The 144179-nt window shown below is 37.0% G+C and overlaps 5 protein-coding genes, 3 long non-coding RNA genes and 1 pseudogene across 13 annotated transcripts; 3 read left to right on the top strand and 6 right to left on the bottom strand.

The window, feature by feature from the left end:
• The first annotated feature begins 15725 nt into the window (after positions 1–15725).
• LOC121259152 lies at positions 15726–20130 on the top strand. The gene is made up of 2 exons (XR_005939522.1): positions 15726–16253; positions 20000–20130. It is a non-coding gene; the product is annotated as an uncharacterized LOC121259152 (long non-coding RNA).
• Positions 20131–39387: 19257 nt separating this feature from the next.
• LOC121260652 lies at positions 39388–41334 on the bottom strand. Its single transcript, XR_005939763.1, has 2 exons — positions 41259–41334; positions 39388–39647 (listed from the first exon to the last, which is right to left on the bottom strand). It is a non-coding gene; the product is annotated as an uncharacterized LOC121260652 (long non-coding RNA).
• A 15168-nt stretch (positions 41335–56502) lies between these two features.
• Positions 56503–60355, top strand: LOC121259572 (serine/arginine repetitive matrix protein 2-like). 3 transcript variants are annotated; one of them, XM_041161205.1, is made up of 3 exons: positions 56503–57091; positions 57946–59894; positions 60058–60355. In XM_041161205.1, exons 1-2 carry the CDS (start codon positions 56739–56741, stop codon positions 59852–59854), a joined length of 2262 nt encoding a protein of 753 aa, XP_041017139.1. In that variant the 5' UTR covers positions 56503–56738; the 3' UTR covers positions 59855–59894; positions 60058–60355. The 3 variants fall into 3 exon arrangements, with proteins under 3 accessions (XP_041017139.1, XP_041017138.1, XP_041017137.1); XM_041161204.1 differs by having other exon boundaries at positions 60055–60355; XM_041161203.1 differs by having other exon boundaries at positions 57946–60355.
• A 15678-nt stretch (positions 60356–76033) lies between these two features.
• LOC121260088 (probable isoaspartyl peptidase/L-asparaginase 3) lies at positions 76034–77953 on the top strand. Its single transcript, XM_041161941.1, has 3 exons — positions 76034–76429; positions 76505–76563; positions 77881–77953. The coding sequence occupies exons 1-3, from the start codon at positions 76043–76045 to the stop codon at positions 77951–77953; spliced, it is 519 nt and encodes a 172-aa protein (XP_041017875.1). The 5' UTR covers positions 76034–76042.
• A 6710-nt stretch (positions 77954–84663) lies between these two features.
• LOC121260861 (thioredoxin domain-containing protein PLP3B-like) lies at positions 84664–89970 on the bottom strand. 3 transcript variants are annotated; one of them, XM_041162913.1, is made up of 9 exons: positions 89690–89970; positions 86965–87070; positions 86381–86455; positions 86244–86291; positions 85992–86134; positions 85787–85859; positions 85550–85611; positions 85110–85207; positions 84664–85038 (listed from the first exon to the last, which is right to left on the bottom strand). In XM_041162913.1, the coding sequence occupies exons 2-9, from the start codon at positions 87046–87048 to the stop codon at positions 84929–84931; spliced, it is 693 nt and encodes a 230-aa protein (XP_041018847.1). In that variant the 5' UTR covers positions 87049–87070; positions 89690–89970; the 3' UTR covers positions 84664–84928. The 3 variants fall into 3 exon arrangements, with proteins under 3 accessions (XP_041018847.1, XP_041018849.1, XP_041018848.1); XM_041162915.1 differs by having other exon boundaries at positions 85110–85233; positions 89690–89957; XM_041162914.1 differs by having other exon boundaries at positions 86965–87084; positions 89690–89952.
• Positions 89971–93166: 3196 nt separating this feature from the next.
• On the bottom strand, positions 93167–94328 carry LOC121259166. The gene is made up of 2 exons (XR_005939525.1): positions 94187–94328; positions 93167–93292 (listed from the first exon to the last, which is right to left on the bottom strand). It is a non-coding gene; the product is annotated as an uncharacterized LOC121259166 (long non-coding RNA).
• A 4751-nt stretch (positions 94329–99079) lies between these two features.
• Positions 99080–101126, bottom strand: LOC121260838 (AAA-ATPase At2g18193-like). Its single transcript, XM_041162880.1, has 2 exons — positions 99800–101126; positions 99080–99692 (listed from the first exon to the last, which is right to left on the bottom strand). Exons 1-2 carry the CDS (start codon positions 100772–100774, stop codon positions 99156–99158), a joined length of 1512 nt encoding a protein of 503 aa, XP_041018814.1. The 5' UTR covers positions 100775–101126; the 3' UTR covers positions 99080–99155.
• Positions 101127–105947: 4821 nt separating this feature from the next.
• On the bottom strand, positions 105948–109511 carry LOC121260353 (AAA-ATPase At5g17760-like). Of its 2 annotated transcripts, none has more exons than XM_041162190.1 (2): positions 108357–109511; positions 105948–106663 (listed from the first exon to the last, which is right to left on the bottom strand). In XM_041162190.1, the coding sequence occupies exons 1-2, from the start codon at positions 109329–109331 to the stop codon at positions 106154–106156; spliced, it is 1485 nt and encodes a 494-aa protein (XP_041018124.1). In that variant the 5' UTR covers positions 109332–109511; the 3' UTR covers positions 105948–106153. The 2 variants fall into 2 exon arrangements, with proteins under 2 accessions (XP_041018124.1, XP_041018125.1); XM_041162191.1 differs by having other exon boundaries at positions 105948–106654.
• A 16577-nt stretch (positions 109512–126088) lies between these two features.
• LOC121260087 lies at positions 126089–133145 on the bottom strand (annotated as a pseudogene).
• Between the last annotated feature and the right edge of the window lie 11034 nt (positions 133146–144179).

The following is a 144179-nucleotide window of genomic DNA, read 5'->3' as shown; positions in this document are numbered from 1 at the left end:
CAGGCACCCATCTGGTATGATCTCAATCTTTCTTCCTTGTCATACGTTTCTTTTCTTGCTTTCTTTGGTAGTGAAGAAAAAGGGGGAATGGTTGTTTTAGTTGTATTCAATGGTAAATCTTTTTCTTTTGCACACCAATACAATGTAGCAGTGCCATTTCTAATCTTCCTTTCTTCTTTGTCATTGGCTTTCAGAAAAGTTATTTAGTGTGACATATAGTTCTTGATTCACATTGCTGCATCTATCCGAAGTATGCTAGATCTCGTCTCTGAAAAGGTCAAATTCTATCTCTGCCATGTTTTATTCGTATTAGCATGATTTGAGTAAAAATTTGTCAAATTTCATGGTTACTTTTGGTACATCCGGGTTTTCTTTCTTATGATAATTAAAAGTTCAAAGTACTAATCAAAGGAAAAAAAATTGCGTAGACATATGTGATGGCATTCTGGGTGTCACTCCAAGCTGTTCGCCATTAAGGGTCTTTTGCAATTTTCACGTGAAGAGCACGTTATATGAACAGTCAATTGTGGCATTTACAAAATTATCCTATAATATCATTCTTTCAGATTAGAGCATAGTTCAACCATCAAAGAGATCCACACCTTTCTTACTGATTGAAAAATTCCATGTTTGTCAGTACAACACTTGAATGAAAAGGCAGGTTCTTTTGATTTAGAAACCTTGAACGAAGCAATATTCGTGTTGGTATAGGAATCTTATTTTGTTGTCACAATGTTGCATTTTTGAAATCTCCTGCCAATAGGGTTTCTAAGTAGAAAACGGCAGATTCTGGGTTTCCATCTTCTTCTAGTTATAACTAACCCCCTTTGATTCAAATAATGAATCTGATGCTAAGCCTGCAAGACGAATTGCTCTGGAACATGTGGAGATAACCCCAAATTCTAATACCAACCATTTTGACAAGGAGGACAATGATGATGGAAGAGAAGGGCCTTCTCCATCATCATCTTCGTATTCTAGTTCTGTAGTGTCAAGAGATATATAGAAATAATTTCCCCGATTCGGGAGGATTGCAGAAACAGAGTGTCAAGAATTGGAGAATTATGCTATGTACAAGGTTGGGGAGAACACAGAGACCATTAACAACTGCCTGAAGATTGTAGAGGACAAGAAGGCAGATGCTGGAAGGACCACCCTTGAGAAGTTGCATCATTAGGGTGAGCAAATCACTAGGACCCACATGATGAATGTTGATATTGAAAAGGATTTGAGTCAGGTAAGCTTATTTATATTCTTGCTCACGAGAACTTTATTCTTAAGTGTGAAACCTAGGAATGGTTTGTGATGTGGTGGTTAATGTAATCGAATCTTTTTGATATCCTGCCCATCTTTGACTTTGAATATCTAGGGTTGCTTCTGCTTTCTTGAAGATGGTAGAAATTTATAATTTGAAGTACAACAATTGAGAACCTTTTGCAATTCATTTCAAGGGGAAAAATAATGTATGAAGATGGTTTGCATAGCAAATTTCCTGAACTAAATTTAGGGTTGCATATGATTTCAAAGAACGTGGGTGTGTGAGGTTGTGCATGCGTGGTTGGGTGTGTGATTGTGTGCGTTTGCGGGGGAGGGGTGTGTGTGCATTTGGTTGTGGGTGTGCCTGGGTGTGGGTGTGCATGCATGTGCATGGGGTTATGTTCGTGTGTGCATGCCTTTGGTTATGTATGTGGGCGAGCGTGAGTGTGTTTGTGTCAAAATCCCATGTTTAGTGGCCCACGAACAAGCTGCCAACTATGCCATGACAAGCCTTGATAGGCCCATTACTGATGCCTTAACACTGTCATTGACAAGGCTAGACAGCCCCACGGCGCATGCCTCAACACTGTTGCTGACATACCCCAACAGCCCCACGGGCCAGGCCATGACATTGTCACTGACATGCCTTGACAACACCACAACATTCCCACAGGTATGCCATGGCCCTTGCCATGACATGCCCAGGATAGGTCCATAGGCATGCCATGACCCCTGCCATGGCAAGCCCATGATAGCCCCGCAGGCATGCCATGGCACTCCCAGGACGCCCAGCGAGGCTAGTGACCAGGCCAGCATCGCGCACGCCTATGATATTGCTTTAAATAAGACCCTTAGACATTTCTTTTACATCTTCTGGCAAATTCCTTTGTGAATGGTTTATTTGTTCTTGAGATCACTTGGTGCCTTTGCACTTGGGCTACTTAGGTGTAATTCGTGAATCCTAAGGAAAGGATCAACACCTTGCAATTCGTGAATAAGTGTTGTCATTTATCTATCTTTGTTTCATCACCTTGCAATTCGTGAATATGTATTGATTCATTTATCCATCTCTTGATTATTTTCCATTCAATCTTCATATCATCCATTGTTATTCTTATATTTTCTAATTTGTTCATATATTTTCTCACATTTTTTCGCATATCAAACATATCCTAAGACTCCATCTTTCTAATCCCATATTTCCCATAATTTACACTTTCCAAAGTTAGCCTCCCCTCATCCAACTAAGCCCTAGCCGAAACTCCCACAAGGTAATTCCTACATTTTAGGAATCCTCATCCTATCTTCTAAATCCAATATCTAAAATCACTCAATCCCTAAAGTCACTCAATCCCTAAAATCACTCATTCCCTAGAATTACTCAAGTCAACCAAAGATCTTCATCTCTTACCATATCCAAATCCTATCTTCCATCTCCAATTCCTTAATTCTAAGAACATTCCTAGAATCACTTAATTCCACCAAAGACTTTCCTCATCTTACCTTAGCCAATCCCTAAATATAAGGAACAACTCTAGACTCATTCAAACACCACCAAATCCTCATTTCCAAGCCTTAGCTGAATTCCCATCATCCCTAAATTGCCTCCTACAATTGAGGAGTCTTAGCCTCACTCATCCACATCCTTCCAAACCTTAGCAACTCGTCCTACATGCCAACCCTAGTTCATCACTTCCCAATTTCGTAATCCCCCTTAGCCACCACCTAAAACCCTAGCTTCACTTCACCATAACAACTCTAAGCATCATCCAAGTGGAACCAACATTAAGGGCAACCTTTAAATCGTTCCACATTGCATCAAATACACCAAATCATCACTTAGATCACCCTAACTCATCATCATCATCATCATCATTTACACCATTAAACCCTATACCTCCATCAACCTACGGACCCTCTATTGCCACAATTTGTTCAAGGCCAAGCAAGTTAGCAAGTGTCATTCGGTCATTACAAGGCAAGGCAAGACTAGCAGACCCTAATGTTTAGGGACTAGACCAAGGTCCCTAACAGTTTGGTCATGGTACGTGTGGGTATTGGTGCATGTGTGTATGTGTATGGGTATGGGTTTGCATGCAAGTGCGGGAGTGCGTGTTTGTGTTCATGGGTGGGTAAGTGTTCGTATTTATTTGTGTGCGCGCGTAATTGTGTGCATGTTTGTAGTATTTGATTGAAACTGTATGTAGGAGGAACTCAACTTGGACATCTACAAGTCCTACAAGCATGCAAAGGTATGTCTTACATTTCAGCAGTGCTTTGTAATTTTCTCTCTCTACTTACCTTCATGAGTATTATTTATTTGCTTAAAACTGTATCTTGGAAGAACTCCAATTAGTTCTCACCAGGCTTTATAGGTGTTTTTTTAATATATGCACTACTTTGTAAGGAAATTACTTTTTTTGTTAGTTTTTTGCATTACATGCAATATCTATGACAAGGAACATATTTTTTGGCATTTGTTCCATCATACAAGAAAGTGCATGAATTTTACTGTAATAGTTGCATCCAACATTATAATGGCTTCAATAAGGTATAATTTATTTATTAATATTTACTTTCAAAATTATGTTTCTTTTAGTATAACATACTCTTTGCTTCAATAACTTTCCATTTACTAGGGAATATTTATATTTATATTAATAACCTAAAAATTATAATTTTTTCTTTCATTTTTCTCATCTTCTCCTTTTCTCTGCCGCAATCATCATCATCACCTTCTTCTTCTTCTTCTTTTTCTTCTTCTTCTTCTTCTTCTTCTACTCCTTCCTCTTCTTCTACTCCTTCCTCTACTTCTTCTGCTTCTGCTCCTCCTCCTCCTTCTTCCTCCTATTCCTACTCCAACTTCGACTCCTACACCTGCTCCAACTCTTCCTCACTCTTTTATGCATTCTCTTCATATTCTTCTCATCCTTCCACCACCTCCTCTCCTCCTCCTCCTCCTTCTCATCATTTTGCCTTGGTTTTGGGTGCATGTGGGTGTGAGTGCATGTGTAGGAGTGTGTGTTCGTATGTGTGTGGGTGGGTGGGTGAGTGTGCATGCTTGTTCACACGTGCTCTTGTGTGTGCTATTCGATTGAAATTGTCTTTAACACTGCTTTCTCGTGTTCTATCTCTATATTTATCTTTATGTGTTATTTATTTAGTTGAAACTTTATCTTGGAGAAACTCCAATTAGTTGTAAGCAGGCTCTATATGTGCTTTTTGTTTTAATACATGAAATACTCTAGAACGCAATTGCTTGTTGTTTTTTTGTTTTTCTCCATTAAAGACAATAATGACAACAAACATATTTTTTGGCCATTGTTCCATCATATAACAAGGTCCATGAATTTTGCTAGAGTAGTGGCGTCCAACATTCTGATGGCTTCAATAAGGTATAATTTATTTATCAATGTTATTTTGAAATTATGTTCTTTTCTGGTATAACGTGGTCTACTCCAATAATTTTTCAGTTACTAGGGAATATTTAAATTTATGTTATTAATCTAAAAATTTTAATTTTTTCTTCATTTTTCTCATCTTCTCCCATTCTCCACAATCATCATCATCTTCTTCTTCTTCTCCACCTCCTTCCTATACTTCTTCACCTTCAACTTCTCCTCCTCCTTCTTTGACAACGATGCCTAATCTTACTCCTACACCACTCCGACTCCCTTCTCCCTCTTCTTCACTTTCTTCTACTCTTCATCTTCTTATCATCCTTCCTCTACTTCTTCTCCAACTGCTTCTAGCTCCTCCTCTTCCTCCTTCTCCTCCGGCTCTTACTCTTACTTCCATGATCTCGTTACATCATCTTCATAACCATCACGATTTATCTCATTACATCATCATATGCATCCTCATCTCACCATTTATCATCTCATCATCATTTCATACCATCATGATCTCATCACATCCTCATCTTCAGGACTGTCACAATCCATCTCGTTACATTCTCATCTTCATATCATCATGCTCTCATCACATCATCATTGCATCATCTTTCATATCATCATCGTCATTAGTTTTGAGATCATCCTCGTTAGTTTCATTATTGTTATCATTATTGATACTTGTTGTATACTATGATTTTCCTTAATTTATTTTTAATATTTACAAGAGATTTTGTGATGACAGATTGTTAGGAGATGAAGTTATCTCGAAGTTATAAAATTACAGGTTTGATATATACCATTTATTGCTTTTACCCAATAGATGTCTATTTTTATAAAATTAAGATAAGTATTGTAAAAATACTTGTATTTTTTTTCGCATTCTCTATTACTATCATTGTTGGTGGTTTACCTTTCAAACATCCTATATACATAAACTATGTTGCCTCTCATTTGTGATTTGAGAGATAAACTAAATAATTAGAGAGAAATAGGCACATTGCTTTTACTATCATTTTGCAAAGTATCCACTCTTCACTAGAGGTGTTACATGCACCTGACCTAGCATGGACGGGGAGAGAGGGGGTGGGGGTGGGGAGGGGGGGGGGGGGGGCTTAACTCCATGGGTGGGTGCCCTAGTCTGGATACTGAGGAGATGGATTGGTGCCACCATTGTCAGAACACCCCGTTCAACACCACATATTTTTACAAAAAAAAAAAAAATCCAATAAAAATCCAAACAAAAACCAACAAACATACAGATAAAAACAAACTAACTTACAAATTAGAAAATATCACAAATCTAACAGAAAACCAAAACACACAAAATTACAGATAAAATGAAATAAATAAACAAAACCAAGTAATAATCATTTACAGACCCACATATCGTGGTCTCTGGTCACAGATCTTTATAGCCCATGGTCGTCATAGTGGATTGTGAAACTGTCAGACTCATCACTCATAGTCACAATGGTCTCTAACATACAAACCCACGATGAAAATTGTGGTATTGAGTCATAGAGACCCACAACCAAACTGTGGTCTTACAGTTGTAGACTACAGCTTGGCCATGAGTACCCACAATAATGGAGAGAACTGAGAAGCTGGTTTAAAAGAGGTGGAGAAGAAGGGAAATATGGATGAGAAGAAAAAAGAAAGAGAATAGGGGATGGTGGCCATTGAGGCATGAATGTCTGGAAAGAAAAGAGAAAAGGGAGGGGGATGGCAGCTAGAAATGAGAGAAATGACAGTAGAGAGATTGATAGAGTGAGAAAGTGGTATTTATAGTTAGGGTTTTGTGTTTTTTAATATAAACGATATTATGATTTATATTTATATTTGTATATATTTATATATATTAAAGGCCAGGTGGGCCCAAGGCCCAACTCGGCACCCATCCCCTAGACTTTCAAATGGGCAAATTAAAGCTCGTCCACCTATGGAATGCAGGCGGGATAGCAACCCTACTCTCCATCGCATAATAGGCCAAGGTGTTGAATTTTACCCTTACCAATTTGCTCAGCTTAGCTCACTATCGTTTTATATTATTTATCATCTCATCATCTTTTCATACTATTTATCATCTCATCATCTTTTAATGTCATTAATGAGTGACGATTCTGCAAGTTTAACAATCCACTATGACTACTATGGGCTATAAAGATGTGTGACCAAAGACCACGGCATGTGGATCTGTGCAATATTATTTCTTGGTTTCGTTTATTTATTTCATTTTTATATGTAATTTTGTGACTTTGTTTTGGTTTTTTGTTGGATTTGTGATATTTTTTTGGTTTGTAAGTTTGTTTTTTTTTACTATAAGTTTGTTGGTTTTTTTTTTTTTTTTTTTGTTTTATATTGGACTTTTTTTTTTTTTTTGTAAAAAATATGGTGTTGAACGGGATGGTCTGACGATGTTGGCATCAATCCGCCCCCTAGTATCCAGACTAGGGCACCCACCCACGGAGTTAAGCCCACCCACCCCCTCTCTCCCCATCCATGTTGACAGGTTCATGTTAAGATCCATTAACAAATGCCTACATTTCTTCAAAGTCTTGCGGAAGGAAAAAGCATGGGATGGCGAGTGCGACCAGACATTCAAAGCACTCAAGGAGTACCTCACAAGCCCACTGCTTCTCAGCCAACCCTGGTGTGGGGAAACGTTGACCTTGTACTTGGCGGTCTTGCCTCAGGCCGCCTCCTCAGTGTTAGTATGCGAAGATGAGGGGGTCTAGAGGTCGGTCTACTACACCAGTTGGGCGTATCGGGGGACCGAAGACAGGTACCCTTGCATAGAGTAGCTAGCCTTCACGCTTGTAGTAACTATGCATAAGCTACATCCATACTTTCAAGCTCACCCAGTGCGGATCCTTACGGAAACCCCTTTACAAAAGGTGCTACAACGACCGGACGCCTCAGGCCGGCTTATGAATTAGGCGGTGGAATTGAGCGAGTTTGATATCAACTACGCCCCACGAAACACCATAAAGGGGCAAGTGTAGCGGATTTTGTCGTTGAGTTTATCGATTTCCCGTCAAAGAACATTGATGCACCTCCTGTAAAGCCTTGGCAAGTATTCGTTGACAGCTTATCTTAACGGGCTAGAGGGGGAGTGGGGGTGCATATCGTTGCCTCGGAAGGAGAAGAATGCAATTACGCCATCAAATTGGCATTCAAAACAATGAACAATGAGACGGAGTACGAAGCGCTACTTTCAGGACTATTGGTGGCCAGGTCATTAGGCACCACCGAGATTGAAGTATGGGCCGATTCTCAAGTAGTGGTAAATCAAGTGCGAGGAGAGTTTGCTATAAAAAGTGAAAAGATGAAGAAAAATCTAGCATCGGTAGAGGCCGAACGCCCCTATTTTAAGTATTTCCAGATTCAGTAAGTGCCGAGGACAAAAAATCAGAAAGAGGAAAAGTTGGCGCATGTTGTGTCCGAACAGGAGGACTCCACCTACCAAAAAATACAGTGATCCCAACTGTGGAAAAACCTGCTGTGGGAATTGAGGTAATGGAAATAAGACCCGGAGCCCCAGTTTGGGCGTGTGACATAATCAGATATTTGGAAACTAATGAGGTACCCAAGGACAAATAGGAGGCAAGGAAGATCAGAAATAGAGCGGCATGCTACACCATGATCGAGGAGGTCCTATGTTGGAGGGGTCACTTGGTGCCTCTTTTAAGGTGCATCTCTCCGGATGAAGTGTAATACGTGTTAGCAGAAATACACGAAGAGATTTACGGGAATCATTCAGGAGGACAAGTGTTAGCTAGAAAGGTAATGAGAGCAGGCTATTATTGGCCTCAGCCACTGCGGGACGCCAAGGACTACGTGCCAAGAGTACGCCAGGATGCCCCATTGCTTGCGGGAGGAATTGACGTCGATCACGTCACCTTGGCCATTGGCCCAATGAGGAATTGACTTGATCAACCCTCTTCCCCCGACCAAAGGAGGAGTCAAGTTCATAGTGGTGGCTCTAGACTACTTCACCAACTAGGTTGAAGCTGAGGCCTTAGCAACCATCACTGAGAGCAACATCACACAATTTTTGTGGAGGTGGGTGGTTTGCAGGTTTGGCATCCCACGTACCATCATATCGGATAATGGGAAGCAATTTGATTCCAATCACTACTGCAATTTATGTCAGGAATTGGGGATCGAGTTTAGGTACTCGTCCTCTGGACACCCCCAATCTAATGGACAAGTTGAGGCGATTAATAAAATGCTGATAGGAATGCTTAAGAAGTAACTCGATGACAGCAAAGAGGCATGGGTCCCCGCCATCCTATGGGCCTACCAGGTCACAATGAAAATACCGACTGGGGAGACCCCATTTACCCTCACATACGGTCATGAGGCGATGTCACCCATAGAAATCAGAATCCCCACCTACAGAGTTCAACACTTTGAATAGGAGTCTAACGACAGGCGGCTGGAAAAACAGCTATACCTATTAGAAGAAGTCCGACTGGAAGCTGAGATAAGAACCGCAGCTAACAAAAGAAGGGCCGTGAGATGCTTTAACAAGCTCGTGTGTCCGATAACATTCAATGTCGGAGATCTCGTATTCAAAGAGACAGGAACAATAACACGGGATGAGGGAAAGCTAGGCCCAATGGGAGGGCCCTTACGTGGTCGTCGCCACAAATGACCCGAGCTCTTACCGCCTTAGAGAATTTCAAGGAAATGAGTTGCTGCACCTGTGGAATGCCGAGCATCTACGAAAATATTATTGCTAAGCCAGTTTATTGTCATAAATTTATATGTTCTCATGCACCCGTTGCGAGCCCTATTAAAAGAAGTTTTTATATTTCAATGGCTAATTTCAGGAACATAACATAACTTGCCAAGCGAACAATTTACCTCCATCAACAATCTCCATCAGCAAAGTCAACTCTACCAGAAAGGAAAGTAGGCCTAAAAGGTTGTCTAATCCCTCTCGCAGAGGAGTACGAATCTATCCTTGACCACCAGAACACAAAGGCTTACCTTCCTCGTTAAGCGTCAATAGGCAGGAGCGGGTCCAATAAATGACAACCCGAATGACTTTCCTCCCTGCAAGACCATAGGGAAAGGTAAGCCTAAAACTTACCCCAGCCTCACAGCTTCTCGAATAACTTACCTCGGCCTCCACTACGACGAAGTGTGGGATCAGCATCAACCTAACCCAAATTTACCCTTCCCTGTGATGTCAATGGGTTAGAGTGGGTCCAAAACAAACTATCCAAACAACTTACCTCCCCACGAAGGATGAAGTGAGCAGGTGGCTCAACCTCCTCCTCCGGGAGAGCTGGACCAGCCCCCAAGGTGGCCCGAATAACTTACCCCGACTCCCATCATGGCGCAGGAGCAGATCAACCTCATCATTGTCCAAATTACCTCTCCGCGGGGCAACAGAGGAAAAGGTAGGCCTAAAAGTTGCCTTATCCTTCCAACAGCGGAGTACGGGTCAGTCTTCAGCTGCCCAAAGGAAAAAGCTTTTACTTTCTTGTAACAGACTACCCGAACGACTTACCTCCGTAGGGATACCATAGGGAAATGTAGGCCTAAAGGTTGCCTTATTCCTCCCATAGTAGAGAGCGGGATTAGCCTGACGGCTACCCAAATAACTTACCCCGGCCCCCACTATGATGAAATGTGGGATCAGCGCCAACCTCTTATCCTTTCCTGCAGTGTCAATGGGAGGGAGCAGAGCAGGTCCAGAATAGACTGCTTGAACGACATACCTCTTATGGGGAACAAAGGAATTAGTTGAGCCAAAGGCCATCATGTTCCCCTGCGAAGGAGAGCGGGTTCAGGTCCGAGGTTGCCCGAATACTTACCCTAACCCCCACTGCGGCGAAGGAGTGGACCAGCCACATTGTTGTCCGAACTACCTCCCAAGGGAGAAAGAGGCAATTTGGCATGAGGCATTTCGACCTTTCCCTGGCGGAGAGCGGGCCAAATCCATAGGCTGCCCAAACAATGAAGCGAAAGACGTGGACATCGTCAATATGGATGTCGGCGATACAAGACATCAACACGGACATCACTAACAAGCGCTACACGACATTGACCGGAGGACCCAGGTTTGCAACATTAACTTCTGTGGCCAAAAGCAAAATAATGATACATTCTTGTTTCCAAATAGAATGAACACAGTTATGTTGATAGAGAAAGACAAGCGCAATTCCAAACTGGCCGGACATTCTACCTTCCCATAGGCTAAGGAGGCAAGTCGAGCCTAAGGCCGTGCCATCTTGCCTCCCCACAGTGGAGATCGGGATCTCCCTCATGGCTACCCGAAGGAGAAATCTATCCTAATGGAGGAAGACGGGTAAAGTCTCAAACTGCACAGGCTCCTTACCTCCCCGCGGGCCAAGGATGCAGGTCTAGTCCAAGGCCGACTTGACTCCCCGCGACGAAGAGCAGGATCAGTCCCACGGCTACTTGAAGGACGAATCTATGCTAAAGGAAAATGTGAAGAATGCCTACCCCATTAAACAAAGCTCTTAAGATTGATGAAAAGTGCGCAAGCTGGAAGACCGTTAGTTGGCAGGGTCGTCAGATATGGGCCAAGCACTGGTGGGGTAGACAGCAAAAGCATCTCAGAGTTGATTTCTATGTTGTAAACTGCTTATCGGACGAAGGCCGGGGACCATCGTAACCAAGCTCAATCAAATCATGTTCCATGCAAGCAGCAGACCGAGATCTCCATCACTATGACGTATCGATAATGCACGAAGTTACCTCTAAAAGCCAACAGGGATGTAATGAGGTAACTAATTGAGTCATACGGTGATGGCCATCACCCCAGAGCAGCTCGAAACCATCCACCAGCTGTGGAAAGGGAGAAGAAACTATTGGAGGAAGTGAAACAACGGGTGGGAATGGCTTCAAAGTTGAGCCCCGTAAGCAAAAGGGCGAGAACGAGTAAGGTAGGAACGAGAAGACGGGGCCCAACCCCCAACAGCAGAGAAATGGCAAGGAGATCTGCCAGGAAAAGGTCATGAAGGCTTGGGGTAACAACAACATGGAAGAGTAAGAAGATCTGCCTAGAAAATCCACCCTCAATAGGCGGGGTCGTTCCCTACAGGGTTGTCACCAAGGCCTCTCGGAACTAGACCCTTCCAGAGGAGAGAACACCGCTTTAGAGACTCCTCATGCGGAGGAGAATCCCCCACCTCCATGACCTTGAGGTCGTATTGGGGGTTCTGAAGAATGTGAGTCTTCATCTGCTCTAAGCCGTCATTATAGCCGAAGTGCCACCCATCATCACGGATACCACGAACATAAGACAACTCCTCTTGCAAGCTTTAGATAGAGGCATCACGAGCTTTTAGGACTCGCTTGGCTTCTCCAAGGAGGCCTCAGCTTCTCTCTTCAGTTTCCTTTCCTCCTCAAAGGCCTTCCTTTTCTTCGTCAGGGATTGTTGACCTGCTTCATTAGCCACTCGTTTGATAGACCGTCAGAATCTCATTGTTGGCACAGCTCCCGATTGGCAGCCTACAGTAGCTCATGCTTTGCCTGTCATTCATCAAGGGACTGCTGCATTGTCTCCCTCACCTCGGAAGTAGGTGAGGCCTCAATGCGAAGCTCACCAACTTCACCCTGGGACCTTGTCAAGTGGGCAAGGGCCTCCTCAGCTTCTTCTTTCTGCTTCTGCTCTTTAGCCGCATAGTCCAAAGCCAACTATGCAAGTGAATGGAGAGCCAAGTTCTCATTCCTCACCTTTTCTTGGTCGTCCACAGTGAAGCCTACCAGATGCTGCAACCCCTATCATAGAAATCAGTCAAGACCAAGAAAAGAAACAAACGAAGAGACCGAGGAGTTGGCAAGTTAAAATTTTACCCCTGTGAATAGCCTCCGAAGTCTACCCTCCATCTAGCAGATTCGATCAGCATCACCAGGCGAAGCGGTCGTCCGAAGGCCCGCTGAAACTTCTTCGATGACCTCATCGCCTTTCCCTTTCGCTGGGAACTCCAGGTTCCACTGCCTCCTAGTCCAGAATAGCAGTCCCCGCCACTTCGACATCTACGGAGGGAATGGCCTCAACCACGAGAGCGGCTCCGACAGCAACATCTTGAATCAGTAATGCGACGCGAGGAGGATTCGCTATCTTCGCCATCTTCTTGGGCACCCTTGGTTTGAGCCAAATCAAAACTACTAGAACAAACGAGCCCATGGAGGGATGGGGACATTGTCAGAATCAGACTGGGCAGGTGACTTCTTCCCTTTTGCCTCCATCGGTAGGCTAGGGGAGTGACTACGAGTAGGCGACGTAACCGGATTTATGGGGAATCCCATGTCAGAATGCAAGTATCCGGGGGGGGGGGGGGGAATATCGGCACAGGCTGTCCTCAATCTGCAAAGCTTCTAAAGAAACGTCGTCTAGATGTGCCTTCACCTAGGCTCGAACAACCTTGAGCCTAAGTGCCTCTTGTATGTTCAGTTTTGGGCGGCGGTTTGTGTCCCCACAAACAATACCCGAAATGGTGAATACGAGAAACTGGCGCTTGATGGCCTGCCCGATTAGGTATTCTTATCCATCGCCCACCAAGAAGAAGAATCGGCGGGTGTATCCCTCCACCATAGCATGTTGTGCCTCCAACGGAACCAGTTCTTGGACCGGCTGGAAGTTGTAAAGGTGCTAGCCCTTCTGCACAATGTTGTGAGCGATGAAGACCTCATGAGTTATGAGGTCTGGGAAGCTTGACCCAACTTCCTCCAACGCACGGTGCCAAATAACGCAGCACGAAACAAGAATCATCCACACAATGGAAGGAATCTGAGCAAGTGCCAACTCGAAGAAGCCTGAAACTTCTCGCACCAGCTAGCAAAACGGCAACCTAAGGCCGCAAGAGAACATGGTGAGGTACACCACGACCTTAGTGCCATAGCCCTCAGAATCCACCGCTCCTTAGGTTGGTGAGGGCACCACAAATTCTACTTTAGAAAGGACCCTGTAGGTCACCTTCAGCTCCTCCAGTTCGGCAGGAGTCACCATCGATCACCATGAGAATTCAGGGAATTCATCTAGAGTGGAATTGCCTTGGCCAACAATAGTCTGAGCACCAATAGAGGGCCCAACCTATCTAGAAGGGCGTGAAGATTTCTTTAGAGCCACTAGAGATCGAAAGAAAAGTAAAGAATTTTTGGGAGAAAACTGAAGGAAAATTGGAGGAAGACAAAGGAGCAAGGAACGTATGAAACAAAGCAAGAGGTAGGGTCTAATGAATTTCCACAAGGGAGGAAGGTCCTTATATAGGCAAGGTTGACGTTTGAACTCTCGAGGCAACATAACTCCACATGTCCCCAAAGTGTATCTGTTGATACGATGTGCAGAATAAATGGCTGCATAACACGAAGTCACGACGCAGGAATAGAAAGGATGCCATTCAATGCGAAAACGTAACCGACACCATACTACCACGTGAGTGCAAGGCGAACAATTGCTTGGCTCACTGCAAAGAAGACCGTGTGGTCTTGTAAAGCAAAGGATTAAGGAATAAAAAAGAATTCCCCTTGGACTTGTCCATGAGAGAATTAGCGGGATAATTGTAAGGGGATTTTTCCTACTTCACAAAACCCACGGGTCCTCGGCCCAATACCCGGCTCAAAGGTCAACAAGTCCGCGTAGGGGGCAAAACATCTACCAGGAAAAGGAGTCGAGTAGTCAACAAGACAGGTCAGCTTGACAGCCTGCGGCTGTATTTAGAGCACAGAAACCTATATAGAGCAAGTCGAGAAATGCGGATGGCCCTTGATCCATTGATATCAGACCATCTACGACTCACAAGGAATAGACAGAAAGTCAGGAAATCACGCCGCATCAATGGCACCACTACCGAGTTACACGCCACATTTATGGTGTCGTCGCAAAGCCACGCCTCAATAGAAGACTCTGATAGTAGAAACAGCAGGAGTGGCACGAATTTTGTGGAAACAAAGACGATTTGCACCTCCCCCAACCCACATTATAAATAGCAAGCTCCAAGTATGAAAAAGCTCTCTGATCCCAAGACCCTCTCACTTATTTACAAACTTCCAAGAATACTTACTAACTTTGGCATCCGAGGTTCCCCGGCCCTAAGGCTGCCCTCTCCTAGTTGCATTCTCCACCATCTTTTGCAGGCCAATTTTGGAAGACCTAAGTTTTCAGAATTTGGCCCAAAGGTGTGCGAAACACGAGGTTAACAAGGATGATCTCAAAACTAATGATGATGATGATATGAAACGATGATGCAATGATGATGTGATGATGATATGAAGATGGGAATCTAATGAGATGGATCGTGACAATCATGAAGATGAGGATGTGATGAGATCATACTGGTATGAAAATATGATGAGATGATAAATGGTGAGATGATAATGAGTATGGTGATATAATGAGATAAATCGTTGTAGTTATGAAGATGATGTAACAAGATCATGAATATATGAAAAGATGATGAGATGATAAATGATATGAAAATATGATGAGATGATAAATGATATGAAAAGATAGTGAGCTAAGCCAAGCAAATCGGCAAGGGTAAAACTCAACACCTTAGCCTACTATGCGATGGAAAGTAGGGCTACTACCCCACCTACATTCCAAAGGTGGACAAACTTTAATTCGCCAGTTTGAAAGTCCAAGGGATAGGTACTGGGTTGGGCCTCGAGCCCACCCGACCATTAATATATATAAATATATACAAATAAAAATAAAAATCATAATATAATATATATTAAAAACACAAAACCCCAACTATAAATACCACCTTTTCACTCTCTCTATCTCTATACTGCCATTTCTCTCCTTTTCAATGGTCATCCATCCCTCTCCCCCTTTCTCTTCTCCCGCACCCCCTTCTCTATTCTTTTAAGACTTTCACGCCTCAATGACCACCATCCCTCTTCTTCTTCTTTTTTTCTCATCCAAATTTTCCTTCTTCTGCACCTCTTTTAAACCAGCTTCTCAGTTCTCTCCACTATTGTGGGTACTCATGGCCATGCCGTAGTTTACGACGGTAAGACCACAGTTTGGTGGTGGGTCTTTACGACTCAATACCACAATTTTCATCTTGGATCTGTATGTTAGAGACTCATTGTGACTATGAGTGACGAGTCTACAAGTTTAACAATCCACAATGATGACCATGGGCTATAAAGATCTGTGGCCAGAGACCACGGCCTGTGGGTTTGTGCACGATTATTACTTGGTTTCATTTATTTGTTTCATTTTATCTGTAATTTCGTAAGTTTAATTTGATTTTCTATTGGATTTATGATATTTTTATAGATTTGTAAGTTAGTTACTTTTGATCCGTAAGTTTGTTGGTTTTTGTTTGGATTTTTATTTGATTTTCTTTTGTAAAGAATGTGGTGTTGAACGGGGTGGTCTAACAATGGTGGCAACAATCTGCCCCCTGGTATGACAAGGGTACACACCCAAGGAGTTAACACCCCCCCCCCTTCTCGTCCATGCGAGGTCAGGTGCATGTAACACCTTTAGTGAAGAGTGGATGCTTTGCAAAATGATAGTAAAAGCAGTGTGCCTATTTCTCTCTAATTATTTAGCCTATCTCTCAAATCACAAATAAGAGACAACATAGTTTATGTATATATGATGTTTGCAAGGTAAACAACCAACAACGGTAGAATAGAGAATGCAAAAAATAATACAAATATTTTTACAACATTTATCTTAATTTTATAAAAATAGACATCTATTGGATAAAAGCAATAAATGGTATATATCAAACCTGTAATTTTATAATTTTGAGATAATTTCATCTCTTAAAAACCTGTCATAACAAAATCTCTTGCAAATATTAAAAAGAAATTAAGGAAAATAAAAGTATACAATAACAAATATCAATAATTATAACAATAATGAAGCTAATGTGGATGATCTCAAAACTAATGATGATGATAGTATTTAAAGATAATGCAATGATGATGTGATGAGATCATAATGATATGAATATGAGGATGTAACGAGATGGATCGTGAAAGTCATGAAGATGAGGATGTGATGAGATAGTGATGGTATGAAAAGATGATGAGAAGATAAATGGTAAGATGATGATGAGTATGGTGATATAATGAAATGAATCGTGATGGTTATGTAGATAATGTAATGAAATCATGAAGATATGAAAAGATGATGTAATGATAAATGATATGAAAAGATGATGAGATTATAAATGATAAATGATATGAAAATATGAAAAGATGATAAATGACATGAAAAGATAATGAGCTAAGCCGAGCAAATCGTAAGGGTAAAACTCAACACCTTAGCCAACTATGTGATGGAGAGTATGGCATCTGCCCCACCTGCATTCCACTGGTGGACAAGCTTTAATTCTCCTGTTTGAAAGTTCAGGGCATAGGTGCCGGGTTGGGCCTTGGGTCCACCTGACTTTTAATATATATATATAAATATATTCAAATATAAATATAAATCATAATATCATATATATTAAAAACACAAGACCCTAACGATATATACCACTTTTTCACTCTCCCAATCTACTGTCATTTCTCACCATTGCAGCTGCCATCCCCCACCCCATTTCTACTCTCCCCCTCTTCTCTTTTCCTTTCAGACTTTCATGCCTCATTGGCCACTTCTCTCTCTCTTTTTGCTTGTCATCCATATTTCCCTTCTTCTCCACCTTTTCTTAAACCATCTTCTCAGTTCTCTCCATTATCATGGGTACTCATGGCCAAGCCGCAGTCCACGATGATGGTCGAGCTTTAATATATATAAATATATGCAAATAAAAATATAAATCATAGTATCATATATATTAAAAACACAACACCTTAACTATAAATACCACTTTTTCACTCTCTCAATCTCCCTACTGTCATTTCTCTCCTTTCCAATGGCCATCCTCCTCCCCTTTCTCTTCTCCCATCCTCCTTCTCTGTTCTTTTAAGACTTTCACGCCTCAATGGCCACCATCCCCTCTCCTCTCTCTTTCTTCTTCTCATCCATATTTCTTTTCTTCACCACCTCTTCAAACTAGCTTCTCTGTTCTCTCCATTATTGAGGGTACTCATGGCCAAGCCACAGTTTAAGACGATAAGACAACAATTTGGTTGTGGGTCTCTACGACTCATTACCAGTATTTTCATCATGGGTCTGTATGTTAGAGACACAGTGTGACAATGAGTGACGAGTCTGCAAGTTTAACAATCCACTATGACGACCATGGACTATAAAGTTCTGTGACCAGTTACCACGGCATGTGGGTCTGTGCACGATTATAACTTGTTTTCATTTATTTGTTTCATTTTACCCGTAATTTTGCGAGTTTGTTTGGATTTTTGTTGGCTTTGTGATATTTTTCTAAATTGTAAGTTTGTTTGTTTTAATCTGTAACTTTGTTGGTTCTTGTTTGGATTTTTCTTGGACTTTATTTTTGTAAAAATGTGGTGTTGAAAGGGGTGGTCTGACGATAATGGCCCCAATCTGCCCCTCCCCCTCCGAGTATCCAGACAGGGGCACCCACCCACGAAGTTAAGCCCCCCACCCCCCTCTCCTTGTGCATGCGAGGTCAAGGGCATGTAACACCACTAGTGAAGAATGGATGCTTTGCAAAATGATAGTAAAAGCACTGTGCCTATTTCTCTCTAACTATTTAGCTTATCTCTCAAATCACAAATAAGAGACAACATAGTTTATTTATATATGATGTTTGCAAGGTAAACCACCAACAATAATAGTAATGGAGAATGCGAAAAACAATACAAATATTTTTACAACACTTATCTTAATTTTATTAAAATAGAAATCTATTTGATAAAAGCAATAAATGGAATATATCAAACTTGTAATTTTATAATTTCAAGATAACTTCTTCTCTTAACAACCTATCATCACAAAATCTCTTGCAAATATTTAAAATAAATTAAGGAAAATAATAGTATACAACAACAAATATCATTAATTATAACAATAATGAAGCTAATGAGGATGATCTCAAAACTAATGATGATGATAGTATGAAAAGATGATGCAATGAGGATGTGATGAGATCATGATGATATGAAGATGAGGATGTAATGAGATGGACTGTGATAGTCATGGAGATGAGGATGTGATGAGATCATGATGGTATGAAAAGATGATGAGATGATAAATGGTGAGATGGTGATGAGTATGGTGATGTAATGAGATGAATCGTGATGGTTATAAAGATGATGTAATGAGATCATGAAGATATGAAAAGATGATGTAATGATAAATGATATGAAAAGATGATGAGATGATAAAGGATATAACAATATGATAAGCTAAGTTGAGCAAATCGGTAAGGGTAAAACTCAATACCTTAGCCTACTAAGCGATGGAGAGTAGGTCTGCTACCACACTTGCATTCTCCTAGTGGATGAGCTTTAATTCGCTTGCATTCCAAGGCCCACCCGGCCTTTAATGTATATAAATATATACAAATAAAAATAAAAATATCATAATATCATATATATTGAAAACACAAAACCCTAACTATAAATACTACTTTTTCACTCTTTGTTGTCATTTTTCTCCTTTCCAGCAGCCATTTCTCTTCTCCCCCTCCCTTGTCTCTTTTCCTTTCAAACTGTCATGCCTCAATGGCCACCATCCCCCCTTCTCTCTCTCTTTTTTTCTCCTCCATATTTTCCTTCTTCTCCACCTCTTTTAAACCAGCTTCTTAATTCTGTCCATTATCATGGGTACTCATGGCCAAGCCGCAGTCTACGACGACCATGGGCTATAAAGATCTATGACCTGAGACCATGATTTGCGTCGTGGGTCTGTATGTTAGAGACTCGATGTGACTACGAGTCACGAGTCTGCAAGTTTAACAATCCACTATGACGACCATGGGCTATAAAGATCTATGACCCAAGACCACGACATGTGGGTCTATACACGATTATTACTTGGTTTTGTTTATTTGTTTTGTTTTATCTGTAATTTTGTGAGTTTGTTTTGGTTTTTTGTTGGATTTGTGATATTTTCTGATTTGTAAGTTTGTTTGTTTACCTGTAAGTATTTTGGTTTTTGTTTGGATTTTTATTAGACTTTTTTTTTTTTTTTTGTAGATAATGTGGTGTTGAACGGGGTGGTCTGACGATGGTAGCACCAATCTGCCCCCACCCCCCTCCCGATATCCAAACGGGGGCACCCACCCATGGAGTTAAGCCCCCCCCCCCCCCCCCCTCCCTTGCTGTCTAAGCGAGGTCAAGTGCATGTAACACCTTTGGTGAAGAGTGGATGCATTGCAAAATGATAGCAAAAGCATTGTGCCTATTTCTCTCTAATTATTTAGCCTATCTCTCAAATCACAAATGAAAGACAACATAGTTCATGAATATAGGATGTTTGCAAGGTAAACCACCAATAATGGTAGTAATAGAGAATGCGAAAAACAATACAAATATTTTTACAACACTTATCTTAATTTTATAAAAATAGACATCTATTGGATAAAAGCAATAAATGGTATATATCAAACCTGTAATTTTATAACTTCGAGATAACTTCATCTTTTAACAATCTATCATCACAAAATCTCTTGTAAATATTAAAAATAAATTAAGGAAAATCATAGTATACTACAAGTATCAATAATGATAACAATAATGAAACTAATGACGATGATGATTTGAAAGATGATGCAATGATGATGTGATGAAATCATGATGATATGAAGATGAGAATGTAACGAGATGGATCGTGACAGTCCTAAAGATGAGGATGTGATGAGATCATGATGGTATGAAATGATGATGAGATAATAAATGGTGAGATGATGATAAGTATGGTGATGTAATGAGATGAATCGTGATGGTTATGATGATGATGTAATGAGATCATCAAGACATGAAAAGATGATGTAATAAAAAATGATATGAAAAGATAATAAGATGATAAATGTTATGAAAATATGTTGAGATGATAAATGATATGAAAAAAATAAAGAGCTAAGCTGAGCAAATCGGTACGGATAAAACCCAACACCTTGGCCTACTATGCGATGGAATGTAGGGTTGCTACCGTGCCTACATTCCATAGGCGGACGAGATGTAATTCACCAGTTTGAAAGTCTAGAGGACGGATGCCGGGTTGGGCCATATATATTAAAAACACAAAACCCTAACTATAAATACCACTTTTTCACTTTCTTAATTTCTCTACTGTCATTTCTCTCCTTTCCAATGGCCATGCCTCTCCCCATTTCTCTTCTCCCCCTCCCCCTTCTCTTTTCCTTATTGCTTTCAGACTTTCGCGCTTCAATGGCCATGCACCATCCCTATTCTCTCTCTTTTCTTCTCATCCATATTTCCCTTCTTCTCCACCTATTGTAAACCAGCTTCTCAGTTCTCTCCATTATCATGGGTACTCATGGTCAAGCCTCAGTCTACGACTTTAAAACCACAGTTTGGTCATGGGTCTCTACAACTCAATACCACGGTTTTCGTCGTGGGTCTGTATGTTAGAGACCCACTGTGACTATGAGTGATGGGTCTGCGAGTTTAACAATCCACTATGACGACGATGGGCTCTAAAGATTTGTGACACGAGACCACGGCATGTGACTCTATGCATGATTATTACTTGGTTTGTTTCGTTTATTTTTTATTTTTATTTTTGTTTTATCTGTAATTTTGTGACTTTCTTTAGATTTTTCGTTGGATTTGTATTTTTTCGAATTTGTATGTTTTTTTTGTTTTGATCTATAAGCTTGTTGGTTTTTTTTTTATTTTTTTATTATTGGACTATGGTGGCACCAATCCGCCCCCATGATATCCAGAAGGGAGCACCCACCCACGGAGTTAAGCCCCCCACCCCCTTCTTCCCGTCCATGCGAGATTAGGTGCATGTAACACCTCTAGTGAAGAGTGGATGCTTTGCAAAATGAAAGTAAAAGCCATTGTGCCTATTTCTCTCTAATTATTTAGTCTATCCCTCAAATCACATATAAGAGACAACATAGTTTGTATATATATGATGTTTGCAAGGTAAACCACCAATAATGGTAGGAATAGAGAATGCAAATAACCATACAAATATTTTTACAACACTTATCTTAATTTTATAAAAATAGACATCTATTGGATAAAAGCAATAAATGGTATATATCAAACCTGTAATTTTATAACTTCGAGATAACTCCATCTCTTAACAACCTGCCATCACAAAATCTCTTGTAAATATTAAAAATAAATTAAGGAAAATAATAGTATACAACAACAAATATAAAAAATTATAAGAATAATGAAGCTAATGAGGATGATCTCAAAACTAAAGATGATGATAGTATGAAAAGATGATGCAATGAGGATGTGATTAGATCATGATGATATGAAGATGAGGATGTAACGAGATGGATCGTGACAGTCATGAAGATGAGGATGTGATGAGATCATGATGGTATGAAAAGATGATGAGATGATAAATTGTAAGATGATGATGAGTATGGTGATGTAATGAGATGAATCTTGATGGTTATGAAGATGATGTAATGAGATCATAAAGATATGAAAAGATGATGTAATGATAAATGATATGAAAAGATGATGAGATGATAAAATGATATGAAAAGATAATGAGCTAAGCCAAGCAAATCAGTAAGGGTAAAACTCAACACCTTAGCCTACTAAGCGATGGAGAGTAGGGCTGCTACCCCGCCTGCATTCCATTGGTGGACGGGCTTTAATTCGCCTGTTTCAATGTTCAGGGGACAGGTGCTGGGTTGGGCCCACCTGGCCTTCAATATATATAAATATAAATATAAATCATAATATTATAAATTAAAAACACAAAACCATAACTATAAATACCACTTTTTCTCTCTCTCAATCTCTCTACTGTCATTTCTCACCTTTCCAGCGGCAATCCCCCTGCCCCTTTCTCTTCTCCCTCTCCCCCTCCCCTTCTCTTTTCCTCATTCCTTTGAGACTTTCACGCCTCGCCTCAATGGCCACCATCATCTTCTCTCTCTTTTTTGCTCTCCATATTTCCCTCATTCTCCTTCTCTTTTAAACTAGCTTCTCAGTTCTCTCCATTATCATGGGTACTCATGGCCAAGCCGTAGTCTACGATGGTAAGACCACAATATGGTCGTGGGTCTCTACAACTCAATGCCACGATTTTTGTTGTGGGTTTGTTTGTTAGAGACCCACTGTGACTATGAGTGACGAGTCTGCGAGTTTAACAATCCACTATGACGACGATGGCTGTAAAGATCTGTGACACGAGACCACAGCATGTGGGACTATGCACGATTATTACTTGGCTTCATTTATTTGTTTCTCTTTATTTGTAATTTTATGACTTTGTTTTGATTTTTTGTTGGATTTGTACTTTTTCTAATTTGTAATGTTTTCTTTTATCTGTAAGTTTTTTGGTTTTTATTTTTTATTTTTATTGGACTATGGTGGCACCAATCTGCCCTCTGGGTATCCAGACAGGGCCACCCACCAACAGAGTTAATGTTTACATGACGAATGAGATTTGATGGTGAAACGGAGGAGTTGTGCGTGTCCTATTTTCTCCTGCAAACCGATCCAATCTAGTCTGGCCTTCCGTATATTTCTCCTATTTTCTCATACAAGCCGCTTTAACTAACTTGGGCATGGTCTAGATTTCTTCTGCAGTAATCTCTGGTTTGGTCGTGTATGTCTCCTCTCCTCTGCCTTTTGTGTTTTGTTTTTTTTTTAATATAATAAGACCCACATCAGCCATCGGTACACAATTGGTACACAAAAATGCTTGTACCTAGAAGAACTGATTTTTTAATCCTTTCCTTGACTTTAGCTTGTATACTTTCCTTTTTACCCTTCAATTAGTTGTGCAATCCTATCAATTATGGGCCATTCAATTACTCTTGTAATCCCATCAATTATGGGTGCACTTGTATATATACAAAGTGTTGTGATGTAATCAAGCATTAGAGTGAATACAATATTTTTCTTCCTCCACTTTATACTTCTTGCATATTGGATCGTGATATTGATGTAGAAAATGAGCAAAACAAGTATTTCTTACGTCTGAATCATATTGAAGGATATCATGAATTGTCCTAAAAAACTCAAATATACTTTTCAACAGTTGTCTCTAAGTGGGATGCTGACTTCTATATCAAAGTTGATGATGATGTGCACATAAATCTTGGTATGGTTGGTTCGACCTTGGCCCTACATAGATCAAAGCCATGCGTTTATATTGGTTGCATGAAGTGTGGACCTGTCCTGCCACAGAAAGGAATAAAATACCATCAACTAGAATACTGGAAATTTGGTGAGGATGGAAAATAAGTACTTTAGGCATGCGACAACGCAAATATATCATCCGGATGGGGCCGGGAAAAAACTTGGATAAGCTCAGCCTTTGCAAGTTCAACCACAACCTTAGCTGAGAAAATGCAAAGTTCAAATATCAGTCTCTTTTCAAAGCAGTAAGAAGATAGTGATTTAAAATATAAAACTCAAACTAAGTTATTATAACAATATATATATATATATAACAAAACATAGCCATTGCATGTATAATACTAATACCTCCATCGAAGATGAACATATTCTCTCGTAACAACTTCTAAAATTTTCAGTATGAATGGGAAGAGAGACTCACAACAGTCTCGGTAGAAGATGAAGCTACATAATCATCTAAAAAATATTAAAAATTGAGTTAGATATATAATAAACTGAGTTAGATGGTGTTAGCAGGAGGGCAAAATGGGCGCCCACGTGGGCTGACCCCAACCCCTCCCTTCAGCTTATTAAGCCATACGTTACTTGACTTGTAACGAATGGCTTAATGTCATACGTTACATACCGTTGCAGCTTGCAACGTCTACAAAAGTAATTGTAGTGTAATGAAGGCCAGCCGTGTGGAGGAGTCCTCAATTGGTTTTTGGAGCCATCTGAAATACACAAAAGCTCTCTCTTTTTTGTTCTCTCTTGATAAGATATTTAGGCTGTGGATTTGTTAAGTGTTACTCTAGTTTTATTCTACGTAGTACACTTCACCACTAAGAGAAAACATTGGAGATTTTTCAATCTGGAGAAACCTGTGGAGCAATTTTATAAGCTGAGCTTGAGGTATTTTTCCGCTGTAATTTCTAACATTGGTATCAGAGCTTTTATAGTTGCTTACAGTTTATAATTTTTTATTTTCTCGCATATGCTTGAGATTTGTCTGGGTGTCATTTAGAAAAAAAAAAAAAAAAACCTCCATTGGAGGTGCTGCACGCACCTTGGGGGGTGCCGCTCCACTCGCACCCAGTGGTGCCGCGCGCACTGGCTGTGCTCGCCTGGGGGGTGCCGTGCGCACCATAGGGGTCCCGCAAGCACCCAGTGGTGCCGCACGCACCGCAGGGGTCCCGCGAGCACCACAAGAGTGCAGCGGCGACTCCGAGCTTCTTTCTTCTGGGATGGGCAATAGATGAGCTGCTGCATGTCGTTGATGAAGAAGAGGCACTATTCATGAACAGTGCCTTAGCTGGAGGTAGAAGATGACCTTAGGTCATCTGATTTTTCCACTAGGCCTAGGCCTCACAGCCTATTAGTTTTTTTTTAAAATCAAGAAATCTAGGCTGGGCCATTTGGCCCTTTTGTGTTTATTTAAAAAAAAAAAATTGGAAGCCCAACACTGTTTAAACCCATTTTTTTTAAAACACAAAATAAAAAGAAGGGGATGAAAATGGCACCCGTGAGACTCAAACCTAGGACCACCGGTCAAAGGCAGTGCGCACCACTGGGTTGCGACTTACCTTTGGTTTAGGTGGGGGTTTTTAAATATATTTGTTATACATTTATTTCGTTTCTATTAAAACAAAAAAGTTGTTTGCATGATTTAATATATGCTTAGATATATTGTTATATTACATGTGATCTTTTATTTAATGTTTTAGATTAAATGTGATTACATGTTTACATGTGAATATATGGTTCTATTCATACTACTTTTTTTATTATTCCATTATGTTATATTACATGTGATCTTTTATTTAATTTTTTAGATTAAATATGATTACATGTATATGTGAATTGAACATGTGGATATGTGATTATTTTATCATCTATAAATGTTAGGCTTGAATGTTTATACATTACTCTTTAATGATAAAATAGAAAAATTCTTACTAAGTAGTCTTAGTTAGAATTGTCAGTGTAAATGATAGGCTAAAAAAATTGCGGTGACCCCAGTAAGAACTGTAAATGCACTGTATAGCCAAAAGACTATGGTGTCCCAGTAAGAACTGTAAATGCACTGATAGAATAAGAAAAATGGACTATATTGGTCTTATATGAACCATCTTTGTAGAATGGCCCAAGAGGTTGCTATGGTTGAAGTAGTTGTCCTTAAAGACTAGCCCAAAAGGTTACTATGATTTTAGTAGGTTATATCTTTACATGTGACTAGAGCTAGATGACTACTTAAGATAGTGGGAGTATGGTTGAGATTTATGATGATTAATTCTCTCATATTTTTTTAAATTTGCACAGGAATTAGGTTATAAATTTAATAATTGGATATTGTGGCACAAGAGATGATTCTGAAGCCTAGTGATTTTTCGATCTTGCAACATGCCTAAATTATTTTTTTTTCTAGCTTGGATGGACGCGGTAGATTTCTTAGGTGTGTATATAATATCCCTTATTTGCGTATTGTAGTGAAATGGCATCCAAGAGTATAGTTGCCGATTTAAACAAATGGGAGAGATTGGATGGGGAGAACTACAACATCATCGCAAGATCCAATATGTCTTAGATGAGTAAGAGGTCTTGGAGGCCTTATCTCACTCCCTTACTGTGCCCGGGGAAGGGACCTCTGAACAGCACAAGATAGATTAACTAGCCTATACTCAATGGGCTAAGAAAAGTCGGTGCATGCGCATAATAATGTTAAGCAGCATGCATAATGATCTAATGTGTGAGTTCGAGATCTATGACACTGCCCAAAGCATCTAGGAGGCTTTGAAGTTGAAGTTTGGTGGAACTTCAGCCACTAGGCTGCGTGGATTAACCATGAGGTTTGACTCCTATAAGATGCGTTTTGACTACACGATGAAGCAGCATCTTAGGGCTATGTCGACCATGATCGGCGAACTTAAGTCGGTAGGAAACAACCTGACTGATGAACAGCAAGTCCAGGCAGTGATAAGACTGATGCATAACGAGAATATCAAACACTTTGATGATGTCTCGCGTCACTTGGAATTGAAGGTTGAGGGCCTAGAGGTTGCTAAGCCCAATCATACGGCCTATATAGCTGATTCTAGTTCGTGTAAGGCATCAAGGCCTAAGCGCAAGAAGTCTAAGAATGGGGTAACTGCTGGGCAAATTAAAAAGGTGTCAGGAACTTCTCAGCGTAGCAAGAGGGGCAAGCACAAGAAGAACAAGTCAAAATTAGAGTGCTTCAACTGTGGAAAGAATGGCCACTTCGCTCGTGACTGCACTGAGCCGAAGAAGGTACACTCTGACTTTTCTCCCATTATTTGTGTAACTAGCCATTTGATGGTTGCTCACTCTTATCCTGTGTGGACTGTTGATTCAGGAGCGACCGAACACATAGCGTGAGACAGAGTCGAATTTGTGGAGTATCGCCGGATTCCAGCTGGGAGCCGTGATATCAAGATGGGGAATAGAGCTAGCTTGGAGGTATTGGGACTTGGTACCGACAAGCTGGACTTGTGGGGTGGCCGCACTCTTTTCCTCCACAATGTGCTATACGCTCCCGAGATCCGACAAAACTTATTTTTTGTAGTCACTCTATTAAGACTTGGTTTTCAAATTGTATTTGAAAACAATTATGTTTCCTTTTATTTGGGCCATGTGTTTTATGGCAATACTTTTCTTCAAGACGACTTTATGATATTGAATTTGGATTATTCAAATATAAATGAGTCTATTGCTTTTCTTTCTATATCTGATAATTTGGATTCATATAAATGGCATGCTAGGCTTGGCCATATAGGGCAAGATAGAATGGCTCGGTTAGCTAGAAAAAGTCTTATAGGCAATCTCGCTAAGCTCATCTTCCCTATTTGTGAATATTGTCTAATGGAAAAAGTTAAGAGAAAACCATTTAGAAAAGCCATTAGGGCATCTTTTCCACTGCAATTAGTCCACTCAGACATCTGTCATCCAATGAATGTGAGGGCAAGACACGGATGTGTTTACTTCATCACATTTATAGATGCTTTTTCACGTTACAATCATGTCTACTTAATCTCCCATAAGTCTGAATCATTGGAATGCTTTAGGCGATATCTAAGAATTGTTAAGAATCAGTTAGATAAGAGTTTAAAAACTCTAAGAACTGACCGAGGACAAGAATATCTCTCTGAGCAATTTAAAAGGCTCTATGATGAAAAATAAATCAAAAGACAGTTAACGATGCCGAGTACGCCGCAACAAAATGGCAAGGAGGAAAGGAGAAATCGAACACTGCTTGAGATGGTTAGGTCGATGATGGTGCAAGCAAACCTACCAATTTATTTTTGGGGGATGCACTTTTGACTGCTGCCTATATAATTTAACCGAGTGCCCTCCAAATTAGTAACTTCCACCCCATATGAACTATGGACCGGCGAGAAACTCAAGTTGAGTAACTTGCGGCCATGGGGTTCAACAGGTTTTGTTCACGATCTTTCTCATAAGAATGGGAAGTTAGGCCGTAAAGGGAAGAAGTGTATCTTTATAAGGTACTCAGAACACTCTAAAGGGAATGTGTTAATAGATGAACAATCTGGTGGAAGTGTGACTGAGATTGAGTCACGAGATGTGGATTTCATTGAAGATGAGTTTCCAAGTAGAGGTGAGGTTGATAGAAGTTTAGAACTTCATGAGATTGTGGAACAAGAGGAAAGTGCTCCAAGGAATTTAGTTGAGAATGAGAAAAAAATTCTTCAAGTTCTTACAAATTATAAAAAAGATTTGAATCAGAGTGGGAGCATACCACTTGTCAATTAATCACAACAACCTCAACCGCGTAGAAGCACACGTGAAAGTATTTCCCGTCGTCGTTTTGAGATTGAAGGGGAAGCTTTTATGATAGCTGCGCATGATGATGACCAGCCTAGTACAATTCATGAGGCTCTCTCATCTTCTACTAAAGATGAGTGGATGAAAGCTCTTAATGATGAGATTGAGTCTATGAAGACTAACCAGGTCTGGCATCTGGTTGATCTACTAACAGGGCGTAAGACTATTGGAACAAATGGGTTCTTAAGGTCAAATGCAAGTCAGATGGATCAATAGATAAGTACAAAGCTCACTTAGTGATGAAAGGATATACTTAACAGGAGGGTATAGACTATGAGGAAACATTTTCACCAGTGGTGAGGTTTGCCTCAATTCGCCTGATTTTAGCTATAGTAGCAAACATGGATTTGGAACTCTACCAGATGGACGTTAAGACAGCATTTCTCAATGGAGAACTAGATGAGGAGATCTAGATAAAGTGATCTATATGGATCAACCAACGGGTTTTGTAGTCAAAGGTCAAGAGTACAAAGTGTGCAAGCTCAAATGATCTATATATGGCCTAAAGCAATCATCTAGACAATGGTACCTTAGATTCCATCAAGTCATTCTCTCGAATGGGTTTACGATGATCACAGAGGATCATTGTGTCTATGTCAAAAGGTCTAAGAAGAGTTTCATTATATTGTCATTGTATGTTGACGACATACTACTAGCTGGAAATGATAAAGGGTTGATAGTCACCACAAAAGAGTGATTATCCTTCAATTTTGACATAAGGATACGGGTGAGGCAGAATACATTCTGGGAGTTAAAATCTATAGAGATCGCTCAAAGAGACTTTTGTGTTTGTCCCAATAGACTTACATAAAGAAATTCCTTGAGCACTTCATAATGAATGGATGTAAACTCATTGACACCCCTATTGCAAGAAGCAAGAACTTGTCTAAAGAGTTGTGTCCTAAGACTCAAAGAGAAAAGGAAAAGATGGCCCGTGTCCCTTATGCTAATGTTGTGGGTAGTCTGATGTATGCAATGATGTGTACTCAGCCTGACATATGCTATGCAGTTGGCTTAGTTAGTAGATTCCAATCTAATCCCAGACTGGCTCACTGGAAAGCCGTCAAAAGGATTATGCGATATCTCAAGGGAACTGCGGACTATGTGCTGTGCTATCAGGGTTCAGATTTGCAGCTAAGAGGTTATAGTAATGCCGATTGGAGCAACAACCTAGATGAGCGCAAATCAACCACTGGGTATGCCTTTCTGCTCAACAAAGGCGTCATTACATGGAGCAGCAAGAAACAGCCCTGTATAGCTTTATCCACCATGGAGGCAGAATACATAGCTTGTTCTGTAGCAGTTCAAGAAGCTATTTGGTTACGGAGGTTTCTCAAGCATTTAGACATTGGCATGGATACTTCAGATCCGGTGACGATATTCTGTGATAGCATGGAAGCTCTCGCATATGCTAAGGACTCAAAGTATAATGGATGAACCAAACACATAAATATCAGATATCACTACATCAGAGACAAGGTAGCGCAAAAGGAAATGGTTCTGAAATACCTTTCTACGAGTCGCATGGTTGTTGATCCCTCAACGAAGCCTATAGCAAGAGATGTCTTCGAGGCTCATGTTAGGAATCTAGGACTGTGTAGATTGTAAATGTAATTTATGTTTCAAATGACATTTAGATGTAACATTTCCTTTGGGATATTAATACAATATGATTCAGTTCTTGTCTTTATTGTATTGTTTTTTCTAATACACACACAAAAGATATGTCAACAGGCTTAGATCAGCTCATTCACACGAGCGATCGCCTCTAGCGCTTGAGTAGCGAGTAGAGATGAGACATTGTGTCCCTAAGTACTTGTCCAAAGGGATAAGTTGGTTGACACAAATTTATGTCGCCTTAGTGGGAGCTAAGATGAGGCCCATTGATAGGACTATGCCTGGGTTACCCTACCATCCATGTAGCCTATAGTTAGCCAGATGCAAGTTTCTCTTTGACGCCTTGGAGGCTTGCAAATAGAGGAATTCAGGTTAGACGCTTAAGGAGCGGCTAGAATAAGATCTGTACGGTGTTGATATAGACATATGCTTTTTGAGAAAGAGAAATCCACCGTAGCATGTGTTTCATACTACATGTGTTTATACAACCATATGAGTAAATAAGTAAAAAGTTCCCCTCTTTCTCATTGTGTGTCTCATTTTTTTTTAAAATGCCCTTTACTTTTGAATATGTCACTATATGGAGGTTGTGATGTCTGCTACTTTGGCATGTTGTCTATGGCCATGATTGATTCGGTCTAAAGAGGCATTGCTGGGAAAGTGGTTCAACCAAAATTGAGTGATATGAGTGCAAAGGGAAGACTCTTCGATATCGTATCTTCGATAGTATTTGTTGACGTCAAACTATGACACTACATCTTGGTAGCAGCTAAAGGTTGTGAACACATTGAAAGGATTTGGAGTTAGTCAAGCATTGTTCTGAGTTTTTTAACTCAAGAGGTTTCGAAAATGCTTGATCTTGATACGATCAGATGAGTCTAGGACATGACCAGACTCTTTAGGGATGTTACTATGCTGGTCTTCTATGGGAGAGATTTGGTGTAGGTACTCCCACCTTTCTATAGATGTGCTTGGTGGTCGCACGACCTATTTACTTATATGAAGAAGATTGAGAAAATTAGAGATATGCAGACATGGGGTCATGCCCATTGTATACGAGTGGAAGATGTTAGCAGGAGGGCAGGAGGGGCGCCCACGTGGGCTGGACCCAACCCCTCCCTTCAGCTTGTAGTAAAGTATGGCATTAAACCATACGTTACTTGACTTGTAACGGATGGCTTAATGCCATATGTTACGTACCGTTGCAGCTTGCAACGTCTACAAAAGTATTACAGTGTAATGGCTGGCCTTCAGTATTACAGTGTGATGGCTGGCCTTGAAGGCCAGCCGTGTGTAGTCTCCTCAATTGGTTTTTGGAGCCATTTGAAATACACAAAAGCTCTCTCTCTTTTTTGTTCTATCTTGATAAGATATTTAGACTGTGGATTTATTAAATGTTACTCTAGTTTTATACTACGTAGTACACTTCACCACTAATAGAAAACATTGGAGATTTGTCAATTTAGAGAAACTTGTGGAGCAATTTTATAAGCTGAGCTTAAGGTATTTTTCCGTTGTACTCTAGTTTGCACAATATCATAGTTTTATAGTAAAGTGATGAGAAGAGTATCGTCCTCAGGAATTGGTAACTTACTTTTGACAAATACCGAAATTATACTAATCTCGACTTTATTTAGAAAAGTCACTAAGATTTTTGTAATTGCAAATTAAAATAAAAATAATTCAAAGAAAATACTTAAAAGAAAAGAAAACTGTTTGTTTGAAGATCAGATTAATGAGGAAGAAAACTTCTAAGAAATCAATTTCACCTAATCCCTCACTATGCTTTACTCATCTAAGTAATTGAATTTAATTATCTCTGTTTGTTAGCAAATCTCCAATTCATCCAAAAGTCTCTTTTGATAGTCAATTGGAAATATTTTTGTTCATCATTTTACACAAAAGTATGCAAATTAATAAAGCAAGAGCAATAAGACCAATGATTTTAATACTACATAGGTTCATACAAGTCTTTCGATCTCTATATTTACCTATGCCGAAGTATCCAAGATCTATCCTATTATTCCCTCTTTCAACAACAAATCACAAGATCAAAATCATCTGATTAATGGCCAGTTAATTAAAAGCAATAAGATTAGAATAAATCAGACAAACATAGAAGATAATTACTTTAAATTAACATAGAAAAGCAAGCACAGTTCGGAACTAGATTACATCGTTTTCCTAAAATAAAGAAAATTTAATTCATGCTAAAAATTAAATTCAACATAAATGAATTCACTATAATTTTTCTAAAAGAACAATAGAAAGAAATGAACACTAAAAAATACAATTGTCGTCCAAGCCTTCGCAAGCCGCAACGTCCTTCTCTCATTTCTTTCTTTCTTTCTTCCACTCTGTTACGTACTTGCAAAAAGAAATCCAGCTTGCATCAGCGTGCCAAAAAACCAGAAAGAAAACCAAAAAATTCGAGAATTAGCTGCACGTCCAAGAGTCTAGCTAAAGCTAAAACTTCTCTTTTCAACTTCTTCCGCGTCCTCCCAAGTTCAACTTCCTTTCTCTTTTCTTTTTTCAATTTATTTTTCTCTTCTCTATACCCATCATACGGTGGTAGTTGGTAGAATAAGTCAAGTACATTCCTACCATTAGCATCACGTCTCTTTTGAATTTGATGAATATCTTTTATTTTTTTATTTTTTTACTTTTTCTCCTCCTGATAGTTTTTTCTTTTTTTAAGGAATCAGACTCATTTCATTAATGAACCGAAGTTACAAATATGACTTATACATAGAAAATCCAGACTATAAGCCAAACTACGCATCAGCTCTGGGGCTTCCCCACACACAAATTCCTTTGTGGCGGACATTGTCTTAACTTCTAAAAACTCTCTCCTAAGAGAGAAAGCGCTCTGTAAAAACAGAACTTCACAACCCCCTCTGTCCTCTCAGAGAGGAAGAGTACGGGACATTGCTGTGGACATTAAATCCAATAGTCTATTTCTATTATATTACTAACTAAAATAACAAAAAACTACAGATAAAAACACATAACCAACTACAAAGCCACAAGCACTGGTGTGAACCCGGACGTCACGCCTACCACAAGCATCGGCAAATCGAGCCCCGACGACACGAGCACCCAGCTCACGCACGGACACACAGCCTCCATTGCACAGGCAGCACCTACGCACAAGCATTGGTCGTACAACCTCCGGCCGTAACTTCGTCTGCCTCTCTCGAACAGCTCTTGCTCCAGATTGCGTCCGATCCAAAAGCTCAACACCCCACTCGAGTCAAAATGAACAAACTAAACAACAAAAACGGAAAACAAAAACTGAACAACAAAACTAATGAACAGTGCACATAGATTCGGCAGTGGCACGTGCAGTTCACTGCCCACTGTGGAAGGAAAGTCGACAGTTAATCTTGGAAGTCCCGGAGTCGAGGAAACCGGAGAAGCCGAGCATGGCGTCGACAAAAGGTTCCCCGATGGTGCGTGATGGACATGCGCAGACAAGATCCAGAAACTTCCTCCAGCGCGTGCTGGCTACACTCCACTTCGATGGACGCCGAATTCGGTGGTCTTGAAGATCGGCGGGGGGCATCGTCCCGGTGGGGCGCGTGTTGAAAAGTAAAGGTCGGAAAGACCCGAACGGCAATCCTCCCTTTATTAGGTCTGAAAAACACAAAAACTAAACTAAAAAAAACTACACAGACAATAAGAGAAGGGAGCGGAAGGAAAATAGATGAGGGGGGAGGAGCCGAAGCTCCTACCCCTTTTCGCTAACTCTGAGTCTAGGAGGGTTTTGAGAAAAGGACTTTGAGAGGGTTTTGAGAGGGACGAGGAGTTCTCCGAAGTTCCAATAGAGTAGATTGAAATCACTTGTCTTTGCCAACGTTTCTCCCTTTTGAATTTGAAAATCTTCTTCTCACTATTCAAGAATTTAACTTGATCTTTATTCCCAAATAACACTGATGATTAACTCTTATATTTGAATAGATCTTCATTTAAATCTGAGAGTCCTTAGACGATAAGCTTCTCGGTTGAAGATGAAGCTACATAATCATCTAAAAAATATTAAAAATTGAGTTAGATATATAATAAGCTGAGTTAGATAGATATTAAAAAAAATATTTCAAATTTCAAACTTACCTTTAAGGTTCATCGATTATATGTATTCTTCAAACTCCTAAATGTCGACTGGTTTGGTCCTTAACCAATTTTTGGTGCAAATGAGGGCTTCGACAGTTTTTTGAGACAATGAACACCTAAAAGGATCCAATATGCATCCTCCAGTACTGAATGCGGAGTCTGAGGAAACAATTAAAATGAAGGTGGCTAACACATCACGTGCTACCTCAGAAAGGACAGGATAATTAGCAGCATTAACTCTCCACCAATCTAAGATATCTAAGATAGCAAGTCTTTTACACACACCTCAGACAAATACCTTTCTAGCTTCAATCTAAACTCCATAACACACTGCTCCTCAAGGTATTTGGTGAACATGATCTGAAATTTAGTCAAAGGCAGTGCCGGCTCATTGCCAATATTTGTATTAGTACTGCTTGGCCTCCCTTTAGCCACATTAGAACTCCACCCGCTAGCCACACAAAATGTATTATACTGCTCAATCAAGCGGCCTAAAATGAATTTAACCTTATCCTTTATCTTATCTGTCAACTCATACTCTTTGCACTTTTGCACCAAAACATCATTGCCATCATTTTATATCGTGGATCAAGTACAAAAGCAATATATATCATCAAGTTGAACCTATTTGTGATGTCCCAATATTTGTCATATTTACTTCTCTTATTTATGTCCATAGTACTAGTGATAATATCGTTACTCAAGCACATATCATTTAATGCATATTCAATTGTGCAAAGTTGCTCAAGATATACATTAGCCGTCACATACAAAGAACCAAAAATGTTCAATGTAACATCATAAAAAAATTTCAGTAACTCTACAAAAATTTGTGCATTTTTCCAATCATCACTAGTGGGGTTCACGAATTGCTCATCCACAAACATATATTGTTCAAAGGCTTGTTTATGTTTTTCAGCGGTACTTAACATCAAATATGTGGAATTCTATTTAGTAGGAACATCCAAGGAAATCATCCTCCCACTGATCTTTTCCTTTGCTGCACAAGCCTTGGACTTGGCAAATCTTGACGGCGAATATTTCACATACTTGATGGCATCTCTAATTTTTGTTACAAATTCACAAACATCCTTTAAGTCGTCCATAACAATCAAATTTAATATATGGGCAGCACATCGTATGTGAAGAAATTCACCACCCAATATAGTACAATCATTGTCTTTTATTCTCCTCCTTATGTAATCAACATCAACATCATTTGAGGAGGCATTGTCAACTGTGATAGTCAAAATTTTATCAACACCCCATTCATGCAATCCCAAGTCTAACACCCTCCCAATAATTTCGCCCCTATGTGTAGGAATTTGGGAAAACTTAAGTATTTTCTTTTATGCAATCTCTAATTACAATCAATAAAATGTGCAGTAATGCATATGTAGTTCATATTTTGCACCGACGTCCAGGTGTCGATGGTAAGATAGATTCTTTGACCATCCAACAATTTCTTTAGCTATATCTTATCTTCGTTATACAGGTTAATACAATCTCTTTTTAAAGTGATTGAGGATGGAAAATTAAATCGAGATTCTAAATCAGCCACAAACTCAACAAACCATCTGTGCTCCACTAGCCTAAAAGGCAATTCACACCTAATAAAAAACTTAGCAATTGAAACCCTAAGTTTTTGTGCATCATACTTCACTAGATCTTGTCGGCTACACACTCTTCCCTCCACATCCCTCTTAACGCTAGAGGATTAATTTTTTCCAACTCCTTTAACTCTAAGAGGGGAAGTTTCAGATTCATTCTGGAAGTGGTGTATCATAGATGAAGTGACATTCTTGTAGTGGCAATTGTATAGCTTAGAGCAATAATTGCACTGAGGTTTTGGGTTATCATGGTTAATAAGTTGCACCTTAGTAAAGTATTCTCAAACCACCAATTGGTTATTAGGTGTGTTTTTGAATTTCTTGGATAAAGGTGGGATAGAATGGGTAGGGTGTTGTGTATATGTTGATGAAGGGGTTGGAAGACTCTCATACTCCTCCACATCCACTGGAATAAAAGAGGAGTCACCACCAACCCCTTTGGTTGTACCGACATTACAACTCACAGAATTTTCTTCTATCTATTATTGAGTAATAAAGACCACCAAACACAATATAATAAATAATCAAACACAACAAATATATAACCAAACACACATATGATAGTTCTCTTTGTACACTATCAAACAAGGCCCGTGCCTATGAAACAGTGGAATGTAAGAACATAGTTTTAATTCCTACCACGACACATATATAAATTAAGGATTACATGCTGAAATTCAGAGTCATATGGTAGAAAAGTCCAGAGATGGATCAACATAATAGGTTTTACAAGATTTATTTGATCAATAAATACTGTGGAGTTTATTTTGTGTATATAATATATATCCCTCTCTTAATCTAGATCTAAAACTTGGGACATAATACAAAAACAATATATTTACGATAGCCAAAAATATTAATGCAAAGTGATAAAAATACGGGCTGTGTTTTACGGAACATGACCAGTACAATTAAATAAAATCTTAATGCCATTACCTATCAATCCTGTAAAAATAGGCCATGGCATTGGCTGTATAGGTGCTAAAATATTAATAAGGTGTCAAAGGCCCAACCCAGACCACCCAACCTCAAGAAAGACTCAACAAATAAAATGCATACATACAAGGTATCATAGGTTTTTTTTTTTTTTTTTTTTTTTTTTTTTTTTTTTTAAGGAGAAGGATGGCACCTCCAAAACTTTATTGAGAAAAAACTCTCACTTATGACGGAGAAAAACCTTAAACAAAATAACAATAGCCAATCAAACCAATAACACCAAAACATAAACAAATTAAGGTCTAATACTAGGTAGGCCAATTTTATCAATCCGGAGAATACCCCTCAAATGCCTGGGGAGTAACCCCCCGTCCTCATATCTACAGCTTCACTTTGTCGAGCTGAAAAATTTGCAACTTGATTTTCTTCCCTATAGTGATGTCTAATAGTGAAGTGGACACCCTGAATGGCCTTAACCGTTTCCTCCCAAAACTCCCAAAGGTACCAAACTGTACAATTACTAGAAAGAATCCAGTCAACTATTGTTTTAGAATCACACTCAATTTCCAGATTAAAGAAACCCAAATCTTTGCAAAAGACCACTTCCGCATGAAGAGCATGAAGTTCGGCCTCATTATGCGTTCCCCGGTCAAAGCAAGCTGTGAAGGCACCTTTAACATTACCAAATTCATCTCGAGTTACACCGCTTCCCCCACAAGAACCCGAATTACCCCTGCAAATCCCATCAACATTCAACTTCACATATCCAAGAGATGGCTTGCTTGACCCAACTAGACGTGGCCTGCGTCTTTGAATTGGAACTAGAGGAATATCCAACCCAGTGAGCACCTGTTCGTCAATAGGAGATACGGAACCACACTTAGCTTGTTTCGCTACCAATTTCCTAAGCCAAACTTTAAGAGATCGCCACACCCCTTCCACTGATTCATTTACTCCTTCCATGCACACCTGGCAATGGTGGTGCCATAAACGCCAAGTGATAAGAGTCGACATCAGACTAATCAAAATACCCCTTTAAGATGATTTCTTTGCAAAAGAAAACCGGTGAAGTATACGTCCCCACCAAGTTCTTGCAAACATAAACGAAAGACCCATCACAACAGCAGCTCTTTCCCAAACCTAAGTCACAATCTCACTCGAACAAAGAACATGTTCAAGAGTCTCAACTTTCCTAGCAATGCAACAATCACATCTAGAAGCCAACTGCACACCAACAAGTACTGAAAGCGAGCTTTCCACATACATAATGAAATTTTTTTCGGCATATACCTGGAAGTTTCTCTTGTTTCAAACATATCACCTCCCATGCACTCACTGAAGAGAAAACCCCATCCGACGTCGGTTTCCATATGATAACATATTCACCTTCCATCTTTGCAAAAAATGAACAAAGAATATCCCCCATAACCTCATTTCCCACCAACTCCTCCAACACTTCCAGTTCCCAACCAGAGTCATTCCAGCAATCCTTAATTTGAAGAAAACAATTAGCAATCACTGTAGCACGCAAGCATAATGGCCCAAATGCAAGCCAACGATCAAACCAAAAAGACGTCGTGCCTTCTCTAATTCTCCAACTAATATTATCACAAACATCCAGAAGAACTATCACCGATTTCTAGAACCTTGAACAAGCCGGCGTATTTTTTGTAAGGGAAAAGTAACCATGTTTCACATATTTTGCTTTGAAAAATCGAGTCCACAGATTGGCCATAGTCAACAGACGCCAAGCAAATTTCATATGAAGAGATTGTTGCACATCCACGAACTCTCTAAGACCCAAACCCCCCGCCAAAGTCGGCGAACACATCTTGGACCAAGGATACTATTTTTTCCTTGCCTTTCCATTAATATCACCCCAAAAGAAAGTCAATAAAATGGAATATATATTTTTCAAGATAACCATCGGAACACTAAGCACAACTAACTAGATCAGCAACTAGAGGGTATATAAATTAAGGGTTACATGCTGAAATTGAAGATGTCTACAAATGAGATCGGGCAACACTACATCTAAAAGAAGATCAGCAACTAAAGGGTTTTTTTTTTAAAATGATGGTGAAAGTCCAAAACTGTGAAGCTCAATTCGATTTTGATAAAATTAGTTATATAAGAAAAATGTTGCTTTTGGACTTCGTAACAAAAGCTGATTTTTGGTGAAATTTGTTGAATACTAATAATATTTTATCTCAAGCATGTACGAGCAATTTCATCTTTATTATGATCTTACAAAAACAAAAAAGGGAGAACGACGCAGATCACATCATCATCAAAAGCATAGAAAAACATATATATATATATATAGAGAGAGAGAGAGAGAGTGTAACGCCCCGATCCCGAGGGTCCGAAGAGTTAACTCATATCACCTAAAAATCATTTCCAAATAATACTTTTAAAATAAACCAGAGTCTCCATAACATATTAACCTATTCGTTCAACACAAATATCCATGTTCCTACATAAGGGCACATCAGTGGTGTCTCATTGATATACATAAACTTTTCCACAAAGACTAGAAATATTCATTACTCAACATACCAAAGTCACATAAAATATCAACGCTACCAAAAGACTCTCCAAAAGTCATTGTACCCTAAGGCACTTAGTCTTCTATGATCCACAAAACTTGCAAGTACTCCATATTCCCGATTCTCAGCTGTTGCGTCAAAATTATCTGAAACACATTATGGAGATAAGGGGTGAGTTATCAACAACTCAGTAAGCAGAGACATATACTAGTATGCAAACATGAGCATTTACAGATTTCAGAATGCAGAACAAAACACTTTATTTTTAGAATGCAGAGTCAGAACATGTTATAAAAATATCAGAGCGAAAGTTCAAAAATATTCTTATTCAAATTCTTTTGGCATAGCATAACTGACCACCATCATTCCAGAGCATCATATCGCATCAGAGGCCATGTTTAACCCCCGTGGTAGGGTTGTGCAAATCCCGGTAGCTAACCGAGCAGAAACAGAGTGTGAATCTTCCCCTTATTTATTCTCAGAGCCCCGAGTGTGCACATAGGAAAGACCACCAGAAAATCACTTTGTTTCCAAAGTGGGTGCACCAGAAACAAAATAGTTGGTACCAACCCAAACAGAAGCTACTATTAGCACCCGTGGTAGGTCAAATAGGTCACCATCCACATACCACATCCCGATTCAGAATTTCATGCCAAAAGCTTTTAGAAATTTCATCATATCAGAGTACAGAACATTTTCAGAACATAACAGAGTTTTCAGAAATCATATCATATCAGAGTACAAAACATCTTCATAATAGAATAGAGTTTTCAGAAATCATATCATATCATTTTATGCACAAACTTTCATATTCGCTCTTTTTTCGGAGTTTAGAAGCAAAATACAAAATAGTTCATGTCTACACCAGTCATGCCAGAAAATACTTTATTCTTAAACAGAATCTCATGAGTAATGCAGAACAAATAACTGAGGTAGTTCAAATATATTTTCATAACAAAACATGTTTATTTTCAAAAAAAATCAGCCTCAGTCCATTTTATTTTTATGCAAATTTAGCATAGGAACCCCGCTTACCTGGACTTCTTAGCTTTTGAAAATTTCCTCAACAATGCCGAACAAAAATTAATCGTCACCTATAAGATAATCACGTAAATTTTCATAAATTTCCAATCAATCTCGTATTCCGATATTCAAGCCTACAACTTCTAAAATAATCCATTTTTAATTCCTCAAACCCAAAATTCTCATTATTCTTAAAATACTAACATCACTTTCTAAACTCATCAATATCCAACTTCGACTAAAACATTTAATTCTAACTTATTTACGATAGAGATCTTACTACAATTTATAATGCAAAATAACATAACTATAACAAAATCATTATAAGTAGAAACTCATACTTTTATTTAAATAAGATAAAACAAAAATATCTTTTTAAAAAGATATTTTAAAAGAATATTTTTAAAATATTTTTTCAAGTGTTACTTATCAATCTACTTACTAACCATTCCAATAAAATATTAGCCCCTTGAAAAAATACCCACTTAACAAAATAAATTCACACGTCTCCGCCTAAATAAAACATACTTTACAACCCACACAATATACTCATGATTTCAAATCCAAAGTACATAACATAAACTTAATTAAGCTAACACCCTAAACATAACATAAAAAGGCAATAATATTTCCCACTATTAAGTTAACGTAAGTTACGTATACATTCACATATATATATATATATATGTATGCGAGAAAAGAAAAACCCCACACAGTGTTGCCGAAATGCTTACGGAGAGGTGGGGGCACGACGGCGTGGAGCTGGTGGTTGGCTACGGCGAAAGGGGGGCGGCGCTTGGTCACTGGCTGCGAGAGCATGAGAGGGAGACGAGTGAGAGAAGCACACGGTGAGGGAAAAGTGAGGTAGATACCGAGTGGGAAGAACCAACCAACTAGAAATGGTGAGCTTACCGGGGAGCTGAGGTGGCGTGCGGCGGACTGGGGTGATGGAAGGTCCTCGCCGGGAGTTTCTGTGTGGGCACGGCGCGGTGGAGCTCTCGATGGAGCGTGACTGCAGCAGCTTGGACGCTGCTCTGTTTTAGACAACTAAAACAGAGGATTTCGAGGCTTCTAATGGTGGCGACATAGGCATTGAGAGGTGGCTACAAGGCTGAGGTTCCGGGAGTGGACTGAGTTCGGGGAAGTGGCTACACGTTGGTTTGGCTGTGGAAGTGGCAGAGCTGCTGAACGCCACCGAGGCTTGCAGTTTTATGGCCAGCGACGACGGGAAAAGAGAGGGCTGGAGCTTCCATGCGTGGAGTTGCAGTGGCTGGGTTGTGGCTACTTGGAGGTGGTGAAGAGGCAGGAGTGGAGGTCTCAGCTTAAAATGGACGGCTGAGAACGTGAAGAGAGGGCAACGGCACATGAACTAGGGTTGAAAATGTTTAACCTATATATAAGAGCTATAAGTGGAAACAGAAAAAGAAAACCTAAAGAAGAGGAAGGGATGGACATGCATGAAAATGGAAACGGTTTGACACCGTGTGACGTGAAATTGGACAACGCTTCCAAGGGCTGGGCTGGGCTCTTAAGTCTAAAAAAAAAAAAAAAAACAATACTTGGCCCATGTATGAGATTATTGCAGGTTTTTACCTTAAGTTTTTGGGTCTTTAATCAACCTAAAAATAAATATAATTATCCCATAAATTTTCCGATGAACATCCCCTTGATCCATTAAAGAATTTAAAACCTAATTATCAAACCTATATAAAAATTATATACTGCCAAAAATATCTTAGGTTCAAGCTCTTTTCTAAAAAAATTTTACTCGTAATCCCAAACGATTTTTTTTTTTTTTCAGAACTATAACTCAAAAATTTTGTAAAGTGTTTTGGCTGGCCCGGGTGTTAGAGAGAGAGAGAGAGAGAGAGAGAGAGAGAGAGAGAGAGAGAGGCGAGAAGGAGACATGAGCTGTATGTTTGTGTCCCATTTTGAGCAAATATATATTTGTTTAAGGATTTGTTAAGGATATTCCAATTCAGAAATTAATGGTACAATTCAGAAACTGTGAAGTTCATGATCTGTCAATTAATTTATATGTACAATTTGCCAATTGAAGGAAATAAAACTATATATAGATGTACATGAGTTTGTAAGCTGGAACCATTAGGCACTTTGAAATTCAACTGATCTGCACTTTAGAAGATTAAAAGTACGACGTTTTGAACTTAACCAACATTAATTTAATTTAGCAGCTAGCTAGCTGGAATTCATGGACCATAATATATATATATATATATACATCTAAAGAGACATCAAGGAAATTAATAAAGGAACATTACTTCAAGAATTGGGTATTGAAAATTCAACTAAAATGTCCTACTCTATATATATAACTACATGTATGCAGTAGTACTATCACATTAGGACATGCATCGTGACACACCATTTCATAATTAATGTAAAGGATACATAAAATACAGGAAAAAAATCGACAAGATTAGTTATTGTTGGAATATAGCCTCACAGATTGAACAAATGGAGTTAAAATCTAAAGCTACACGTGTTAAACTGGAAGAGGAGAAGAAGAGTTATTTATTATAGTTAGTTCGTTATTTCTCATTTAGCCTTGTATAAATATAGTTCAAGTACTATGTAATTAATCATCCAATTCATTTTTCATGAAAGTATTTTCAGTTTGTCTCCTCTGTTTATGTCTATGCGATCTCTTCTCACAAGCCAAATCTCAATTCATCTAGAGATTAGTTGGGAGACTATTATACTTAACAATAACTCGGCCTAACCTTGCCTATTCAGTCCAAGTTCTCAGTCAATTTTTAGCCAAACCAGCTATTAGTCATTACCAAGCAGCCATTCGAGTTCTCAGGTATCTGAAGGCAACCCCTGGACAAGGATTATTCTTCCCAGCTTCATCAAAATTGCAGCTCAAGGCTTTCTTAGACAATGATTGCACATGGTGTATTGACACTCGAAGGAGTGTAACAGGCTTTGCCATCTTCTTGGGTGATTCATTAATTTTATGGAAGAGTAAAAAGCAAGCTACAATAAGCAGATCTTCTGCAGAAGCAGAATATAGTGCTCTTGCCTCAACAGCATGTGAGATTCAATGGCTCCTTTATGCACTGCAAGACCTAGGTATCAACCACCAACAACCAACTTTGGTTTATACAGACAGTCAATCAGCATTATCTATTGCAACTAATCCAGTCCAACAAGAGAGAACAAAGCACATACAGATAGACTGTCATCTTATTAGAGAGAAGCTGCAACAAAATATCATCAAGCTCTTCCATATCCCTTCAAGGTTGCAACTGGCGAATATTTTAACAAAGCCTCTAAGCTCTCTTCCATTTCATCATACTCTCCCCAAGATGAAAATCCTAAATATTCATGTTCATCTTAGGGGGGGTGTTGGAATATAGTCTCACTGATTGAACAAATGGAGTTAAAATCTAAAGCTACACGTGTTAAACTGGAAGAGGAGAAGAAGAGTTAGTTATTATAGTTAGTTTGTTATTTCTCATTTAGCCTTGTATAAATATAGTTCAAGTACTCTATAATTAATCATCCAATTCATTTTTCATGAAAGTATTTTCAGTTCATCTCCTCTATTTACGTCTATGCAATCTCTTCTCACAAGCCAAATCTCGATTCATCTGAAATTTGACAGCTATCACGGGTTAATGTAATAGAGAAGATGTATTGACAAACCGAGAGAACTCAAAATAAAAAGAAAATCAACATGGGTATATCAACATAAAAAAAAATGTAAAACTAAGACTTGATCTGTGATCAACTAAAATCGGGATAGATCCCCACTTTTACCAGATGCATCTTCCATTTAGAAAAAATCAATGTAATTATATTCCTTTGCTAGAATCACGATTCATGACATTTGGGCCGGATTTTCGAGTATAGATTCAGCATGCATTATATAAACAATCAAATAAATAAATAATCATTTTCATTCATCACTACAACAGAATCAGATTTCCAAGCACATTTAGTTATACATAGCGCATCACTACAGCAGCGCAAGAAAGTACAACCCATTTCAAACATAATGTTTTCTCAGAACCTATATCGAAATAATAGAACCAATACAGAGAGAGAGTGCATGTGTGTGAAATGGAGAAAAACTAACCTTAGGTTGTAGAAGTCAACAAAAGAGCAAAAAAGTGGAAGACGACGGCCACAAGGAACTGAGCTTCGATCGGCAGAGGTCTAGTGTTTCTAAGGATGAGACAAAGATGATGGCTAGTCAATGATGACAATGATGGGGTCACGGGGATGACGGCAAGTCGGCGACAGAGATGATGGGGTCACGAGGGAGGTTAGGGTTTCCGGTATCTGAGTAGAGAGAGAGAGAGAGAGAGAGGGGAGACAAGGATTTTAACCTCAGTGTCAAAATGATGTCGTTTTAAACCAACGACGCCGTTTTGGTTTATCAAAACGGCATCATTTTGACACTGGGGTTGGTTTTTAAAAAAATTTAGGTTCTTGGTTTTAAACCTAGTACCGGCCCGAGTTTGTTCCCGGCTGGAACCCGTAACCGAAACCCAAATAACGGGGTTCCTAACTGGGTCAGGAAAAAATCCGGCCCGGATGAACAATGCCTATGCTAGAAGTAAAGGTAGCAAATGATTAATGATGTTAACAAGATTAATGCTTATGCTTGAAGATGAGGTAAAAGGATGTTTCTTAATGCCTTATTATTAATGTTTGATTTATGCTAGTTTAAGTAAAGTTTTCTCCCTTATCTCTTAAAGGAAACCACTTTAATTACCTATAACTGGAAATTTACACTTATTAATTAGATTTCACACTTTTTAACTCTATTTTTATGTTTTTTGAGGTTTATTGATCAATCACACTAACTTGAATATTAGTAGGGTCCTCTTTAACCTAATTAAACTAACAGATTGGCCCCTTTCTCCCCTGGAAGTAACGATCTGGTTGTGAAATGGACCTTCACGTACGGCCACAAAAGAATACTAGGCCTCGTTTGGTTACGTAGTTTAGATGATATGAGATGAGATATTTTGTTGAAAACTGAATAAAATATTTTATAATATAATTTTTATTTTGAGATTTGAAAAAATTGAATTATTTTTTGTTTTTTGTGTGAGAGTTTGAGAAAGTTGTAATGATAAGATGAGATGAGATTAGATATTTTAGGTTTGGGTTTGTGTAACCAAACCAGCCTAATTTTGGCGTAAAATCATTTCATGATGAGGTTTTTACTGAAAATAAAATAATGAAACTTGTTTTCATTGGCTTGAGCCGATTTAAATGTGATGAAAACTTCTTCTTTTTTTTTTTCAGGGCCGGGGCTGCTTCACTTCTAAGTAGATGTTTAATTTGTATGTAAAAGATCAAAACCCATGATATAGATCATCCCCTTAAAATTGTTTAGAACCCGGGCGAAAGCATTTGGATCGTGAAAGTATTTCATCTCATTTCATCTCATCATTATAATTTTTCTAGATTCCTGCATAAAATATAATAAATAATTCAACTTTTTCAAATCTCAAAATCATAATAATATTAAAAAATAATATTCTAACAATATTCAATTTTCATCTAAAACCGTCTCATCTCATCTCACTATTCAAACTATTTTTTTCCATTTAAAGTACTAGCTAGATCCCATATTGGCCTAGCTAGCTAATATTCTTAGAAAAATTTATATTCTAAGATGCCTTGGAATCTTATGATTCATTTTTCAAAAGCTGCTTAATTCCAAGCTTATCTTTCTCAATGTTTTTATATATTAAGAACCATATTGTTGGTCGGTCCATCTTGATCTAAACATGCAACCTTTTTTCATCCCGGGATGGCCTTAGCTAATTAGACTCAGGAGTTCAATAAGTTCATATTGCAATTAAAATATCCTCGGCCATTTTGTTCAAACCCCACTTGGAGTAAATTAATTAATATTCATACACTTGGAGAGAACATTGGGAGGCAATGTAGCATTGTCCTTGCATTATATGATATAGAAAATTTCTAAATGCAGGCATAAAGGGGTAGGTCTCGTGCACTCCAGCCAGCGTGTATTGATGATATGCTGCATTTAGTGAATTGAGAGGTTTTAAAAGGATGCACATACGCAGCCTTATGGAACTGAAATCCCTTCTGATGAAAAAGTGTGTTTCATTAATGTAACCCTAAGCCTCCTGTAGTTCAAATCCCTTCTAAATGAGCAACCTTTTTTAATTTAGCTCCGTATCTTCTCCTTGGCTATGAGTCCAAATGCTTCAAGCAACTGAATCAACAAGATTCTCACAGAACACAATCGGCATCTAAAAAATTCTACTGTAACAGTTAATTTGTATACATCCAACAGTGTTGAACTCTAGAAAGAATCACTCACAATTTAGTCAATATAACACCATCTACTGATGCGGGAAAAAAACAAACTAACTAAAGAGAATAGGAAGTGAAATGAAGGCATTGAAGGGACGCATACATATTGGAGCTAAACTGAGTTTTTTAAAAAAGGTTTCCATAGAAAGTAACCCTAATGGGTTTCCACCAAGATTAACCAAAAAGTTTTAGAGAGAGAGTGAGATGCATTACAAGTGGAAAGAAAGATTCATTTTCCAAGTGGTTTGAAGTGTAAGAGAAATTTGAGTAGTAAACGCTCGAGGAACACGAAATGGGTTTCGTGTTCCGAGCGGTCTATGTTTGGATCGAAATGGGCATTGCGTTTTTCTTTCTTCTTCCTACATTTTGTGCTAATACTTGACCACACAGCTCTTCCACAAAAAGAGAGAGAGAGAGAGAGAGAGAAGGTTCCCTTTGAAACAATTAGTAGTAATGCAACTTGCCTACTTTTGCCAATGAGCTGGAACTAATCATCATCATCGTTTTTCTAAAGATTAATACCATATACATACACTGCTTTTTGACATGTGGTCTATATCACATCTTGCAGGCCCGCCCTTAACTAGCTTAGCTAGCTAGCTATTCTTTTTTTATTTTCTTGGCAGATAAGGGTTGGAGGGGCCGACCAGAGATGGCTTCCCTACCAAGACGTAACCATAGTAGCACCCAACCCGCTAGGGAGCCAAACAGAAGGAGCCTACGGCGAGAATCGCAGGCGCTCCCTACAAGTCAGACTTGAGCCATAGCCTGACCCCAGCCCCACGAGAGCATCAATAGTCCATGAGCCAATGGGTCACTAATAATCCTAAGTACTTCCCGTTGCGGAATTGACCCCAGGACCTAGCTATGCTATATACAAATGAAGATTATCCACCTTATAATTAAAGATACCCCTCTAATAAATTAATTAAATTGATTTATAATTCTATATATATATATATATATCTATAATTTAAACCCAAATTTGGAAAGTTGCATGAGGAGTAATGTTAGGCATAAGGTCCAAATATTCAAGCCTCATACAAGTCCTTTTTTAAAAGAAAATGGGTCTCACTAATAAAGAATAGTTTTTTTACACTTTTTTAAAGTGAGACCCACTTTTTTATAAATTCTTGCACATGAAATTTGTCTATTTGAAACTTGTACAAATCATATCTCGTTGGATGAGTATCCATATTATATAGTTTTCCGAAAATCACTTCATTCATGCTATGTGAGGCACATATATATATATATATATATATATATATATATACTAGTAGTGGGGCAACGTGCGAGGCACGTTTGCCAGGTTCGCGCATTGTTTGGTTGAAAAAAAAAAACAAGTTGTTGTAAAACATATATGGATCATATATATGGATTTCTCATTACTTCAGTTTGTGATAAATATTTTCAAACCAAAATAGATTGACCATATCTAGAGTTAGTTTAGAGACAATCAGCCTGATGGGCTAACATATAGCCACCATTAGCTATTTCTAATGAACAACCAAATCATATACATTGAGGTGCCACATGCTACAATAACATCATAGAAAACATCATAGGAAAGTAATCAAGTAGGCCACAGTTCATTTTTTGGTCAATGAAAAAAGGAGAACAAAATAATGATAGTAGCGAAACACAAATACATACAACATCTAGTAGCTTTGATTGTTATGTTGCTGATAAAAAACACTTTTGAAGACACCGCAGCTATCAACTACACATAAGTTAATGAGAAAACCATTGTATTATTATGATAATAATCCAGTCTATATGGGTTTGGGGTCCCATAAGTTTAATTATCATTATTACTATTTTAGATTTCTTAAGAAAAGGACGAATAATATAATCTCTCCATGCTTTAAAAGATTAAGGTAAAGTACATGAAGAGAATAATAAATGAGAAAGGCCGAGAAACAAATTTAGAGACCAGCTACATGTGGATATTTCTTATCTAAACTGGTTGTGAGTCGGTCTTTTCTTATATCATGGTCTCTTAATGCGACCACATTAAGGTTGTGCAGCAAAAAGAGGCTGATATATGAGAACCTGTTGTCATTATTCATAATTTTTGCTGCCAAACACACAATTATAAATCATGTAATTTTGGGTTCAATTTTTTGGGATTCTTTAACACTTGATTTTGAACACACATTTCCAAATAATGTGATTCAAAATATATGCAACAAAGATTAAGCCTGCACTCTATTAACTGTGAGAGTGTTCTCTAGGAAAGCACAATGGGAACATTCATCTGTTTTTTTTATATCTATTCCACACAATTCATAAAGATGCCATACACATAATCCAAACTGATTCCATCTGTGCAAAATTAATAGAAGCATGCACATAATAAAGTCAACACGACACCATCTATATTCTTAAGGTATATTTAACAATAGTTTAACAAAACACCATATATAGTTGAATAGTGGATTGGTCAAACTGTTTAATGCAACACTGTCCTTAGTTATCATAACCAATTGCCAATAAGGCACAAAATTGTAAGTTTAACACAATATATGACTATGATTAAACTTATTGTAAAGCATCTATAGATGTTGTTGTGTTGAACTTATTGGATTAGCTAAACTAACTCCATCTTAGATTAAACCACACAATAAGCATGTTAGGATTAGGCAAATTGACTCCATCTACATGCTGTCTAAACCTAACACAACATCAGACACCTAATTTGTACAGGTTTCATCTGTACATTCTCATTACAAAATGATCAGCAACATATTGGCTTAATACAAAATGAAACTTATAATTCATAATTACCTATATGTAGTGGACTGGCCCTTAAGTAGCAGAAAAGTGATCCTAGAATGATAAGAGAATGCATGTTGAACAAAGTAAATAGGAAACAAAATGAATAAGGGAAAGAATGGTGCCAAAAGATAATCAAGCACAGTACAAATCTTTGACTTTATAAATTTGATAATAAGTATACTCTTGAATCTAGGGACCCATGAATTGCTCAAACTCCAACGGATTCTCGACAAATCGATATTACTATAAACAGATATGGACATCTAAGAGAGGAAGACAAAAGTGTGAGATAGCAGGTTGTATTGGGTATAATATTTATTTTTTTACAATCAATCCATAACATCCTTTTCTCACAATAAAGAGTCAGTACTCTACACCAGTATATATTTCCCATTTCATGACACAACTTTTGTGTTGCCATATCTTGTGAGCCTAAGATGAGATTCTATGCCTATATAATGCCACGTTTGTCTAATAGGAACCAATTAAAAATATGGGAATTAAATAAAATGTTACATTTGATAAAATATTCAACAATTGTTTAGAGATTGAATAACCATCTTAAACTTGTAACCATATAAAGCAAGTCTCTATGCCATTGTTTTCATGAATTACATTAAGCGGATCATTATGCATCTAACAGCATAAAAGGGTCAATTGCCAAACATCTGGAGGCTAATACTCTTAATAACCTACCTAGTTTTAAAACTGTACTTTAATCTCCAAGTAATTATCACAGTCATAACAGATAGGTTAATTCATAATTACCTACATGTAGTGGACTGATTTTTAAGCAACAGAAAAGTGATCCTAGAAATGATTTGCATTGAAAGATTTAAACCAGTCACAACACCAAAAACTATTACCAGTTAAGCTAGATTACACCGTCTTGAATAGTATAGTACATTATAAAGATTCTAAACTGTCTAATAAGCAATAGTTTATCCAACCTCACATTTGTTTCCTATTTCCTAATGATTTCAACTACAATCTACATAGAATCAAACTGGTCCAACTGTCAAACTTTTCCTACCATGGAAATATATTAGTCTCCTCAACTTATGAATGTTGATAGAAGTTCTTTTCCTTGAATCCAGTTTAGAGAAAGAAAAATCATTCTCATTAGTCACTATTCACCATCCCACACCCTATGAAAAAACTATAGGTGTGCAGTGTGGGAGTGAATAGTGGCTGATGCATAATATTCCTCTTAGAGAAAACCAATTTTTCAATTCCAAAAACAAAGAAATACAGCGTGGAATGAAGTCTTTCCTTCAATCATTCACTTTGGAGCAGCATAGTCTAGCAATAATTTTTACTTTATAGTATTAAATTAAGAGTAGTGGTATGCTTTTTTTATATATATATAAGTAGTAGTGATACGCTTACAACCAAATCACAATTAATTTACAATTCTTAATAAAATAATATTTTCTAAATATTTAAAAACATCAAATCAAAATAAAAGTCAAACTTAAAATTTAAAAAATATATATTATTTTAATTAATAGTTGCAAACAAATTGTTAACAAGTAGTAGGTCTATCATTTTTGTTAAATTAACATAACCAAAGATAATTTTCTTACCATTTTGCATTGATATCAACAATAGTCATAATAAGACCCATTACAACATGAACATTACACTAACAAATAACTTGCAACATCTATAACATTAATAGAAAAATAGAATTCAAAATTGTTTCATATATTATTTTATAAACAAGTCCAGCAAATGCAACGACACTATTATAATACATCTACCATTACAAACAAATTTAGATGTATACATAGGGAAAGACATGTGCAAAGAAAGATGCAAGCATTGAAATGCCTAAAGCTTACACAACTAACGAAGGCCTAAGCGATAGCTGCATATTGTAAGCCCCAAGGGCACTGCATATTGTAAGCCCCAAGGGCAATTATGCATACTCATCGCTAAAAAAAAATTAAACAAAATAGAAGCATATAATTCACTGTAATGTCATAAGATCCGTAGTTCAATACTTACATGTTTGTGGCTCACAAAAATAGCATTACGACTCTGTGTGGCAAATGACGTTGATAATGTAGATGAAGGAGTAGCAACAAGAGCAGAAGTAGATGAGGAAGAAGGTGGTGCATTTGATTGAGTAGTTTGCCTGAAAAACAAAACCAAAGAGAGCATCTCAATTTCAAACAAGTCGAAAACAATTACCAAACCATAGAAGCATCTGAATTTCAGAAAAAACTACAGAACAAACTCCTTCATCGCCAAACCGACCACTTGGTAGTTGAGGGATGAAAGATAAATTTATTGGTTTTATGGTTTCATTTCTTATTGCTTTTCAGAATTGAATTGTCAACCTTCTTACACCAACAAGTCACAAAAAGAATCAATAGTTTTATATTGGAATTCGCTTCATCTTGTAAAGTTCCTACTTTTCTCAAGTAAGAAGCAACATAAACACCAATATCTCTAATGCTTCACGTCCTCCCTAAGAACAATGCATGCAATATTTTTAGTCATTAACTATTGGGTATCCAACAAAACAATAGCCCATATTCACCATAGACAAGCACTCAGCCAAATTGTATAAAATAATTTCTCTTACAAACAAAGCCAACAAAATCCACAAGCCCCCAAATTCCTTTTCCCATCTTTTCCTTCATTCTCAAATCGATTAAAATAAAGCAAACATTCACAACGTCTCCCCGAAAATCAAATTTCCTCCAAACAAAACAATAACTCATAACGCTCCCCCCCCCCCCCCCCCCCCCCACCTACACCCACCCGAAAAAAAAAATAATAATAACTCTAATTAAATGTAAAAAGAAGAGAACTTTAATGGAATAATACATACATATTGTGGGTTTAAATTGAATGGCACAAATAGGGTACCTTGAACCGATTCCATTCGACTTGAACGGGCTGTGAAAAGGAAGAGGACGAGGTGCTAAAGAGTGGAGGAGGAGGGATGTAGAACTCATAGGAAAACTTGTGGACGGCCGTGAGGTTTGGACTATCCTTGGTGGCTGGTTGCGTGAGTGGCAGCCAAGAAATGGGAGAAACAAAGAGAGAGAGAGAGAGAGAGAGAGGATGGCATTGTGGGCTGGATCTCACAATGAAGCTTGCTGTGTGGGTGACGCCGACACTATCTGTGGTGGTCTAAGGCAGAACTGGAGGCTAGATCTGCTACATACGGTGGTTGGTAGCTCAATGGGTCTTCCTTAAGGTGACTACATGGCGGCTGTGAAAGGGTAACGTAAGAGAGATCAAATGTGAGCTGCTATCCGGCGTGCTCTATGGCTGCTGAAGGTGGCAAGCACCATGAGGCAGAGAGAGAAAATAGATGGGGTATTAGTTGAGAGAAAGAACTCAGGGAGTAAGAGGGAGCCTACAAAGATAGAGAGGGGTTTCTACGTGTGGTCTAAAAAGACCCCAAAGGACCAAAACATAGTTCACCGATCAAACAGGAGTAAAAATATAAACATGTGAAGTGAACAAAACCAATTAGAAGGACAACAGCGGAAAACAAGAAATGCAGAGGGACACAATTGGAATGAAATTTGGAGAAAACTATTGTTCATAAACGAATAGACAACAGGCTACAACCAACCAAATAGGGGCAAAGACGTAAATTTCGCAATAAAACAAATGGACAGAAACATAAATTTGTGAATAAAGTAAAACAAAATTTGGAGAAAATCTATTGTTTATAAACGCATAGCCTCTTTTATAATAGAATAGATATATATATATATATATATATACACATTTATCAAATATGGTAAGTTGGTATGTTTTCACTTTTCATGTTCGTTGTTCTTCACTCCCATGAGTGTGACTGTTTTTCCAACTGTTTAATTAGTCAGTGTATAACTCGATCGGTCAGATCGAGGTCCTCATCAATCGTTGATCATCTTATATATCTGTCCTCAAAATGTTTCCACGCAAACCTTTAATTCATGACTTCATGCATGTAGATCATCATGTATATACATATCTATTCGATCGAACACGTCACAAGCTAAAAGCATTTATTATATAAAAAATTCTATTTACCACACTACCATCTTATTATGTAAGATGTGACATATTTATCACCACTAAATAATTTTTTATTTGATAATTTTGTATCATCTAATACTGATAAATATGTCATATTTTATATAATGCGATGAAAATAAGATGAGAGTTGTTGTACTAAAAATATCTGCAAGTGCACAGAATCATAACAAGTAATGAAATGTTTTAAAAAAATGGATGTCGAACCCATAGAGATTAATTATGCTATTGAGTACTGAAATTTACTAAATTAATTACTATTTGGAGAACCGAAATTTAAAGAATAGATTATCTAAATTAAACTGGAAAAAGAGCATTAAAATTAAGATTTTAAAAATAATAAGAATAGATTTAAAGCGTTTGATTTCACAAAGCGAATCCCACACAATTTATTTTTCCTCGTTATAGAATTTCAATTATCCCAAATTGATGATAAAAATCCTTTAACTATTCAATATTTTCTCTTGAACAATACTAAAAATATCTCCAATTAATAATTTCATATCTCTATGTGAATTTAATTAATTGGAGATTCATTAAATTCTTTTGATTTTTCTTAAAAATCATATTAATCGCGGTAAAGTATCTCTACTTTTACTTCACTAATGGTGCTTAATCCTAAAGTTCTAATCACAAATCTTAATTCTAAAGCTCTAATCACAAATCACCTCTCGGTTTCATTGTGATTCAATTGATCGAATAATAATTATCTAGAAAATTGCAAGCATTAAGAACAAAGAATAAACACTCAATCATGAAAATATTGGAAATAAAATAACTCAGAATATAAATTGTGTGTTCAATACTAGACTACATCAAAGTTTTAGAAAATAAAATTAGCTCCTCATGAAATTGGAAGGAAAAAGAGTAAAACTAGTATTTTTCGTTGGAATTGATTGATGAAGAATGCAGCTTTCGCATTTGCCCTCTAAATCCGCCTCCTCAAAACAAACTTAAAGAATAATCTTTGGACTATTGGACTCTAAAATTCAAACCCCCTATTCATCCCACAAGTTTGGATTAAATAGATGTCAAAATTTAAATCTGAAAACAAGATAAATGTCGCTACAATCTAGCCTAAAGTTCTAGAAAATAGTTTTTAAAGATAAATATTAACATAAAAGAAAATTATCCCAAGCATACTGAGATTATCTAAAATGGAAGATTCAGTAATAAGCGACTTGATTTGTGGAGTTCAGGAAGATTTGGTGGTCAGAAGATTGATTGCAGAACTCGGAAGAGTCTTACCGGGTAAATGTTGTGTGCGCTGAATATAACTGGTCTCCTTGCCCAATGGTCAAGATGTATAGTTCCTGACCATGATGAAAAACTCAGCTCGCCAACCTACCGAGCGGTAAAGTTGCTTCCCTTGGCTAGTTGCTGCCCACGATATCGTTCTCAAGTTGTTTTTTAAATCGGTCATTTAGACTGGTCGCCCAATTTAACCGTCCGGAGCCTTATAGCCAAGTCTTGTCGCCAATTCTGATTGCCATTGGGTCTCCTCGGCTCTCTTCAAATCTCGTTGATCTAGATCCGTAGTCTCTTCTTTTGTACCAAAATACTCTCATTTCGCACGAAATCTTTTCATTCCTTCAAATCCCATAAAATAAAGAAAAATATATAGAAATAAAATAAAATCAATAGAATTGAAGGAAAACTGACACTTTTCATAAATAAAAGAGTAATAAAAATCACACTTATCAAGAGTGTAGTATATAACATTACTCTTATTATATATATATATATATATATATATATGTATATATAAGTAAATTAACGTTTTACGTACGTGATGCTTAAATGTCATGCGTTTCGTAAAAGCGAGGGCAAATCAAATTAGTATTGCGTGTTGTTAGGGGTGTAACCAGTCCAGTTCGGTCCGATTTTGAACATATTTTATAACCGAACTGGTATATACCGATTTTAAGATTTGAAAAACCGATACCGCACCAGTTACACCCCTAAACCGGTACTTATGGTTTTACCAGTTCCGGCCCCTTTTTTTTTAGTATATTATATAGTATATATAATATAATATGTATAAACATTATAGTATATAATATTATAGTGATAATATATTGTAGTATATTATAATTGTATTATAGACTATAGTGATATATTATAATATATAGTGATATCGTATTAGTATAACTACTAATATAATAGACTATAGTGATGATATATAGTTATTTCTATAGGATTTTAAATTTTAATATTATATTAATTAGTAATTTATCATATAATACAAAATTATTTTATATATAATTATATATAACATAAAAAATATTTTATACAATATAAAAAATTAAAATATATTTATATATGAACAGATCCCCTCTCTCTCTCTCTCTCTCTCTTTCTCTCTCTCGACGAACGCGTGATGAAACCCTAGTTTGTCTCCAGCTCAAGCCTCTATGTAACAGACCTAACTATCAATTAGTAGGCTAGGATTTTGCTCTCTTCAAGAGGAGCTCCTCCAAGAAGAAGAAAAAGTAGAGAGAGAAAAAGATGATAGGGAAAAAGACAGAAATTGTATTAGCATTCAGAATACCACTACCAAGGAGACTGACCAGCGTATATGCCGTCAGGCTACCATCGGAAATCATAACAAAACAGATAAAAGGCTAAAGCCGAAACAAGGCTGCAAGCAGGTCCAACACTTAAGTGCTAAATACATAACTGGCCCAAGGGAACATGCTCCCGGCCCACACCTAAACAAAGAAATAAACTGCATGGAGAAAGCCCACTTGAGAAGACCATGAGCCCGTAAAGGTGGGACCCGGCCCAAGACACTTCACTTCAGTTAAACCAAACTCCACCAAGTACACGGACAGAATCTCCATCTCTTCGATACTTCACCCGTTCCATCTCAGACTGAAGTGCTGAACCCTAGATCTTGAAGGTCTCGTTACACTCCACCATCGTTCCTTCACAGAGACCGCCATCGGAGCTTTCGATCATCGCCTTGTTCTCTCTCTTCGGGCCTTTTGTATGGATTTGGATTTTTAGGTTTTCTGATCGTTGATTTTTTATTGCTTGGACTAAGAGGGGCCGAGATGTACAACGGAATAGGGTTACAAACCCCGAGAGGTTCCGGAACTAATGGGTACATACAGAGCAACAGGTTCTTAATCAAGTCAAAGACTGGGAGGGTCTCAGAAACCACCAAGGGATTTGAGGCAAACCAGGGCACGGCTGGTATCACCAGGAAGCCGAACAAGGACATTCTTGAGCATGATTGCAAGCGTCAGATCGAGCTCAAGCTTGTCGTACTCCAGGATACACTTATAGATCAAGGTTACACTGACGCTGAGATTGCAGAGAAGCTTGAGGATGCCCGGAGGACTCTGGAAGCCGCCGCAGCCACCTCCCAGGATGGGCCCACGGCCATTGCTGGGGCTAACAATAAGTAATTTCTCTCTTTTCAGTTTTTTCAAGTTCAGAAAGTTGAAGCGTTTTGTTTTTTTACCTTCCCGCAGTTGCTTGTGTATTAATAGCTTATCTTAATTTTTAAAAAAATGCTGGTTTATGGTTGATACTGGTATGCGTTTTCATGATATGTGTGTGTGTGTGTGTGTGTGTGTGTGTGTATTTTATAAGTAACGTTTTCGTATTAACAGTAATAATAGACTAATAAGATTAGTGTGGCACGATGTAACACTCACCAAAATGTTAGTATACCGTGCTATTGGAATAAGCTGTTTCGCCCTCGTGGCTGCAAGGTGTAATGAACGAACGCTTATTTTTTACCAGAACTGGGGTTCAGTTGGGAAATTATGTTTCTGACTTCTAACTACTTGGTTCTCTTTCGAATAACTTTCATTTATTTATCTCATTTTATGTTTTTACTTCTGTATATCTGTAATTATTTCCTTAATGGAGTTTCAAATGGAGCAGACTTGAGAGCTTGTTATATTAAGCACAGGTATATTGCAATAGGCCTCTTTTGTGCTTGCTATTCGTCTCTTTAGATATGAAATGCAGGTGTGTGTGTGCCAGGAGACAAGTTTTGGCGTATGAGGCTACATGTAACTTTGTGTATAAATTAAAAAAACTCCAATAGATTTTTTTCTTTGAGGAAGAACATATGGTAAACTTCAAGTAAGAATTATTCTGTCCCGTAAGTAACATCCCTCAACATAAAAGAAGAATGTCTTAAAAAGTAGTTCTATCTATTCTTACCACCATGACTTTTAATAGGTTTATTTTTCTAGCTTTCAATGATGGACATTCTCTGAGAGTTTGTGTTTTCATTTTTACCAGGCTTTCAGAGACACAGACCCACCAAATTGCTGCTAGAAAAGAGAAGCAGCTGGAAACTTTAAGAGCTGCTTTTGGGATTTCTGCATCAGAACTTGAGGAACACAGTATTGAAGGGAATGATGATGCAAGAGATGGCCAGAAAAATGTTCCTAGTGACAATATCAAGCGTGAACATGCTTTTCTAGATAGAGAGTTCAGGTCAAAGAAAAATATGGAGGAAGATCAGAAAGTTGAAAAAGATGATAAGAAAAAGGGTGTTAAAGAGTCTGGGCGCCACAAGAAGGAAGAAACTAAAAAGAGAAGGCATGAGTCTGATTCTTCTGATACAGATAGCAGTGGGAAACATGCAAAAGGTCTTCAAGCAAAGCACCACAGAAGTAATAGGCGGAGTGATCATGACATTTCTGTTGATAAGAAACACAGGCCTTTAAAGAAGCACAAGAAAAGCAGGGTGCATGACAGTGATGATTCGGATTCTGCCACAGATTCTGGTGAGAATGTCGATGTGCGCAAGACTTCAAAGAATCACAACAAAAGCAGGGTGCACGACAGTGATGATTCTGATTCTGCTACTGATTCTGATAGGGATGTTGGCAAGAAGCACAAGACCTCAAAGAATCACAAGAACAGAAAGCACGATAGTGATGATTCTGAGTCTGATTCTGATTCTGTTATTGATGAGGATGGTATTGGCCATGAGAGTTCCAAAAAACAGGCCAAGTACAAGAAGTCAAGTAGGAGGCATGGTTCTGATGATGATTCTGATTTTGATGAAGGCTCGTCCAAGCAGCAAAGTCAGAAGGGGAATCAGCAAACACAAACTAGGGGAAGACATGACTCTGAGGATGAAACTAATGATACCAATAGTGAAGTAGAAGAGAGAAGAATTCAACTGGAGAAAGAGAATGATCAGCATAGTAGGGGCCGATGGAAAGAGGGAGTTGACTCTGATGTGGAAGATATAAAAAAAAGCAGCAATGGTAGACATGGGAAAAGAAGCAGAATGAATGATGTGGTTGATGAATATGATTCTGAAAGAGCAAGAAAACATAAAAGGGAAATAACAGATAAAAGTCTGAGAAGTCGGAGGCATGACTCTGACGATGATGATTTTGGTACTGGTACAGATGAACAAATAAAGAAGGGTGGAATTAGGAGGCACAATACTGATGAGGACTATGGTGTCAGTTATGATCAGAGAAATGCTAATAGGACTGCAGGGAAACATAAAACAGTTGAAGAGGCAGCAGTTTCTCCACGCAATGACATTGATAATGATCTCTACAGGTCAGGGAGAGATACTATGGATAGATCCAGGTACAGGAGTCAAGAAGTAATGAAGGGGAAGAGGAATCCTGATGATGGAAAAGAAGATCCTGAGTCCAAGTTATCTAGCCGCAATTATGTAAAAGAGGCAGAGCACATTGGGGAGCAATTGAAGGACTCTAAACTCAAGTATGAATTGAATACCAAAGCACACTTGAGCAAGGATGATCATAAGAGGGACACAAGGCTTAGATCTGTGGGACAGCAGGATAGCAAAACTGTTGAACAGGGTGGCAGAAGTTATAGCAAGGATGATGAACCACAACGCATCAGTAGAAAGGATGATCGGGTGCATGAGGAGCTTGGGGGAAGGGGAAGACAAAGCAGATATGAAGAGGAGCACAGAGTGAGAAAGCACAGAAGAGATGAAGATTATGAATATACAAGGCATGAGAGGGCTAATGCAGAGCAGCGAGGCGGAAGTAGAAGGCAGGCAAGAGGTGAGGAAGTAGAGCGTGAAAATAGAAGTCATGAGATGGACAGACGTATGGATTACTCCAAGAGAGCAAGATACGATGATTTGCGATCAAGCGAGAGAAAAATGTATGATGACAGACGTGATGATGACAGAGCCAGGCGCTGAGAATAATACTGCCATTTATCTTGGAGTTGCAATGCGGATGGTGAGTTGGTATCCTCCCTTGAAATCTATATACATGTATTGCTTGTTATCTAAAAAGATCAAAGTTGGGCTGGGCTGGGGTTTCTTCTCCAACCGAATTTTTTGGTTTCCGTTGGTGGTTTTCTGATTTTCAATGTGTTGTTACCGTGCTTGTCACGTAGAAGGTGCCTAAATAAGCTGTCGCCGGAGAGAGATGAATCCTACGTGCAGAGAGAGGATTTACGGTGGAAGATTCTCTACTCCAATGTACCAGACGGATGGCTATGCAGAAGTTTGCAACTTGGTAATATAGATCTAAGGGAGTGTTCTTTTCATCTAAACTTGGTACTCGGTCATTTCTTACTTTGAACAAGTTTGTAAGGGTGTGTTGTTTTCATTGTAATGATATGAATGTGATTTTACCTCAGTTTATAAACCTTGCTATATCTGATTATTTACAAGGATGGTGAGAGGATGTTATTACGTGTTCCTTTATTTTTTTGGTTTTATGATTAGTGTATCATGCTTGATCCTGTTATGACATTACAATCTTTTTATCTCATCGGAAGGGATATTCTTAATTTTAAAACAAACTAGGACTTACTCAAAAATCTCGTTTCGATCTAATTATCCCAACAGTAGTCATTATACTAAATAGATTGATACAATATTCTTTATACATTTTCAAACAATCGTCATTTTTATGTGCTGGTCTTTAAACACCTAATTACAAACTAAAGCTATAAACAAATCGAAAGTCGTTGAAACTAAGTCCATCCATTACAATAACCGAAGCCCAAAGCAACAAATTATGAAAAAAAGAAAGTCCTAATCCTATCCGCCAAGCGATCTCTATTATCAAAACAACGTTCATTCCTCACTCTAAATACATCACATAAGGTAAAGAAGAATTATCTTCCAAACAACTGTTATTTGACGATTTTCTTGAATCTCTCTCCAACAGGCCAAAAGGTTCCCTACACTCTAAGGCATCACACAAGAATTGCCGGACTTGACAAAGATCTCATCCTACAAAGCCCTTGACACATCTCAATAAAGAAGAAGGTAATCCATTGATTTTCCACACTTTTTGCACATAAAGCACAAATCCATACAATAATTCCACGCTTTCTCAGCTTATCAATAGTAAGTATTTTCCCATGAGCAGCCAACCACCTGAAAAATCGGACCTTGAGAGGCATTTTGCATCTCCAAATATTTTTTCAAGGGAAAAAATCACTAGAAGAGTGTGACATCAAGACTTTGTAAAAAGATCTAACCAAAAATCTCTTATTACCAAGCTGATTCCATATTAGTCTATCCTCCCCTCTAGATTTTAAATTTAAGGCATAGAGCAAACTGTAAAAATCCGTGATAGCCCCCACCTCCCAATTTTGAGCATCTCTAATAAAACTTACAGACTACTGAATAAGAGCAATCGTGTTGCTCATGCAATCAGCTAAAGAAGAGCCTTTATCCAAAGCAATTCTAAGGAGAGAAGGGAAAGTAATCTTCAAGGTCACGTCTCCACACAATACATCATGCCAAAAATTGATCTGATTACCCCTATCCACTTCAAATTTGAAATTTTTGAAGAATTTCCCCCATTTGTTGAGAATAAATTTCCACACTCTCACTCCATATGCTCATCTAATCTCATTTGAGCACCAACTTCCCCATACTCTCATATTTGGCATAAATAATAATCCTTCAGAGAGCATCCCCTTCTTGACGATTTCGCCACAACCATTTCCCTGAAAGTATTTTATTAAAAGTTTTCAGCTTTCTAATCCCCAAACCTCCCGAAAATAAAGGAGAGCAAATCTTATCCCATTTGAGCAAATGGAATTTCTTCTCATCCTCCCATCCACCCCATAAGAAGTCACGGAAAATCCTTTCAATTCTATTAGCCACTCCTCCAGGCAAAGGGAATATATATAGAAAATAGGTTGGAATATTTGATAAAGTACTCTTGATTAAGGTGATTCTACCATCTTTGGAAAAGTAGATCCTTTTCTAGTCAGCCAACCTACTTTCAATTTTCTCTAAAACCCTATGCCAAATTGCCTTTAGATTTAACAGGTGCCTCTAACGGAAGACCCAAATATTTCATTGGCAAAAAGGACACCTTACATCCCAATATATCAGCCAAATCCCTTATATTATTGACCAAAGCTACAGGGACCAATTTAGATTTGAACAAATTGACTTTTAAACCAAATACAACTTCAAAACATAACAAAAGAGCCCTCAAAGAACGGATCTGGTCTGAATTTGACTCACACAGGATCAAGGTATCATCAGCAAAGAGTAAGTGAGAGATATTAATGTTGTCATGGATGGAACTGCACACCAAGAAGCTCAAGATAAAACCTCTATCCACCGTCGTCGTCAACATTCTACTTGACACATCCATAACTTGAATAAAGAGAAAATGGGACAAAGGATCCCCTTGTCTTAATCCTCGTGAGCTATTAAAAAAACCAGTTGGAGTGCTGTTAAGCAAAACTGAGAATCTAGCTGTAGAGATGTAAAACTTCATCCACTTACACCATTTTTCTCCAAAACCATGCCTACCAAGGATATATATCAAAAAATCCTAACTGACAAGGTCAAAAACCTTCTTCATATCCAATTTGCAAAGGATGCTTGGTGTGGCGCCCCCAATCCCCCTTATAAAAATACACAGGGATCGAGACGCCAGGATGGTGACAACACGGTCACACATCCCAACGAAGTGCCAGTGTGTGTACATGCAACAGTGTTCAAATAAAATAACGCAGCGGATAGTCAACTAAGTACCAGAATTTAATTACAATCAAACATCAGTAAAGATTTAAATAGCAGTTATACAGTCATCCATAAAATAATTTACAATAGTTTTAAATGTACAAACGAGTGATCCCAGATCACTCCTCAGGCGGAGCCGTCTCCTCAGGCTCGCCCTCCTCCTCCTCATCAGCATCAAAATCTGCGACACCACAAAATGGTCTCGCAGGTAAGTATAACCCAAACAACAACGTAATATAAAATGCATTAAACGCAACTAACATGCATGCACATGAAAACATGCATTTTTCCACAAAACATCATTTTCTCCGAAAATGATAAATTTTCCAACACACACCGAAATCTCATTTTGGTCCAAATTATCTGTAAATCATTTTCCCAGAAAATGATTTACCCAAAAATCAACTTGCACTATTTTCCCAGAAAATAGTGCATTAATCCCAAATGCACCATGCATTATTTCCATATGCACCATGGTCTCCCCTATGGACCATCCGCACGTCCTGGCTTCGCAGCGGTGCTCAGTTCCGCGCCCAGCGCGTACGTGGCCAAGCACTCACACTACGCAACGAGCGATGCCCAGTTCCGCGCCCAGCGCGTACGTGGCCAGACATCCTCTAGTCCCCGCCAGCAGAAGGACCACGGAGTCGGCACGAGACCATCTCGTCCGATCCCATTGTCGCCCGGCGACAACCCAGGGGACGTTACTCAGTATATTCCGCTCCCGAGTAACCAGAGGAGCTCCACCGAGTTAATGCCCCATCTCGGCTTGGGGTCGTGATACACACGCACCAAAAATATTAACACATAAAATCATAGCTTTTCAAAGTACATGAACATGAATGCAATACACGAAAACCCAGTTTTCTTTTACAAACATGATCATGCATGAAATGATGAAATGCACATGTACCAACACAATATCCAAACCAACAAATACCAATCCAATCAAATCCAACCAAACAACTCCAATCACAAATCCATCCGACCCCCGAACTCCTCGGACTCAGTCCGGCATGCCAAAAACACAGTGAAATGGGTTAGTGCAAAAATACATTTAAATTACGAAAGTTCTTTGGAGAAATACTTACAGTGCAATATAATAATTTTCCGAGGATCGCGAAGTTGAAAAAGGCGACGTTTGAGCAACACCACAGTGTAAAATACACTGTGGCCGTGGGTCACAAATACCAACTTTTCAACGAGGACAAACGAAGACCCAAGATTGATAGGGTAGGGCCTAGGGAGGTCGGTGAAGCTAGTGGTGGTGGTGGTTTGCCGTGGGTGGCGGCGCAAGGGGTGGTTTTAGGCCAAAAAAGTACAAATCGGAGATGGACTTGGTGGGGCTTCACCGGTGACGGATCGGAGCTGGGGTTGGGTCCAATGGGTTGCCAAGAGGCCGGGGATGAAGTGGTAGGAAGATGGTGGCCGGAGGTGGCGCGACGGCGGCGCAGTGGTGCATGGAACGCCGCGGCTTCAATGGGTTCGTGGTGGTTAACGGCGACGATGGAGGAGCTGGAAATGGAGGGAGGTGATCGCCGGCGGCAGGGGGAGCGGTGGAGCCGGGCGGTGTCGACCACCGCCGGCGCACGGCGGCGGGCTGGGGAGGAAGCCACGCACGGCGAGAGAGAGAGAGAGAGAACTCGCGCACCCCGGGGAGGAAACCGGGAGAAGAAAAAGAAAAAGAAAAAAAAAAAGAAAAGAAGAAAAGAAAAGGAAAAGGAAAAGAAAAAAATAGAGGGAAAAGAAATGAGGTCCAATCCTCATAACTTGGGTGACGAAAATGATCCAACGGAAACGATTTTAAAACCACAAGTTAAATGAAATAATTTAAACGTAATGGTAAAGTCAAATTGAAATAATTAAATCCCACGGTAATTAATTAAATATGAAAAACAATTTAAATGCACAACAATAAATAAATATTAAGAAAGTACATAAAAATTAATTTCCACCAATTAAAATCATAGAAATAAACTCACTAAAAATCCAACCAATTTAAAATAAGAGAAATTATTTTAATTACATAAAAATAATTCCTTCAGTAAAAATACACTAAAATACGGGGTGTTACACTTGGAACTTTGTCTCTAATTCTACTCTCCAAGCATTCATTAGCAATGAGAACGGAGCCAAGGATTTGTCGACCCTTGGCAAAGGCGTTTTGAGATTTTGTGATGATCTTCTCCATAACCAAACTCAAACGGTTACCAAGCACTTTCGAGATAATCTTGCACACACCACTAACAAGATTGATGGGTCGTCAGTCCTTCATCTCTACGGACCCAACTTTTTTAGGGATAAGCGCAATAAACGTAGCATTAAGGTTTTTCTCAAATTTCATAAAAGAGTGAAATTCAAGGGAAACCTTCATGATATCCTCCTTGATGATGTCCAACATGCCTGAAAAAATGCCATGGAAAAGACGTCAGGTCCCTGCGCTTTATCTTTGTTCATAGCTCTTATCACATTAAACACCTCCTCCTCTTCAAACATTCTCTCCAACCAAACTGCACTAGGCTGGTCAATCGAATCTAATACAAGCCCATCAACCTTGGGTCTCCAAGAAAACTACTCCGTAAGAAGCTTTTCATAAACAATGACAATGTGATCCTTAATAGTTGAATAATCCATAAGAACACAACCATGTAAGTGGAGCACCTCAATTGCATTATTTCTGCTATGAGAATTTGCAACTCTATGAAATAATTTGGTGCACTTGTCTCCTTCCTTCAACCAAAGAGCTCTAGACTTTTGTCACCACAAAATCTCCTCCATAAGAGTAAATTTTTCGAGATTAGTAGCAACACTTAGTTTCCTTTCCTTCTCTTCAATCGAGAGAACCCCTACAGCATCTTTTTCATCAAATCTATGCAACTTCTTGAAAATAGACTTTCTTTGATCCCCCAATGTTCCCAAGCACCTCCTTATTCCATTTATTCAAGTCATTCTTCAAAGTTTTGAGTTTTCTAGCTAAGATAAAGCTAGGTGTACCCGACAATTGATAAGAAGACCACCACGCTCTCACCTTATCTACAAAACCATCAAATGTGAGCCACCTGTTCTCGAATTTAAAATATCTCCGCTCCTCATGAATACCCCCACAATCAAGAATGATGGAAAAATGATCAGAGCATAATCTAGGCAGACGTTTTTTTTACATAAATCAAGAAAATGCACCTTCCAAGAGGGAGAAACAAGAAATCTATCCAGCCTAAACCATGCCCTTCCATTCGACTAAGTGATATAACCCCCTGCCAGACGTAAATCAACCAAGTCCAGATCAAAGATTAAATCAAAAAAATCAGCCATGGCCGAACCAATGTTGGAGTCCCCCGACCTTTCACTCGAAAACTAAGTGATGTTCATATCCCCTCCAATACACCATAGGCCCTCCCACCAACTGCACAAACCAGCAATCTCATCCCAAAGGAATCTCCTGTCCCTGTCAACATTTGGCCCGTACACACTAGCAAAAGCCCACCCAAAACCATCATTAAAATTCAAGAAAGAACAAGCCATAAGAAATTCTCCAATATACTCATCCACTAGAGTTACAACTATGTTGTCCCACATCAAAATAATACCACCCAAATCCCCCTAAAAAGCCAACGAGATCTACCCAACATATGAACAACCTGTTTCTATCAATGAACTTCAATTTGGTTTCCTGCAAACAAATGATGTCTACTTTCCCTTCCTGAATCATATTTTTTACACGAAGATGCTTGTGTAGGTTGTTCAACCCCCGTACATTCCAAGAGAGGATCTTCGGCTTCATAAATCATTGCTGATTGCCCTGCCTTTAAGCCTACCTTTGCTTACAATACCATCTCTTGCATCGTAAATCATAGTGCATGATACTCTCTTAAGCTCTCTTTCTTTTTCTTAAAAGGATCTAGCAAAAAAGAGGTTGTCTCACTTCAATAGCTATGAGAAAAGTTTTGAATTACTGTTCAAAGTGCTCACAAGAAATTCTTACACAGCCACGAATTACGTCCACCTTCTGTAAAACCCAATCAGAATGTAATCCAGCTCAAGAGTGAGCCGGACACAATGAGCAAATAGGACTAGGCACATCCCCCGTATCTTGCACTCCATTAATAGAAATACCCACCCCAGTCCCCCTGCATACCAACTGCAAATTTTGTTCATCATCATGCTCAACATTCGAAATCACCAAATCACCATCCTCATTTGGACACAAAACCCTGGAAAAATCCTCCTCATAAAAAAGTTGAGGAGACACTTTCTCAGATTCGTCATCCATGACTACACCAGAAGCAGAGGAATGCAGTTGGTAATAATCGGGGTGAAAAGGGAGGCCAAGTGAAAGCTTTTTCAAAGGAACTAGGTGGTCACCGATGACATGTTCTGTGACGACGGAGAGGTTACTTGAGCAACCGTCGTTGAGGACTGGGAGTTATTAGCGTTCATGCCCGAGGAAAAGGCACCAGGATGAGCTTTAACCTTCGACGTTGGCATAGGAAGAGAGTCACCGGCTGCAAGCGACAATTTCTATGGTTGTAGAAGGGTCTCTTGAGCAACCACCGGCGATGTCCAAGTCAAATACATGTTCGTGCCCAAGGAAAAGGCATCAGGTTGAGCATTGACCATTGGTGCTAGCATAGGAAGAGGTTCAACAACTGCCAACGACAAGTTCTATGAAGACAAAGGGGTCCCCTAAGCAACTGCCTGCGAAGTCTAAGACATATTCACGATTGAGTCTGAGGGAGAGGACCCGAAATGGGCTTTGACTCACCACGAAAGAGAAATAGGCTTTGGGCCTAGCCCATTGACTCCAATATTGTATTTCAAGCCTGGCCCATTTTCCCTACCATCTGCAGTCTTAGGCCTATAAGTTTTGACAGAAGAGGAACTTAAGTGACCAGAGCCCTTCAAAATGTACTTAAGCCCATAACCAAGCACAAGCTCGAATCAATTTAATTCATCAAGACATTGATCTCTTCCATAACACCCAACAACTCAGCTCTTGCTGCCCACAACATCCCTTCGACTTCCTCCACTAACGGGATACACACAGAATGCAAACCGCCAGCCCCGCGAGCCTCCTTATGATACCATTTTTCAGCATGTGAAAAGAATTGTCGTTCATTTTGAACTTAATCACCAATCACCTTCCCCTTCATTCGACCATCACCGTTCATACCATTAAACCTATTACCTACTGGTTTCTTCACGACCGACGTAAAAGATGCATCATTTGGGAGGAAGACCCAACCCACTGACGACATGTTGCTTGGCCCTTTCTCATGCCGTTCCTGAAAATTAATAGCCTGAGCATATTGGTTTCTATTTTCCTCTTCTAGAATAGGGACTTCAGAACCAGCCATCAAATGCATATAAAGTGTGAATTCTTCTCAACCTCTTCCATGTAATCCTTCGAGAATAATCAAAGAGCCATTTTTGCTCCCATTCCCATACTCATCCAATGCCAAAATTTGACCCCTTGAATTAGCATAACACTTAATAATGTCTAGGGTTGGACATTAACATTAGGTTTCCATTTTTTCGTATAAGTGTCTAGGGTTGGGTATGTAATGTATTTTTCTTTTCTTAAGTGCTCAATTATGTAGTTTTATATTTTAAATGAGTATTGACTGAGTCACACGTAGTGGGCCAATTATTTTGTGCATTGGTCAGTTATTTAGTGAGTGGGTTAGTTGTTGGTAATGTCTAGATAAGGCCTCAGGCCGTATCCAACGTGTTGGTCGTGGGTCAGTCCATATTTTTCTATTTGTATCGTGTAAGCATCTGAAAGGAAGGCATTGAATTACATCCCAGAAACTTCTAAGTGTGGAGGCCTTGGCACCCCGAATAGCCAATATATTTTACAGTTTTAACTTTCAATTCCTACGCGCATAGCAAGTGGTATCAGAGCCAGGTTTCTACACCATAGCTGAAGGCACCCGCCATGCTCAGTTAGCTGAGGTAGTTGCTACATTGAAATGCAAATCAATTCATCTGTGGGAGGAGCAAGAGAGGCAAAAGCAAATGTTGGAGGACATCCTTCAGCAGCTCAATAATCTGGCGGCCAGTTATGATTACTTGGTGGTTATTGCTGTACGTCAAAACACAGGAGAGAGTTCATCAGGTAATAATCTTAAATTAAATGGAAATCCCTTATTTGAGGGCAGTGAGGGAATCCAAGCGAGGGCTCTTTGATTGGACTTCCCTAGATTTGATGGATCGATCCGAGCCTGTAGAATGGATCTTGAAAACCCAGCAGTTATTTTCATATTGTAACACTCCAGATGATCAAAAGATTTAAATTGTTTTTTTCCATATGGAGGGGAAGGCTCTGTCATGGTACTGTTGGCTTATGGAGTCTAGTCCAATTACCACTTGGGAAGAGTTTGTAGTAGCCCTTAAAACCCGTTTTAAGCCTTCGGCTTATGAGGATCCAGTTGGGGCTTTCACAAAGCTCTGCTAGACGACTCAGTGGAGGAATACCAAATCCAATTTGAGATACTATCCAATAGGATCAGTGGACTTACTGAGGAGTTCTGTATCAGTAGTTTTTTAAGTGGGCTACGAGATGACTAGCAAATTGTAGTGATCATGTTTAAGTCTACAACGGTGTCGGCTGCTTTTGGGCTTGCAAGGTTACCGTAAGAAGAGATGTGGCATAGGTTCAAACATAAAAAACCACGCGACCTATCCCAACCCAATACTCCTAGACTACCTGCACCAGCACTCATACTAAGGCCACCCCCACCTCCGCCACATCCTGAAGCAAGAAATCCCAGCCTAACAACCCACCACCTCTTCCCAACATAAGATCCACCATACATATTAAGAGAATCTCTCCAGCCCAAATGCAAGAAAGGTGAGAAAAAAAACTATGCTATTATTGTGATGAAAAATTCCAGCAAGGACATAAGTGTTGAGCACCTAAATTATTTTTGTTTGAGGAACTAGAACCAAAGGGAGAAGAGGAAGTATTTGACAATATTCCCAATGAACAGGTGATGGGAACCGTCCAAGAGCCCACTAAAAAATGAGAGTTACTAAGAATTTTCCTTCATGCTATTTCTCGTTCCCGCAGACTGTGATTATGAGATGTAGTAGGAGACCAATCAGTAGTTGTCCTAATTGATATAGGAAGTACACACAACTTCAATGTAAAGATTTTTTCTAATTATGGGCAAATCTTTACATTGATGAGAGTCGCAACCTAACAGTAGTGGTGGCAAATGGAGAGCAAGTACCAAGCATGGGATGTTGTGAGATAGTCCCCTTTCACCTACAAGATCAATCCTTTTTTGCACATTTATACTCACTGAATTTGGTAGGATTTGACCTTATTTTAGGCATTAATTGGCTCTATCAGTTGGAACCAATTATTTGGGATTTTACAAAACTTACTATGAGATTTATGTAGTACGAAAAATCAGTTTAGGTACAAGGACTTAGTGCATCAGATTTCATAAGGGAAGATTCTATTTGGGAAGAAATGCATGAGCATCGGAGGAAGTTCCCAGACCTTGCGAGGAAGGTCTTCTAAGGGGGAATGCATTGTTATGTGCGGCGGTTTGGACATTAACATTAGGCTTTCATTTTTCTGTATAAGTGTCTAGGGTTGGGTATGTAATGTCTTTTTCTTTTCTTAAAGGGTCAGTTATGTATTTTTATATTTTAAATGGGTATTAACTAAGTCACATGTAGTGCGCCAGTTATTTTGTACATGGGTTAGTTAAAGGTAATATCTAGATCAGGCCTTAGGGCATGTCCAATGTGTTGGACGTGGATTATTCCATATTTATCTATTTATATCATGTAAGCATCTGAAAGGAAGACATCGAATTACATCAAGAAATTTCTAAGTGTGGAGGCCTTGGCACCTCGAATAGGCGATATCTTTTACAATTTTAACTTTCAATTCCTGTGCTCAGAGCAAATAATCACAACTCCATTTCTCTCCTTTAACTTTCTGAAAAACCCATCACTCCAAGGGTGTACCAAACATTCCTCTAACACCTTTGCCACCTGGCATACCCATGACAACACTGGCACTCTAAAAGAAACAAACTTAACCACCCTTCTGCTCCTCTAAAAAAATGAAGGTCTTAGATTCGACATCAAACCCTTCTCTCACAAGATATAAGAAAAAAGAAATTAATCGAGAAACATACCAAACATCTAAGATGATCCAAACACCATTGGTCTTTAATTTCTTCTCCATAAATATAAATTAATTGGTTTTAGTAACTTTTTCCACTTGCATAGGTCTTCACAATTAAGAGGCCTCGCTAGCTTTGAGATACCTAGTGAAGTGATACTGGATCTGCCAATGATGGTCCTTCTTAGATGTTGTTAGAGCTGTTTGGAGAGCTGTTGATGGTAGGTTTTCAGTAGTTAATGTTGTTATCGAGGGTTGCTCTATAATGTGATGGAATAGGTGGAAACTTGAATCTTGATTTTATATTAATAGCAGACAGTATCATTATAAATTGATATTTTCTTAAGTCTAAATTTTCATGCTACAGAAGAACACCATAAAAGAAATTTATTAATATTTTCTTGGTTGAGTGTATGATTTATCATCTTTTTATCTAATCTCCAAGTATCAGAGAAGCATATTTGCCTAAATTCAGTATATTTTGTATTACATTTCTAAGTGTATTTATACACAACTTTACAAGAGGCTAATGAATCAAAAAGAATAAAAACCAGTTACAAGCACTTGAGAGAAATAACAACAAGATTGCCTACAATTGCTCTTGAGTGGTACTCTTTTGTGCAGCAATACCCTCTATGCTAATACGCCCCCTCGAGTCCAATGGTGTATCAATCATATTGAGACTTGTCCTAAAGGTAAAAAAAAAAAAAAAAAAAAAAATTCAGCCACTAATAGCTTTGTAAAGACATATGCAAGTTGATCCTTTGAACTAATGAAGGAAACACTAAGTGTCTTGGCAGCAACTCTATCTCTTATAAAGTGAAAGTCAATATCCATATGCTTTGCCCTTGAATGGTAAACGGGATTGGCAACCAAATAGGTAGCTCTAATATTGTCACACCATAATAGTGGAGCTTGAGAAAGAGGCAAATCGAGTTTGCATATGAGAGTTTGAAGCCAAATAAGTTCTGCTGCAGATGAAGCTACTGATTTATACTCGCCTTCTGTGCTTGACCGTGCAACTGTCTATTGCTTCTTTAAGCTCCATGAAATTAGATGTTACTTGGGAAGATGCAAAATATGCCCGTGGATCTACGATTATCGAGGCATCCAGCCCAATCAGCATCTGAATAAGCTTGCAACTGGAAAGATGACTTGGATGAGAAGAAGAGACCATGATTGATGGTAGCTTTTAGATAGCGCAGAATTCTCTTTACTGCACTCCAATGTGGTAGTTTGGGTGAGTGCATGAATTGGCACACCTTATTAACCGCAAAGGAGATATTTGGCATGGTTAGAGACAGATATTGTAATCCACCAACAATGCTTTGAAAGAGTATAACATCCTTAAAACCAGGTGAGTCAAAATTTGATGATTTTAACGAAGTAGCCATAGGTGAAGTCATCGGCTTGGCATGCAACATTTTGCTGCCAATAAGCCATCATGCAAATAGTTAATTTCCAACCCAAGAAAATAGGACTAGGGTCCCAAGTCCTTAATAGGAAAGTGCTCAAGTCACAAATGAGAGTGTCAATGGCAGATGTAACAAAAGAAGTGATTATGAAATCATCGACATAAACTAAGAGGTATATTCGAAGATCACCATTACTTAGAATGAATAGATATGGATTAGCTTGAGAGGCTTTAAAGCCATAGTCAAGAAGCCAAGAACTTAACTGGGCAAACCATGCCCGTGGTGCCTGCTTGAAGCCATAGATGGCTCTATGCAGTTAACAAACATAAGTGGGATGCAGTGGATTGATGAAACCTTGAGGTTGTTGCATGTATACCTTATCAATTAAAGTTCTATGGAGGAAAAAATTTTGTATGTTGATCTGGCGCAAAGGCCACCCACAAGCAACAGCTATGGACAGGATCGACATAATTGTGGGGGACTTCACCACAGGATTGAATGTCTCGTGAAAATCTATTCTTGGCTGTTAATGGTAGCCTTTGGCTACCAGTCGAGCCTTCCGACGTTCAATGGAGCTGTCGGCATGGAGTTTGGTTTGATAGACCCGCCTGCATCCAAGAACATTAGAGGAAGGATTATGAGGTACTAAGGTCCATGTTTTGTTTTGAATCAAGGCATTGTACTCATGGGTCATGGCTTCATGCCATTCCAACAGTCTGGAGGTCGCCGAGTAACTGGTAGGGATTTCTGGAACTTGTACAGTGGTAGTGAGACATTACCGATGGGGGTAGGGCATGGTACCATCCATATGAATGCAAGGATGAGAGGAATTTGTTTGAGCTTTTGTAATGATCGGAGAACGTGGTGGATTCAGGATAGGAGGAGCAGTGGATGTGTTTTGAGGAGAAGAAATTGTTGTAGGGGAAGAACTGATAACAGGGAATCAGGAAGAAAAAGAAGAAGCATTTGGGAAGAAAGATGCAATGGGCCTTGGCCAAGGATTGACAGTGGGAGAATAGGTAATTGGGCCACAAGTGAAGGTTGCCCAGGAGAATAAGAGATGGGCCGTGATTTCGAATAAGGAAAAGATTCCTCATGAAAGATAACCTCCCGTGAGATATAAAGCCTATGAGTTTTGAGATCCAAGCACTTATACCCTTTATGTGAGGAACTATAGCCCAGAAAGATACAAGAAGTTGAACAGTAATTGAATTTATGTTTGTTGGAGGGACACAAATTAGGCCAACATTCATATTCAAAAACCTTTAAAAAATGATAGTCTGGGACATCATGATAAAATTAAAAAAGGGATATCTATTTTTGAGAGTTGGGGAAAGCAGTAGACTAATGAGGTAAACTGTCATCTCAAAGACTTCGGCTCAAAAAGTAAATGGGAGAAAGGCATGGGCCAAACGGGCGAGCTTAGTTTCAACAATATGTCTATGTTTTCTTTCAAAAAGCCTATTTTGTTGATGGGTATGTGGACATGAAAAATGGTGACGGATACCAAGTTTTTGGCACAACGGAGTGAGAGTTTAAATTCACTACCTCCATCAGTTTGTAAGGTGATGAGTTTAGTATTGAATAGTCTATCAACATAAGGTAAAAAAGTAGAAAAAAATATTGAGAACATCATATTTAAATTTCAAACGAAAAAACCAAGTAAACTGTGTAAACTAATCAACAAAAGAAATATAGTACTTGTATCCATTACAAGAAACATAAGAGGCTCGGGTCAGCATAAATTAATTCTAAGGGCTTAGTAGAAGAAGCCCGACTATTGGGGAAGGGGAATTGATGACTTTTGGCTAAGGGACACTCAGTACATTTGAAGTTGATGGTTGTGGGAGAAACCTTCAAATAGTTGTTATGCAAGATGCGAGAAACAAGAGTGAGGGAGGGATGGCCTATCGACGATGCCACTGAGCAATAGAGGTTCTCTCGCCTAGATGAGCAGATGGTGATGAGGAAGAGGCCAACGCAAAGGGGAAAACATAGAGGCCGTCACGGGTGGGTCCGGTGAGGAGGAGCTTCCCCATCGAGGTGTCATTCACAGAAAAGTGAGAGCCAAGAAACTCAAAATAACAAGAGTTGTCACTGAAGAATTTAGAAACGGAGACCAATTTTTTGGTGATTTTTCGAAAAGTGGAAGAAAGAGAGGAGTCACCAATGTTTTGTATGGGAAGTCCTGAACCATCAGCCACTCGGATCTGTTCACCACCATTGTACAACTCTCAGAAGAGGTTTAAATTGGTTAAGTCATGGGTGATGTGGTGCGTTGCAGCAGAATCTGGGTACCATGTGGAGTCGAAGAAGGTGCTTGGACTTGTAAAATTTGCAAAGAGTGGGGAGCCTCATACTGATAAGAGTGGTCAAACCAATGGCGACATTGTAAGGCTACATGGCCTGATTTCTGACACACTTGGCATGTTGAACGTTGATTGTTAAAGTGTTGCAGATTTGTAGTTGCAGTAGTGGAGGAATGTCTAGCACCACGAGCAAAGTAGTTTAACCTTCCTCTTCCACTACGGCCATTTCGACCACCACGAGTGAAGCTTCTACCACATTGATCACGACCATTAGCAGTAGTAAAGTGAACTATAGGCTCAAGGGAAGAGGTAGTACTCTTTGCATTGTGTCAAATTCGACTTTCATGAACAAGCAACAATTGATAAAGCTCATGAGAAGAAATGGGCTCAGTCCGTGTAATGACAAATGTAATAAAGGGTTCATATGCAGAACCAAGGCTGGTAGGAAGATAAGTGACAAACTCTTGATTGGGTAAGGGATTACCATTTGCAGCTAGGATATCTGCAAGGGACCGTACCTTCCCAAAATAATCTGTAATTGTTTGATCTCCTCGTGTGAAGTTAGCAAGTTGAAATCTGACCTGAAACTGCTTTGCTTGTGAATGAGAGGCAAGCAAGGAAGCCAGTGAAAGCCAAAGCTCACAAGAGGTGTTGGCAGAAAGGACATGACCGATTACAGATTCAAAGAGGGAGGAAAATAAAATGCTAAGGACCAGTTGATCTGTACGTTTCCAAGAAGAAAAATTTGGGTGAGTGGGTAAAAATTTAGTAGGACAAGAGAGGGTGCCATCGACATATTGATAGAGGTCTTGGCCTCGAAGGTAAGCACTAATTTGCACTTTCCATAATAGATAATTTTCTGTAATAAGTTTAGTAGTAACAATATGAGAAAAGGAAGAGACAATGGAGGAATTTGGGGAAGGGAGGGAGGAAGGGAGATGCTAACGCCATGGATCAGAGGGACTGTGAGTCGCAATGCTCTGTTACCATATCAAAGAAGTATATTTGCCTGCATTTAGTATATTTTGTATTGCATTTCTGAGTATATTTTTGCACTACTTTACAAGAGGCAAAGGAATCAAAAGGAGAATAAAAAACAGTTACAAGCACTTGAGAGAAATAACAACAAAATTGCTTACGGTTGCTCTTGAGTGGTACTCTGCTGTGCAGCAGTACCCTCTATGCTAATACCAAGAACTTCCAATGCACTCATATTATAACAAATGGAGTATTACCTCTGGCATTTAGTTATCACTGTTGAGCACAGAATGGTTAATAAGCTTAACTATCCTTTGGACTTTAATGATTTTACTCCGAACAGTTGGGCCTGGTGGAAGTCCAAATGAGAATGGAGAAACTACGATTGATGCTCTGGTCATGGATTGGGTAACAACCATTTTCATGTTTGATGATTTTGCCATCCATTATCGTTCTCTCCATTGTAGCATGTTTCTCGGTGCACAATAGAAATGACCATCTATCATGTGTCAGCTAAGGACACACATAGGTGACAATGGAGGTTGGAGCTGTCGCTGCTTTAAGGTACGTGAAGGACGGCATCAGAGCTGCTAGATTAGTAATGCAGCATACTAAACACACTTTGCTTGTTGGAGAGCAAGCCTCTGCATTTGCTTTATCAATGTGTCTCCCGGGACCCACAAACCTTAGTTCATCCGAGTCTTTGGGGAAGTGGAGTAAATGGAAGGAAAATCGCTGCCAACCTAATTTTAGGCAAAATGTTGTACCTATCAATAGTTGTGGTCCATATCATCCAAGGGATTCTCTTGGCCTAACTAAAGGGGCATGTTCCAAAGCCAAGCTTATGGAAACCATTGAATTTAGATCATCCCTCGTTGGTCTTCACAACCATGACACTATAGCAATGGCTGTCATTGATAGAGTAAGTTGTTGATGAAAGCATTGTTCCATTAATTATATTCACTAAATTTAAGTGAAATTCTTGTTTCTTGCATAGATGGGGCACCTTGCCGTTGGTACATCGACTAATGGAGCAACATATAAGATCCCTGGCAAGTAAGTTTGACTTGAGGCCTTACAACCATTGGAGTTGATCTGATTATACAAAAGAACCATATTAAACCAGTGATCTTGCTGATGTTGTTGTGATTTAATTGGTAAAACACAATTCTAAACATTAATATGTCGAGATGCAAAGGCCCTCGGCAAAAAGTTTCCTGCAAGTGCACCTCAGGTAATCTAAGAAGAAACTCCCCCAGTCCAATGGCCTCTAAAAACTATTTGCACTCGAGGGTTCAAACATTAGACCTAGATGGAGCATACCACCAAGAACAAGACTCTTGCCACTTGAGCCGGCCCCTAGGGGTTCTATGTTAATGTTCTTTTCAGTCATTCTTTGGCAATTCATCATTTTTAGGTCGTTGTGGAGTCTGAACACATTCTTAAACACTTAACATTTTGTCATGTGACAATGCCAAGTGGCTCTTTTAGTTCTTACTACAAGAAAATTGCTTATTTGTGGCCAGTTAATTCCAGCGAAATGACTATTTACAGCCAAAATGAGTTTGTTTTGGTCACAAATAGTCTTTTTGCTGCAATTAAATGGTTACAAAAACCTATTTTTCTTGTAGTGTCTGATTGGGAATACTCTTTCTTAACCACATGCCATGCTAACTGAAAAATTGACCATATGACTAGTGAAAATGAGTTTGTCAAAAAATTAATTTTGTTCAGAAAGGAAGTAAATATTAATGTGTATGGTATATAAGGTGCTCTAATGAAACAAATATTCTTTGGTACAACTTTTATGTGCCAGTGTGATTGCAGCATGCAAGATCTTATATGCCATTGTGATTGCAACAACTCAACCTTTCATTAATCCCTTTAGATAACCATTTTTTCCAGAGTAATGATAAATAACTAGCCGTCAGATGCTAGAAGCAGAGCATGGCTTGACTCTGACCATCCCATATTTCATGCAGTATATAATGTTTCATATTGTAGGTTGAGGTAGAAAGCTAAAAAGGTTCAAATAGGTGTTGGTTGTTGGTTGGGAGTTTAACGTGTCTCTGTAATTTTGTTCAAGGTTGCTTGAAATGCCATACCCTTACTTGGCCTCTTATCAATGAAAAGTGTGATGGTTTGAAAGATAGAGTGGCGCGGGGTATGTAGGAAATAAGATAAATCTGATGCAGAAAACAGCAAGAACAATTATATAGAACATGAACAACTTAATAAACAGTAACTTATTGACGTAAATTAACAAATTATTGCACTACGTTTTCTCATAGCAATGAATCAGATGCAATAAGAGTTGACGGTACACTTTATAGGCTTTTGGAGATGAGTGATGAAAACTATTCCGTCCTGCAGGGTAGGTGATGGACCCATTGCAGGATCTTCAGCATATTCTGATGACGAAATTTTGCGAAATTGGTGCATGTGAGTGGCATTATGATGCGCTTCCTTCCATGCAGTGGCGGAACCAGCAGTTTTTTTTTTAGGGAGAGCTAACTTTTCTATGGTGTAATACGTTTATGTAAAATAAAAAAGAGATGGAAATTTCAGAAAATATAACTATATATAAAACTAGATCTCCATAATTTGCTACATATGCGTAAAAATAAAATTCTAAAAACATAACTTAATATACGTGTAACACCCCAATGTTCCTGGAAGTCCAGAGAGTTAGCTCTTAATACTTAATATCAACTCCAATACTACAACTATAAAATCAGAAAATTTCACAAATTATTAATTCATTTGCCCAACCTAAATATCCATGTTTCTTTATAAGGACAACAAATAATTTCTCAATAAAATAAATTAAAAACTCTCCAAGACTCCAAAGACTCGAAAATATCATTAACTTATCATATCAAAATAATCGAAAATAATCAATTTACTAACTATGACTCTCAAATTAATACTTGTACCATCGGACACTTATTCCTCTACGAGCATCAAACATCTTTAACAATGTCTATTCTTGCTCTCCAGCAAAACCATCAAGATTATTTGAAAAATATTTGGAGATAAGGAATGAGTTATCAACAACTCAGTACGCAAAGAACATATACTAGTATGCAAACATGAGCATTTACAGAGTTCATAATGCAAAATAAAACACTTTTTATTCTCAGAATGCAGAATCAGAACATGTTATCAAAAATATTATAGCAAAAGTTCAAAAATATTCATAATCAAAATCCTTTTGGCATGGTATAAACCGAAACATCACATCTTATCTTATCATATCATAACAGAACAAAGATCATGTTTAACCCCCGTGATAAGGTTGTGCAAATCCTTGCGACCAACCAAGTAGAAACAGAATGTGAATCTTCAAAAGTACTTTGGCATAACATATATGATTCTTCTTCATCATCATCATATGAGAGCATCATATTATAACAGATGTCATGTTTAACCCCCGTGGTTAGGTTGTGCATCTACGGATAACCAAGCAGATGCATATCAGAATTGAAACAGAGTACCATTATTCTTTCCCGTGGGGGCCATATCATATCAAAACAGAAGCCATGTGAAACCCCCGTGGTAGGGTCTCTAACTGAACGGAGCAAAAACGAAATTAGATACATAACCAAATAGTCATACCAAACGTTTTTCAGATGCCACATCTTATCAAAACAGAGTACTGAACAGAATCAGATCACAAAAATATAAGTTATGCACAAATTTTCATATTCTTCATATTCGCTCTTTTTGCATAGTTCAGAAACATAATGTCAAAAATAAGTTCATGTATACACCAGTCATGACAGAAAATACTTTCTTCTTGTACAAAATTTCATGAGTAATGTAAAACAAATAACTAAGGTTATTTCAAATTTATTTTCATAACAAAGCATGCATGTTTTTCATAAAATCAACCCCAAATCATTTTATTTTACGCAAAGTATAGCATAGGAACTCCGCTTACCAGAACTTCTTAGCTTTTCAGAAATTTTTCGCAACAATGTTGAACCAAAATCAATCATCACCTATAAAATTGTTATGTAATTTCTATATATTTTCAATTTGAACACGTACTTCGTAATTCAAACCCGAGATATTAAAAAAAAAAAATCTCTATTCTCCTAATAACTAAAATCCTCGAAATCCTCTAAAGTATCTTCTCTCCCCAAAATATACAAGGCTCAATACCGAAAATACACACCAACCCATTTCGATATGCACAGCCCATTGTACAATCAAGCCCAACACAATAACATAAGTTCATAATACACGAGTTCAGGCTCATGACTGGAAGTGCAAGATTGTAACTACAAACTAAACTTCTCTTCCATCTAGTATCTACTCAAGAACCTATAGCAAAATCCATTTAGTTACAAAACCATACAATGGTGGGCTTACCGAGATTAGCAACGAGCGGCGGCTAGTGACTGGGCTAGCCGACAGCGTACTCTGGGAGTGAGAAAAAAATTTTACGGCAGAGGGAGAGAGTAAGCCCAGAGAGGGAAACCAAGTGATGAGAGAAAGAGAGTCCGAGAGTGGTGAGAGAGAACAAATAGGAGACCGTGGACACAGCGTGAGCTTACCGAGTGAGAGCGGCAGCTTGGGGTGGCGTGAGGTGCCGGGCGTCACTTTCTGTGCAGTGTGATGACGACGAGGTGGGGTTGGACAGGTGGTTCACGGTGAGAAACACTTCCCTGTTTCGGTGTGGTGCAAACAGAGCACCCCATCTAGATTTTTTGGTGGTTGGACACGGTGGCGTGGGCAACTTTATGGAGGTGGTTGCCATGCATGGAGCTTGTGTAATGGCTATCACACGGTGGTTTTGAGTGGTTCCAGTCTTTGCGCGGAGCTAGGCAGCGACTACCCTTTGGTGGTTTTCTGCTATCACGTTGCTTTGGTTGCATGAGTTTCCTGGACGTGGACTGTGTTGCATTGTGGTGCAGTGGTGATCGAGTGTAGTGGAGGCTTATCACAGCATGGAGGGTTGTTTTGTAGTGCTTGGCCTTGAGGTCGGACTGGCTGAGTTGCCATGCACGGAATTCCAAGGGGGCTACAGCTTTCTGAAGTTAAAGCAGGGGCTGCTTTAACCTAGGACTTGATGAGGCGACGAGTGCATTAAGGTGTATAAGAGCACTTGCATCGGTCTCGTTCAAATGAAAGAATTTCTAAAATTTGATGAATCAAGGGTATAAAACGCTGATATTGAATTCGGTAAACATCAAAACTCAAGCTTTGAGTTACAGGAAATTTATTTTCATCTTCATATTTGAAGACTCACTATTCATAATCTATCCGATTATTTTATTACAAAATCACTTCTTTCAACTGCTCTTCCCCTTTTCGCCCGTAATTCCGTTTCTTTCTTCCTCTCCCTTTCTTCCTCTCCCGCATCCCTTTCTCCCATTTCTTTCACCAGTGAATTTGAAAAAAATTTCCTTTCTTCCTTTCAATTTTTCCTCTCCATTTTCTCTCTTCCCTTTCTCTTTCTCTCTTTTTCTCTCTTCCCTCTAAAGACCGACGCTACCCTATTTCTCTATTTTTTTTTCCCTCTATAGAAATTTAAGCTCCAAACCCCAAATCTTTGGTTCTTCACCGAGTCTTGGCTTTGAGGTAACAACGACTTTGAGGTAAATCTTTGGGATTTGTTTGGTTCCTTAATCTCTTTCTATGGTGTTTTGTTGTTCTAGTTTCCATAAATAAAATTTTTAGATTTTTCTTATATAATTTTGTGTTTTTATGTAACATTGTGTGGAAAATGAAATGAAGACGACCTAGAATGGAGTGTGGTACAGAAAATGAAAAGAGGAAAAAAAAAACTCACCCTCGGAGCAACAAGTAGTACTGGTCTTGGCTTACTTTCTCTGTAACAGTTTTTTTAGGGTTTTTTCCTTTTATTACTTTGTTGATTTGGGTCTGTTATGATGAAAATGTTTGAATGGAAGAATCTTTGATAGATCTGGGTTTTTTTTTTTTTTTTTTTTTGTTATTTTGTTAAACATGGGGATAAAGTATATGTTGTTAAACATAGGTATAAACACAAGGTTTTTTTGTTATTTAGCTATCTGAACTCTTTTATGCCATTATGTTCTGTTGATGACTGGGTGGAGCACATTCGTGAACCGCAAGAAGCTAGTTGCATGGGACTCGGTTGTGTTCTTGAGAGCTGAAAATGGTGATCTTTGTATCTTTACATTTTCACATGTTTCTCTCTGCCTAACAGAAACCATATACTTAATTTTATTGGCATTAGCTATTTATGAGTTGGTGTACACATACAACAGTCACTATAATACTACGTATTTTTATAATAATGTGTTTAGTATGCCAGTAAACAAGCTTGTAAGTAAAAGTTTTCTAGCTTTATATCCTGCATTTTCTCTAATCCACCATAGGAAATTTTTGTAAATTAAAGTTAGAAGTCTTCTTGTGTTCATAACTTTTAAACCCTCCCCATTCCCATCTATTGTAAATATGATGGGGTTGGTTTCCCACTTCTCGTTCCTTTGTATAGATGATTTGGCTAAAAAAGATGAAGCCTTTTTTTGTGTTTGACATAGACTGAACTTGTATATGTGCCTCTGGACTTGCTGTGTAACTAAAATTGCTGATATGTAACTGAATTTGATAAAATTATTTGGGTACTGCTACTGAAGTGTAAAACTGCTACACAAATGTTGATCAGGTTCATGAATGAAGAACCATTGGAGGTTCTGATGTTGAAAGCTTATATTCTGAAGATATTGCTCGAGTTGGAGTAAACCAATGGCTATCTAATTTGATGGACATAGCATAGTATTGGTTTATATGTTTGGAGTAAGTCAAAACACTACCAGAATTGACATGGTTGTCAATACCAAGGATGTATATGTGATAGATCAAACTCTACTGGAGTAATTTCTGCATGTTCATCCATCAATAATCATATGTTCATTCAACAATAATCATATGTCAATACCAATGATTGCTCGAGAGAGAAGATGCTTATTATTTATTTTGTGTGATGGCAGCAACTTGAGTTAGCTAGATTTATAGAGATATGCAGCAGACTACTAGTTTTGGTTTGAAAATTAGTTTGTGAAATGTGTTTGTTGAATAATTAGGTTGAGAAAAAAATAGTTGAGAAACAATAATTTAAGTATCAAATTAAATTATTAATGTACATATGGTTAGTGTAATTGCAAAATATGAAAAAAAAATTAAAAATATTATTATTAAAAAAATAATATTATATTATTACTTTGATGAATTCAATAGTTAATCTACTGTGGGGTTATGGATAGAGAGGTTTTGAATTTATGAAAAACATATAATTTTCATCAAATTTTGAAAATAGTTTTAATGAAGTCAATGCTAATGCTCTAAGGTGTATATATATAGGTGATTGAGAACCAAACGAAAGAAAATATACTTGCATGTGCATGGGAGTGGAGTCGTGCGGGGTGAGGAAAACTAATCATAAACTGAGTTGGTTTTCACGGTTTAAAGCAAACGGGTGTGGGCCTTGGGTTTTGGGCGTACGAAATTTGAACTTTTTCAGTGGATTATAGGCCTTGACCCAACCTCTAAAAAATAAAACAACTTGCCTCATAAAAATATCTCAAGTGGGCTCCTTATACATCTCAACCTTTGGAAAAATAAAAAAATTATAGAACGTGCCTTGCCCTGGGTTTGGTGCTGAACCTAGGTGTTACAATACATTTCAGATTTATGATGATAATATTTCATGAAATAATATTCATCCATGATTATTTTTGTAAGGAAATATTTAGAATTTTTTTTTTTTACTAAATCTATCAAGTGATCTTTTAGAAAGCAATCTTTCATTCTAATATGTAATCTTTTAGGAGGTAATCCAGTTTTTAAGTTTCATGTAAATCTAGATATTTTCGTATCACATGAAACATATAATAATATAATTGAGACCTTAAATAAATTTTTTCTTGCTCAATGAAGTCTAGAGAATGAAACCTCTCAACTACTTTTCATATAAATCCTCAACTTTAAATAATTTTTCTTGTATTTTCACTTTGAAATCCATATTAACAAGTCTAATGTTGTATAACAAAAAACTTAGGAATACATATTAATAAATTTATTATTTCTTCTAAACTTAGTTTAAATTAATCTTAGTGAGGCCATATTCTTGAAAATAGATAATATTATACAAAATTTTGGGAAAAAAAAAATTGGAGAGAGGCATTTATAGGTATATTGAAATTTCAGCGGCCTTTCACTACACGCCTGTTTTTATTTTTTTATCTTTTTATTTTATTTTATTTTATTTTCCCTTAGCAGATGTGTGGTGTAGTGCTACTGAGTAGAAGAACTATGATGTCCTATTTTCCGGTCTGTTTTTTAGTCTCAAGAAATCCTCCCATTTAAATAAGAATGGGAAGCATGCTGGTGCTTGTACTTCCATGGTATTGATGATATGGCCAGTCTTCAGCAAAAAATTTATTTATTTTTTGATTATTTTTTCATGTTTACTGTTGAATGAGAGTAATTTAACCTTTTATATCAGAATTTTTTTAACTTTAGACAATCTCACGCATGGCTCATGAGATGTTAGGCAGAAGTAGACAGAGAGCCAACAGGTAAATGCATTGTAAATACATGTCTCGTAACTATTTGAGTATTAGAAGGTCGAGAATCCTTGATAGGCAAGAAGGCTAATACATGGACAAAGAAGAAAAAGAGACAATAATTAAGTAAAAACAAGGGCAGTAATAAGATCATTCAGGACAAGTGGAGTTATTACTCTTGAGCCTGTATTACATATCTGCATGGCCGAGACCAACTTCCTACATCTACGATGTCATGATCTGATACTTGTCGTGAGAGCATGTTTTTGTTGTTGCCTGCTCTATGTGGTGTCCCATGTTTGACTTGCTATAGTTGGTGCTCAACTTGCATTTTTTTTTTCTTTTATGAAACAAGTGTTTTTGGTGAAACAATTATTATCAAACAGGATAATTCATGGGGTTTCCTAAGCATTCTGAAATGATTATTTTTCACTTGGTCCATCTAAGATTAGGCCTTGTTTGGTTACACATTCTATCTCATCTCATCTAATGATTATAACTTTTCTAAACTTTCATACAAAATACAATAACATTCAACATTTTCAAATTTCAAAACAAAAATAATATTAAAAATATATATTCTAACAATATTTTATTCAATTTTTAACTTTTATCTCATCTCATATATATAACCAAACGAGAACTACACCTTTTTGTAACCGTCCATTGCTTCCATGAATCCTTGGTGTCCTATAAACACTCCGCACACAGATATAAATTCCCCAAATTAGTATTTAGTAATCAGAAATCCAAATTAATTATAAGTGAATTTAACAACACAAGCACGCGTTTAAAACCCTCCCCTCACCCAAATGACCTAAAATGAGAATCCATGTAGACTAAGTGCAATTCTTCCATTTTCAGTCGGAATCAGAATCAGGATTCATTGAGGATCTCACTACCCTGCGCATATTTTCATGATTTCCAGCGTCGTCTTCATCTTCATCTTCTTTCTTCTCACTAATAATACCTGTAATAATGATTGTTGAGACTCTTGTCATGCGCTAAAAAACGCTAAACATGCCAGACAAAAGCATTTACCTTTCTTTATTAGTAGCACTTCCATTGTCTTTGTGGTGAAATCATCTTTTCCTCCCAGATCTTGAAATCCAACCAGCCTATCAACTGCGATTCCTTTCCTGAGTAAAAATTGTGACAAGAATGTCTTGATGCATAAGCTTGAACTTAGATCTGAAGGTCATATAGTTTCATATAGGCATATCAGCACTGCCAACCTTAGGCTAACAATCATTGAGCTATCATTATCTGGGCTAAGCTCCAGGAAAATAACACCAATTGTTCATCCTTATTGTTTTCAAGAAATAAACTAAAAGAAGTCCAGAATAACACAGAGATCTATTTTTAAAATTCCAACTTCTTTTGACTTATCCTCTTTCAAAATTACCAAATCGGACAGTACTGACATGTCTCTAGCTTCTACAAGGAACAGAACATTTAAAAGACAACAGATATGCCCTCACCTGAACAATATGACACAAGGCAAAGTCTTGACTCCTAGTTTCGCAATGAAGAAGGGTGCATTCTGCATTTCATTTCAGTAATGTATCTAAGTATGCATCTTGATTTTTTTATTAGGTCAGACTTTTGCAACAATTGAATCTTCAAATTCCAATGTTGGGATCAAGTATACTCAAAAGAGAAAACACAAAAAAAAGTTCTTTCTTGCAACATATTTACACAAACTAATGTATACAGACCTCTGCATCCACCTTGATGAACTTTGTACCAATGTGCCTTGGTGCTAGGGACTTCAAATGCTTATCCATTATCCTACACAGATCCCTTTGGTATGAGCACATGAACTTTCAATTCATATATTCAAGTACATGATCATGTGCATCTATTTTGGGGGAGGGGAGGGAGACAGAGAGAGAGAATATAAGATTAAACTAAATGTTTTACTTGCAGCGATAGAACTCCTGATGATAGAAATGACAAATCACTTTTTCACTACTGGTAACTTCACCCAAGAAATCCCCCTCAGTAATCTCCCTGTATTCTCCATGCCCTTGCCTTTTTAATGCTTCCCGCTTCTCAGCTTCTTTCTATTCAAATGAATTCTATCATAAATACTTACTAATTACAATATACTTCCGCCAAATCAATTTATCAAAGTACATCCAAGAAAATTTAAAAAAACATCAAAACTCTAACCTTGAGAGCTGCAAATCGATCTGCATGCAATTTTTCCAGCTCCGGGTCCTAATATCACCCGATGCAAGTACACCGCATAAATAGAAACAAGTGCATTAATTACCAGATGGATTAAATAGAAGCACTATCAAACTTACATCCATCAACTCATCAAGGTCGACCTCCTGGTTGAAAGAACTTGATGCCTGTGGCTTCCCTTGAGCAAGCAACTCCTATAAGATACCAGACCACATTAGACAACAAACAACAATCAACATACCATTCAATGTGGCTTGCAAACTAATGCAATTAAACAATATATTTTTAATCAGTTGCTTAAAAAGCATACCCGCTTTCATGCAACTCGGGAGGAAAGTAATATAACCTAGTAAACCCATCATTTACTGTCATCTAAGCTAACCACTACTCAGCCCGCTTCAACCAAAAGAGAGTTATAGTACAGCGGAAATTTGCATAATCCCAAAAACAAAAACTCTATATTCAGCAGGGAAATAAACAGGCTTAATTTACATGGGGGTAGAGTATCAATGATGGTCTCATCACATTTCTTTATTTGCAAAAACTACAAAAACCCATCATTGGAACATAACATACTAACATAAAATTACATAATAAAAAGAAGGGTATAGTTGATAAACTTCCACTTCAAAAATTCAATTTAAAGATGACAGAATGGATTATAAACGATATGGGAGATGAAAAAAATAATCAAGAGAAAAACCTTCTGATAATCACGAGCAGCAGCTGCCATCACATTTCCAAATGCTAAGTTAGACAGAGTTGATTTCACTGAATCTGGATCCATCTGTTTCCTCTTTCCTTTATATCTGAAAGATTTAAACTATATTGTATTGCTTTCAAATGAAACTTGTAACATAAAAAAATTAAGAAATAAAATTCAAGAACATTTTTAAGGTGCAAAGTTAGGAAACTGACTAATTAATCTGTTCCATAAAATCTTTGATCAGCAAATTCTCTTGAAATGTTCAAGGGAAGTCGTGCATAATGATCTACATATAGTTAGGATTTTATTAGATCATTCAGAGACTCCAAAAGTGAAATAGTGTTTCCCGCAATGTTCACTCGAGTCAAGGTCAAGCTAAAGTCAAACTAATTTTATGTTTAGTTGTTCGATTGGTTCGATGCCGAGCTGTTTTGACCAAGTAAAAGTTAAAATTTGAAGATTCTTGTAAAATATAAATTTGTAGAGAACTGAGTTAGCTTTCCAATGCTACCAGAATCATCTCAACCCAATGTCAGATCAAAAAAAGGATGCAAATCTCTACCTATTTAATTATATCAATTTCATAGCCATTTTATTGCTAGAATTTGTTCCGAGATTCTTATCAAAATAGTATTAATATCTTACGTGGTAGTGGTAGGAAAGTTCAAATAACAGAAAGAAAAATAAGGCCAAGAAATAAGAGGTAAATTGTATATTACAACAAACAAGATTTAGGGAAGATAATTGTCAAAATTAGAAAGTAACAAACCCTAAACAATTGATTAATTATGACTTAATGAACATCCATCTATTTTTGTGAAGTGTTCCCACACCGTTGATGGGTCCTTACTTGCCTTCCTTTTGAGAGGGAGACTGGTGTTACTATTACTAGATAATTTAACGTTTGAAGGTAAAGGAGTAATTATCTCATCGTCTCTTAAATTTGTAGGAGTGCCACTTCTGAAGCAATCCATGATATGAATTGACATATAATTCTCACATAAAAACATGAGAAAATATAAAAACTCAGCAACACTATACCAATAAGATTTCAACAAATAGATAGGACATGTGCATGCATTATCTAAGATCATATGCCTAGAACCCAGCAAAACAAATACATAACAGTTTACACATATTTATCCCTAAATTGGTGAATTTATCATTTTTCAACCAAATGTGGGAAATGAACTAAAAAATATCATGGTTTTGGTTTGTCCAAGATAGAAACAAGGGGCTCAAAAGAAACTTGCACTAGTTGTTAACTGCCTCTCATACCTTTTTTTTTTTTTTTTTTTTTTTTTTGTCAAAAGAAACTGTCTCTTATACTTATTTCCAATTAGGCCTTCTGCTATTCCAAATTTTGTAATATTATTCATAGAGGTTTTAGTGGGATTTGATCCTATAATTACATGTAAATCTTTATGACCGCACACTGTTTTATAAAGGTGTCAAGATTTCTATCTTCATCTTCTTGATTGGACCAAGTTTGTTTCTAACATAAGAGCAGCAATGCACACACTTAAAATATGAGTCACTACCATGTATATCATTCAATCAAGTCGTTTTAGAAATGCCCATGTTTTTTCTAAGTTAATACTTGTATCAGTGACAAACTTTCAGAGGGGCTTTAATTTGAAGGGGATAAATGTTATCTGAAAAAATGGATAAAACTACTTATAAAAAAAAAAAAGGATAAAACTAATAATTTCATAGCAGGGCTAGTAGGCCCAGTACCCTTAGATTGTTTTCCCTTTCTCCCTTTTACGTGCCTTCATACTTGCAAAATCCAACAAATTTATACCAGCATTCATGCTTACAGAATCCAACAAATAAAGCAATTTTCAATCTTAACAAGTTGTAGGGATATGATTATAATGATTCAAAGGGCACAACGATTCGGGTCTGAGGCCTTTAGTGATTGGTTCGCCTCTTCTCAAGAGCTTTAATAAATACAAGTCAGTTTTAATTGATAGTGACTTGAATTAGAATTTCCATATTCACTGAATGTCACTTTTGACCTTCTGATCCTCCTAACAAGAGCAACTTCAGTCTTCAATTGTATCAGAGATATAACTATTAAGACCACTTTTTCTCCACAACACCTTGTGGCCCTAATTCTGGTCTCACTTCAAAACATGATGCTGAAATACCAACTCTATGCTGACAGGAACTGATGCAAAATATAAATAAGAACTGCAAGGACAACTAAAAAATTACTAACTTGTTGTATAGGATATAAAAATTGGGATTTGGTTTCATGTAAATACATGAGCTGTAATAATTTAATTATTTTCTATAACATTTGGATATGAATTGGGTTCGATCTACTTAGCTCCAACTCTGCCAACACTATAAACAGATCTTAAATCTGGTCTAATTTGAATCAGGTTTGGATGTTTTGCCTGACCCAATTGACTAAAGCCAAACTTTTACTTCAGGCCCAGTTGCAATATTGGTCACAAGGAAATCATTGGGGAAGACTTAAAACAGGTCAAATTGGGACAAAAAGGGCATAATGTGGCATAATGCACTGTGATTATGTAATTTTATTGTTATTAATTGTACTAATAATTGAGCAGCGTGGTCTAGAAATGACAAGCACTGCAGCCCATTTTGTGTTCGGCTCAAAATGGGATTAATTGAAAACCGATTTCATCTGGTCTGTTTTCGGCTTTTGAAAACGAACTCAACCCACAATGCAGCGAGAAAAGTAGCTTACCGTGGACCGTGGATGGAGCTGGATTGCTATGGTGAGCTGCGAAGGAACGACTGCTTGGTGAGCTTCGAAGGAATGGCTGCTTGGTGGGCAGGAGAAGTCGGCAGACAGACAATACTCGGTTGCTTGGAGGCGCTATCGAGGAGAGAGAGAGAGAGAGACTTGGTTTCCTGCAGAAGTGATCGAGGGGACAGAGAGCGAGAGACGTCTAGGGTTTGCCGGTTTGGAATGGAGATATCAGATAAGCCCGGACGGCCTGCTCTTTCGCCCGTTAAGTTGCGGGTTGGATGATAAACCGTTATTTAGGAGTGGTTTGGATTCAGAATCGAGTTAAGATGAATTAAAGTGATTTATAAATAATAAAATAAAAATTAAATTATTTATTATATTTTGTATCGAAATTTGAGAAAATTTTTTTGGGACTTGAAAAGTTGAATTGTTTATTATATTTTGTGTGAAAATTTAGAAAAGTTGTAATGATGAGATGAGTTGAGGTGGGTTTTGAATGCAAACGAGGTCAGTTGAATCCGCATTTAACAGGTAGAAATGGACGGATTTATCGGGCAGGTCAGGCCATAGTGTTTTTTATAAAGAGCAATGTTACATAACCTTCTCAACCTCCACACACCATATTTTTTTAAATTTTTAAATTTTTTAATATTTTTTTAAAAAAATTTTGAATTTATTCTTTTTAAATTAATTCAATTCTTCTATTCATTATTCATATATTAAATATTTGATAAAAGAAAAAATAATAAAAATTAAAAAAAGTGTGGTGTATGGAGGTTGTGTAGATTTTTTCTTTTTTAAAAGGCCTATCTACCATGCGTGGTATTATTAAGGGTGGCAAATCCTGTTTTAGTGTCGTGTTCGTGTCGTATCAAATAGTGAACATTCGATTATATAAGTCAATTTAAACCCAACTCATTAAGTTAAACGTGTTAATTTAGATAATGGGTCGGGTCGGGTCGTGTCACCCATTTTGACCCGTTTAATAATTAATTAGAAATATGTTAACACGACACAATTCATTTAAACTTGTTTGTTTCATGTAAATGGATTGAACTAAAACACATAATTTATTTGACATAATTAATATAATTTCACATAAAAGTAAAAATATATATTTATTAGTAACCACAATATCTTAAAAAAGAAAAAATCTATTCATCATCCTAACTCCTATCATCCTCCCATCATCTCATGATGTAGCATTAGATGATAGGTTTACAAGTGAAATGTAATAAATAATTTCCAATCACCTAATGCCACATTATAGGATGATGAAAGAATGATGGAAGTTAGGATGATGAGTAGCAGTACTCCTTAAAAAATAGGCGAAATGATTGTTATGGAGTGATGTTTCATGTACAAGAAAGCTGCAGAATCAACGAATCATTTATTTCTACATTGTGATGTGGCTAAAGTGTTATAGGATAGTGTGTTTAGAACATCCAGACTGACCAGGGTTATGCCAAAATCAATGGTAGATTTACTCGCATGTTGGACTAGACTTCATATTTGCTCTCAAGTGGCAGCTGCGTAGAAGATGATTCATTTGTACATTATATTGTGCATTTGGTTGGAAAGGAATGAGAGATGTTTTAATAATACGGAACGCAATGTAGAAGAACTCTGGGAATTTTTTATGTGTTCCTTGTTTAGTTGGTTTTCAGCTATTATACTCAATGGAAGGGCTTGTCAATGACTTGTTGTCCTTGTTTTTCTAGTGTTAGGATGTATTTATTAAGTATTTCTTTTGTATACTTCTTGTATACATGGACTCACCTATTGCATTTGATGAATAAATTTTTTACTTATCAAAAAAAAATAGCGTAATCAGGGAAGGGGAAGATGGAATGCCACCAAGCCTTCTACGTCGATTTCACAAGCCTAGGGATATTATGGTCCCATAAATCCATACTACCCGCCATTTATGAGGTCTCAAAATACATATCGAAATCCAAACTTGTACCCTTCGGGTAGCCAAGTAGATGACTTTTATTTTTTTTAAAGTTTGTTTGACGTGCTTTGGTTCTTTGTTTAACTGTTTTGATGAAATTTTTTTTCCAAATGAATAATGTAGGCATTATTTAAATTTTATTTGTGTGTTTTCAAATATGTGTCCATATTGATGCTGTGTAACTCCATGGAGATTTTGCAAAGTCATATTCAGTATGTCATGTGGTGTTCTTAATGTGCTGCTTAATAATTCCTTACCTGATTGGCATAATTATCAACTTTTTTTCTGTTTGTTATGTGTCTAATTATTAACTTTTTAATGTTCTTAATATAATTCTCTTTGTGTATGTTGTGTTGTGAATGGGTTGTTAGTACAGCTTGTCTAGTTGTGGAGATGTCGATTTGAATGTGGTGCTGCAGGTGACCCAAGCAGTTTTTGTCTTGTGTATGTTGTGTTGTGAAACAACATTTTGTATCCAGTTATGGAGATGCACTTGGTATTGCTTGTGTAGATTGTAGACTAGGGCTTTGTGTGCAAACACTTGTTGTGTTGCGGAGATATTGTGGCGTAGTTTGTATACCTTGTGGAGATGTTATGCTGTAGTATGTGGAGATGTCGTGGTGTACTATGTAGCTAGGGGTGTTGGTAGCATCCACCATGTGTACCTTGTGTATATACTAATATGTACCTAAAATTTAAACTCTGATGAATATAATAATTTGAGGACTGCTACACAAAAGCAATCCTACAAACTAACGTGGTTTCATCTGATCTGTTAGATTTACTTTATAATGAAAATAATTTTACAATCTGACGAATCATATCAAGTCATATTAATTCGTAAAATTGCATTTGTGTAATAACTTTGTGGCTAAAGTATTTCTCTAACAATTTTATATGAATTTCTACTATTTTGGCTTAGCTCTAAATTTTATATATTCTTGCTACAATTTATTTAACTCCATACATTTTTATTTAGTTTTCAACCTAGAAGATGGCCCATTTTTGTTTAGTTTTCAAACAACAATTACATAATCTATACTAGCAGGTTAATTACATAGGTTTTCATTACCAACTTGTTAACCACTCTCATTCACAGGTTGTTGTATTTGATAGTCAAACAACAATTCATATAAGTTAATTGCAAGTTCAAGATCGACATTTCACAAACAAGTTAATATACATACTCTATATTGGCGTGTTAATTTCACAACCAACATTTTCATACACATATGGATATCATACATAGAGATACCTCTTTTTGTACATCATAACCAAAACATTATAAGTTAATTACTATCCAAGTGCAAACAGAAAGCATATGGAGAGTACCATTACAGTTGATCCATACAAAAACTATATAGATCATACCCAGCTATTTGCAATGACATGTTACAATTCATCCGAACCAAATAAAAACTATCATAATTGATACAACACAATACAAACACAATAATTTTTGTTTTTCCTTGTGAACGTCTCTCTCTCTTTCTCACTCACTAATCTTCTCCCTTTTGAACTTCATACTCGCGTAGCAATACGCAATCCTACGTCTTCCAAACTACATTATCTCTTCTATGAATGTTATCCTCTATCAAATGAAATACATCCACTTATACAAAAAATTCACATTTCCCTTCTCCCTGCACACAGTGTAAACATTTAATTAACATGATAAAGTACACCTTACAAACTGAAAAGCAATAAGCATATATAACAAAGATAAATTGTTTTATCGTGTTATACTATTCGTCATTTTTTTAGTTATCTTTTTAATAATTTTTATTTTCAAGTGGTACTACATAAGATACCTGAACAAGGCTCCAACATAATAGATCCTATTGATGATGTTTAATACAGGGAAAATATAATACAAGAAAAAATTAGAGATAATGGTAAATATGTGTTTGTGTTTGTGTGTGTGTGTGTGATGAGGTATATGGTCTCACATTGACCTTGACGAGGGGTAATGATTTAATTACATGTGCAGCTCCCAATCAAGGTCAATGTGAGATTATAGGTTGGTTTGGATAGTGAGATAAGATGAGATGAGATGATTTTAGATGAAAGTTGAAAGTTGAATAAAATATTGTTAGAATATTATTTTTTAAATATTATTATTGTTTTGAATTTGGAAAAAGTTAAATTGTTTATTACGTTTTATGTTGAAATTTGAAAAAGTTGTAATTATGATATGAAATAAAACGCTTTCTGAATCTAAATGAGCCCTATATGTCACAATTAAATAAGATTTGAATACAATCTTTTAGATATATTGTAACTCTTGACTCATGGAATATTTAAAAAATCAGGAAACATATAATTTTCAGATACAATGTGGATGACTTTTTAAAAAACCCCATATATAAAATATGCTTAGAGGCCATTTAAATATAGATTCACATATATAAAATATATCTTAAAACACACGTATCGCATAGCTAGACTAAAATATTGGGTTATCGTAGAATTTTGATTATGCTTAGAGGATAGCAAACAACTCCTCTAAAACTGAAACAATAAAAATCAAACCTTACATCTGTTTTTGGATTATTGAAAGATGTTTCAATACGAAATCACATGATAGCTCAACGTAATCATAGCAAAAAGAAAGCACAAATTCGACTAGAAGCCCATCAGCCTGTTTCACCACCTCGCAAGAAATAATAATAATTCATTTACAAACAGGGCCGTTGGCATAATCTATAAGTGCAATCAGGTCTCAATTCTCAATTGAAAAAAGAAAATCCACCAAAGCACCACTTCCTACCATTACTTAACAGAACCAAATAAGGAATATAGGATCTCAGCTAATGATTTAAACTCTTAGGCTACGTTTGGGTAGTCAAATTTTCTCAACACTTCTCAACACTTTTCAAGTATTCTCGTACTTATAAAAATACTTCACATGCCAAACACAATGAACCATCTTCGTACTAAAGTCTTTCCAAAAATCATTATAATATTTATCACTATTAAATATAAATAAAAAATAAAATCACCATAATATTTATCACTATTATATATAAATAAAAAATAAAATCACTATAATATTTATCACTATTACATATAAATAAAAAATAAAATCACTATAATATATATCACTATTATATATAAATAAAAAATAAAATCATTATAATATTTATCACTATAATATATAAATAAAAAATAAAGTCGCTATAATATATAAATAAAAAATAAAATTACTATAATATTTATCACTATTATATATAATATATATAGAATGTAACGTCCAGTATTTTAGTGTATTTTTATTAAATGATTATTTTTATTAATTCAAAAATTTATTCTCTTGTTTTAAAATTGTTGGATTTTTAGTTGGTTTATTTTTATGATTTTTAATTTTGTGAAAAATTAATTTGAGATGTTTTCTTAATATTTATTATTGTGATGCATTTAAATTGTTCTTCTTTTAAATTAATTGATTGTTGGATTTAAATATTTTATTTTCATTTTATCATTACGTTTATATTATTTTAATTGAGATGCTATTTTGAAATCATTTTCGTTGGATCATTTTTGTGACCCAAGATGTGGGGATTGGACCTCATTTCTTTCCATCTATTTTTCTTTTCCCCTTTTTCTTTTCTTTTCTCTTTCTTTTCTCTCCCCTGCTCTCCTGCGTGTTGCGATCCGCTCCCTCTCTCCCCCGTGCGTTGCTTCTTCCTCACCCAACCCACAGTCGTCGCGCCGCCGTGCACGACACCGCCCCTCCCTTCAGCTCCCCCACTGGCCGGCGACCACCTCCCTCCGTTTCTATCTCCTCCATCGCCGCCGATAGCCCTCACGCCCAACACCAAGCCGCGACACCTCTTGTGCTCGCGCGCCGCAGTCGCGCCACCACCAGCCACCATCTCTTCACCACTTCATCCTCGACCTCATAGCAACCCAATGGACCCAACCCCAGCTCCGATCCATCACCGGTGAAACCTATCTTTCTCCATTTCCGATTTGGATATCTTTGACCTAAAACCACCATTTGCGCTGCCACCCACTTGAAACCACCACCTCCACTAGCTTCACCGGCATCCCTAAGCCCTACCCTATCAATTCGGGTCTTGGATTGTCTCCGTTGAAAAGTGAGTTTTTGAGACCCACGGCCAGTGTATTTTACACTGTTTCGTTGCTGAGCCACCACTTCTTGCACCTCCGGGATCCTTCGAAAATCATATTATAGCGCTGTAAGTATTTTTCCAAAGAACTATCATGATTTAAATGTATTTTTACACTAACTTATATTATTGTGATCTGGTTGGACATGCCGGACTGAGTCCGAGGAGTTCGGGGGTCGGATGGATTGTGGATGGAGTTGTGTGTTTGGTTGATATTGTGAAATGTTGGTTGTTGGTATGGTGTTGTTCATGTACATGGCATATTGCACGCATGATCATGTTTGTAAAGGAAACTGGGTTTTCGTGTACATGCATTCATGTTCATGTGTTTCATGAAAACTAGGTTTTCATGTGTTAAAGGATTTTGGGTGCGTGTGTATCACGACCCCAAGCCGAGATGGAGCATTATCTCGGTGGAGCTCCTCTGGTCACTCGGAAGCGGAATATACTGAGTGACGTCCCCTAGATTGTCGTTGGGCGACAACGGAATCGGACGAGATGGTCTCGTGCCAACTTCGTGGCCCCTCTGCTGGCGGGGGCTAAATGATGCTTGGCCACGAACGCGCTGGGCGCGGAACTGGGCATCGCTCGTTGCGTAGTGGGTACTCGGCCACGAACGCTCTGAGCGCGGAACTGGGCATCGCTACGAAGCCAGGACGTGCGGATGATCCCTATGGGAGATCATAGTGCATTGGTTAATGGATTAATGGGCTGTTTTATGGGAAAATAGCTTGTGTTAAATAAAATAATTTTATGTGATTCATTTTCTGGGAAAATGATGTTTTATTGACTTTGGTCATTTTCTGGGAAAATGACGGATTATTGTTTTTGGGCCAAAATGGGATTTTGGCGTGTGTTAGAAAATATATATTTTCAGGAAAAATAATATTTTAGATTTGATGCATATTTCATCATATACATGCATGTTGGTTGCATCAATATGTTTTTATCCCGAGAGTTGTTTGGTCTATACTTACCTGTAGTACCATTTTATGGTATTGCAGATTTTGATGCAAATGAAGATGACGAGTCTCAGCTTGGCTCCATTGGCGGAGTGATCTGGGATTGCTCCTGTTTATCGAGATTCGTTTTTATCAATTATTTATGTATTGCCTTTGTAATATATTTGGGATGACTATATAACTTTTTTAAATATGATTTGTTTTGAATATTTGTATTTAAAATTCTAGTACTTAATAGACTTATGTATATTATCCGCTATGTTGTTTATTATACACTGTTGCATATGCACATACTTGACACTATCGTTGGGATGTGTGACCGTGTTGTCACCATCCTGACGTCACAATTTCCATGTTTTTTTTGTACGTGGGAGTCGGGACGTCACAAGATAAATTGTAAAAGTTCATAATAAGTGGCCATGAATATTGAACAGGTCCAAACTAAGCTACAATTCTTTAATTGCTATAGAAGAGGTACAGAATAAAAGTGCTCCTTCCACTCATACAAAATATACTTAAAATAAAATTTAGTCAAATACAATATACAGATTAAGGAGAGCAAAGCACAGGGGATATTGTTGTCAGGCAATTTCACTCATGAAAACAGAACAAAACGAACTGCAAAAATACAGAGGAAAGCATAGAGGAAAATTGACAAGAAAGTTAACAAACTATGGAGGTCGATGGTGATGCCGCGTCGGACTGATTGGTGGTTGTCGGACTTCGTAGTGGTTGTGGGTGTCGACGGAATGCGTGGTGGTTGATTTGTTGGCGTTGGGCTACCTGCCTTTGGCATCGAAGTGGTTGTGGGTGGCTGTGGCTGCATCGAGCTGCTGTCGTTGGAGTTGGAATGGTTGTAGGTGGCTGCTGCCGGCGTCGAAATGGCTGTGGGTGGTTGTGGAGTGGGCTGCTAGCGTGGACACACAGGGAGGGCGGTGATGGCTGCAACGGGTATAGCAAAAAACAAGTAAAAGACGTAGGGCATGTACTGATGTTTTAATGTAGTGATCCTCATTGTATTGTGTTATAGTATATAAAGCTGACGTGTCAAGATTTTATTGGTTACTAATCTAAAGGCTAAAACGGTTGGCATCGCTCCAAAGCGTAACTGTGAACAAAATGCATTGTTCATTCGCAGATAGACGCTTATTATAATAGAATAGATATATATATATATATATATATATGCATAGATAATGATAGGCTTACTACTTCCTATCACCCATTTACTACTCTTTTATTTTTATTTTTATTTTTAATTGTTATTTGATGGTTAAGGAAGTAACTATTAATAAAATTATATATATATATATATTTTATTTTTTCTAAATGATTAAGGATGTTAAAAAAATACTTAAAATAATAATAAAAAAATAAAAATTTCAAATACACTATAAAATAATAAAAAGTGTAGTAGAAGGATAGTGAACCTATCATTATCCTATATAGATATATATTCCACCTAACAAATTGTTACTAAAGTATAAACATTCGGAATATCAGAATTCGGTTCCCTATTAATTTAGTTAAAATACGCATTTCTTAAATTCTTTTTTTTTAATTTTATTCATCTTTCAAAAACTTCTTACATTTCATTCCCTAGTCTTTCCGAGAATGATCTGAAGAAAACTTTTTAACTTATTTTTTTCACATTTTCATAATTATTTAATTATTTGTTGACTCATATTTTCGATTTTTTATCTGTAACGATTTTTTTAAACTAATTATCTATCTAAATGATAATATTTTTGAAATAAGTGCTTTTGTAATAATAATATTTAAAACAAATCATATTTTCACAAATGGTCAATTTTTTTAAAAAAGAAAAATTTGATCATCCCAGTGGTTGTATTTTTTAAAAATTTTTAACTATAATAAATATAAATATAAAAGAAAATATAGATGATTAGAAGAAGAATTTATTTTATTTAAGATAGGACAGGATGGAAAAAGGTACTTTTATCGAAAAAGATAAATTTATTTACTAAAATTTAGGGATTTTGGTGTGTTCAGGCGTCCTGCTGCAGATGCTCTCATGTGAAAGCTACCGTTATCCTAAATGCAAACCATCATCATCTAGGATAATAATTACCAAAATCAAACAACCTATTTTTTCTAAAAACTTTTAGAAAAGTTATTATGATAAAATTATAAAAATAAAGAGTTACAAATTAACATGATTTAGTATAGAAAAAATTTATTCATTATCTTCCCATTATTCTATAATGTAGTATTAGATAATAGGTTTATAAATAAAATATAATAAATAATTTCTAATTATCTAATAACACATGATAAGATAATAATGAAATGATGATAGAAATTAGAATTACTCATCTGACAAAATATTTCACTCTTTCTTTTATTTTTTATTCAAGAAATAGATAGCCGAAATACACTCACATTTTACACTAGTGGTATGAATATAATCCACGGCCTCTTGCTGCTCTTACAAATCTTCCACCTCTTCCCCTGATTTTGTTCCAAAGGAATCTATTCACGTTACCATTAGTTTTCAACCTCTTTGCCTCATGATCTTCTTCACTCTTGTTAGTCCCTACATCATCTTTAATCTCCTCGCTTTCATCCTTTTTGCGTTTGAGGAAATTCACAAGCTCTTGGAAAGCAGCATTGGCATCATCACTCTTCATTAGCTCTTCGGCAACCTCGGCTGGGGTCACCTGCGTGCTGTCTATCAGCCCTTCGATCTCTGCGTACAGGTGGTGGCAGTCGCGGCGGTGAGCGCCGGCACCGAGGTAGTTAGAGGCCAAGAGCTTGAACCCACGGCTGGTGCAGTATGACATGTTGATATGCATGTCCATCCGGCCGGGACGCAGCAGGACTGGGTCGAGCCGGTCCTTGTGGTTGGTCGTGAACACGATGATTCGCTCGTCCCCACAGCTCGACCACAGACCATCAATGAAGTTTAGTAGACCCGACAACGTCAACTGCAACAAACAAGCATAAAACAAAGAAACCGAAAGTCAATTTTTATCTAAGATTAAGATTAATGAATTATGGACAGAAAATGTATGTAAAAAGCATAGGAATTTACCTTGGTACGAGAAGGTTCATGGAGGGCATCCTGATTTTGTCGATCCTGCATTTCCACGCTGCAATCTATATCTTCAATGACCAGAATAGACCTATTGGTGGTGGACAACAAGACCCCTCTCAGATCGGAATCGGAGTAAATGCTGGTTAGCTCCAAATCATAGATGTCAAACTTGAGGTAATTAGCCATGGCAGCGATCAAGCTCGATTTGCCAGTACCAGGAGGGCCGTACAACAAATACCCTCTCTTCCAAGCCTTTCCCACCCTTTTGTAAAACTCCTTCCTCCTTAAGAACCTTTCCAAGTCATCAATTATGGCCTTTTTGAGCTCGGGATCCATGGCCAGGGTGTCGAATGTGGCCGGATGCTCCAGATTGATCGACCCCCACATGCCCCGGCCCCCTCCATCCTCGTCGCCGAATGGGCACTCACGGTTGTAAAGCTTCACTACCTTGTCCTCCTCTTTAATGGCTTTGGCTCTGAGCAGAACATGAGGGAGGTAAGAGTCGATAACCTTGTCTTTGAATTTTTTGTTGAAGATCAGCTCGAAGCAACGCTGCTCGTTGGAGTGCGGGTGCTTGGGTTCGATGCAGACAAACCGCCATCTGAGCTGGATGTTCTCGAACCTATCCAGGATCTCCTCGCCCTTCATGATGGAGATGCTGAGGTTCTTTTGGCGTTGGGTTTTGCCGACGAGGAGGCGCTCGGTGGAGGGGCTGATCTTGGTGCCGAGGTAGACCTCGGCAGCGTCGTAGACCTGGTTCCGGGCCATGCCGCAGCGCTCGTCTATGACGAGGGTGAGAGTAGAGGAGAAAGGGGTGAAGAGATAGCGCAAGGCGGAGAAGAGGTAGGAGCGGAACTGGTGCGGGACGAGCTCGTTGGCCATGGAGCGGACTAGCATCATGGAGGCGGAGAAGGAAGCATAGGCGGAGAACAATGTGGAGGCTGAGGGGGGCATATCTTTGACAGAGAACATCGTACAAAACTGAACTCAGAGCTTGGAGAATTCAGCAATGGATGCTTGGAACAGTTGCAGAGAGTTGTTTATTAATATATATATATGGAAGGGGTCAAGAGACGAGGTGTTGTTTTGCCCTTCGATCTGCCTTGGCAGCCAAAATCAGATGCCTTGTCAAGCAATTTCAGATATTGGATAATTATTAAAAGGACAGGATCCTATGCATCAAGCACCAAATTCTATTCAGTACATCCAAAAGAGTTAAAAGACAAAAGCAGAAAGATAATTTATTGATTGGAAATGATATTTCGTTCAGCTTCAACGATAGATTCGCAAATGATGCGAGCTTGTGGTGGAGAAGGTTGTGAAAGAAAGCTACATGGTGGAGTTGGAAAAGGTTGTGGTGGAAAAGCTACATGGTTGTGAAAGAAAGCCAAAATTAGATATTGGAAAAGGTTGTGAAAAAAGTTGATATTAGTATAATAATAAAAAAGTAATGATAGAATATTGAATAGTAATAAAAAATAGGTAAAAATAATAATAAAATAATGAATAATAGTGGAGTTGTAAATGATATCAATTTGGTGGAGTTGATATACCTGAACTAAACCACTGAGACCCCATTTGAATTTGAAAAGTGTTTCATCTTAACTTATCTCTATAATTTTTTTAAATTTTTACACAAAATATAATAAATAATTCAATTTTTTAAAATCTCAATTCAACTTTTTCAAATTTCAAAACAATAATAATATTAAAAAAATAATATTCTAATAATATTTTTTTCAACTTTTTTTTTTTATCTAAAATCATCTCATCTCTATCTCTGAATCCAAACCAACCCTAATACAAAAATTTATTTAAAATCCATATATTAATTTTGCAATTAATCTTAAAATGTTTCATTTTCTCTCATTTTAAGCGATTTTATATTTAATTAATCAATGCATGAATCACTTCAACCGTATTATGTTAATTGATGTGATTAATTACAATTTTAGGTGATTGTCTTATAAGACAGGCGAGTACATCATTCCGATTCGTTACCGATTACAGAGGAACATAACTCAGCTTGGACACCAAGTTTTGATTGATGACTTTGTGCGAGGCTGGTTTTCTACCACTTATGGAAAGAGTGACCGAATTCAATTCTTTGTGCCATATATTCTTCGTTTGGCCAAGACGTACTTTTTTTTTTTTTTTTTTTTTTTGGCTTTGGTCAAGAAGTACTTAAAACATGGCTTGATATGTCTGGCTTGCGCAGAATAATTTTTGGAATTTGATGGATGGATATTATCAAACGATGCTACTTACACCTAATTTACACCATTCATTTCTTTGAAAATTAAATAAAAAAAAATATATATATATATATATATTTATAACAAAATGACATTCTAAAACATAAAAAGAAAAATAGTAAACTTCTAAATTCTATACATTCTTTTATGTTTGTGTTTTTAATTTTTTTAATAAGCATGTGGTACTATATTGTGGACATCAGGATAATAAAGCGAGTGATGTAAATCAAAAGGTATATTAGCATTACTCTTTTCGTAAATTATTTTATCAGAAAAAATACTTTAACTACAAAGTAATTACACAAAAATAAATCTATAAACTGATGTGTTTTGACGTGATACGTCAGATTGTAAAGTTATTTTTATTATAAAATAGATCTATTAGATTTTATAAAATTATATCAATTTATAGGTTTAAGATGTGTAATATATTTATGTCAGTAACAGTTCACTTTATCAAAATTTCCATTTGATTACAAATTCGTAAAAAGGGAATGAGAGGGTAAAATTTATTTAAATTTAATACAATCCAATTCGAACATTTGAAGTAGAAATCAATTTTGATTTCACTTTATTTTAATTGATTTACGATTTTTTGCTACATATAAATTGCTAATCAATATTTTCAATGAGCTGCTGAGACATTTTTATTTTTTATTTTTGTCTCCGAGAGAGAAAAATACCAACCCTAGGGCCCATTTGGTTGATAGAGTAAACTGGGTTCAATTAAGTTCAATCTAATTTTAAATTGAGTCTAACATTCAAACACAACTCTCAAATTACTAATATCATCTCAACTCAAAACCTCTTTATACGTGAGATTCATAACTTTTTTCAATTCAACACGTCTTTACACGCTGGACTTACAACATTTTTTAACTTCTCATAAATATATCTAAACTCATTTTAATATTCAAACACATTTAAATTCATCTTAGGTGGACCCTATAAAACTCACATCAACTTACCTCAACATCAAAACGTAATTTAGGAGAGACTCAACACATCACATTTAATTGATAGAAAAAACTAATTTACCTCTCAAGTTGTACTGCTCAATTTGATTGTTTGACAAATTTTTTTTATTTTTTACTTAGTGATTAAGAAAGTAATTTTAAATGTATTGAGATATTTTTTATTTTTTTAAAATATATAAATATTTTAAAAAATGTGAAAAAAATAATAAAAAATAAAGAGTTAAAAAAAGTAACAAGCAGTCATCTTAGACTATTCTAGATGACAAAATAACCCGACTCTATCTATGTTTGCTGTCCCCATTTAGTCGTGCTGAGATTCTTGCCTGATATGATTGTACGTTACTTTTACTTTATGAATTGAAAGGAATCAAGTTGAATATTAAAAAGAAGAAAAATGATATAATAACTACTCCTTTACAATTTATCTACAAGCTTCTAACAAAATAATATTTTAATTTTAATTCTGATTTGATGTGTTTGAAATTAAAAAAATATATATTATTCTATGATAAGTTGTAAATAAATTGTAGTTGGATTACTATCATCGATCTCCATTTTTAAATATAGTAAAATTGATTTATGAATTTTAAGAAATTCTTAATTAGATATTTTTATTAATCTTTTGTTAGATAATTAATTAGAGATGTACTATATCACATCAATATATCATGTGTCAGTCTTCGATTGGTTGACAAGGATATTGATGCCACCTGCCCGCTAATCAAAGATTGATACGTGGCCTCCCGTTAATATTCTAACGTGCGACTGATATAGATAGGGTATAAATTGGTCCCGGTACGATTTGGGAGGTTGGCGGTTTTAAATTTGAATAAATCTTCACAATCTCCTCATATTTTACATTTTTAATTTTAATTTTTTTCTTTTTTCAAATATTTATTATATAAATAATGAATAAAAAATTTGGAATAATTTAAAAAGAATAAACTCAAAAAAAATTTTAAAAAATTTAAAAATTTTAAAAAAGTGGAGTGTGAATTATGGTAGAGATTGTGTAGCAAAACTCTTTAAATTTTCGGTTTATTATTTTTTCAGATTCTACCAGACCGAACATTTATAGGAATTGGTATCTATCGGTCTGATTCGATCAAATTATTATTTTTTTAAGTAAATTATTAATGTAGATTATATAAATAACTCATTAAAAAATATTTTACTATAATTATATTTATGATGTTGATAGTTACTATTACTAACTTAGACTTTAGTCTTTAGTATGTATAATTATTAATAATGTTATACATTTTATATATGGTTAAGATTATCAAATAATTTCATTGTATATAGATTATTCATTCTTATTTGCAACTTAGATATTTAAAAAAAATACCTAATTATTTTAATTAAGTATAAATAGTAGAGTATGTATGAATGTATGATGTATTAACTATTTACATATAATGACATAAATTATTACATGATTTATAATTTATTATTAATTGATATCATATATTATTTTACCTTTTATATGATCAATGATAATAAATTAAATAAAAATTACTTCATTAATTTATATAATTATTATATAAAAATATTATATTAAATTATTACAAATATTTTTAAAATATATATAGGAGTTCGGTCCTGTCCGGTTTAAAATTTATAGACCCGAGACTGAACTAAAGGTTTTTGATCTACAATTTATGAGATCGAGAGGTCTCAATTTTGGTCCGATCTGGACCGGACTCCTTACACCCCTAGATATATATTCGTGACTGCAAGATTTTGAAATTTAAAAGTTTATACAGTGAAATTTTGAATTTTGCGCAAAAGAGTAAAAATTCAGCTACTGATTTTAGAATGAGTAATTCTACTCTAAAGCCACTTGAGTTTCCAACAGCACACACCAGTTGAGCTGGCTTTATTTATTTATTTTTTTCAAAACGCATCGTTAGACAGATACTCCTCCTCACGTTTTCCTCATTCTCCACGTTTCCTCCATTCGAAATATTACTTCTCCTCCATTCGGATTCGCGCCCTCCCGCTATGTTGCAGTACGTCCACCTCTAATTGACCAAAAAAGGGTAGATTTGATAAGTTGTTGTGAAGCTCTTCTCTAAAGCTTCTATCTCCAGTGTAAGGATTGAAAAGAATCCTGGAATTTCTCTAGATAAAAAGGTGAAGATGAGAGGTGAATCCGGAAACTCTTTCTATTATGTAATATGAATTGTTTAAAATCGATCATGTAGCATAAATAATCCCCCCAACAAGCATAAAAACACCAAGCTCAGAAATCATAAAATCTATTATACCTACAGATTCGCAACACAGAAATCACAAAAATCACAAGTAGAGTAGAATTTCTCAATTATACCCAACACAGAAATCACAAAAAGATCTAGGATTCGGTTGGTGAGGATACCTCTCAGATCTTAATGGATCAGACGAACGTCACGGTGGAAAGGAATCTCGCGGTGCGGGAGGGATTTTCGTGAGGGAGAGAACCTTTCGACAGGGGAGAAGAAGCTTTTGGCAAGGGACGGGGGGCAAGGGATTCGCAGAGAGGGGGGGGGGGGGGGGGGGGGGAGAGGGATTCGCAGAGGGGTGGGGGGGGGGGAGAAGAAGCTTTCGTCAGGTCGTGGGGGGAGAGGGATTCCTAGAGGGGAGGGGGGAGATTCGCAGAGGCGAGGGGGGAGAGGGATTCGGCAGGTCACGGGAGGAGATGGATTCGCAGAGGGGAAGGGGAGAGCGAAAGGAGAGATCGTGTAATTGAAAAATCTGGACCGTTTTGAAAATAAATCCGGTTTGCCACATCATTGGTGTGTGGTGTTGGAGAGTTAACCGACCTTAGAATAGAATTTCTCTTTTAGAATTAGACGTTAAAAATTGAGAAGATTTTTATTTAGATATGAAGACAACACTTGGGATGAATCCACGGGATGATAGGGATGACTGGAAAACCCAACTCAAGTATATGACTTGGAGTTCCTTAATTTTCTAGTCCTATTCTGTTCGATGGGAAAATTAATCATCTGGGCTTCTTCCATAACACTTGGTTCTCTTGTCATTTAAACCCTAGAGTAGCCTGTCGAGACATGAATCTAACCCCAGTCTGAAAAGATAAGGCGCTACTCAATTCTATATATAGCTGGCATGGCTGATTACAAACATTTTCTTCTCCTGACCATGCTCTTTGCTCTAGTGTTCCTCGTAGATTTTCTTGGTTTGTTCTCCAATTTCTGCCTTTTGGCCTTCTGAATTCCAGCATTTTTCTGATCTGCAGCAGCAGCAGCATCAGCATCATCGCCTTCTATGTTCTTCCGCTTGAGAAGCTTGATGAGTCCTTGGAGTGCAACTTCAGCACTGCCACTCTTCATCAACTCTTCGGCAACCTGTGCAGGAGTTACATGTGTGTTTTCTAGGAAGCCTTCGATCTCTGAAAACAGGGAGTGGTGGCCGCGGATTCCCAGGTAAGTGTTGGCCAGCTGCTTGAAGCCATGCGAGGTGCAGTAGGACATGTGAATGTGCATGTCCATGCGCCCAGGACGCAACAGTGCAGGATCTAACCTTTCCTTGTGATTGGTGGTGAAGACGATGATTCTCTCATCTCCACAGCTTGACCATAACCCGTCTATGAAGTTTAGTAGTCCAGAGAGTGTCAACTGCACCATCTAAAACCCAAATTTTCAGTTTAGCATAATACGTTGATATGTTTTTCCTTTCTTTTCTTTTTTTTAATTTATGATATCTTTGTTGTTAATTGGAGAGAGAAAGATATTTTGTACAACTATCATGTAATCATTTTGAAAGAAGTGAATAAAATATGAGATCTATATAAAAAAATTAATATTTTAATAGTAGACTCATTTTTTTTTCAAAACGATTATACAGAATTTAAGCCTTTTACAGTTCTATATAGAATTACTCACTATGCCATCAAATGATCAAATTAAAAGACAGCATTTTTCGAACAATCATTTATCTTTTCTTTAAGCTGGGTGGCATTGGGAAAAAGTCCAAGCCCTTCGGCCTCTGCAAAGTGGCCACTTGGGTCATGTATGAGAGTCAGATCAAACCAAACTGGGCCTCTTTAAAAGCATGAAAATGGTCAATCAAATTCTCTACAACAATACAATAGGGTTCAAACTCACTCCTTTCATACAATTAGGCCGTGCGTAGAAAGCCCATGCAGCAAAAGTCTTATAGGCTATAGGGAGAATATTTTAATCAAATTGTTAGATAGTGTCGGTTGGAAACCAAACATATATAAGAGGACAATTGTTTTTGAGCCATTGTTCAACATAAATAGATGAAAAAAAAGTAAACCCTGTACGTGAAATAGACATGATCATGTTGAAAGATGGAATAGCTATCTAGCTTTACACGAACGAAGATCCTTCTGTGGTACCCACAACGTACTATTCTTCAAATGACTTTCCTACCTAACATGAAATGTGTTCTGTATTTGGTGGTGGTGTGAAGGTATATTAATTGGTCATAGAAAAGAAATGCATGGGCCTCTGGCTGGCGTGGCTTGACGGGGAAAAAAATCAAGTGGCCCCATAGTGCATGCTAAGCTGGTGCTGGTGCTGGTGGGGCTTATAAGGAATGAAAGCACCAAATCAGATGATCACATGATTTCAGCAAATCTATTCCCTAACTCGTATCAGAAAATCGGTTATATAATAGATGATTATTCATTTCTTGTAAATATATCCAAGACCTTGTCCACAATCAATATGAGATTATTCCTCAACAGCCTCCCTCACGTGCAGGTCAGTATTTTTTCTAATCCTTGTCACGGGATAAATAGTGTGGGCCCTAAATTTTTAGAACAAGTGATTTCACATGGCAGCTCAGTGGATATGTTTGCTGAAATCATGTGCTTGATCATCTGATTTTGTGCCTTCATTCCTTATAGGCTAGCAAGTGTAACTGTGTTCAGCTGAATTCATTAACCAGATCAACCCAATTAAATACTCATGCAATCAGAATTGTGATTCATGACCAACATGAAAAGAGACAAGTAATCAAAACAATTAATTAATTTGCAAAGGCATTGGGAAAGGAGGAGTGCATGTGCAAAAAGTGCAACACATGAGGCTACCCAATACCTATTATTGTAAAAAAACAAGTGTTAAAATCAGAATCTAAAAAGGGACAAGAAGCCCAATATATTTAATTATGGTATAGATGCACCACTCAGGAGCAAATTTTTCCATTGCAGATTAGTCAAGGCAGCCAGCAATTTTAGACTTTTCTTTTTACGTGGAATAGTAACTTCCATACAAATCAAAAGGATTGCAGAATCAGAATGCAAATAATGGGGTAAAAAAGAACTTGAAAAGTGATCATAAATAGTACCTGTGCATCAGATTGCTTACGCCCATCTACACGCCGACGATCTTGAAGCTCGACGCTGCAATCAATATCTTCAATCACAAGTATGGACCGATTTGCAGTAGCCAGCAACAATTTTCTCAGGTCAGAATCCCGCAGTATATTTGCAAGTTGCAGATCATAGACGTCAAACCTCAAGTGATTAGCCATGGCTGCAATCAAGCTGGATTTTCCGGTGCCTGGAGGTCCATACAACAAGTACCCTCGTTTCCATGCCCTCCCTACTCTCTTATAAAACTCTTTCCTCTTCACAAACCTGTCTAGGTCCTCTATAACAGAATTTTTCAGTTCTGGGTCCATGGCTAGGGTCTCAAACGTAGCCGGGTGCTCCAGATTAATGGACTCCCACTTGACTCCATGATAAGCGTAGGAACTATTCAGTGTGTGCATCTTCAAGACCCTCTCCTCATCTTTAATGGCCTTGGCTCTCTCAAGGACAAACGGCACGTACGTGTTCAAGATCCGTTCCTTGTGTTTCTTGAGAAAAGTCAGCTCAAAAAAGCGCTTTTCAGATCTCGGTTGAGAATCGTTGGGGTTGCTTTTCTCTGACTCGGCACAAACAAATCTCCACTTAAGCTCAACCCCATCGTAGAAATCAATCAGTTTCTCTCCCTTCTCCAGCCGGATCATAAGATTCTTCTCCTTGGGGCTTTTGCTGATCTTAAGCCTCTCGGTGTTGGGGCTGATCTTGGTGCAGAGGTAAACCTCTGCAGCATCGTAGACTTGGTTCCGGGACATGCCACAGTTCTCTTCGATGATTAGGGTAAGTCTATCCGAATGAGGCTTGAAATAGTATCTGAGGGTGGATAGAAGAAAGCCACGAACCGGTTGGGGAATGATTTCGTTGGCCATTGAGCGGACAAGCATCATTGAAGCGGCCATGGAAGCATAGGCTGAAAATAGCGATGATGGTGAAGGTATGTCTCTGGTGGGAAACATGATTGCAAAACTTTGAGCTCGCTCAACCAAGTTTTGAGTGTTGTTTCAAGGTTTCAAAACCTAGTTTAGAGCTCTGAAGGAACTAGCTTGAGCTTTGGGAGTAGCAGTACAGGAGTTGTAGTAGTGCTCCAAAACAACATCATGTATATATAAAGATTTAATAATTATTTACTTTATCTTTCGAATGGGATGACCATTTGTTTCATATTTTATATATTTTTTTTTCCCTTCTTTTGGAGTCGTCGTCGTCTTATCAAATATTCATCAACAAAAAGACGATAGGAAAAGCTTCTGTGGCACGAATGATAGAAGGTACAAATGACATAAAAAGTATGCTGGTTCAATGCATGTACTTAACTTTTTCCACAATCCAATTGCGTGTCGAACCCGTTGTCCGTCCCTCAAAGAAATATTTCATGAGTGCTCACAGAAATCAAGACTAATATCCCCTCAAAGAAATTCCAGACTACTTGGGACACTTGAGCAGTACCAGTACTGCAAGCTCGGGTGCATGCATATAGAGCGGGTTGCAGCCAACTTGCTCATGATCAACTTTCGTATATTTGAAAATGGAAAATGATTTATACATAATATTTTTTATAATATTTTATATAATTATATTTTAATTGAGAGGTATTTTTGTAAAATATTTTATACAAATAAAATAATTTTATAAAAATATTTTTATTTTATAACATTATTATGTAATATGTTATACAATATATTATATATATATATATATATATATATCATTACTCTTTTAAAATACACATGTATCCAGACCATTTTCTGAAAACAAATCGATCTCTAGTTTATATATAGGACAATGCTAAAGCTCCTGCTCGCTGGAATTCTAATATGTGTTTTTTTTTAAGTTATTTTTTATATAGATTTTTTAATACTTTTTAATATTTTTAAAAATAAAATAAATTTAGAACATCATTAAATTAAATACTTATTTAATTAGAAAGTAAAAAAAAAATATTAAAAAATACGTAAAATAAAAAGCAATGTGAAAACTCCTACTTTTTAGGGTTAGGAGGGTATTGTCTCTTTTATCATCGAGCGGAATGGATCAATTGCATCAATATTCTTACAGTAGTACTACGTACTTGTAGTATATAGATTATTCGTCAAACTAATTAATTTATAATAATACCAGGCCGGGCGGTGGGGGTGTTGGACAAGGTACGATCGTATATTATATCTTGATCAATTTGAATGAAAACATGCAGTTGGTAATTACTCAAATATTTAAGCTCACTAGCAACGTCTTATAATATTGAGTAATTTTATATATAATCGTAAAGCATGTAACCATCGCGTAATCGCATTGAAAAAAAATGGAGTTTATTATTAAAAAATTAATTTTTTTCATGTGGATCCTATATTTTATTCACTTTTTTCAAAACGATTACGCGACGGTTGCATAATTTACAGTTACAAATATCTTTTTTTTATAATATTATATGATATTTATAATGATCAATATTTTAGCCTTAAAATTACATTTCGATCTATATGGACAACTATTTTACTACAAGAAAAATAGATATTTGTGATTTTTTTTAATATGAAAATGATTATTAATTAAACTTGTTTGGCAAGTGAGAATATCTCAAATATTCTCACTATTATTATTTATTTTATTATTATTTTTTACCTACTTTTTTATTATTTATTATTTATTTATTTTTATTATTATTTAATATTTTTTTAATTATATTTTTTTATTATTATTTATAAATATTCTCAACACTTATATAAGATATTTTTACTATCCAAATCAACACGCGGTACGATTGTAATCAAGGTCGTTTCAATTCTCCATGCACTTTGAAACTGGCATATATATTGCAAGAGGGGAAAAAAGTTCCACGTCGTACGTAATTACTTTTTTCAAAGATTACTGCATCATGCATGATGAATGATCTCGTATATATATAACTGGGTGGATCGTCTAATCCTTTCCATTATGATCATCATCATCATCATCAGCTGATCATGTCGGCCATCATGTTGATAAAATACAAATATAGCTAGCTCGACTACACATTTTTGGCAAAGAGTACTGGCAATTCATGTACTAATTAATTGTCTCGTGTCGGACGTTAATTTTAGTTCATCGTGACCAAGTCATTAATTATGGACCGGTTTAGATTTAAGGATAATGAGATGAGATGAGATAAGATAATTTTAAATAAAATATAGAAGTTAAAAAAATATTATTAAAATATTATTTTTTAATATTATTATTATTTTAAAATTTTAAAAAATTAAATTAGAATTTTAAAAAATTAAATTTTTTATTATATTTTATGTGAGAATTTAAAAAAATTATAATGATGAGATGAAATGAAACACTTTTTAAATTCAAACTGTCATATATGATCAAGTCAACTTTAATCCGACTTATTTGCTCAAATGGGTGCTCATGCAAACAGATGGGGTCATGTGTGTGTCATATTTATTTATGTTTTAAAAAAAATTATACGATATTTACATATTTTACAATTGTAAATTTTTTTTTTTATTAAAACACATATATTTATGTGTATTAATTCTGCCCTGCAAGAGCTTGTAAGCTGGTTGTTGTGCTAGACAAAATTTCTTCTCTGTGATCTTTCTTGCCAACTGCTTCGTTTAGTAAGTAAATTCATCTTAATTTATTCTAATTTATTATTACAATTTTTTCAAATTACAACACAAATTATAATGAATAATTTAATTTTTTTAAATTTTAAAATAATAATAATAATATTAAAAAATAATATTTTAATAATATTTTATCAACTCAACTCAACATTACATTCAAATGCAGTCTAAATTTTCGTTCATATAATTCTCCTTATAGGTATTAGATTATAGTACGGCTTCCATTTGTGCTGTCATGAAGTCTGAATATACCATATTATATATATATATATATATATATATATGTACAGAGAGAGAATATTCCATGGGCAGATCAGATTATTAAAAAGATGAAAAACAATTCTACCAGTACTTTTTAAAGGTAAATTTAAGAAACTTTTTGTTCAAAGATTCGCGTGGCGCTGTACAGCACGCTTGGTTAATTTGCTTTTAAGATTAAAATTTAAAATTTTTAAAATTTTTAAAATTTTAAAAATTTTTATCTCATCATTATAATTTTTTTAAATTTTCACATAAAATAAAATAAATAATTTAACTTTTTCAAATTTCAAAATAAAAATAATATTAAAAAATATATTCTTATAACAATATTTTGATCAACTTTTTAACCTTTTACTTTTTTTATTTTTTAAAAATAATATCTTGTGATATTACAAGTTAATTAAAAAGAAAACATCCTATTAATTTTTTTAACCAATCAAAACTAAGAAAAAAATGTGGTGGCTTCAAATATTACCTGCAAGTATCAACGTCTTAGTTCTTTATAAGTTCAAATTTTTAAGTAATTGAAATCTTTTTCTAAATAAAATAGATGTATATGGGTCGTATCCGAAAACACTATATATATATATATATATATATATATATATATATATATATATATATATATCGATAATTACAACAAAGAAAACTTGACGAGCTTGTCAAGATCTTATCCTTGGGAGTCACTCTTTTTTGTCATTCTCCACTTTCTCGTGTATGACACGTACTCATCTCAACTTTCTCGTCACTTTGTTTCTCTTTTCCTCCTTCCGTTTCCCACTTTTGGGTCGCAACTTCCTCATTTTCTTTCCTTTTGTCATTGGAAACTCGATTAATCTATTGAGTACTACGTCACCGTCTTCTTTCGATCTTAAGGATACGTTTAGATATTGAGATAAGTTTAGCTGAACTCAATTTTTTATAAATAATAATGAGTTGAGTACTGAAAGAAGTTATATAGGATCCATCTAAACTAAGTTTAAAGTGTTTTTAGATGTTAATATGTGATGAGAACTTGGGTTTAAAGAATTTCATTCCTACGAGTTCAAATCAAGATGAGTTTAATACTTTTTATAGAAAATTGAAAAAGGTTTTAGGTTCTATATATAAAAATGTGTTAAGTTGAAAAAAGTTGTGGGTCCCATGTATAAGGAGGTTTTGAGTTAAGATGAGTTTAATAATTTAAGAGTTAGGTGTTTAGATGTTAGAATCAACTTAAAATTAGACTGATCTCAGCTGAACTCAACTTAATTTTGCAACCAAACGCAGCAAATAAGCTGCTCACTACTTCATGAGCTAGCTGGTGTTACTTTTGTGGTTTCAATGGACTCCACAATCTCTTGAAACAGCTGATCTTGATCGTTAATCCAAGGTAATTGCAATTAAGCCAGAATTGATCTAAACCCACATGGTGTGCAGTAGGATATGTGAATGTGGGCATCCATTCGTCCTGGCCATGGCCGGAGTAATGCCTGTTGCCTGATCGAGCTTTTCTTTGTGGTTTGCTGTGAACACGATGATCCGCTCGTCGAGCAAAACATGAGAATGATTAGCTATAATATTTATACTCGAGTAATATTGTCACTACAAAAGTAGTTGGAAGACATTTTTTTGCACCATAAATGCTTTAGTTACAAGTAGGGATATAAGAAAAAATTAAAAAATTAGTTGAATTGGATAGAACAAGATTGAACCGATAGTCTGGTTTGTAATAAGTCCGGTGTGGTACCGATTCTTAAAAATAAAAATCGATCTTAAACAAGTATGGTATTGATTTTTATATTTTGAAAATCAGTTTAAATCGAACCGGAGCGGTACATATATATTTTTAATTTTTTATATTATTATTATATATATTATATGCTACATTTCTAATTAATATAACATGAAATTCTAATTTTATTATTCAAGTCTATTAATCTTATAACATAAAATTAATATACTAGTATAATTAGATACTAATTATACTATTTTAATCTTATTATTAAAGTTTATTAATCTCACTATTAAGTTAGACACTACTTACATTATACTACTATAATTTAAAATTAAAGAATTACTAATTGTTAATAATAAATACTAAATTCTTACAATTAAGTTTAGTATTAAAAAAATTATAATATTAAACATATATAGTATCACATGTGTAAATAATTAATTAAAAAATTGGACCGGACCAAACCGAAACCGGAAAAACTGAAAGTTTCAGTTTTGGTGATGAATTAGTCTGTGTCGATTCTAAAATTTCTTCAAAATTCGATCGAACCGGATCGATTACACCTCTAGTTACAAAGAGATCCTACAAAATAAATTCTTAAATTATGTTAGTGGCTAAATTTATATGGTGCGTTAGATTGTAAAACTATTTTTTATTATAAAATAAATTTAATGTATTATATGAAATCGTGTCAATTTATAAATTTACTATTGTGAGATGTTTTTGTGGTTATAATTCTTGTCTTTGCGAACACAAAAGGGCAGATCCAAGAGCCGAACTGATTGAGACCCTTCTGCAATTTCTTGACCAAACTAAATAATTCCATATAGTGATGGTACAGCATTAAATGTTTATATGAGATTTATACTATCTAAAAATCTTATACGAAGAGCATTAAATCTTGCAATATTTCTATATAATTGTCTCTTTCCATTTAAAATTAAGTGTTTCTAATTAGTGAGGTAATTCCAGTGCATTTAATCAAGCCGACAAGGAATTGGTATTCATGCACGAGTAATATTAGATATAATATATAAATTTTGCGTATTTCTTTTCAAAAAAAATAAATTTTGTTATTAAAAAATTAATTTTTTTATATAAATTTTATATTTATTTATTTTTTAAAAAATTTATTTTAAAAAATTGTATATTATATAATTACAAAGAGTTCTGCAAGGACTACCGAAAAAGTAGTCCGAATCAGTCCACCGAATAGTTGTTTTTATTTTTTTATTTTTTATTTTCTTTTTTTATATATTTTTTTAATCATCATAAATCTTTTAAAAAAAAAAAAAATTCACCGAATCACAAAGATCATTTTTATCTGTGGATATTAAATTACAGGTGCTGGCACCGCGGAAGGGCGCAAAAGAGGCCCGATGATTGGCATGCAGCATGTGTACGTTTTGGTAATGCCAATCCCTGACAGAAAAAACGTGACCTTTACACCGGCACCTGCAGCCAATTGCAAGTAAGTTGGATGTTTGTACCTGGGGCTGAAAATAATTGCAAAAGCTCATGAGGCCCATTAATTATACTGTCGGATCTTGCCACCTGAGGGGTGCTGACACATCACAAGTCGCCAGATGACAAAAGTCCGCATCGAGTGCCAGAATGATGGGATATTCTTCAGTTCTCAACATGACGAGAGAATAATGAAAAAAATAGATTGTTTTCATTTATTTATTTTAACCATTGGAGAGTTGGGACTACTTGGGAGTCGAAATGGTTCCTTCCACAAATTAAGGAAGCTTTCATAAACCAACCATAGACAAGGAAACTTTCATAAATTATTTGCGTTCTACTATGAAACATGTATGTCTTGTCTTCCCGTTTAATTAAAAAACATTGTTTTACCATTAAAAGAAAAGCAGGGCTTGAAAGATGAATGAGCATAGCTGTATGCAGCATGCATACATGTCTAACAGCTAGCTAGGAGGGTTTATTTTTTATTTTCTATATATAGACATCACACAGATTTTTTTTTTTTTAATTTAAAAAAAAAGCACGTTTTATATATAAAATGGACCTTAGGATAAGGTCATGCATCGCAGACCAGAGAGGCCCAGCATGATAGCAACTCTATGCATGTGATTAAGAAAAAATATAACTAGATCTTTAATTCTCATATATAGAGCGATATCGCTTTCAGGCGACCAAGAAGCTAAAATTATTAACTTAATTGAGATGCATGCAACATTATTTATGTCACTATATATTGTTCCATTTAGCTATCATTCAGCTATGATTTTTAGGATTAAGATTAACATACTTCGATCATTTTTTTTTTAAAGTCAAATTTGACTTGTAATTTTATTCCATCAAAACATCGGAATAATCATTACAATTCTTTTCCCTCGAGACTGAATAAAGAACTTGGTTAGAACATTCTTCAATCCATACCCTCTGCTCAATGCAATAGCTTATGCAACTGCTGGCTTTGAACAATAATTGAAAATTTCACCTAGAGAAGCCAAAACATCACCATATGCATTTCTTATTATAATTCCAATACCTGTCTTTCTTTCCTTAATATTTACAGCTGCATCCCAATTGGCCTTCACATACCTTCTTGTTGGTTTCTTCCATCTCACCTTTTGTCTCACTATAGCCTTGTTCTGTGTATCACTTTGCATCTTATCTTGAGCTGACTAGAAGTCTAATAATCTTTGTTTTGTAGACCTGTATAACTGCCTTAGATTCTCAAAATTGTCATCATAAATCAGAGAGTTTCTCCTTAGCCACAACCTCCTCATCACACATGCCACCACTTCAACTTCATCAATCTTCAATTTCTCAGTAATCTTTTTCCACAGACTCACCCCATCTGTTGAGAGCTTCTGTATAGGTTTAGCAATTTCAATCCATACATCTGTAACTCTGTTGCAGCAAGGCAATTCCATAGTACATGAACTGTAGCTTCTTCTTCTCTTTGACATATAGTACATAAATTTGTGTCAATAATCCTCTTCTTACGTAAGTTACTTCTAGTTGGTAGAATTTCATTCGCAGCCTTCCATATAAAGTGCTTAACAGAACCCAAGCACCCTTAGGTTCTATATTAACCGTCAATCTGACTGTTCTTCATAATATCTCGAGGGCTCCCCTTTTAACATTCTATCTCTATTCTATTCAACATGATAAGCATTCTTTACTGAAAAAATGCCTTTTGCACTTGGACCCCATATTATAATATCTTCAGCTGTAGTCATACTGACTGAAGTATTCCTTATAACTTTAGCCCCTTCACTGCTAAATATTTCATTAAGTAGACTAGCATTTCATTGCCTTGTTCCTTCATCTATCAGTTCACATACCCTTGCCTCACTGTTCAACACTTTCATTGGTGAATTGATTATGCTATAAGAATTTATTGGTAGCCATTTGTCACTCCATATTTTGATACTTCTTTCATCTCCTACCCTTCAATCCAGCCCAGTCTTGATCAGGTCCATTGCTGACAACATACTTCTCCATATTAGAGATGGTCTAGACCCTAACTTTGCTTTAGTTAACTTGTCATTCTTGAAGTACTTCTCTTTTATTATAACTGCAACCAAGGATGAGGGATTTTGGATCATCCTCCAACACTGCTTAGCTAGTAGTGCCTTATTAAAACTATCAAGATCTCTGAAACCTAAACCACCATACTTCTTTGATTCTCCCATCTTTTTCCAACTTCTCTATTGGATCTTTGAGCCTTTCTCCTTTAGACCCCACCAAAACCTGGATATCATAGTTTTTATTTCTTTACAAAGTTGTTGGGGTAGCTTGAATACACTCATAGAGTAAGTAGGCAAAGCTTGAATAACAACCTTAATCAAAATCTCATTCCCAGCTTGAGATAGGAACGTATTCTTCCAACTGTTGATCTTAGTTTACACCCTTTCCTTTAAGTACCTAAATGTATTGTACTTGGATTTAACTATAAAGGATGGTAACCCCAAGTATCTTTCATAACTACCACAAGTTGATATCCCAACAGTCTCTAGTATATGTTTTATGATAGCTTTCTCTGTGTTTGAACTAAAGAAAATCATGGTCTTTTACTTATTCAAAAACTGCCTAAAGCCACTTCATACCTGTTCAATAAGCTCTGGATCTTTTTCCATTCTGATAGCAATGCCATTCTAAATACCACACATTCGTCAGCAAACAATAAATGATTGAGTCTTGTGCCCCCTCTTGTAACAACAACTCCTTTGATATCTCCATTTCTTTCTGATGCCTCTATTAGTAAACTTAGCCCTTCAACAAAATAAAAAGGTAAGGGGAAATGGGATCCCCTTGCCTTAAACCCCTTGATGGTTTCAACTCCTTTCCAGGCTGCCCATTCACCAACACAGAATATGATATAGAAGTAACACACTCCATGATCAAAGCTATCCATTTATCACCAAATCCAAGCTTTCTCAATATTGCCTCCAAGAATCTCCACTCAATTATGTCATAAACTTTTGACATATCAAGTTTAAGTGCCATGTTGCCTCTCTTGCCCTTCTGTCTGCTATTCATTGTGTGTAGAGTCTCACCAGTTAGTATAATATTATCTGTGATAAACCTTCAATACAATTTTGTAAAGTACATTACACAAGCTTATTAGCCTAAATTCACTAACAACAATAGGACATTTAACCTTAGGAATTAAATCTAGATAGGTAAAATTAATTCCCATGTCTAACTTCCCCCCATTTAAAAAACTTAAAATAGCTTGACATAACTCCCCACCTACTATGTTCCAATAGGTTTGATAAAAACAAGCTCTATAGCCATCAGGCCCATGAGACTTTAGTGTTGACATCTGCTTCAAGGCTGCCTCCACCTTTTATGTTGTAAATTCTTTAAGCAACTCTTCATTCATGCCCATTGTTACTCTTGGTTCAACTGATTGTAGGCAGTCTGCATTGCATTCTTCAGAAGGGTTTGTGGACTTGAAAATCTCTTCAAAGTACTTAGGAAAAGCCTCTGCAATTTCTTGTTGGTCTGTCAACCTTCTGCCTTGTGAATCTGAGCTTTTGTCTAACTTCCATCGTTTCTAGAAGAGAAATTTTGTTCTTAATTTTAAATGTTGGTACTTTCAATTGCATTTGTTGATTAGATTTATTTTAATTAATGGCGGATTTAGTATACTTTTAACTCACTTTTATCAATGTGTGACACTAAAGACTACAAAATCCAGGATAAAAATTACTGGGGCGAGAGATTGTCTCAAGTTCTTACCTGAATTTAATGACTATAAGTAAAAGAGGAATGCATATAGTGGGTTCTACATTATCCAGAAAGAAACGTTTGAAGAAATTGATACTATTCACAAAATGTACTTTTTAGTTTTTTTTTTAATTAAAATTAAAAGGAGTTCACCTTCTTGAAAACTTAATGCTTATTAATTAGCAAATCTCCCGTTAATGAAGCATATTATCATGATTGATCTTGTTTTAAAAGGCATAACTCACAAATTAATGTAGCGTCATTTAACAAGATGCAAATTCTCTCCCGGAAAGGACGATTTTATTTCATGATCACTAATTTTACTTTAGCACTTAGGAATTTTGTATTAAGGGTTTCAAAGAAGATTACCTATAAATTAATACTCTTTCACTGATGGACGAATTAAGTGATGGGAACCAATGTGAGCCTAGTCTTAAAGATTTTTTACAAGTTCTAGATGAGCCAATTACAAGATCAAGAGCCAAAAAGATCAATGAAGCAATGCAAGAATTAGTGCAATCCACTTGGGATGAAGCTAGGAAGAGCCCAACACTCCTGATGGGTTTGAAAGAAGGAGAACAAGTTTTGATCAACTTGATACAAGCTATGGAAGACATGACTTAGAGTTATTGTTTAGGCCTATTATTATTGAAGGCTTTCAATTTGTTAAATGATTTATTTTATTAGTTTAGAATAAGTGGGATTGAGGATACTTGGCCCACATATGTCTTATTTCTTATGAACTAGGATTTTGGGAAGACCTTGTGTTGTGGCCAAGGGCTTATTTGTGAGTTGAGTTTACTCCACTTGTTTTTTATTGAACTTTTGAACTCATCTAAAGTAAATCACAACCTTTGTGACACTCATCCTTGTAATCTGGGTTCTTGAGACACGTTCTTCAACGGGTCTAGATTTTAATATAATTTAGGTTCTTGAAACGAGTTCTCAACTGGTCTAGATTCTTCATCCATTGACTTGATTTGGCTTACTTAGATGAGTTTTCAAATTGATTGTAGGTAGAGGTGTAAATTTAAACCAGGAAACTGGACCGAACCGGACCGGTTGGTCCGATTTTGAACCGGTCCGGTTTCGGTTCCGTAGTTTCCGGAACTGGACCGGACCGGTTGGAAAAAAATATATACATAAAAATGAATTTTATATATTATACAAAATATTTATATATATATATATAAGTTTTATATATAATATATAATTATATATTAAATTTTTATATATAATATATAATTATATATCATATATGAAATAATTCATATTATAATTTATAAATTATAACATAAAATGTTAATCTTAAATATGAACATTTATAATTTGTTTGATCATATGTTATTACTATAATTATATATAAGATAATATTATTATAATTTATAAAATAAAAGTTTAATCTTAAAGATGAAAATTTAATTGATCATATGTTTTAAACATAATATATATATTAAATTATTAATAACATTTTATCATAAGAAGTAACACTTTATTATGTATTTTTTACATTTTAAAAAAACTGGAAAACCGGACCGGATCGGAAACCGGTAAAACCGGATGTACCGGTTTAGGAGGGTAACCGAGGCGTAATTGATTTTGAAAAATGAAAAATCGGTACATACTGGTTCGGTCCTAGATTTTTGTCCAAAACCAGACCGGACCGGACCGGACCGGTTACACCCCTAATTGTGGGTTCAAAGGATTTCATTCCCGCATAAATTCAAAAGTTCAATCAAGAACAAGAGGAGTAAACTCAACTCATAATGAAAATTCAATATTGTCTAAACCTTAAAATGTGGCTACAAAGAGTATTTAAACCAAAACTTAATTAAAACCCTAGTCAAAATAAATCACTTTCTCCCAAAAATACCCTTGAATGAATAGTGCCGCGCTACAGTAATTTCGCTATAGTAACTTCTTGAAACCCTAGTTCCTAAAAGGTAACTTTCCAAATAAGCATTTGGCCACAATACAAGGTCTTCCCAAAACCCTAGTTCATAAGAAATAAGACATATGTGGGCCAAACTTTTTCAAGTAAACTTATTCTAAACTAATAAAATAAATCATTTAACAAATTGAAAACCTTTAATAACAAGAAGCCCAAACAACAACTCTAAGTCATGTCTTCCACAGTTTGTATCAAGTGGATCAAAACTGGTTCTCATTCTTTCAAACCCATCTTGAGTGTTGGGATCTTGCTAGCTTCATCCCAAGTGGATTGCACTAATCCTTGCATTGCTTCCTTAACCTTTTTGGCTCTTGACCTTGTAATTGGCCCATCTAGAACTTGTAACGATCTTTAAGACTAGACCCACCTTTGTTCCCATCATTAAGCTTCACTGAAACAGCAAAAGAAAAGGAGAAAATGGTTAATTCGATAATAGATAAGGAGCTTTAAGCCTTTGATGGAACTAAAAAGAATTTAAAACAACATAGTGCATGCATGGGAAGAGTTTACCTGTTTTCGATTGATCAGGCTGGTGGCCAAAATTGATAGATTATAAATGCTAAGGCTGCCAGCCAAATTGAATAAACTAAACAAATGAAAATTGTAAGGAATAGATCGATAATCTGGTATGCCACTCAACCAAGGGCATGTATGTAGAAGATATGATCTCTCGACTTCATTGATCACAAATGTCACTCAACAAGGCAAATTAGCAACAAGTTTTTTTTTTTATAGACATATAACATCATTAATCAACGGAAAAATGATTACAGACAATTAACAAGCCATAAAGCTTGAAAAATACAGTCTAGAATACAATCCCAACAAATATCAATGATTTCAACCTTAAAAGCATTTTTAGCCAACTTATGAGCTACTATATTTCCTTCCCTATATACATGTGAAAACAAACAATTATCAAAACATGTTGCAAGCTTCTTTATCTCATAATATAACACCCCTAACAAAGAGTTAGTACTAGTCATGCTATCATCATTGCGAACTTCAATACCTAACAAACTGTCACTTTCCACAAGAAGACATGAGGCGACCATGGTAGCACATTGTTGCAAACCTTTGAAGATGGCAAGTAGCTCTAAACCTTCTAAACCTTCCATCTGCATTTCAGCTTTACTAATTTCCATACGGACTCTGCCTGTAGCATCCCTTAAAACTGCCCCAACACCTGCCTTACCCATTTAGGAAAAACTGCAACATCTACATTTAGTTTTAGCCAATCTGATTGAGGAGGATGCCACTTATAATGTCTCATCAGCTGAACCCTTGTCTTCTGCCTAACTTGGTCGTAGCTTTGCAGCATTGCTAAGGCATTCTCAGCTACCTTTTAAGGACTTAACAACTCTTTATGATCATGCACATATTTGTTCCTTCTAAACCAAAAGCTCTAGGCCAAAGTGAATAAAACATCTAATTTCTTATACATATTCCTTTAACTTAATAAGCAACAAACTTATTAAAAAGAGGAATATTCACTTAACTTCATGAAAAAATTACTTATAAGAGTAATGTTATACACTACACCCTCATCCTATTTTGATCATACTAAGTAGTATGTGACACATTCATCACCATTAGATGATAAAGAAGTATGCAATAAATGATCATTTAATGATGATAAATGTGTCACATCTTACTTAATTAGTGGGATGAAAGTGAGATGGTAGTATGGTGTATATAATTTTCCTATGCATAATGAACAAGTCTTGCAACCACCTCATTAATGACTCAAACATGAGTTAATGCAAAAATTAAAAGCTACATGATCATCAATTTAACTAAATACATAATTAAGCAAGTTTAAAATAATATCATTAAGAAGACTGTAACATGCTTAATTAACTCTTGATTAACCCTTAAGTACTCTAGATTAGGCTTTTATTTTTTTGGTTAATCACTTTCATTAAGGTTGATAGTGGGATTAGCATTAATGTTGGTACTTAGTGTTAATGAGCTAAGGATTAGAGAGGCAAACCCATTAGTAATTTTGGTGAGGCTTTTTAGGACCCAAGTGCATTCATGGGTCTAGCCCAAGAAAAACCTTGAACCAAGCCCTTAGGAAATGAAGGCTAGTCTTGGCCCAAGTATAGGAAGGCATAAGGCCTTTGGTGTATATTGGACCCTTGGCCCTTTTCAAGCCTATATGGCCCAAAGCCATGTTTGGACTCATTTTACCATTCAAAGACCAAAAGCCCAATATACCATACCATTAGTTTCCTTAAGCCCAAATCACACTCAAAATACCCAAATTAAGTTTTAAAAATTTGCTAAGGCCATTAACCATCATACTTGAGGTTAGTGCACTTTAAGCTATGCTTTGAAGCTTAATCATGCTTAATCTTTTCTTAAACTTTTTAATTCAAATTTTCTTGAATTAATACTCCCTTAAACCATGATTAGACCATGTTAATAACCTAGCTAAACCATTCCACATGTCATTAAGAAAAATGACATAACAAGCCCAAACCATGCTTCAATCGGTTTTGTGCATTGCCCTTTGTAATGCTTGGACTGTTTTGCCCTTGGGTCCAACATTTTTGTGGTTTATCTTCAAGGGTAATATGGTCCTTAAAAATCTTATGAGACCCTCCAAAACTCAGTTTGAGCCTTGGACGAAATTGGTTGCATCAACCAACTCAAAGAACCAAACCGGGTGCACCTTGGTCTAGTTTGTGTAAGAACCAATTGGATTGAGTTTGGACCAGCCTCCTACCATGGTTTACACCACCACCCCATGCCACCTCCTTCTCCACCCAATCACCAAGAAGTCCCATGACCATCATGAAGGATTTTGACTCATTTTTGCTGCCCAAAATGATCCAAAACCGAACTGATTTTCTGCCACTACAAAATCACCTTCATTCACCTGTTTTCAAGAGTGGTTTGAGGGATCTTCTGCCATCCAAATGATGTCCCACGACCTGGAGTCATCTACAGGACCCTTGCAGCTATTGTGGTGAGGAAAATGATGGTGCTTTGGGGCACTATTCCATTCTGCACAAGTGACATAAGCTCATGCAAGCAAATCTGGAAATTTTCCAGATTTGAGCACCTCCCACTTCACCCAATCACCAAGCACCCAAGCCAACGTCCCTCACCCCTTGGCCACCTATACATACTTCCCTCCCCTTCTCATTTCATCCACACCATAGCTCCAAGTATCATCTTGAGCCTTGAGAGCATTTCCCCCTCTTAGAGATCAAAAGAGTGCAAACCGAGTGAGTTTTTGAGTGTTCTTGTATAAGGCAATCTAGAGTGCTTGGAAGGCCACAAAATATGTAATTTTTCTTCCTTTTGATCTTAGCTAGCATGTCAAGTTTTGTTTCTAAGCGTTAGTACAAAATTTGGTTGAGTTTTGAGAAGGTTATGATGCTTAATGTAAAACCGGGTCAATTAAAGGAAGGTTTGAATGATTGAATATTTTTAATTGGAAATTTAGCTATGGAATGTCTTAGGCATGATTTTATATGATCTATAATTATCATAACATGATTATGGAAGGTTAAATTTGTGATTAGAAGCATGTCATGATAGGTTTTAAATCTATCTTGTTTTGATCATCAAGCATGAATCGGTTTTAAGCATATTGGTGATTAAGGATTTCATAGCTTTGACTAAGTGTTGGAATGAACTTGATTACTCAAGTATTAGACTTAATAATATCCCTAAAGATGTTAATGATCATTAATGATTAAAGAAAATCTTATATGCATGCATTCATAGGGATCAATAGTTGAAAATACACATAGGCATCAACTAGGATGCATGCCACGGGTTGGGACTAATTGGACATTTTCACTTTGAATTTTGAAAATATAAGGGCATAGATGATTTTAGAATGCCAAAAATATGAAGTCTATGAAATTTGGTTAAATTTGGAGTTCGTTTGCAATTAGTGAAAATTTAGGGTCTAAATGACAATTTTTGAAAGTCTAGGGGCATATTTGTAAATATCTAATTTTTGATGCGTTTGATTTTGAACCTATCCATAAGAGTATTAACCCTAACTTAGTATACATATGATTTATACAGCTACGATGCTAATTTCGAATTTCCCCCGAAGTTTGTAAGTTGACCTCTAACTTACACTTTGATAAATTTCTTATGAATTATTGATAAATGCTTCATTTATTCTTCAATTATCATTTTGAGCATAAATTATTATGTTATATGACACATTGAGTGCATACTTACATAACATATGGCATTTTCACCATTTTTGGCATATTACATTTATAAATGTCATTTTTGCATGAAATTTACTACATATGCATATGTCATGAAAAATATTTTTTTTAAAGCATAGCATGAAAATCATTTTGTCACGAACCCAAAGGCCAGAATGGGAAATTATCCTGGTGGAACTCCTCTGTCCACTCTGGAGTGTTTAATAATCGAGTGGTAACCCCTAGGTTGACAAAGAACAATCAACATGTTTCAAATGGGTTCTTTTAAAGAATGCCGGAGCGAAGTCAACATGTTATGACACCTAACGCTGGTGGGTGTACACATTATAAATTTTATGATGTTATGTTATATTTACCAATGCATTGAGAACGAGTCTATAAACAACGTAGTTTCTTACATACTACGATCACTAGCAGGTACTCATAGTGCATATGAGGAACTGTGACATTACCACACGTTATGTTATTGATTAAGATAATGATGTAAGTCTATGATGAAGAAAGTTTATGATGAAATTTTTATGAAAAAGTTATGTCTTTTCAAAAATGATGACGAAATTACTTATTGAGTAAAAACCCATGTCTCCATATTTTTAAAAAGATGTTGAGAATCTGGATGGGAGACATGCATACTGATTTTTCACATTTCATGCATTGCATATCTATCATTTTTCATGATTGATTTATCTTTGTATCAGTTAGTTGTTTAACTTACTGAGATTTTGAGTAAATCTCACCTTTTTATGAGACCACTATCTAATCATCCTATAAATTAATGAGCCTTCTCTAAAAGAACCCTAGCCTTAGCCTTGAGCAATAAAGCATGGCCTTGATCATGATCACTCTCAACGTTTTCATCTTCCACACTCTCAACTTGTTCGGCACTTTGCTTTTGGGCCTTTGCTATCTTGTTTTCTTGCATTTTCAAATCAAGGAACTCGATTAATCCCTTGAGCACTATGTCAGGATCCTCGTTCTTAATGAGCTGCACAGCTACTTCAGCTGGTGTTACTTTTGTGGTTTCAATAGACTCGAAAATCTCATCAAATAGTTGGTGATCTATAATCCCAAGACAATTGAAGTCTAAATCAGCATGGTGTGCAGTAAGACATGTGAATGTGGACATCCATTCATCCTGGCCGCAGCAATGCCTGGTCGAGCTTTTCTTTGTGGTTTGTGGTGAACACGATGATCCGCTCGTCACCACAGCTCAACCAAAGCCCATCAACGAAATTGAGCAATCTTGACAATGTCACCTATTATTGCATGCAGTAGATCGATGATCAAAATCATGAGAAAGACAAGAAAATGATCGACTATATTAATAACCAAGATTGGTACTGTCATTACAAAAGCAAATGGAGGATATTTTGACATCATTCAATTTGATTAAGAAATTGAAAATCATCAAATTAAATGATCTAATGTATATAGTTCACAATGTTTGAAAATCATCCACAAACAATATTAGATACCGTAAGACACATATATTGCATGTTCTTTTATGCACGGTGGTACAAAAAATCTCAAACCAAGGCCTTGTTTGGATACACTCATCTTGGTTGGTGGTTGGTGATTTTAATGAGATACTGCATCCTCACGAAAAATGGGGTGGCAGATTACGGCCAAATTGGCAAATTGCATCTTTTAGAGATATGGTAGATGACTATGAATTGAGGGATTTGGGTTTTAAGGGTAACAAGTATACTTGGAGTAACAGAAGGGGAGGGAACGATGGTGTTTGTGAGAGGCTGGATAGAGCTTTGGTAAATATGCCTTGGTGGGGTAGGTTTCCACATGCCTCAGTTACTCATGGCTTGGTTGCTTACTCTGATCATGTTCCAATATGGGTTACCACTGAAGGTGAAGCAGGACCTATTCGAGCTAGACGGCAATTTAAGTTTGAAGAAATGTGGGTAGGGGAGAAAGCCTGTGAGGAAATTATAAAGGCAACATGGAGGAGGAGTATGGATGGGAATAACACTATGTCTGATGTTACGGGTTTGATTAAGGAGTGTGGTACTAAATTGGTTAGTTGGAATAGAAACAAGTTTGGTAATGTTCAGAAGTAGTTAAATCTTGCAAGGCAACATATGGAACAACTTATAGTTATTGATCCAGTTTTGGACTGTCCAGATGATCACAATAAAGCCAGAGAAGAAGTGCAAAGGTGGATGGAAATGGATGAAGTTATGTGGAGACAACGGTCAAAAGCTTTATGCTTAAGAGATGGGGACAAAAATTTCAAATATTTTCATATGAAGGCTTCTTAGAGGATGAGAAAGAATAGATTGGGAAAATTGAAGGATGAGGAGGGGATTTGGCAGTTTGGAGAGCAGAGAGATAGAGTTGTTTTACAATATTTTCAAAATTTGTTTCAGAGTTCATGTCCTAATGGTAAGACTGATTTTCTAGAGTCAGTGGCTGGCAGAGTTACTTCGGTTATGAATGATGATCTGACCAGAGTCTATATAGAAGATGAGGTTTTAGTGGCTCTGTCAGCAATGAATCCTTCAAAAGCCCCAGGCCCTGATGGGATGTCTCCAGCTTTTTTCCAAAAATACTGGCATGTGGTTGAAAAATCTGTTATTGGGGTAGCTCTACAGGCTCTAAATTCAGGTTATTTCCCTCCATCTCTGAATCATACTTATATCACGCTTATTCCAAAGAAAAAGTATCATGTTTCTGTTGCTGATTATAGGCCTATAAGCTTGTATAATGTGGCCTATAAGTTGATTGCTAAGGTTATTTCCAATAGATTGAAAACCATTTTGCCAAATGTAATTGGAAAGAGTCAAAGTGTCTTTGTATCAGGGCGATTGATAACGGATAATGTGTTAATAGCCTATGAGGTAATGCATTTCTTAAAACATAAGAGAAGGGGAAAAAAGGTTTTATGTCCATCAAATTGGATATGAGCAAGGCTTATGACCGAGTAGAGTAGAGTTTTCTTGAAAAGGTGATGCAAATGATGGGGTTTCATTCTGGTTTTATCTCTCTGGTGATGATGTGTGTTCAGACTGTATCATTTTCTGTGTTAGTTAATGGTGAACCAAAAGGACCAGTTGTTCCTTCTAGGGGTTTGAGGTAAGGGGATCCCCTTTCCTCTTATCTCTTTTTTCTATGCACTGAAGGGCTCACTGCTTTATTAAATGAAGCCGGTATTAAGCAGGAAATTTCTGGGATAAAAATTTGTAGGGGTGCTCCAACCATAAATCATTTGTTGTTTGCGGATGATAGTATTATTTTTTGTATAGCGGATGTGGAGGAAAACAGAAGAGTTCAAGTTGTTTTGGATGTGTATAAGAGGGTGTCAGGGCAGAAAATTAATAAAGAAAAGACATCAATGGTATTTAGTAGCAATGTGGGGATGGAGGTTAGAGAGGAAATTAGATTGTTATGGGGAAATAATGAGATACAACAATATGAGAAGTACTTGGGACTACCTCCAATCGTAGGTAGATCTAAGTCACATTCTTTTCAATCCATTAAGCAAAGGGTCTGGAATAAGTTACAAAGTTTGAAGGAAAAATTGTTATCTCAAGGGAGAAAGGAAATTTTATTGAAAGCCGTGGCCCTTTCTATCCCAACTTACTCAATGAGTTGTTTCTTACTGCCTGCTGGGTTTTGTTCAGATTTAGAGGGTTTAATGTCAAAATTTTGGTGGGGGAAAAAAGGGGAAGAGAGAAGGATTTATTGGGTTAGTTGGAGGAAACTGTGTGAGAGGAAGGTTAGAGGAGGTATGGGTTTTAAGGATCTTCGATCTTTTCACATTGTCCTGCTTGCTAAGCAAGGGTGGAGGCTGCTTCAGAACAAGAATTCAATGTTACATAAGATCCTTAAAGCAAGATATTTTTCCAAGACTGATTTCATGAAATCTAGTTTGGGTTTCTGTCCATCATATACATGGAGGAGCATATGGGAGGCTAAGAAGAGCTTAAGGGCTGGATGTAAATGGAGGATTGGGGATGGGAATACAACACAATTGTGGACTGATCAATGGATCCCTGGGCATAAATCTCTGGAGGAGGACTATGGTTTATAGACAGAGAACAGAGGTGCTCAGGTGGCTTCTGTTATTGATGGAGAAACAGGATGGTGGAATTTGCACCAGCTTAGAACTCTCTTCAATCCAAGTATAGTAGTTGATATTATGAAAATCAAGATCTATTCTGAAGCAGGAGCAGATAAATGGGTGTGGAATTATGAAAGGAATGGTGTTTTATTCTGTTAAAAGCTGCTACAAGTTTATTGTTTCTCAAAATAATATGGTTATAGCAGAATCATCCTCAAGGGGCATGCAACAGAGGTTATGAAAAGTATTGTGGAAGATGCAAGTGCCTCACGAGATTAGAGTATTTGCCTGGCGTGCATGCTTAGACATTCTACCTTCAAAAGACAATTTGTTAAGTAAACATGTGGTTATTGAAGCTCAGTGCAGTTTCTGTTGTCATCCATTGGAAGATACAATCCATGCGATTTTTTATTGTAGTCATCTAAGGGATTTATGGAAGCAGTTTTTGCCTTCATTAATTCATGAAAAACTCTAAACCCAGGCATACGGGGGGAAGGCCCCGCGAACGACATCCTACATGGAGTCAAACGCACCGTTTTGAAGTAAATAAAACGGTGCGTTTAATCGAAGCTGAAATTGTGTAAATACCTCAACGAAACGGTGCGTTTCACATTTTCACTAAATTTGGTTTCTCTCCCCTTGCTCTCTCTCTCCCGTGCCCGCTCTGTGCGACTCTCATTCTCAACCCTAACCCTAACGCGACAGACCCTTTCTGTTATATGCTGGAGGATTTTGCTTGAGTAATTAGATTACTTCTTCAATTCTCTCCTTCGATAATGAAGTCTTGTGCTTCTAGAGGTGCAATCCTGGGTCATTAATCATACCAATGTAGCTTTACTCCAGCTTCCATTTACCTATTTTTAGTATTCGGTTCGTAATAGTGGCTTTGATTTTTAAATTATTCTCAGTTAATATTAAATTGCATATTTATGAAATTTCTTGAATTTCTCAAGATTTTATAGTTATTTATTAAAGTTTTTGGGTATTTTGAATATTTGTTCTACTTGATCTTTATTTATTTTATTGTCATTCTTGGAGGTGTTTCTGGTTTGATAACTTCAAAATTTTGGAATCTCAGTAGATTTGTGGATTCTACTTTGGAAGATCTGTGGGTTCAACATGTTCACCTAAAGAACTGACTTATCTACTTAAATTCTCAGTTGGACATGTTTTGGCTGTTTGTGTAAAAGTTTTTTTTTAAATATTATTTTGCACTTTTATTTTAATATATTGTAGTTTCTTCTTGAATGTTAGTTGTCATCCTCTTATAATATTTGCAGTTTCTTGTAATGTTACAGTTGAGAAGACAAATAAGTTTTGGAATCAGGGAGGAAAAATGCTACGCTGAGGAAGAGAACTGAGAAGATATTTATGAGATCACAGAGAGAGGATGCACGAGAACTGATGCTGCATTTTCTTCTTCTTCGGATGAAGCTCAAATGAACGATGGTGTCTTCTTGCTGCTGCATTTTCTTCTTTGAAGCTTGAATGAACGAAAGGATGAAAATATCTATTTGGAGACGTGGATTATTCGTCTTCCCGCTATTTTTTTTTATAAATATAATCGCCACATCAGTGGTGTTCGCATACAGGCACAGACTGCAGTACTGTTAATTCATAAGGTTTTTCAGACTGTTGCTGATCTAGCTTTGCAGTTGCTTGAGGAGCAGGATCATGACAAGTTGGTCCAGTTTTTCTGTTTAGCACGGGGTTTTTGGTTTAGGATAGGAGAAATAAGTTGGAATTTGAGAAGGTTAGACTGAGCCCTAATCAAGTGGCTAATCATGGGGTGGGATTAATTCATAGCTTCAAAGCAGTTTCTATCATGTCTCAAGTTCAGATCAGAAAACATGTAATATGGAAGCCTCTCCCTGCAGGTGTTTTAGAGCTTAACACAGATGGGGCTATGTTTGGGGATCTCCAAAAAGCTGGAATTGGTATAATCTTGAGAGATGCTTCAAGGAACGTGGTCATGGTTGCAAGTAGTATTGAAAATGAAGTTGAAGACCCAGAAGCTATTGAGTTGTTGGCAGTTTTTAGAGGTCTTCGGTTGTGTTCTACATTGGGTATACCAAGTCTGTTGGTGGAGAGTGATAGTCTATTACTAGTGAATTCCTTAGAGCAGAATGATATGGGGAATTGCATCCATGGGATCTTGTTTGAAGAAGTACAGAGGCTGAAAGTTTGTTTTGGGAGTTGTTCTTTTACTCATGTGTATAGGGAAGAGAATATGGCTGCTCATCAGCTTGCAAGAAATGCTTGGAGGGTAGATAATTTCGAAATGTGGTGAGATTGTATTCCAGACTTTCTTTCTTAAGCCATTTGGCTTGATAAATGTCTGTAATTGTTTTGATCTCAATTGAAATTGATTGTTTTATAAAAAAAAAGAAGTTTAAAAATTTAAAAAAGTTGTATTGAATTTTGTGTTTGGATAACAACGTGGAAAACAAAGCAAGAAGGGTGGAAAACGAACCTGTCTTTCATCAGTTTCATGGGGCGATTGTTTTGATGATTGATCAGCCATTCGGTCCTGAAACTCAATGGAACAATCGATATCCTCCACCACTAGAATTGACCGATTCGCCATCGTATGAGCAATCTCCTCAGCTCCGAGTTGCACTGAAGCCCCGTGAGCTCCAAATCATAGATATCAAATTTCAAATAATTCGCCATTGCAGCGATCAAGCTCGATTTCCCGGTACCCGGAGGACCATACAGCAGGTACCCTCTCTTCCAAGCCTTGCCAACCTTCCTGTAATACTCTTTTCTTCTCACGAACCTCTTGAGATCTTTGAGAATGAAGTTCTTGACGTCTGTGTCCATGGCGAGAGTGTCAAACGTCGCGGGATGGTCAAGGATCGTGCCGGCCCACATGTTCACCAGATTTCCGTACATTCTGTCGTCGCTGACGGTGAAGATCTTCAAGGTCTTGCTCTCTTTCATTATCGACTTGGCTTTCCTCGCAATGTAGGGCAAGTAAGCGTTCAGCACCATGTCCTTGTGCTTCTTGTGAAAACTAAGCTGGAAGGATCGTAACTCAGAGCGCAGCGTGGAGGTGAGGTCGCGAGGGTTGTTGAAGTTCCTGAACTCGACATGGTGACAGACCAAAATCCAATTGAAACGGACCCCATTAAAGACGTCCGAGGTTTATTCGTTGCTTCCCATGGTGACCGTAAAGTTGCGTTCTTTCCCTGACTTGCTGACCTTGAGGGTCTGCGTGTTGGGCGAGACTTTGCTGCCCAAGTAAATATCAGCGGCAATGTATATTTGGTTGTAGACAAGGCCGTCAAACTCGTCAATAACCATGGTGAGCTGGGACGAGAAGCGGTTGAAGAAGCTTCGGATGCCAGAGAAGAAGTAGGCTCGGATTTCACGGGGCAAGAAATCTTGAGCAATCGACCGAACGACCATCGCAGTGGCGGCCAGGGAGCCTGCCGTTGTCAGCCCGCGAAGAATCTGCCATTATTCTAAGCCTTGGACACAGCAAGCTTTCCAATGGTGTCGTCGCCTTGTCTGTGGTGGTGTATGAAGATGAGATTGTGCTCTAGATTTATGGGAATATAGTCTGTGTTTTGTCAGGGACAAATGGAGGAAGAAGATATGCCGATCTGAGAATGTGTTTTGGGGCCAATAAAGAGGTTGGATTTAATTCAAGACTCCAAATAGGAAGAACCCTCCTCGGTTCTCCCCCCCTGACTCGGTAGTTTAGGTTGAGTAGTGGATGGACTTTGAAATTTCCCATTTTTCTTAACTCCTGGCACTATATTATTGGCCTGGTTAAGGTTCAATGAACTAGGATTTGGCTTAACTTGTATGATTAAATTATATTTTTATCATTAAAAGTCTAAGTAGATACTGCCTAAAGCATGCCAATAACTAATATTAACAACTAATGATAATGCTTAGTGACCAAGCTTTATGAAATGTCAATGTTTATGAGTTTCGCCTGACATGTATTTATTTAAAGGTTATACTAAATAGAAAATGATAAATATACTTAAAAAATATTTATAAAAAATTTATTTATCTACATTGTAGTTATTAATATACTGAAAATCATGAAATTTAAATTTCAAAAAAAAATTAATAAAATAAATCTTATAAGTAAAAGTGTAAATAAAATTATAAGTACACGTACTAGTGTTATTTTATCAGAGTTTGCTACTTTGAGAATTTTGAAAAGAGAAATGCTACAAAATTTCCTAATTTATACCCTTTTTTTTTTGTCCCATTTATGTGCGGTGCCATGAGACTTATTAAAAAAATTAAAAACACAAACAGAAAATGGTAAATAGTAAAGGGTAGAGGAAATTTAAGATTTTAGTCTTCTTTTTTTTTTTTATATATATTTTTGAGCATATCATTTTGTTTTGAATATATATTTTTTAATTTTTTAATAAGCCACATGGCACCACAATGTAGTGCTATATTGAGAGGTAATTAAAATGAGTGATATAACTTAAGGGGTATAATAGCATTACTATTTTAAATTGAAGCACCTAAAGTATTAGCTAGCTAGTTTCACCACTCAGAAGAAAGATAGACACATTAACTTAAATATCTAATATTTATATATTATCTAATGTTTCTAGAAATTAATTTATAAGAGAAACTCGTTTTTCCTCTCTCCGTTTTCCCAAACCGAGTAGAGGGGTCTTCCTACTGCTGTGCAGGGTGGTGGTTTGATTCTCAAAATAGCGACTTTCTCCCTTGCGTAGGGGAGTTTTTCCTGGATGGCGGATGATTTAACCAATCTGTGTGAGAAACTATCTCTCACGGAGGAAGAAGCGAACGAGGTTTTTGTGGATACTGATTTACTGGGGGATGTGATCACTCGAGGAAAGCAATGTTTGTTCCTCAAACTACTTATGGATCGTCATTACAATAGAGAAGCCTTCAAGCAGACCATGAGGCATATCTGGCAACTGGGGAAGAGCATCAAATTTAGGGATTTAACACCTACTATCATTCTAGTGGAATTTGAGGAAACCAGGGACAAGGATAGGGTAATTCGGGATGGCTCGTGGCATTTCAACAAACAGTTGGTTCTCATAAAGGAATTTGACGGCCAGTTGCAGCTTCATGAGATTAATTTCACAGAAGCAACTTTCTGGATCAGGGTGCATGATTTGCCCATGATGGCATCAAACAAGTATGTAGGATTGTGCATCGGGGAAGCATTGGGCAAGGTACTGGAAATCGACTTGGATCAAGATGAACTGGCCTGGGGAGAGTACATGCGAATTATAGTGACTCTGGATATAACTAAGCCATTGTTGCGTCGAAAGAAATTTGCTTTTGGGGCCCAGAGAGACTGTTGGGTTTGTTTATCTTACGAACGGTTACCGGATTTCTATTATCGTTGCGGATGCCTGGGGCATAGCCATCGAGATTGTACGAGCTTGAAAGCATGCCAACATACTGACCCTGATGTTGCCTTCTCGTATGGGCAATGGCTGAGAGCGGCACCGTCGTCTGGTTGGGGTGGTGAAAGACGCCAGACACAAAGCCGGGCTAGAGGTGGATTGTTTAAGGATAAGAACACAGAGCCATCATCCACAGTTTCTGCGGAAAAGAACACGGAGCCATCATTTGACAAGAATTATCTCAAGCTCGTGAATCCAAGAGATAAGGCCCTGAATGTATCTGAATCCCTGAAGAAGATGAGTTTTGTTACAAGAGTTGAGAATCATTCAGAAATAGGGAATGTGCAGGAATCTTGTGGTGAGAAGGAGACTAATGGATATATGGCAAATACCGTCGTCCACTCAATAGGAATAGGCCAAGGCCTACCAATGGATAAGGATAATACCTTGGGCCCAACCATAAAGTTAACATCCCTTCCTGGTGGGCCTATTTTGAAAAGAAGGGGTCGTAAGCCGAAGTCCATGCTGGGCTTGGCAACAGAAGGAAATATGGAGAAGGGTGTAATGGCTAAATTATCTAAGAAAAGGGAAGCACTACTACTGGATGAGGGAGATCATAGACCTTCGAAGAGACAGTCTTTGAACTTACCTTAGGGTTTGGAAGAGGATGCGACGACCAATGTATCGGTGGTGGTTGATAATCAGCCTCGTCGGGAACAATGAAAAGCTTAAGTTGGAATCTATGTGGGCTTGGGAACCCACCGGGATTGCGAACACTTATTGACCTCGTCAAGAAAGAAGATCCTGATTTTGTCTTCTTGCAGGAGACAAAGGTGACTTCGAGTGGCATGGAAAAATACAAGTTCAGGCTAGGATATGCCCACTGTTTTACAGTAGATTGTCAGGGCAGAAGTGGAGGGTTAGCTCTTATGTGGAAACCTGAGGTGCAACTACATATTGTTAACTTTTCTACCCATCACATTCATGCCTTGATCAAAGGTGATGGAGATCAAGGAAGAGATTGGATGTTTATTGGTATATATGGCCATCATGTCACTGCTAGCAGACATGAAACTTGGAGTTTAATACGTCAATTGTTCAATTCAGTTAGCTACCCCTGGCTACTAATGGGGGACTTTAATGAGATCCTAGAGCCAAATGAGAAATGAGGGGGAAACAGAAGATTTGAGGGCCGTATGGAGGAGTTTCGCACTACTATTAATGATTATAATCTAATGGACTCGGGTTATAGTCGGGGACCTTTTTATACTTGGTGTAATGGGAGGGAAGGTGATGAGAGAATATATGAAAGACTAGATAGATGCTTGGCAAACTCAGAATGGGTGGAGGGATTCCTAAATTTTGTGATTACTCATGGATCTGTGTCATACTCAGATCACATACCTTTATGGCTTAATACTGAAGGAGCTTCACACCTGGGTAGAAGGAAAAGAATGTTCAAATTTGAGTCGATGTGGGTGGGGCATAAAGATTATGATGAAATCATTAAAGCTGTGTGGCAAAATGGAACTGGTATTGGGAGCATGGATGATGCTATGAAAAGAATTAAGGAGTGCAGTAGAAAGCTCAATAGTTGGAACCATACCAGCTTTGGATTGGTTCATAAAAATCTAGCCTTAGCTAAGGCAAAACTACAGCACCTGCAGGAAGAGGACCCCAACTGTGCAAGACTTGAGGAGCTACAGGCTGCTAGTAACAATGTCCAACTTCGGCTAGAGAGGGAAGAACTTTTGTGGAAGCAGAGATCGAGGGTATCATGGCTACAATGTGGTGATAAAAATTCCAAATACTTTTATTCAAAGGCCTCCTAGAGGAAGAAAAGGAACTATATAGCTAAGCTGCAGGATAGTGAAGGCCAATGGAAGGAAGGGGCAAGAAGGGATAAACTAATTGTTGATTACTACAAATTCCTTTTTACAACCTCTTCAGAAAGGGGTGCTATGGATATTTTAGAAGGGGTGGATACCAGATTCACATTTGAGATGAATATTAATCTAGAGAGGGAATTCACAGCTGAGGAAGTGACTCGAGCCTTGAATCAAATGCACCCAAACAAAACACTTGGCCTTGATGGTATGTCACCTCTCTTTTTTCAAAAATATTGGCATGTTATTGGTGGTAATATTGCTGCTGCTATTCTTAATGTACTGAATACTAGGATTTTTCCTGAGGGCCTTAACCATACATTGTTAGTTCTAATCCCAAAGAAGAAAAATGTATCTCAAGTTTCTGACTTTAGGCCAATTAGTTTATGCAATGTGATGTATAAACTAATTTCTAAAGTAATCACAAACCGACTAAAAGGGGTTCTTCCCTCCATTATTTCTGCAACACAGTCTGCATTTGTACCAGGGAGACAAATCACAGACAATGTACTAGTGGCATATGAGCTTGTGCATTTCCTTAAACAGAGAATAAAGGGAAAGAAGGGATTTATGTCTTTGAAGTTGGACATGTCAAAAGCCTATGATAGGGTAAAATGGGACTTCTTACAAGAGATCATGTTAAGGATGGCTTTGAATAGTAGGCTGGTTGGTCTCATAATGAACTGTGTAAAGTTAGTCTCTTTCTCAGTGATGATCAATGGGGTGCCTTCAACTTCTTTTACACCTACTTGAGGACTTAGGCAAGAGGATCCTCTATCCCCTTACCTATTCTTATTCTGTACAGAAGGTTTAATAGGTCTGTTGAGACAAGCTGATGACATACAAACAGTGCTTGGGATCAAAGTATGTAGAGGAGATCCTTGTATTAATCACCTGCTGTTTGCAGATGACTCAATAATTTTTTACAAAGCAGATGTGGATATAAACACAAACATTCAACAGCTCTTACATAGATATAAGTTGGCATCTAGACAAAGAATCAATAAAGAGAAAACCTCAATGTTATTCAGCAGAAATGTAATAGATCTAGACAAAAGGAGTTTATTAGCTATGTGGGGAAGTAACTCAATACAACAGTATGAAAAATACTTAGGACTGCCTCCTGTTGTGGGGAAATCAAAGACAGTAGCTTTTGCTGAAATTAGAGGGAGAGTTTGGAAGAAATTGCAGGGATGGAAAGAGAAGTTTCTATCTATAGGAGGAAGGGAAATTTTAATTAAAGCAGTTGCTCTATCAATTCCCTCCTATACAATGAGTTACTTCAAATTACCAACCAGTTTGTGTAAAGAATTGGAGAGATTAATGGCTCAATTTTGGTGGGGCCAGAAGGCTGAGGAGAGGAAAATTCACTGGTGCAAATGGAGTAAGCTTTGTGTACCAAAAGCTAGAGGTGGGATGGGGTTTCGAGATCTGAAATTATTTAACTCTGCTCTACTAGCAAAACAGGCCTGAAGGGTATTAAAGATTGAAGAGTCTCTTATACACAAAGTATACAAAACTAAGTACTTTCCTCACAGTTCATTGTTTGAAGCTAAACTGGGATTTAATCCATCTTATGCATGGAAAGGGATATGGGAGGCCAGCAAGATTCTGTTGAAAGGTTTTCAAATGAGAATTGGAAATGGGTCTACTGCTAGAATTTGGGAGGATATATGGGTCCCAGGACACCAAGCTTTAAAGTCTAAGATGGTACTTAATGAGGGGACTAATACGTTAGCAACTGTTGCAAGTCTTATTGATAGTCATTCGAGGTGGTGGAATGTTCAACAGGTGAGAGCCCTCTTCAATCCAAATATTGCTGCTGATGTCCTAAAGATTGTGTTAAGCCCTGGGCATCATGAGGATACATGGATTTGGAGGCATGAGAGAAGTGGAAGTTTTAGTGTAAAAAGTGCATATAGATTTCTGACAACTGTGGCAAACCAGGATTCACCAGAGAATTCTTCAGCTTATGATGATAAAAAGTTATGGAAATCATTTTTGGAAAATGAAAATTCCCCAAAAAATCAAGATTTTTGCATGGAGGGCTTGTAAAGATGGACTACCTACAAAATGTAATCTATTTAAAAGAAAGATTGTGGATTCCATTCAGTGTTACTTCTGTGGATACATTAGGGAAGATCTCTCTCATACAATTATTAACTGCCCCGATGTTAGTACTGCATGGAACTTGCATATGTCCATCATGGGATTCCCCACTCCAACTGCCTCTGTAAAAGATATAGCTAGACAGATTTTAGAAACAAGTGACTTATCACAGTTGGAAAGGTTCTTTCTCATTGCCTGAGCTTTATGGTACAGGCGAAACAAGATGATGTATGAGCAATTAAGGCTGATCCCTAAAGCTATAATCAAACATGCATTGAGCCTGCAGGCCTCATTTTCATCCATTCCTAAAGCAACAGGTTTGAGACTAACTCCTTGCTGGCAAGCTCCTCCCATAGGTTCTTATAAACTAAATGTGGATGGGACAATGTTTTTTGATCACCAAAAGACAGGTATAGGGGCTGTGGTAAGGGATGAGCATGGTTAGGTCATCATGGCAGTATGTAAATCAGAACCTGAGGTATTGGAAGCTGAATCAGTGGAGTTATTAGCAATGTTTAGAGGCTTGCAATTCAGCTCTCAACTGGGAATTTCTAAATCATTTTAGAAAGTGACAACATGATTCTAGTTGAGGCATTACAAACTACTGTGGAATCATTCTCAATATTGGGAAATCTTATCTCTGAGATGAAGAGGATGCCGAACCAGTTTCAAGACTTCAGGGTATAGCATGTCCCAAGAATGGGGAATCAAGTTGCTCATTTCAAGACATGCATGGAGAATATAGGAGGTGGAAATGTGGATGCACTCTGTCCCTTCTTTTATTGCTCAATATGTTTGGTTGGACACTTCTAATGTGTAAGTTAAGGTAAAATGAATGAAAGTCTTTTATAAAAAAAAAAAAAAAGAAAGAAATTAATTTATAAGATTATTAATAAATACTATAAATATCATTTCATGTGTGTATCTTTTCTTGCAAAACCAGTTAAGAATTTGAAAAATCTTTTTACATGACAAGTCACGTGAGTATTAGGCTTCGCTTGGATTGTAAGATGATATCGTCTCATCTCATTTCAATATCTAAATACCACAAAAGATAAATATTTTTTAATTTCAAACCTTTAACTTTTTTATCTAATCATTACAACTTTCTAAACTTCTAGACAAAATATAAAAAATCATTCAACTTTTTCAAATTCAAAAACAAAAATTATATTCTAACAATATTTTAACTTTATAATATTTTTATTGAATTTTTTATTTCTCTTTTCTCAAAATTTTATCAAACATTTTAACTCAAACTATTTCACTATTTATTCACAAAATATTTTATTACTATTCATAAATTTCTCATCAATCCCAATGTCCAAACGATGTCTTAAATTGCGTTTAGGCAGTGAGGTGATTTCAGATATTCTGTGAATAGTAATAAAAGAATATTGATAAAATATTGAATATTAATAAATAGTAATAAAAAATAATAAAAAGTAGGTCAAAAATAATATAAAATAATAAATAATAGTAGAGTTTTCACTCCACTACCAAAATGGATAATCTGCATGATTTAAGACGGATTTCTTCTTTTGACTATAAGGTCCATGTCACAATCCCCGAATATTCAAAGACATGGACTATGGGTTTTAGGCTAGTTTCATTTACAATTTCAATTCAGCATGTATTTGGATTACAAGATAGCTAATGGGCCTTGGGCCTTAGTTTTATTTCCCTGTATGTTTTTAGTGTTAGCTTGGGCCCATGTAAGGTCATCTCCTTTATATTCATCCAAGGGCTCTAGGGTTTAATCATCCAAAAAATTAATGCAAATGTTATTTCCTTTTTTCTTATCATCTTCTTCCTTTCTTCAATAGAGGTGCTCCCCTTGAAATGAGTAATTTCTTTATATTTCTCTTTTAAGTAACCAGAAGTGTGTTACAAGTGGTATCTAGAGCCAGTCTTTCCTTGGCATTAGCTTTGTCAATCATGAGAATGGAAAACATCATCTCATCTTTACTAAATATCCAAGAGTTAATGGAAGACAATCTTCAGCACTTCGATGTTGTTCAACAACATCTGAAGGATTTGCAGGAGAGTCACAACAAAATGCACCAAGCTTTTCAACAATCCCTTGACGATTTTGCTAGCAACTTTCAGGAAAGCATCAACCAATTAGAGGAGCAAACATGTGACATACAAGAGGACGATGATGTTGCTATGGAAGAAAAAGAAGAAATCAAGCCCCAAAACTGTGAACTACAAGACGAAGAACAACCATATACAATGACGGTGGAAGAAAAAAGTGAAGAAGAACGAGCTGCACGATCGATTCTTGTTAGTGAAATTATCAAATGTGAACTCAACATTCTCAGGGGTGATGTTCATCGAGATAGAGGTTACCATCGAGCTGTTTATTTGGGGATTTCTCCAAGCTGGAATACAACATTACTATGGCTACAACCTCAAATTTCATGCTCAGATTTTTAGATTAGGGAGTTTGATCCTGGTGGTAGCGAAATTCAGTGTCTCCATTCTGAAATTTTTCTATCCTCACCCTCCTTTTTTCTTTCCCATGAGCGCCATTTTTTTTTTTCACCCCCATCTCTGGATTACACCTTCTCTCCAACATCCCAGAGAATCTCAAACCCCCTCCTCAATCAGTCTCGCAGCTCAGAAAAGGAAAACCCATCCCTACCATCTATCGCACCCAGTGAGCCTGATATCCACTCCTTGCTCGAAAGAGGTGGTCAACTCTCCACGACAATCGGTTCGTTGGCTCACACCCCCGTCAAAACATCCCTCTCCACCATCAGAAACCGAGATCTTTCTTGAAGACATTGACTCAATCGGATGGAGAATCGAACAGGAAGGGGACCATATCACAGCTATTTACACGTCCAGAGACGCGTCGTCAGCGGCACCAGTCCGAGCTGGCTACGAACGTGGAGGGCGAAAGCAAAGAAACAGAGAACGTGCGCCTAATGCTCTGGGACTTTACAATTCTTCAATACGGGATTTCCGTCAGATTGATAGAGGAGGATTTACTCTTGCATGACCTTCATGTATTGGTTGCTTCTGCAGAACAACAATTGACATCTGAGAGATTAAAGCAGGGCATTACTCAAGTCCTCTCTATCATTGATGGTCAGCATCAGCCATGGTTGAATGGCACTACGTGGGGGTAAATTTCAAGTCTGATCAACTCTTTGCTTCTGACAATGGATTACTTGAAAACCGTGGTCCCTTCACAACTCATCGCCGAGCAAGGCTCCAATCACACTCCCGTACTAAGATGTAAAGATGAATTTGAGCTTAACGTGTTTGATGAAATGCTTGAGAGAAGGGTAAAATCTGGTTATGCAACAACAACTGTTGTCGGCAACAAAACACATTTGATTGGGGGAGTTAATGATGCAACATCGTTATCAAGTGGAATTCATATTTTTAACCAAACAGTAGGCGAATTGGTGAATCCTATTGTGCCAAGTTCTACCCTAGATGATTGTATAGGGTTTCTTGAGGTGGGCACCCTATGTGTTAGGAAACTGAGAAAAATATTGGGGAAAGAACTTGTTGCTTGGAGCAAGGTTGTGAGGGACAATGCTGATAAATTAGCTGTTATTAGTGATCCCTTTGGAATCGGTAAGGCTAAACTAATATCCATGCTCATGAAGGAATTCCCTTTGATGTTTGGAGTCTCTGTGAGACGTAGAACCTGGCCTTCCAAGGGTTGTGGGAGGGATGGAGTCCATTACCACTTCACTGAACCAAATGCTATGAAGGAGAGAGAGAGAACGATGGCAAGGATGAGTCTGCACAAGACTATGTTGTTTCCTTCAAGGCTATTTGCATGGGCTTTGCAGGTGATGGTATAGGAGATGGAAATTTTGACTGGATCACTGATGATGAGCTGGAAGTTAATAAACTCCAATTATAAATGAAGCGTGGCAGCCAAACCGCACCTTGTGGACAAGGTGCTTCTATGGGAGATGGTTTGTCACAATCCCCGAATATTCAAAGACATGGACTATGAGCTTTAGGCCAGTTTCATTTACAATTTCAATTTAGCATGTATTTGGATTACAAGATAGCTAATGGGTCTTGGGCCTTAGTTTTATTTCCCTGTATGTTTTTAGTGTTAGCTTGGGCCCATGTAGGGTCATCTCCTTTATATTCATCCAAGGGCTCTAGGGTTTAATCATCCAAAAAATTAATGCAAATGTTATTTCCTTTTTTCTTATCATCTTCTTCTTTTCTTCAATGAAGGTGCTCTCCTCGAAATGAGTAATTTCTTTATATTTATCTTTTAAGTAACCAGAGGTGTGTTACAGTCTAGGAGCATTCTTTCCAATTTATTGGATTACGTGGAAAAACCACAGAGAATTTATTTATTTTTGATAAAAGATTCTGTATTAAGAAAGTTAAACCTTTGGATACAAAAAGGAATAGATTCATAACAAATGGTATAACCACTGATGCTAAGCGCATCCTTGCTTAAGGCATGAGCAACAATATTGTTTGCTCTAACAGTATGCCTTGCTGACCAAAGAGTGAAGGAATTAAGTGTTGATTTGGTGTCTACAATCAACTATCCTGCATAGGTGAAGGAGGTTGTTATTGAGTTAAGGCCCAATACTACCACCTGCAAGGAGTCCCCTTCCATGATGATGTCTCTAAAGCCAGAAGACTTGCAAAACAAAGTTGCCTGAAATGCAGCGTAGGCTTCTGTTGTGAGTGGATTAGGGTACAAGTCATTTTTCATTCTTAGATTAGCTAGCACACGTTCCTTCCAGTCTCTAATTATTGCACCAACTCCTACTTGCAGAAAATTTTGTCAATGGCTGCATCCCAATTCAATTTAAACTTACCTTGGAGTGAGACTTTAGGCTCAGTTTGGATACACAAACTTTTTTATCTCATCTCATCTTATCTAATCATTACAACTTTATCAAATTTTCATACAAAAATCTAATAAACAATTCAACTTTTTTAAATTTTAAAATAAAAATAATATTAAAAAATATATTCTAAAAATATTATATTTAATTACTATTTAAAATATCTCATCTCATCTCATCTAAATTATCTATCCAATTCCAACCTTAGACCTTACCCGTTTAATTTTTGGCCTTGGCGTGGAGATTACGAGTTGGACTATTTTTCAAACTTTTTGTGGGCCATTGGCAATGGCGAGTGACTTTAGGTCAACGCCAATGGGATGCATGCCTCAATCTCCGGCCTTAAATAGCTCGCACATTATTTCCTTTTACGTGCAATGCTATATATAATTTTAAAGTTAGTAAGTTTTATTTATTTTATTAAAAAAATAGTAGAATTTATCATTAGAAATAATTTTTTTTAATATGGATCTTAAATATGATCAGTTTTTTTTTTTAAAGAGATTGTAGGGGATTTACACATGAAATTGTACAAATCATTTTTCTTTTATGGAAAATACTATTT

Source organism: Juglans microcarpa x Juglans regia, chromosome 4D, assembly GCF_004785595.1.
Source record: "Juglans microcarpa x Juglans regia isolate MS1-56 chromosome 4D, Jm3101_v1.0, whole genome shotgun sequence".
Taxonomy (NCBI): Eukaryota; Viridiplantae; Streptophyta; class Magnoliopsida; order Fagales; family Juglandaceae; genus Juglans; species Juglans microcarpa x Juglans regia.
Note: the sequence above shows the minus strand (reverse complement) of the source record. Positions and strands in the feature narration are given on the sequence as shown.

Coding starts and splice junctions, on each gene's coding strand:
- LOC121260353 (XM_041162190.1), bottom strand. CDS start 109,331: ATGTTTCCCACCAGAGACATACCTTCACCATCATCGCTATTTTCAGCC. Junction 106,664..108,356: donor GTAAGCAATCTGATGCACAG/GTACTATTTATG, acceptor TTTGGGTTTTAG/ATGGTGCAGTTGACACTCTC.
- LOC121260838 (XM_041162880.1), bottom strand. CDS start 100,774: ATGTTCTCTGTCAAAGATATGCCCCCCTCAGCCTCCACATTGTTCTCC. Junction 99,693..99,799: donor ATGAACCTTCTCGTACCAAG/GTAAATTCCTAT, acceptor TGTTTGTTGCAG/TTGACGTTGTCGGGTCTACT.
- LOC121259572 (XM_041161205.1), top strand. CDS start 56,739: ATGTACAACGGAATAGGGTTACAAACCCCGAGAGGTTCCGGAACTAAT. Junction 57,092..57,945: donor ATTGCTGGGGCTAACAATAA/GTAATTTCTCTC, acceptor CATTTTTACCAG/GCTTTCAGAGACACAGACCC.
- LOC121260088 (XM_041161941.1), top strand. CDS start 76,043: ATGGAGGTTGGAGCTGTCGCTGCTTTAAGGTACGTGAAGGACGGCATC. Junction 76,430..76,504: donor CAATGGCTGTCATTGATAGA/GTAAGTTGTTGA, acceptor TTTCTTGCATAG/ATGGGGCACCTTGCCGTTGG. Junction 76,564..77,880: donor ACATATAAGATCCCTGGCAA/GTAAGTTTGACT, acceptor TCCGTCCTGCAG/GGTAGGTGATGGACCCATTG.
- LOC121260861 (XM_041162913.1), bottom strand. CDS start 87,048: ATGGATCCAGATTCAGTGAAATCAACTCTGTCTAACTTAGCATTTGGA. Junction 86,456..86,964: donor CTGCTCGTGATTATCAGAAG/GTTTTTCTCTTG, acceptor GGTATCTTATAG/GAGTTGCTTGCTCAAGGGAA. Junction 85,039..85,109: donor AGTGCTACTAATAAAGAAAG/GTAAATGCTTTT, acceptor TCATTATTACAG/GTATTATTAGTGAGAAGAAA.